Source organism: Borostomias antarcticus (genome assembly GCF_949987555.1).
Source record: "Borostomias antarcticus genome assembly, chromosome: 10".
In the NCBI taxonomy this organism is placed as follows: Eukaryota; Metazoa; Chordata; class Actinopteri; order Stomiiformes; family Stomiidae; genus Borostomias; species Borostomias antarcticus.
Window position 1 is genome coordinate 20,835,550 of NC_140243.1, and position 116,022 is coordinate 20,951,571.

Here is a 116,022-nt window from a genome sequence, read left to right on the forward strand (position 1 = left end):
CGACTCGCTGCGTGTGAAGGACGAGGAGCTGGCCCTCACCCTCTCCGCCCAGCGGCTCCACGGCTACGACGTGACGGAAGGAACGAACGAGGAAACAGATAAGGTCAAATAGAACACATTAGAATTCTCTGGAAACGGAAGGCAGAAGAGGACATGGTGCACTTAGGCCTGAGCATGTGAGAGTACCGTGTGGTGTGATTCAGGCTGTCATGTGATACGGTCAATCACTGGTCACTGTTGATTGTATTTCACAGCTCGTCCGAGAAACCTGCAGATTTGATTTGATGTGCCCGATCAGAGGGGCGGGGCCTGAGGTCGTACGCAAGCTGCTATTGGAGGAGACCTTGAAGATCAGGGGAAGGAAGGACAGCAAGGTGAGTCACGGCTGTGTAGGCCTACCTTAACTTCATAGTTTGTCGTAGGTCATAGGTCATAGGTCATCATACCGGTAGGTACTCCCCAGTGCAGAGGTTGATGGCTGCTGACCCCGCCCTGTGTTGTCTGGTTCAGTTGGAGGTTGTGGCCCTGCTTTTCTCTGACGTGCTGTTGGTAACCAAGGTCCAGAAGAAGGCGGAGAAACTGAAGGTAGTGCGCCCCCCTCTGGCCCTGGACAGAACTCGTGGTGTCGCGTTGAAAGATGGCTGTGAGTAGAGTCCGCTACCCGTTATATCAACTCTCTAATTCAGTCCAGAACAATTAGGCTGTAGCTAATATTGACCTTGAGATCTTCTCTCCGTACACTGCTTTATCACCCCCAACCCCTCTCTCTCTCTCTCTCTCACCCTTTCTCTCTCTCTCCCTTTCTCTTTCTCTCTCTCTCTCTCCCCCCCCCCCCTCTCTCTCTCTCCCTCTCCTTCTCTCTCTCTCTCTTTCTCTCCCCCCCTCTCTCTCTTTCTCCCTCTCTCTCCCTCTCTCTCTCCCTCTCTCTCTCTCCCCCCCTCTCTCTCTTTCTCCCTCTCTCTCCCTCTCTCTCTCCCTCTCTCTCTCTCTCCCTGTCTCTCTCCCTCTCTCTCTCTCTGTCAGGCTCGTTCGTCCTGGTGGAGGTCAGTGATCTTGGTTGTGCGGTCAACGTGTACTCCTTCTCTGCCTCCAGCCCAGAGAGCTGCTGTTCCTGGCTCTCCACCATCCAGCAGGCGCAAGTAAACACAGCACTTTATCTCTGAACCCCATACTCACCTGAGAAATGTGTGAAATTATAATAATATAGCAATATGTATATACTTTACAAACATGTCTGATGCTAATTCTCCAATTAGATTTACTAAAAGTAAGCTGAATGGTCCAAACAGTCGACTCAGAAAGATAATACATTGACATTTATTACCTTTTAAAACTCGCGCCCCCGGGACGCAGCATTCAGTCGAAGTGCGCATGCGCAACGTTGTGCTTAAACAACACAGTAGTAGCTAACTATTCCGGCGTCTATGGATATCATGCGTTTTTAGCTCATTGATATCATGGCAGAGGTGAGAAAACATCACGGAGGAAGCCAGAAAAAGAAAAAGACAATCTGATAACTTTACGACATTACGACAGTGCACTACTCGCAGAGACTGTGGGGGCGCAGTTCCAAGAAAACCAGAGAAAACGCTATGTATTGCTTTAAAGTAGTGAGTTTTGGATAATTGAAACAACTGTTCATTAAATTAACCTAATGTCTTGTTGATTGGCAGGAGACACTGAAGGTTTTGCGTACATCAGAGGTGAACAGACTAAGAAGACTGGAAGCCAATCAGAGACATCCACCGTTTGAGACCACTCCCCTTACGGAGTTTACTCCCCCCACAGAAAGCCAGATGGCCAATGAGAGCGCAGAAGAAAAGTCTGTTGACCAATTAGAGCTTGTGACCTCTGTGGAGGTTAAACCTGTTACCATCCAATCAGTGAATGGGAAAATATCAGCCATGGCTGAAGAGGCGGAGCTTGAACATCAGGTCACTTGGTTACCGGGCCGACAACGCAAGCTCAGTGACACTCACAGCCATTCAGTGCACGGGGACTTTGCTGGTTGGCCAAAGAAAAATGGACAAAGGGTCGAGGCCATGGATGAAACGGTAAGGTCAGAGGTCAGATGGTACGGAGGCAGCGGCCAGTGGGAGGAGGAGTATGGGATTGAGTTCCAGGGGATAAATGAACGAAGGGTGACCTGGAACCACTACCCACAATCTACGAATTCTGACCCCAGTGACAGCTTCCTCTCAAACCCAGTCACGGCAGGCGCCGTGCCCAAAGCGACGCACTCTCTGATCGAATACCCTGACATAGATTACCCACAAAGCCACGCTCCTCACAGTGAGAACCACCCAGGGGGTTCCAGGGCTCAGTCAGAGTCACGGGGGGTACGGGGTACAGGAAGTAGATCGGAGAGAGACTCCTGGTACAGCCAATCAGGAGAGGAGGAGGCGCTGACAGAATCTTGGAGGTTCTCTCGCAAGTTGAGGTCTCCACGGTTACAGAGGAGGCGGCCCATCAACGGTCAGCAGAACGCATTACCTCAGATGACCCGTAGGGGGTCGGAGTCAGCCGTCTCCTCAGAGCTAGCCCGGTCCGCGCCCCACACACACTCGGACTCCGACTGCCACCAGAGGCTCAGAGGCCAGAGCTCTGACCCACACCTGGTGCTCCGACTGGGGTCCTTGAAGCTGAACCGAGGGGCGTTCTGGACCGTGCCTGGAGAGAGGTCCTCCCCAGAGCCCCACACGTTCTCTGAGCCAGGGTTGCCCAAAGAGACACCCAATCAAAACCCCCATAAGAAGCCCAGGGCGAGGACGCAGAGGAGCGTGTCCAACCCCGACATCGTGGTGCCGGACTCGCTGCTGACCGGCAGGCTGTCCAGACTGGCCGTCCCCCCCTCCCCCCCGCCCGGCCCCCAGCCACGGCCACACCCCTCCCCCCTGGAGGGCCTCCTGGAGAGGGCCAGGGAGAGGAGGAGGGCCGGAGGGAGGCGGGGGGGGGCAGGGAGGACACACCCCCCGCCCGCTCCTCCTCCCTCGCTCCCCACCGCGCCGACCCAGTCCCCCGCCGAGGGGCGGGAGGGGGCGGAGCCGATCGGACGCAGTGACGCCGCCGCCGTTAGTGACGGATGGCGGGAAGACAGGGTGGACGGGGACGAGGACGAGACCGGGGACGAGGACGAGATCGGGGAAGGGTGAGCTGAGTCTTGCGTTGTGATTGGATGAAGGGGAGACATGTATGTGTTCACTCAGCTCTTCTCCCAGCAGGAAGTGTGTGTCTTGTGGAAAGTTCTAGTTCCTGTATCTGCACTATTGAGATGACGGCTCGGGAAGAAGTGGGTGGGTGTTGGCCGGTGTTATTGCACCATGGAACTAACGCGGTTTCATTCTGCCATGTCATCCCTCTACTCACTCTGAATAGAAAAACCAGTAGTTTCCACTTTGAATAACATAGAGCATGGGTAGCCAAACTCCATCAATGTGGGCCTCCCACAGTGACACACCCGCACCCCCCAACCCCCCGAATTTGTCCATTTTGCAAGGCAGCGTTAGCTAGCCCATAACGTTACACAGCTAAGTTAGCTTGGTGGCACCTGCTGCTAGTTAACGTTATAACGTTTTCCCACAATACATTCATACCTTCAGGGGGAGCCTCTCTCTGCACTATCCACACATTTAGTATACATCTCTCCCATTATTTATTTAGATTTTCTGACCCTTAAAATCATGTTTCATTCATAAAAACCATAGAAAAATAAAAAATGTTTTCCTTTTTTTTTCTAACCATCCCTCTGCGCCTCCCCTGAATTTCTTTGGGGCCCCCCAGGGGAGGCCCGCCTCACAGTTTGGGAATGCCTGACATAGAGTATATTTTCTTGTGGGTTGCTTGGCCAAATTAATCTCCTCTTACCAAAACATTTTCTCTATGATCAACCTCTCTCTCTCTCTCTGTTGTAGGCCTGTCTTGGCTGATGGTGCGAGCGTGGACTGGCATGGCTGGTGCTTTGATGACTGTGAGGTCATGGGTTACCTGGGCCCAGAGGTCAGAGGTGCTGGGGACGAGGGGCTGTTGGAGGGGATCCAGCGAACTCTGACCTTACGAGACTTGGCTGAGCAGGAGGAGGGAGAATGTAGCCAGGTGTAGTCACACACAACCCCCGTAGACACACACCCAACCACTCACACACACACATACACACACACACACACCCACAATCTCTCACACACACACACACACACACACACACACACAACCACTCACATACACACACACACACACACAACCACTCAGACACACACACACAACCACTCACACACACACACACACACACACACACAAAACCACTCACACACACACACACAACCCCCTCAGACACACACACACAACCACTCACACACACAACCACTCACACACACACACACACACACAACCCCCGCAGACAGACACACAACCCCCTGAACACACACAACCTCCTCGGACACACACAACCTCCACAGACACACACAACGTTAACCGTTAAGATGTTATATGCAATATGAAGTTCATACAGCGATTGTCAGCTGTGATTGGTCAGGCTGCAGACATCTCCGCTTGTGTCAGAGTCTAGTTGAGGGTCTTTGTTAGACAAGTGTGTTGTGATTGGACGTCAGAACCGCTGGGTTTTGGTGGTAGTGTTCTCTAGTGTTCTCTAATGTTCTCTAGTGTTCTCTAGAGTTCTCTAGTGTTCTCTAGCGTTCTCTAGTGTTCTCTAAAGTTCTCTAGGGTTCTCTAGGATTCTCTACAGTTCTCTAGTGTTCTCTAGGGTTCTCTAGCGTTCTCTAGGGTTATCTAGTCTGCTTTCTTAAGGGCCAACTCTTGTGTTAAGATGCCCAACCATAGTTAGACAGAAATCATGCACCATGTTAATTTGTAAGATAGTGTATAATCCCTCTCTGATAGGACATCATGTACCGTACTACTGTGTACTAAATACTATGATGTTCATTTGAACTTAATGTTAATATTTATGAGGATTCTGATTCATTTCACTTGAAAGGTTCAGATTGTACATATTGTAATAAAGAGATTAAAAGGACTGGAGTAAACAGGTTTATTATTTTATTCTCAGAAATCACTTACTGTACAAACACATAACAGAAATATTGTCTAATATGTGGTAAATTACTATTAAAATGGTAAGGCATAGATATATACATGACATATAATAAAGTTCTTAGTAGGAAATAATACATTGCTACAAATGTCCGCTCTGAGTTAATGTATAATAAACACACACACACACACACACCCACACACCCACACCCTCAGATTTCAGATGTCATCCTCTTTCACTCTCTTCCTCTCCCTGTTCTCTCTCTCCTGGGACTGAGAGTGAGCGATGGTTTCCAGGGCAGGGAAGAGCAGCATCCTCTTCCTCTGCAGACACACACACACACACACACACACACACACACACACACACACACACTGTAAACCCACTGAACAGCGTACCATCAAACTAAGGACAGATCATCACCAGTGGAGATAAGACTCCACATTTTATTTCATTTATTTCCATAGGGACAGATACACACACAAGTTAGAACAAGAATGTTAAAACAAGTGAGGTCATACACCACAGCATCTATAGCCCAGGGATGGTTTGCAATGCCCGTCCCTAGATGTAACCAACACACACACACACACGGACAGTTAAACTTACTCTTTGGTAATTCTTGCACATCTGGACCAGGACGAGCAGCAGCAGCAGCAGCAGGAAGCTGAGTCCCGCCACGCTGGCCACGTCGCTGGAGGAAGTCCCTGTCTCATCCCCCGTCACGCCGCCTGGAAACCACAACACACCCCGTTCAGGACGTTCATTTTACCATCTGCTGCTATCTGCTTGAAAATTCACAAGTAAATTGGCAAAAGTAGATAACTAACTCACTCATCGGATGTAGTTGGTATGTCACATTTCCCAGAATCCCTTGCTTCCCATAAAATCGGCATGCCCATTCGCCAGAGGTCTTTTCTGTCGCTGTGGCGACCTGCAGAACCTTCCCCTTCTGGGCGGGGCTCACTGATCGGGTGCCGTTGAGGTCGTAGGTCAGCTGGACCCACTCGTAGTCTGTGACCTCGCTGGCGTCGCTGAGGTGACAGGTAAGTGTCACCGCGGGGCCCCTGGTCGACGCTGCGCTGCTGAGCACTTAGAAGGAGAGAGGACGGAAAGAGAGAGGGCTCAAAACTCAAAGGCACGGTAGAGAGAGGAAGAGATCGTTCAAAAAACCTATCGCTTTTTAAAAATTGATAACAGTGCTGGCGTTTCCTCGTCTTCTAAACTCCAGCAGGGCATCACGCTGCTTACCTCGAGCTGTGACCAGCTGCAGGTCTCTGACCACCCTGGTCCCCTCAACGGTCCCGGAGCACCTGTACCTGCCCCCGTCCCCCTGCCCCACCTCGGGCACGCCCAGCGAGCGGTCCCAGGGGGCCCGGGAGCCCAGGGAGGACAGGTTGAAGGAAGGGGGGGTGGAGAGAGCAGAGCCAGAGTCTCCACTAAGCCTCTCCCACCGCAGTTCGGACGGGGTCAGGTCAGAGGAGAAGACACAGGGCAGCGTGACGACTGACCCCACCGCTGCGTACACCCTGCTACCGTCACTGGACGGCCGGACGATACCTGAGAGAGAGGGAGAGAGAGGGAGAGAGAGAGAGAGGGAGAAAGAGAGAGGGAGAGAGAGAGAGAGGGAGAGAGAGGGAGAGGCAGGCAGGGGAGAGAGGGAAGGAGAAGGAAGGAGTTAACTAAATGTCCACTTTATTTAGGTTTCCACAGTGTTCCAGTACTGGACAGCTGCATCAGTCCTATCACCTTTCCAGGTCAGGGTCTGCGTGGCCTTGCCCTCTTTCTTCCCCTCTTCACCCCGGACGCCGTGACGCACGGCGCAGGTCCAGTCTCCCATCATGCTTTGCGTGAGCCTCCCCTTCAAAGCGTGCTGAGAGACGAGTCCTCCACTGGTGGTCAACACCTTATAGAGGAGGTCCTGGTTCTGCCAGGGTCGTCCGTTCTGAGTCCAGCTCAGCGTAGCGTCCGTCGGCCAGGGGGTCACAGCGCAGGAGATGGTCACCGTTTTGCCCACCACTTGGGCCGGTGGGGAGATGGACACTGTCCAGTAAAGATAGAGCGCTGGTTGAGACTTCTGTCACGTTACAGACGCCATTTTCAGCGTTACGAACCACAACTTCAAATGTGTACAGTCAATCACAACGGATCAACCCGACAGAAGACGTCCTCGGTGTTGACAACTGAAGAAATGTATGTTCACAGATAGGGATGTTAATAGTTAATCGACTATTGATTAATTGGCGATAAGAATTTTGTCAAGTAAGATTTGGTTACTTGATTAATTGCTTGTTAATGGAACAGAATTTTTTTTGGGGGAACGAACGTTATCAACGGGAGTTGCGTGAAATGTAATCATGATTTAGGGTCTGACTGTACATGAGGGCGCCCCGCCATGTAGTGAAGACTAATTGGGATGCCGGGAAATTTCAACGACACAGCGGAAGAAAGACACAAAAATGAAGCGAGCAAAGCGCAGTCCAGCGTGGGACGTTCTTATCAATTAATGGACTATCGTTTGTTGAGGTTAACAGTTATCGATTAATGAAATTCCTTGAAATTTGCAACCCTAGTTCACAGTGTTTCACCACTTCTGTCTCCGACGTCTCTCTGGGCTCTCACCTCTGATGACCCTGAGGAGGACCTTACGGACTCTGGGTGCCCCGCGGTCCGTCAGCACGCACGTGTACTCGCCCGCGTCCCTCTCCGTCACCTCCTTTATGTGCAGGCTGTAGTTGTCCACCTCCGAATGGGGACATCGGACGCGCTGCCTGGAGGCTGCGGCCCGGAACTCCAGACCACTCCCCTCCCTCCTCCACACGGTGCTGCTGGGGTGCGAGAGAGAGACGGAGGCAAGGGCATGAGAGAAGGGAGGAGAAGGAAGGAGAAGGAAGGAGAAGGAAGGAGAAGGAAGGGTCTTACCCTCGGTTGTTGCTCCAGTAGATAGTGGCTGCTATGGAGGAGTGAGGGCGAATCACGCAGGGTAAGACGGCCTCGGCCCCGGCCTCCACAAACACCTCCGAGGTCTCACACCCAGCCCCTGCCCAAACACACGTTTACAAACCTATCACATCATCATCTGAGGGATTCAGTCTGAATTAAATAACATTTTGGCAAATAGATTTTTTTTTTGTATTATTTAATATGACTGATCTTGAAAATGGGAAGATATGAATACAGTTGGCCTTACCTGTCACTAAAAATTTAATTCCAAACCAGATGAGATTTTGCCACATGATCTCCATCACTATGGAGTTTCTTGCCATTATTGATGTTTTTACAAAATCTGTCCACAAAAAAAACTGTCAGCTAACTTTCTCTCTCTATCCTGTGATGTGATGTTGATATCTGCTAATCTTTCTGTGATGTCTTGTCAGTAGTGTGGGTTTCTGTGAACAGGCGTTGGTTATATATGGGACCGTGGGTGACAGTGGGGAGGTGGCCAGCGTCATAGCCAGGTAGTCTCTCTCTCTTTGTAGTCACGTGACTTCACTCGCGAGGCAATCTGTCACGCGGAGTCTCTCTCACTGACGCAAAATGGAAACTGTAAGACAGAGACACAAACAGGGAGCCCCACTCTCGCCCACGGGGAGGGGACCACCCCCCCTCTCTTCCTCCCTCTCTTCCTCCCTCTGCAGCTGAATAACTTTGAATAATGTGTCTGAACTGTAGCTAATTCCTGGGGTTGACAAAATACAAGGATTTAAATGAACATTACTAGACATGTATTATGCACATTTACATAGAGCCACAATAGAACTAAAATATGGTTCACATTAATACAGGCACTTACTGTACATAGGCACTGTACGATACACAGAAAAGGATGCTTAGTGTTAATCACAGGAAAATACTGCAAAGCAGTTAGCTTCCCTCAAATGAAGGAAACACATTCACAGCCAAACCACTGTCTCTTCCTCCCTCTCTGCCTGTAGCACACAGGTCTCAGTCTAATCTCACAGCTCTGCCCTCATCAGCATAGAAGAACAGGGCGATTCCTGTAAGTCCCTCTGACAGCGAGTGACTCACCTTCTTCTCCACATCTGCCTGGGTCCTGCGGAGGCTCAGCATCTGTCTCAACAATGCAACAAGCACCCTGACTCTAGAACCACAACAAGTACCCTGATTCTAGAACCACAACAAGCACCCTGATTCTAGAACCACAAATGTCTCATTATTTTGAGGTTCTTGGGTAGATAGATAGATAGATAGATAGATAGATAGATAGATAGATAGATAGATAGATAGATAGATAGATAGATAGATAGATAGATAGATAGATAGATAGATAGATAGATAGATAGATAGATAGATAGATAGATAGATAGATAGGCCTACTGTGCTGTTGATACAGTAGACTGATGGAATGGAAACTGTGTAGGTGGTTGTTTATGTTCTTTAATTTTTCAATCTGCCATGATACTCGGTTCTGTGCTAGATTCTATCATTTCTTACCTCATCCATCAACATTGCTCCCCCCACACTTTGTATGACGAACACGGCTTTAACATGAAACTGCTGAACCCACAGCTTGTGTATTTGGCCCAGATAGGGTGCCATAGAGACCACAACGCCTCCCCGACTCTGCTGTTCTCTCATCCTCCCTCCCTCCCTCCCTCCCCTCTTCCCTCCCTCCCTCGCTCCCTTCCTCTCTTTCTTTCTGTGGGAGGGGGGGGGGCACGTGTGAATCACCTGCTAGAGTATGAAGTGGTCTTTCCTCCAGCTAATAGGTGGTCATGAATGGAAGCCGAAAAAAAAGAACCCCTCGGCACGGAAACAATAATTCATGAAGGATGGAAAGCAGAGGTATGTTAATGATGGCGAAGTCGGAAAATATTCAGACAAGACAGATTCAGTAGAGTTTCTGTTGAGGAAGCCACAGTCATTTGTCCCTATTCCTCTTCTGTCACGCCTGCCTCTGCAGTCTAACTCACAAAAGTGAGTACAAACCTCACATTCTTGCAAATATTTTATTATATATTCTCATGGGACAACCTTATTGAAATGAGACTTTGATATAACTTAAAGTAGTGAGTGTACAGCTTGTATAGCAGTAGAGATTTACTGTCCTCTGAAGATAACTCAACACACAGCCATTAATGTCCACACAGCTGGCAACAAAAGTGAGTACACCTCACAGTGAAAATGTCCAAATTGTGCCCAATTGTGTCATTTTCCCTCCCTGGTGTCATGTGACTCTTTGTGTTAAAATGTGTCAGGTGTGAATGGGGAGCAGGGCTGTTAAATTTGGTGTTTTCTCTCTCATACTCTCTCATACTGGTCACTGGACGTTCAACATGGCGCCTCATGGCAAAGAACTCTCTGAGGATCTGAAAAAAGGAATTGTTGCTCTTCATAAAGATGGCCTAGGCTATAGGAAGATTGCCAACTCCATGAAACTGAGTTGCAACACGGTGTTCAAGATCAGACAGCGGTTTACCAGGACAGGTTCCACTCGGAACAGGCCTCGCCATGGTCGACCAAAGAAGCTGAGTCCACGTGTTCAGTGTCGTATCCAGAGGTTGGCTGCAAAACACAGAGTTGTGAGTGCTGCCAGCATTGCTGCAGAGGTTGAAGAAGTGGGGGGTCAGCCTGTCCATGCTCAGACCATACGCCGCACACTGCATCAAATCGCTCTGCATGCATGGCAGGGCCTGGCTACACGACATTGAGTTGGCCATCTGATGAGATACGAAAGGAGGAGGTCTGCATGGCCGTCGTCCCAGAAGGAAGCCTCTTCTGAAGCTGATGCATAAAAAAGCCCGCAAACAGTTTGCTGAAGACAAGCAGTCTAAGAACATGGATTCCTGGAACCACGTCCTGTGGTCTGATGAGACCAAGATGAACTTATTTGGCTCAGATGATGTCAAGCATGTGTGGCGGCATCCTGGTGAGGAATACAAAGACAACTGTGTCTTGCCTACAGTCAAGCATGGTGGTGCTAGCGTCATGGTCTGGCGCTGCATGAGTGCTGCCGACACTGGAGAGCTGCAGTTCATTGAGGGAAACATGAATTCCAAAATGTACTGTGACATTTTGAAGCAGAGCATGATCCCCTCCTTTCTGAAACTGGGCCGCAGGGCAGTTTTCCAACACGATAACGACCCCAAACACACCTCCAAGATGCCCACTGCCTTGCTAAAGAAGCTGAAGGTAAAGGTGATGGACTGGCCAAGTATGTCTCCAGACCTAAACCCAATTGAGCACCTTTGGGGCATCCTCAAGCGGAAGGTGCAGGGGCGCAAGGTGTCTAACATCCACCAGCTCTGTGATGTCATTATGGAGGAGTGGAAAAGGATTCCAGTAGCCTCCTGTGCAGCTCTGGTGAATTCCATGTCCAAGAGGGTTAAGGCAGTGCTGGATAATAACGGTGGTCACACAAAATATTGAAACTTTGGGCCCCGTGTCCGAGGAAGGGGGGCAAGAGCTCAGCTGATGCAAAGAACAGCTGACACATTGACCATTTAGAACATCAGTTGACCGTTTGTGACCATGTTTATATCCCTTGTATGCAAATTTGTTTGTCATGTGAGACCTGGCCTGAAGCCAGGACATATAAACTCGGCCCCTCCCTGTGAACCTTAGTAGTTGCCTTAGTTCTGGCCCTGTTAGGCATGCTCAATAAATTGACGATTCGAAGTTTCTGGCCTCCTTGAAGTTCTGTTCCACAAGAAGATGATGCATTCGAAATACACTGCATAGGCAAGGCTAGTTTTTCTAACCCGGCCTCTTCACTATTTTCACACGAATGTGGTCCTGGATGCACACAGCGCCATCTAGTGAGAAAATTGTTCAACAGGGGCACCTGGTGAGTTTATCAGTCGTTAAATGGCCCTGGCAGCTAGAGTGTGATGGGGAGGGGGGGGGGGGGTGCTTCTGTCCGCTACTGCTACTCATGTAAAGTGATGGAGGATAACTTTGATCAAATAGAAGGTTGTTCACAATGGACAATTTAGTAGATTAGCCTCATTGGCACCATCCGTGAAGGTGTTACGCGCGTAATGGTGTCAGCTCTTTACGCGCGCATTTCAAACATGTTTGGACTTTTAGTTGGATAGGATCGACCATCGGCGTACCCATTTTTATTGCATATTGCACAGTGTGAACAACGAGGTTGGCGTGGAGGGCACTACGTGCCGCGCCCCCATTGTGGTCCAGAAATAAACTGCATGGCATCTTCAGAACTTTGGCTGATAAAGAGAGTCGGCTGTGACTCTGAGTTAGGGCCTCACCATCCGCCCACAGGACAGGATACCAAAAACACAAAACAAAAAAGGGAAGTGAAAGTGGGCTATCACACTTCAATGAATGCCTTCGCACGGAGTGAGTGGCTGAGATTTTCTACGGAGTGAGTGACTGAGCGGCCGAGAGATGAGTGCATTTAAAACGTTTCTCAATATTGCTCAAAAACAGCAGACAAGCTTGTGTTTCAGTTTAGTGACATTGCTCACTGCTGGCGGGGAGCAGATCTTTTCGACTGCGGTGTTCCACTGTCCGTGCAGCGAGTTTAACTTCAGTTATGGCATGGTCTTCCTCATAGTGCCTGCCTGGGCACTGCTGAGTTTAGGCATCATCATCAGCAATAAGACCTGGAAGATGTTTACAGGATTCTGTATTACCAGCTCCACATGTCGCTTGAAAAAGTTTTGCGCGTTTGGGATGGCCCTCTTTCAGATCACCTCGACCGCACTAGTCGCACCTGTCAGTTGGATTGCAGTCGCATTGCTTAACGGCAAATACTATGAATGTGCCATGACCGGCGTGAACAGGACGATTTTTCCCTATGACCTGTGCAGCGGAAAGGCTCTCACGTGCCAGGAGGAGCTTCATAAGTTCCCCTGCAAGAGAGGCACCGTTCCGAAGACAGACATGGATGAGGTGCTGTCAACGATTAACGCCGAGTCGCAGGTGAGGAAAATATTCAAATCTGGTGTCAGGGAGCTCATTAATTTCTCATTAACTATATATTTATAGGTTACAGATTCTGTTGGTGATTTATTTATTGTTTTAAATACAAAATTGAGACGCCTTAAGGGAACTCTCGTTGATTTAACGGAGCCTATCGTCATAGTTGGCCTGGGCTGAGTTCAATCAGACCCAGAAGCTCTCGCTGCGGCGATGGTGTTCGTGGACACCAATGAGAAGACTCTTGGATTTCATGCGCGTAGCAAAACGGTGCGGAAGGTTTTGAGATTGAACTTAACCCTGCAGTCAATTGTTCCAAAGCAGAACTGACCACTTAGAAATGAGAAGTTGCCTGATTCCATTGTTATGAAATATCTGTATGATGTAACTGTATGCCACTGTCATCCGTGTCACGTGTAGACCATGGACGTTATATCAGGGCACAGACCTTCCTCGTGTGTAAGGGGTGCCCGAGTATAATGATGATATGAATGATTTCAGGTCAAGAAATAAGGATTGTTATGGAATTGGATGTCAGGGTGGCTCTATCAAGTGAACTGCTCTCTCTCTCTCTCTTCTACTCTTTCTTATTTCTCTATCTCTCTCTGTCCTACTCCATCTCTCTCTCTCTCTCTCTCTCTCTCTCAATTTCTTGATTCTTTCTTGATCGTTCTTGTAATTACGTATAGAGCCCTACACGGTCAGGCACCTGTATATTTGTCTGATCTGCTCCATGCACACATGCTCCCAGCAGGTCACTGAGGTCTGCTGACCAAGCTCTGTTGGCCGTCCTTCACACCAGGCTTAAAGGGCAATGCTCGTTTTTACAACCTGGACCTTATTAACGACATATTATAAGAAGTTTGACTCACCGAGATCACTTTGGTGTAGTTCGGAGGCCTGTAGAAGAAATTTAAAATCCATCGCGAGCCAGTATATCCATGTAATGACGGTGATTGGGGCACCGAGAATGCAGTTTCTCAAAATCCATTTTCGGCCGCTAAACGGTTGTTTTCATCAATCAGATTGAATGAATCGACAGTTGAGATTCCTCAACGCGAGCCATTGTTGTGGTTTTCAAACACGGGGTCTTTAGCCTCTGTAATATGATCTTTACACGCCTTTCCCCACTTGCTCCAGCACGCATGCGCACAGGCCAGCGCGCAGACTGGCTGTAGAATAAAATCTCCTACTTACTTACTTACTTTGCTAACTTACTCTCTCTCTCTCTCCCTCTCCCTCACACACACACACGCGCACACACACACACACACACACACACACACACACACACACACACACACACACATACATCAAACCCTATCTGATTTTGGGGTTTCAGGTCCTGGGCTGGATGCTGATTGCCTCCATCCTGTTATCCAGTCTCCTGCTGACCTGCGTGGCCAGGTGCAACTCCCCGGTCAGCTACATGCAACTGAAGTTCTGGCGGGCCTATGCCCAGCAGGAGAACGAGCTGCTGGACAGCTTCTCGGAGGACCACGCCAAAGAACTGGCCAAGAGGAACCTGAAGAGCTTCTTTCAGCAGGTGCCCCCGGAGTCCCTCCACACCCCGTCGAACCAGGCCTGGTGTAAGATCTCTAAATTCTACCACTTCAACACCCGGGACCAGTTCTACAGCATCCTGCACCAGTATGTGGATAAAATCCTGGGGAATGGGGGGGACAGGCAGACTCTGAGGGGGGGCTCTGTTATGTCAGCTGGACCAAGCGCAGACACTCCCGCGGTGCTGGCATTCATTGAGGAGGGCAAGATGGGACTGTGAACAGGCATGCAGACCTCTCACCCCCTTCCTCATCCTCTCATCGTCATCATTCATCCTCATTATTATCAAGTACTAGGCATGTAGACTCTTTCTCAGGTCTTTATATGGGCCTTTCCACCGGTTCTGATACCCCATCTATGCATTGTTTCTGGGCTTCCAGTCAACTCTACACCCTATATAGTGTATGAGCACCCAGACAATTCTTCACCTTATATGAGCACCTACCCTCAGGGATATGGCTCGTGTGAACAGATTCCTTCCTCCTGGATCATGTTAATACATTTTGTCCAAATAAAAGGGAAAGAGAGAAAGAGGGTCCGTGAGAGCAGAGAGAATAACAGTGAGAGCATCCCTATCCTGCCCGGTATGCATATTGTAACAGTTGAATATTGTCATGTGGTTTGTTCCTGTAAGTGTTTGGGTTGCGTGTGTGTAGGAGAGCTCCACCATTACGGTACTGTCAGACAAAGAAGTGTTCTAAGGTATATTATAAAACTGCATTTCATATCAAATAATTGATTGATTACATATTTCATATCAAATGATTTAAAGGGCACTGCACAAGCTAAATCAATTTTGTAATGTGTTTATCATATACATGTTGGTCTCTGATGGTCAAACAACCCAGTAGTTTGTTTATGGTCAGAACACTTTCTCCTGCCCTGGAAGCTCCACCCTTCAACAAGCCATTCGGATTTTCAGAGTTTTCAGCATTGTTACTGACGTTTTGGTGACGTAGATGGAGGAGCATTATCATAGTCCCGCCCAGGTCCCGCCCTAGCGGCCAGGTTTGCTTCTGCTTTTTTCCAGCCGAGTCGAGCGCGTCATATCAGGAATTATGCCGCATCGCTGGTCTGTTTTCGGCTGCAAAAATCCACACGTATCGCTACATCTTGTCCCAACTCTTTGTGAAGAAATTAGAATTAGAATTAAAATTCTGAGACCCCAGAAAACTATTTTAGGTAGGTAAAAACAGCAAATGCGGTGCCCTTTAATGAAACCACTTAAAGACCTCTCATCCCCTTCCTCACTGTCACCTCACCCTCTTGTCATCATCATTATCAAGCAGATCATATATTTTGATGTCAGAATGTAGTAAAATAATATCACATCATGTTATTCTATTTCTCTGTTGCCTTTTTTGTATAAAGCATTTGATAATTGTGACTCTACTTGATTGTTTACTGAAGTACCTGTCCACGTTTCCCAAATGTGTTTTGGAAAACACATTATAATGTTGCCCTGAAGGTTTCTTTCTCTACCCCTGTGAGGGGCCTGTATTTCCTTGTTACCCTGTCGAGTCTACCTGCGGTCAGATGAACAGGAAATGTCAGTAAGATAAGGTAAGATCAGGAAGTGAAGCTGCATCCCGTGTGCACTGAACATCACTCGTAGTTTGTGTGGTATTGGTGTTGGGTATCTACTTCAACTTTGGAGCGCAATTAGTTTTGCAGCAAGAATAGAATTACAGCAAGGACATGCATATAAAAATAACACACAAAGCATCCCATAAACCCCCCAACCTCCAAACCCCACCTCACGAGCCCGCAGACCGCACTCCAGCAACTCGGCGCGAGAGAAGCAAATTAAGGAGACGGACAACAGACAGGGAAGCAAGAGGAGGACAGAAGGCAGGGACAACCTAAAACGACATAACGTGGTTAGTCTGCAGGGGCACGGGACAAGGCATCCGCAACCACATTCTCCGTCCCCTTGATATGGCGAATGTCAAGAGCAAACCCCTGCAAAAACAAACACCAACGCATGAGTCTCTGGTTTGGGTTATTCATGGAATGTAAAAAGGTCAAAGGGTTATGATCGGTATAGACCACTAGGGGGACACCCGACCCAACATACACTTCAAAATGCTGTAGAGCCCAAATAAGAGCCAAAGCTTCCTTCTCCACAACCGAGTAATTTAGTTGGTATGAATTGAACTTACGTGAAAAGAAGCTGACAGGGCGCTCGATACCCTGGTCATCCAGCTGTAATAGCACTGCCCCTGCCCCCACGTGGCTCGCGTCCACCTGAAGCTGGAAAGGCTGGTCAAGCCGTGGAGCGGCCAACACAGGGGCAGAGCAGAGGATAGAACGAACCCGGTCGAACGCGCCCTGACAGGCAGTCGACCAAATAAACACAGCCCTTCCTTTAAGAAGGTCCGTCAGCGGAGCTACAACTGTAGAAAAGTTCTTGCAGAACCCCCTGTAATAGCCAACGAGGCCCAGAAAGCGCATGAGCTCCTTTTTAGTGGTAGGGGCCGGATAGGAGTCTATAGCCAAAACCTTAGCCCGGACCGGCCGCACACACCCCTGACCCACCACCTTACCCAGGTAGGTCACCGTCGCCCTGGCGAACTCACACTTCGCCAGGTTGACGGTGAGCCCTGCCCAGGCCAGACGTTCAAACAGCGCACGGATGCGCGACAGGTGAGCAGGCCAGGTATCACTGTACACGACCACGTCGTCTAAATAGACGGCGCAGCCCTCTAACGGTGCGACTACCCTGTTCATGAGCCTCTGGAATGTCGCAGGGGCGTTCCTAAGGCCAAAGCTCATTACAGTATAAGAATACAATCCAGAGGGGGTAATAAACGCTGACACCTCACGTGCGCGTGGAGATAAAGGCACTTGCCAATACCCTTTTAGGAGATCGAACTTGGACACAAACTTTGCCGACCCTACTTGGTCGATACAGTCCTCCATCCGCGGGAGGGGAAAAGAGTCAGGTTTAGTGACTTTGTTCACTTTTCGATAATCGGTACAGAACCGATGAGTGCCGTCGGGCTTGCCCACGAGCAAACACGGTGACGCCCAACTGGATGCGGAGGGCTCCGCAATACCATTATCTGTCATATACTGGACCTCAAAGTCCAAAACACGCCGTTTCTCCATTTACACCCGGTAGAAACGCTGCCGTATAGGCGGGGCCTCCCCCACGTCAATATCGTGTTCAATGAGATGCGTGCGCGAGGGAGCATCCCCGCAAATAGAAGGAAAGCTTCTGATAAGCTCCGCCAACTCCACCCGCCGTGAGTCGGACAGATGCCCTAGTAAGCCCTCCAACTCAGCCAGAGTCTCAGAATTTTTCAAGCGGCCCTGCAGCACACAGTCATCAGGTATACCTACCCCCTCCTCTGCGTGCGCTGCCACATCACACGCAGGGACCATCCCCACCGAACCCAGCAACAATGCAGGACTAGGGGCTACTGTGCCTACAGGCGCCCGGGCATAATACGGCCTTAAAAGAGTCACATGGCATAACTGGCTAGGACGCTTCCTCTGTGGGGTAGCGATAAGATAGTTGGTATCAGAAACCTTACGCATCACCCGATGTGGGCCAGTAAACTTGGCTTGAAACGGCGAACCTACCACAGGTAACAAAGCCAACACCTGGTCGCCCAGAGAAAAACAACGTGGCTCCGACCGGCGGTCATATAGCCTCTTCATCCTAGCCTGCGCCCCCGACAGCTTCTCGCACGCCAACTCTCCAGCAGCATAAAGGCGCTGCCTGAAACCGTTCACATAGTCAAACAGGTTCTGAGGAGGCTGCTCTGTAGACCAGCGCTCTTTCAGCGCCGCCACCGGGCCACGTACGGTATGGCCGAACACAAGGTCATTTGGGCTAAACCCCGTGCTCTCTTGGACCACCTCTCGAGCAGCCAGCAACAACCACGGGAGGCCCTCCTCCCAATCCCCACCGATCTGAACACAAAAACCCCGGAGTAGAGACTTCAGAGTCTGGTGAAACCGTTCTAAAGCCCCCTGACTTTGTGCGTGATAAGCGGTGGATTGGTTGTGCTTAACTCGCAGTTGTTTCAGTACTTGCGAAAACAAATGACTAGTGAAGTTTGAACCGCGGTCGGTTTTTGGTATGATCGGCATACGAAAAACCGAGATGAACTGTGACAAAGCTTTAACCACCGAATGAGACGTAATAGTGCGCAGTGGATACGCTGCAGGGTACCTCGTAGTCTGGCACATAACTGTCAACAAATAAACACAGCCCGTTTTTGAACGGGGTAAAGGGCCAACACAATCAATAATCAAATGCTCAAAAGGACGTCCAATGGCAGGAATCGGGTGTAACGGAGCAGGCTTAAGACTCTGGTTTGGCTTGCCCATTAGCTGACACGTATGGCAGGTTTTAATATAGCCTGCCACGTCCCTTTTCATACGCGGCCAATAGAAAGACCTCACGAGACGATCATACGTCTTTCTCACTCCCGCATGCCCTGACTGGTCATGAGCAACTTGCAAGACCATGTCACGAAACTTTGCGGGAACCACGACCTGCGCTACCGGGTCCCCCACAAAAGGATGGTCATACGGGACCCACTTTCGCAACAGAAGGCCGTCCTGCAGAAAATAGCCCTGCGGGACACTGTTCACCTCCACCCCTGACAGGACAGTCTCAAACACCTCCGTCAAGGATGGGTCAGCCTGTTGCTCCTTCACAAACTCATCCTGAGAGACTGACAAGGATAAATCAGACATAGAAACCCGCACCTCAGGGCCCTCCTTCCCCTCAGAGTCAGGTGTGTCAAACCCAGTCTTAGCACGACTCATTGCGCGGGTCACCGCACACGCCGTGAAAACCTCTGGATATTGCTGTGCATTTGCATCGGTCTCCCCCGTGAGCTGAGGGGTGTTCACCACAATAGGGGGTGAAACGCCTTTCCATACAAAACCACCAGCTAAATCATTACCCAAAAGAAGGTCCACGCCCTCCACAGGCATACCGGGACGCACCCCAAGAGCAACCTCTCCACGCACCAGGTCGGACTCCAACACCACAGTGTGGAGAGGCACACACATAGTCAGCAGCTCCATGCCCTGGACCAAGATGTTATAGCCGGTCTCCGAGTCCTTAGAAAAGGGAAGCACTTTTTCAGAAATAAACGAATCATATGCACCAGTCCCTCAGGATCCGTACGGCAACCTTCTCAGCCATACCCACCAGCGACACATAGCCGTTCGTTATAAAAGGCGAGTAGGCCGTGGACCCACCGGAGGTTCTAACCAAGGCCTGGTTGGGCAAAGAATCTGCTGCGGGCAGCACAGGGCCCACCAGCCCAACTCCCTTCGCCTGCCCACTGGATTTACCCTTCAGGACCGGACAATCCAACTTCCAGTGACCCTTTCCACGACAGTAATGACAAACGTTGCCGTCAGGTTTTACGCGGGACGCACGGTCAGAAGCAGGCAAACTGCGCTCCATCCCCGCTCCTCCCCTACTCGGAGAGCGAAGAGGACGGTCTGAGCCACGGCGAGAGCACTCGTCCGTAGCGCGGGGCTCATAACTACTTCTATGAGTTATCACATAATCGTCGGCCAACGCAGCAGCCTCTAGGGCCGTCTTAACGTCTTTGTGGTCACCCACATAAGTTGCCACGCGCCCAGGCACTGAATCCTTAAACTGTTCCAATACCATTAGATCACACAGAGCATCAAACGTGGTAACTTTTAACGAGGTGCGCCAACGAGTAAACTGACACACCAAATCCCGAGCAAACTCCAAATGGGTCTGCTTGTCGCCCTTTTTCCAAGTCCTAAACCTCTTACGATATGCTTCCGGCACCAACTCATACGTTTTCAATACCGCATCCTTGACTTTAGCATATGTAAGATTCGGCTCTGCGGCCAATGAACAAAAAGCCTTTCCCCGTAAGAACGCACTGTAACATTAGAATACGGTTTGCGTCGGACCAATCTCCAGCCTCCGCTGCACGCTCAAACAAAGCAAAAAACGTGTCCGGATCCTTTTCATTAAAGGTTGGAACGAGCCGCAAACTCGTCCTAATGTCAAATAAAGGGAGCAGGTTAACAGCACCCCCAGGCATGGCCACACCCCCCTGGGGCCTACCTGGCTGACCTAGCTCGAGCCGACGAGCCTCAAGTTTTAACTTCTCCTGCTCAACTTGTAATTTCTCACGTTCCAACTGCATCGATTCACGTTCCTTTTCACGGTCCATTTGCAACAAATACATTTCTCTATGCTGCTCAAAAGTCCACCCGGACCCTGATGCACTAAACCAATCCCCACTTTCGTCTTTCCTACGAACAACACCTTTAGCCACTAAACCATCAACCAAAGCAGCTACTAGGCTGTCCTTCACTCGAGCACTACTGCTACTAATAGCAATACCATAGTGCTTCGCTACATCCATAAGCTGATCCTTGGTAAAATCAGCCAAACCGGACTCCGAAGGAGTCGACAGAAAATCATCGACAGCAGCCATAATGACCCGATGTTATATTACTAACCGAAAGTCACATATGCAGGTTGTCATGCAACCTACGTCCCGAAGCAAACGACCAAACAATGAATGAACTAACCACACAAAACAATTGAATGAACCAAAGCAAAACCAGGGACCAATCACATGTTGACGTACTGTGACGCACAGCGGCCGAATCCACACAGCCAACGCAGCGCTTCCCCTCTAACTGCCTACCGAAAACGAAGGTTACGTATTGTAACCCCAGTTCTACGAGTGGAGCGGAGCCCCATAGGGGGGCGCTAGCGCTCCTATTGGTAACCCATGTTGGCATGCCAACAACCAATCTGAAGATAAAAACATGTACTCTTATCGTCCTAACCAATCACAGACCCCCCACCTACTATAAAGGTGGCTAAACCCCAGCAATCTGCTCTCCCACACTAAGTCAGACGAGCTAGAAAGCTAGAGGCAGGGCCCGGAAAAAACCCTATGGGGCTCCGCTCCACTCGTAGAACTGGGGTTACAATACGTAACCTTCGTTCTACATCGTGGAGCTACGCCCCATAGGGGGGCGCTAGCGCTCCTATTGGTAACAGGCGGAGCTCCAGCGATGCCCACAATGTACGCGGGCCAGGCCGACATAAAAACATCAACCCACTGGAGGCAAGGGAGTACACAAGCACCACACAGTAGTAAAGTGCAACTCCCCCCACCCGAACCCCAACGGAGGGCCGGTCAGGCAATAAGACGGGCGGACGAGGCAAAGGACCACAAACGGAACGCAAGGGTCCCCTGGTGTCCACCAGGAGCTCAAAACCAAAGGCCGCGCACCCCGGACAGGGGGCGGAACAATGGTCAAGCCGCATAAACATGCAAGTAAACTGGCCGGGAGTACCGACCAACACAGCCACGCCATCTCAGGGCGTGGCCCTAGCAGCGAAACTCAGGACAGAGTCCGCCAGGGAGCTAGATGGCACATCCAGTAGATAGAAGCGGATAAAAGGCGATGGCGACGCCCAGGACGCCGCCGCACAGATATCCTCCACACACACCCCTTGAAAGAGCGCAACCGAAGCGGCAACACCTCTAGTGGAGTGCGCGCGCACCCGGCCAGGCAAAGGGCGACCTGCCGCGGTATACGCAGCAGAGATGCCCTCACAAAGCCAGCGAGAGAGGCGCTGCTTGGAAAGGGGGGAGCCCAGCTTGCCCGCACCGTAGCATACGAGCAGCTGAGGCGTGGTCCTGAACGAGGCCGTGCGCCTGATGTAAACAGAGAGCGCACAGACCGGGCACAAGAGATGCAACCGGGCGCCCTACACGGAGCAGTGCGGAGGAGGAGAAAAGGCGCGCAGCTCCAGAGGCCTAGCACTATAAGAGTGCCTAACCACCTTGGGCAGGAAAACCGGGTTGGGCCTCAGAACGGCCTTACTGCCGTCCCCAGTGATGGTGAGGCAGCCCGGCTGCGTCGACAGCGCACACAGATCACTCACTCGCTTACCCGAGGATAATGCGAGGAGCAATGCCGTTTTGATAGACATCCATCTGAGATCAACCTGCTCCAAAGGCTCGAACGGCACCTTGCACAGTGCGTCCAAAACCAGAGACAGATCCCACTGGGGGGCCAAGGCTCTGACAGGTGGCCTAAGCCGGACCACACCCGTCAAAAAACGCCTGACCAGAGGGTGAGCAAAGACCGTAGTCCTAGCAAACCCCTCATGGCATGCCGAAATAGCAGCCGCATACACCCTAATGGTGGAGGCAGCAAGCCCCAGGTCCAACAGATGTTGCAGGTAGGAGAGCACTGCCTCAACTGAGCAGGTCTCCGGATCTACATCATCCCCATCACACCAACGCACGAAAGACTCCCACTTCCCAGCGTACAGCTTAGAAGTAGAGCCAGCACGCGCGCTCTGAATAGTGCTGATCACAGCCGCGGAGAGACCCCTCCGAGCTAATCTGCGCCGTTCAGTAACCAGGCCACCAAGCGCTGACCCAGAACCGGGGGGGCCTGTATCGTGCCGCCCGCCTGGGACAGGGCATCCCGCCCGTACGGAATGAGCCAAGGGCGAACCTGAACCAGAGCCATCAGTTCCGCGAACCATCGCGCACTGGGACGGTCTGGCGCAACCAGGATCACTGTCCGACGCTCGGACCGTATTCTGGTCAACAGCATAGGAATGATCGCCACTGGGGGGAAGGCATAGAGCAGGCCCTCCGGCCAAGGGGTGTGCGCAAAGGCGTCCACTCCCAGCGGGGGGCTGTCCGTCCGACTCAGAGAGAACCAAAGAGGACAGTGAGCATTCTCCCTTGTGGCGAACAGGTCCACCATCGCACGACCGAAGCGCGCCCAAAGATGTGACACAATCTGAGGATGCAGCCTCCACTCGTCGTGGCGCGGCCCGCCCCTCGACATGAGGTCGGCGCCGACATTCAAGTGGCCCGGAATGTGCTGAGCCTGGAGGGAGCTCAAATTGGAGCTCGCCCACAGCCACAACCTCACCGCCGCGCGATGAAGAGCCACTGAGCGGACACCACCCTGACGGTTGATGTAGGCTACCGTGGCACGGTTGTCCGAGCGCACTAGCACAGGGAGCCCCCTCAGCGCAGGTGCAAAGTGCCGAAGAACCAGCAACACAGTCTCCAGTTCCAGGAGATTGATGTGCCTGTTCTCGCCAGGAGGCCAACGGCCCCCCACGGCTTGGGACAGGCACGTCCCTCCCCAGCCGGAGAGGGAAGCGTCCGTGAAAATCGGTACGCGGAACGACACCCTGCCTAGAGGGACACCACGCGCGATGATGCGCGGGTTCCTCCAGGAAACCAGGTCCGTAGCCAGGGACCCGGGCAACGTCACCATCTTGAATTTGTCCCTGCTGACATTCAGATGAAGACGTGCGAACCAACGTTGTAAGCCACGCATGTGCAGGAGGCCCAGCGGAACCACCGCGTGGGCCGATGACATTAAGCCCAGCAAACGCATCACCGTCAGAGCCGTGACCACCCTCCCTGGCAGGCAGATAGAGAGTGCCCGGGCCAGAGCATCGCGCCTCGGCGCCGCCAGGGACGCGCGCATCGAGACAGAGTCCAAGCTGAGACCCAGATAAATCACAGACTGAGACGGGCGCGGCGTGCTCTTTTCCCAATTGATGGCGAAACCCAAGCCTGTGAGATGAGTCACAAGCCGGGAGGTGTGCGACCTGGCCTGAGCGGCCGACGAGGCGAGGATCAGAAGGTCGTCCAGGTAGGCGAGCACTCTGATGCCCTCGCGCCTCAGCGGTAGAATCGCCGTTTCCAGGCACTTGGAAAACACCAGAGGAGCCAGCGCATAACCGAACGGGAGCCTGGTGTACTCGTAAGCCACACCCTGGACGGCAAAACGCAGAAACTTTCTGTGACCCTCTCTGATGGGAACATGAAAGTTTGCGTCCTTCAGATCTATGCTTGTGAAGAAGTCTCCCTGGAGAACGGAGTCCAACAGGTGCCTCACTGTGAGCATACGAAAATGCCGTTTGGCTACGCATTTGTTCAGAAGGCGCAGGTCGAGGATGGGATGCATCCCCCCTGTCCGCTTCGGAACGAGGAAGTAACGAGAGTAAAATCCCGCCCCCGAGCGGCTCGGTGGAACCACCGCTATCGCCTCCTTGGATAGGAGCTCCGCTATCTCCGACTGGAGAGCGCTCTCCTGCCGCGGACCCGAGACCACAGTCTCCACCACCCCGGTGAAGGACGGAGGGTGGGCGATAAACTGAATCGCATACCCCGATGACAGGATGCGAAACAGCCAGCGAGGGAGGCATGGCAACCGCATCCACGCCACTCTGCATAGCGAGAGAGGGCCCGCCGCCGTGCGCGGGACGTTCGCCAGAAAGCGATCGTATTCTAGAACGGCCCCGACCGCCACCGCTGGCACCTCCCCACCCGTGGGGGCTGCCGCAGTCCAAGGGGGGCCGCATATGAAAGGGAGGCGAACCGCAGACACTGACATCACACACCGACTTACTCGAAGTGGGGGCAACATCAATGTCAGTACAGTGTAAACGTCCTCCAGAGCCCGGAGACGTAAGCCCGAAAGTAGCCCGAGAGCTGCTGTGAAAACCAACTAGCATCTCTGCAGACAGTGGGGCCGCGTTAGTGTATGCACACGAAGAGGCCACCGACTTAACCTGTGCAGCGGTAGCCCTTGTATCGCTCACAACGCAAGGAAAGGGAGCATCGCTCTCATATGCAAATGAGGCAGACGGCTGAAGTAGCGGAGCCCTGTCATTGTATGCAAATGAGGCCGCCGCCGACATAGACTCAGGCTGTGTGGAGGCAGACGCCTTTGAACTTGCCGAGAAAAGTCGGGGAATCTTGCTCCCATATGCAAATGAGGCAGACGACCCATCCCGATGCAGCGCAACGGGGGAAACCAATGACGTACGAGCATTCAAATTTGAAATATAGCAGAGCGAGCGCTCAATTTCAAACGAAGTTCGCTCAACGGTCCTAACGACATCAACCGTCTCTCGGGCTGTGTGCGAGAGTAGCTTAGTCGAACGAGACACAGGGGCTTCATTTCCCAGCCGTTCACGATGGTGCGGTACACGAATACCTGCGCTCACCGTAGAAGTAGCAGAGAACGCCTTCCCAGTATTACACACCAAGCGAGACACAGGATTAACTCTATTTCGAGCCCTCCTCTTGGAAACGGAAAGTCTAGCTACCGAAAGCTGACCCGTAGAGAGGGAAGGCTGCCCGACAAACTTCCTTGATATCCCCGCCGGGGTAGGAAGAGTAGCCAGGCTAGCGCTAGCCAACTGAGTGGATGAACTGGCCCGTAGTCTACTTGAGTGATAACGGGGCAGAACAGCGCTACCCTCCACCGACTTAATTCTCTCGGCAGAGAGCGGAGGGGCAGGCGCAACCATCTCAGAACCAGAACCCAGAGACACATTAATCATAGCATCAGACTGTCGAGCATGGAAATGACACAAGTGACCACCGGTGTACAAATGAACACGCTCTTTATTGTGCGAACCCCTAATACAGGGACCACAACCAGCCTCTAACGTGAGGGGAGGGCCATCGTGAACAATAGCAGCCTGAGCAGACGTTAATTGTCACGCATTAGCGCCGGGCTTCTTCCTCTTCCACCGCGGAGCAGGACCTTGGCGAGCGGTGGAAGGAGCATGGGGAGCCTGAGCGGACCGCTGGCTCGCGGGAGGGGGACCGGGGGCAGCCCTCGGAGGGGCGGACCTCGCCGTCCTCTTCCTCCTCTTTACGGGGGCACGGGAGGCAGCAGACTGGGACCTCTGGACCCCGAGATGCCTGGCCACCAGCTTGGACTGCTCCTCAACCCTGCCGAGGCGTTCCAGGGTTTCGCCGGCGGCAGAGCCGAACAGCCCGGACCGGTAGATGGGGGCGTTCAGCAGAGCCGTGCGAGCTGTGTCGTTCACCGAGGAGACGCCCAGCCACAGCAGGCGATGGTGCACGACAGCGTTAGCCATGACGCGGCCAGTGCAGATCGCGGCAGCCTGGCAGAGCTGCATGGCCGCTCCAGCCGCAGCCTGGAGGTCGGGAACCCGTTCGGGCGATGGCGAGGCGCCGCTGCTCAACTCCGATGCCAGGGTAGTGACCAGGATGGAGATGGAGGAGACGGCGGCCGTGGCCTGGGCAGCGAGGACATACATGCGGTCCGAGAGGGTAGCCGCCTGTCGGTCTCGCGCCCCGGGAAGCTGAGGCTTCTTGGTATTGCTCCACGCCGCCGCACCAGGAGCGAAGTGGGCGGCAAAGGAGGGCTCGAGCGCCGGGACGCCACCGGAGATGTCGCGTTCATAGCCGGCCACACGCGTGGCTTCAATCCAGGCGCGAACCGGGGCCTTAGCCTGCTCGAGGGGCGCCACCCAGGTACTCTCGACAAACTTGTCGATATGTTCCATGACCGGGAGGGGCCGCTTGATTCTCCGCGTCGAGAGCTCGAAGCAAGAAATGCCCCAGAGGTTGGTGCAATTCGCCTCAGGCTCTGACGGGAGGGGAATTCCGATGGAGACCGCCGCGCGCTCAAGTATACCGGGGAACACCCTCCGGAATACGAGCGGCTTGGCCCCACCGGAATCCCGGGGCTCATCGTCTGGGGGGCCGCCCTCGCCGCCGGCGGGGGGCTCGGAGCCAGACACAGATGAGCCCGTGCGTGGGGAGGGGCCCTGAGAGGCGGGCAACTCCCCACTGTCCTCCGAGTCACTACAATCCCCAGAGTCGTCGTCGGAAGACTCGGACTCGCAGGAGGGGAGAGGACAGGGGACGGCACTCCGTGCGCGCCAGAAGTCCAGGCGGGCACGCCTGAATTCAGAGGGCAGCAGCGCGCACTGGGAGCACGGCGGGTTGGGAGAAACTCCCTCTTCGGCGTGGCTCTTCCCCAGGCACGCCACACACCGGTCGTGGCGGTCCTCCGGGTCCAAGGCACCACAGCCGCAGTCCTCGACCCGCGGGGCATCTTCTTCCAGAAGAGGAGGGGCGGGGACGTCCATCGGGGATCCAGCGCCGGAGTCCCTCAGAGGTAGGTCGCCGCCGCTCTTCTCGCTCTTCTTAGTCTTCTTCATCTTAGAAAGGTTTCCTTCAGCTGCTTGAAAGTTCGTCTGAAAATGGGAGAGCAGATTGCTGGGGTTTAGCCACCTTTATAGTAGGTGGGGGGTCTGTGATTGGTTAGGACGATAAGAGTACATGTTTTTATCTTCAGATTGGTTGTTGGCATGCCAACATGGGTTACCAATAGGAGCGCTAGCGCCCCCCTATGGGGCGTAGCTCCACGATGTAGAACTATCTAATCTCCCCCCCTAGTCTTCATGTGACCACATAACGGCGGGTATTTATGCACTAAAACCCGCTGCTGCGGGGAAGAGCGATCGGCAAGCCGACAACCCGCCCGGAGCAGGGACGTGCTCCCGAGACTTTGTCTCTAACTGCGTTCGCCACAACACTACAACCCCCCCCTCAACGAAACCCAAAGGGGAATCGCTGCTCTCCTGACCAGGGGAATGGTAGCAGAGCGCAAAGTGCACCAGCTGCATAGACCCACCCGCCGACGCACAAGCAAAAACCAGTAAACAAAGAAGACGGTCCCAACCAACTATTCCTGACAATCGCAAAAATAGCAATAGATAAATAGTAGCCTACTAAAGCTTAGCACTAAACCCCCCCCCCCCCCCATAAAACATCAAACGCAAACAACGCAACACAAACAAGAAAACCGAAAACTCACCAAAGCGCGACTCCCAGAACAACGCACAGAAAACCAAACTAACAACCACAAAGGACGAGCCCCCACTTTTGTTACGACCCAGCTCGTAGAGTCGCAACAAAAAAGGGAGTCACACTACCAACGCAGACTGTTAAGAATATTTAATACTTGGCTACTGAAATCATACAAACAATAATCAATAATCAATTGGTATGGGATGTGAATATCAGTATATCAGTGGTGTAGTGTAATGTATGGATGCAAAGACAACAGTATGGTGAAGATGGATGTTGCAAGGTGTAAACCAAAAGTCTAAATCAAAACTAAGGTGCTCCTGGGGAGAGAGAGAGAGCTCTGCTTCTCGATGGCCTTTATACTTCAGGCACACCTACGCCAGGTGCACCTGATCAGAAGCCACTCCCAGACTCCACCTGCTGGACTGGGAAGAAAAGTTCCAACCCCCAGCCAGTCGTCACATTGCATATGGGCCCTTTTAGAATCCAGCTCCTCTTCCCTCGCCCTATGCACTCCCCCTCGGTTTGCGCGTTCACGCGGAGGCCGCGCCATATTAAGTGCCATCCGAAACCAATTTGCGCCGAGTGGAAGTGGCTTATAACACCCTCGGTAGCGAGTCTGCACCGATGCAGGCTCGATTCACATGTGCAGCTGTTTTTATTGTCCGAAATGGAAAATGCGCCGTACAAATGTAAGTTCCTCACAAATTATACGACATTTGCATTGTATTTCGCATCAAATTCCGTTCTCCAGTTCAGAAAACGCTAGATTATGTTCATTAATTGTAATGTAAAGTGGTGGCTGGTGGATATTTACCAGGACTGTTGTTCAGACTAAACAGCTGATCAAACTGAGAATGGAAAATGAAAAGTTGTCCACAAAAAAACGAAACAGCACTAAAGAAGCTTGGGAGTAAGTTTTTTCATAGGTTTAGTCCATGAATGGCCTACCACTCACCACAAAACACATATTTTTTACACGGAATGTAGACACTCAACCAACAAGCAACATTTCAGTGAGATATAGGACAAGTGATTTGTCTGTAGATAAATGCATCTTCTTCCAAAGATTAAGCAAAGTTTAACTTGTTCCATTGGCAGATTTCACTGATTAGGCCTACAACCAAAAACACCTAAATGTTTAAGATTCTTTGAAAGAAGATTAATTGTGTGATTGTATCCCATTACTAGGACTTGATAAATGATGTGTAGGACTACTACTTGGTAAGATGTGGAGTGATTGGAGGGGCCACACAGCACTCATTCTGACCAAAACATTTTAACCATCTTCCCGGACATATTTCTTAACAGCTTCATCATAAAAGAAATTAACCTGGAGGGTAAGGCAAGTCCAAAACAGGCCTCAAAGAAATGGGTGAATTTAAAGAAGTACACAGTAAATGTGTTTCACATAACATGAATATAGCCTTCTAGATGCTGCAGATATCTCATGCCACTGTTTGTTTTAGGAGCTGAGAGCTCCACCAACTGGCTCTGGGACTGACCAGGGAGAGGAACCCCCTGCTACTTGGAGCTTCTATGATGGCATGCATGAGGCAGTGGGGTCAAAACAATCTTTGACTCCACCTGTCCTCATTGCCTCATGCATGTCGAACCCCACCATCAAGGCCAGTCCAGATCCATCTTTCCTCCTGGGCACATCCAGGTCCAATCCACCGTTCCTCCCAGGCACATCCACGTCTGATCAACCATCCCTCCCAGGCACATCCACATCCGATATCCCATCCTTCCCAGACACATCCAGGTCCAATCCACCGTTCCTCCCAGGCACATCCACGTCTGATCAACCATCCCTCCCAGGCACATCCACATCCGATATCCCATCCCTCCCAGACACATCCAGGGCATCCTCTCTTGAACCCCCCCTCCCCTGCCAAGAAAGACAGGGGTCCATTGATGGGGATTAATAATTTTCAGTTGTGATCGGTGCTGCCCAATTTTCAGTTTTCAATATTATTTTATTTTCAATAAATAAGAATTGTGGAAATCCCTGTGTATCCTTTATACAGAATCTGGAGACAAATATGTGAAATCTCTGGTTGTCATATTAGTGGTATGGTCTGCAATCTAAACTAGCCTATACTTCAGACCACAGGTGAACTCAGCTCTGGAAAGGATGAGATCACAGCAACATCCTGGTTTACTATGTATGGTTTACTATTCATAGATGTTTTTGAATAAGTGTACTTTCTATATACTACTTTTCCCCAAAATTTAGAATGTCAGACATTATTTGCAGAAAATGACAAGAGGACAAACAGGTTCATACGGCCAGCTTGTGCAGTTTTTATGGGCTTGTTTTAATAAACTGTATAGCAACTTTCAACACAAAACGAATTGCAGCCCAAAGTGCTTCATAACAGTGAAGATGAAATGAGCATAAAATCAGGACAACAAAATCAGGCCTGCTTTGTTTTAATGCAAATAAAAACAAAAATACAAACAAAGAATACACTATTTACCTACAAATAATCGTGCTGAAGCAGCAGCGGTGGAAAAATGACAATTATTTCATTGACAATAGTCCTAATAATAATTATAATGAAATAGGGTAACGGTGAAATGAATAGGTAAGAGTTCTTAAAATGATGTATAAATATAATTGAATGCCTTGGCCATATTGTAATTTGGATATTTCCACTTAGGACCTAGGTAGCTATCTGATATAGGCAATCCTCATAAGCTGTAACAAGGAAGATACTAACGATGCCTCTGCCGCATGGAGGTATAATATAACTGGAGACGGCATTGAAAATGGCTGCCTATTCATTTCAATGAAAGTTGCTCACCGGCGCATGAAGCCATTTGACGTAGTGGCCAAAGCCCGGTATTGCAAGTCATGTCACGGCATGCGGCCCAAGAACCCTTATTTCCCATGTTAGTGGATGATGATAGATAGGGCTAGAAAAGGAAAACAAAATTTTTCTGGGTATCATTCAGCATCAGAGACCAATCTTATCAATATAAACTTTTAGTTTTAGGGGTTTTGGGGTTTTTGAAGCCACCAATACCTGTATTGAGCCATTTAAACATGTGCTGTGCACGAGCCTCGGGGACGCGCTGGTCGCGCGTTCGTGAGTCCTGCGAGCTCGGGAAAGCACGTCACCATAGGAAGACCCGCCCTACTCTGCCTCTGATTGGATAGGAAGTCATGTAATGACGTCGTTAACATTTGCTATGCTTTAGCAATGAAGCTTATGATCATGCTAATCATAGATATGAACGTATGTCTATGATGCAAATGATCATGACATGTGGTTACTTTAGGACATCGTTGGAAAAGATCTAGAGGGTAAGTGGGTCAATGTTGAATAACTTAGCTAACATTACCTAATGTTACATTTCTTTATATTAACATCAACTATATTGATAGGCTAGGGAGCTATGCTAACGGTAGCTAATGCTAACGGCTTAGGGTTAACGTTAGTTAGTTAATGCTAACGTTACGTTCGGAGGTCTCAGATGTATTTCAATTTTAACAATGTTGAGCATGATCAATGTGACATTGTTCATACATTGATTACAGTCTGTAATCTTGTCTGGCATTATTTAGCTATAGTGGGCTGATGCTTGCTGCTGCTACTATAGCATTTGCCACATTATACATCAAATTAATCAAGCATAGTGTTATTACCTGAAGGCATTATTACCATTGCAAGTAAGCATGCCATGTATATGCCATGCCTGGAAATCAAATTAATAGTGTAATTATTCCCCATCATAGCTCATTGTACACTGATATAATCATTCTCCTTGCCTTTGCTAATACTCATCTCTTTTATCAAACTTTGTGCTAGGAAAGAAATCTGGCTGTGATTCGTCGCTAGTGCTCATCCAGGCTGTTGTCATCTCCCGCCTGGACTCCTGCAACTCCCTACTTGCTGCCATCCTGCAGCGTTGGCCATCAGACTCCTGGAGAAAGCTGCTGCTGACCTGGTGTTCAACAGCCCCATGCTCTTCCACAAAACTTCCCTACTCTGTTCTCTGCACTGGCTCCCTGCGCTGTCCCATCCAGTTTAGGACTGTGGTTCGAGCCTACAGGGCAAATGAACAGCTCCCTCCGACCTCCAGGCTGTGGTCAAGCTCTGCTGCCTTGAGGTGATTGGTTCCCCAGTTGCTCCAAGCCCCCCTACGGCAGATTGGCGTGGCCATGGCTTTTTTCTGTCCTGGCCTCACAGTGGTGGAATGAACTGTGCACTGATGTCAGAACAGAGCCAATAATACACACTGTTCATAGTGAGCCTAGTTATTATTGATTAACTTGGACTGTTTCCTCTCTCCTTGTCAGTCATTAAAATATGTTCAGTGTTTCACAATACTGATGTATAACATTTCATTATTTTGTCTCAGACCATTTCTGAAACAATCATCAGTGTCAGTATACATTTCCCTCCAATGTTATTGCTTGCCCATTTTTAACCATTTAACTACTAGACTGTACAAACGAATTGCACAACTATAGTATTTTCTAGGTATAGCCTACTTCTCCACTTTCTCTTAATGTTGGTATGAAATGGCAGTCAAACTATGCAATGATGTTCCACACTGTTTCCACCCAAATTCCCAACAAATGTGGCCACCACACTGTTCAGGACATTCACAGGTCTTGCTCTCAGGGATCGGTAAAAGAAAGGGACATGGTTCCTCCATAATGTGCTAAGGCTCTGCTTAGATCAAAGGCTTGGTCATCAGAAAATATCACAAAGACAGTGATCACAAAACAATTAAAAACATGTCACCAGTGTATGCCTTAACCCTAGTCAAATTTCTAGTATGTGTGAACCATATACATGGCAGTAAACAGATCTTGAGTCATACAAACTGGAGGATGCTTGACCCATACAAACTACTTTAACTCAATTTCAATAAACAACTTCAAAATATGGCAGACAGAAGAGCTGAGCAGACTTGGTAGATGACTGGATGATCTTACAGAGAACCAAGGGAAATTGACTGGTATTAATGCTAAGAGTAATGAGGGATGAGGTGCAGCTGGGCAGAGTGGAGACAGGTGGCAGGTGATGCAGGAGATGGGAAGGTGAGTAGGCAACAACCAAGCATGAACAGGAACTGGACCACTGGCTCCCCTTGACTGTCCAACCCATCCATCAGCGCCAGCAGAGTGGACACGATAGAGCCAGAGAGAGAGAGACAAATGCAACGCAAGGTTAGTTTAGTTCCAATCGCCCATGTGCAACATCAATCAAGTACGCAGCCAAGCTAAAGAACCGAGTTACACCAGAGGCGGAGCGAGGCGGTGGCTCCGTGACAGACAGGCCTCACCTGTGTATCTGGTCCTGTCTGCTGGAGCATACTGGGGACAGCCGGTCTATCTTGTTGAAGAAGATGAAGGAGGGTCTCATTAGGTTGACCTGGGGAGAGACCAACAAACAGCCATCACAAGCTCTCAGTCAACACTGAGGATGATGGTCAGGTGTCCTGTCCAATAATTATACCCCCCTCCCCCAACCGCCACAGTTGCCCCATTGGCTAACCTGGTCAAAGAGAAGGCAGAGCTGATTATGTGTTCTGATTCACCAACCCACTTGCTAAGGCAGTCAGCTCCTTTCCTTATAGACACCTTTGTGTTTCCCTGCCTACACTCGTTAGTCTGCACCCGCGCCACTGGGGTCTTGCCTGTACTTGGGGGACTGTAGATCAGAGCACTACACATCTGTAGGTGGGGGGGGGGTTGGGGGGAGTATGTGAAAAACAGGGACTTCACAAGACAGCTCAAATTAGACAAGACAGCTTAAATACGTCTGGGTCTTCATATGTTTACTGGAGCAACGTACTGTAGTGTGGTCTCACCTAGGAGGTTCTTCTATCAGGTGATCGAACACAGAGGGGTTGCTCTGCTTCCTGTTCACTGACTGAAAAAGCAATCACAGTGGGATTTAGTGACATCATTATGCACATCAGGAATTCATTATCTCATCTAGTCAGTCAAAAAATGATTTTGTCCTCACCAGTAGCAGCAGCAAGCATCAGCCCACTATAGCTAAATAATGCCAGACAAGATTACAGACTGTAATCAATGTATGAACAATGTCACATTGATCATGCTCAACATTGTTAAAATTGAAATACATCTGAGACCTCCGAACGTAACGTTAGCATTAACTAACTAACGTTAACCCTAAGCCGTTAGCATTAGCTACCGTTAGCATAGCTCCCTAGCCTATCAATATAGTTGATGTTAATATAAAGAAATGTAACATTAGGTAATGTTAGCTAAGTTATTCAACATTGACCCACTTACCCTCTAGATCTTTTCCAACGATGTCCTAAAGTAACCACATGTCATGATCATTTGCATCATAGACATACGTTCATATCTATGATTAGCATGATCATAAGCTTCATTGCTAAAGCATAGCAAATGTTAACCGACGTCATTACATGACTTCCTATCCAATCAGAGGCAGAGTAGGGCGGGTCTTCCTATGGTGACGTGCTTTCCCGAGCTCGCAGGACTCACGAACGCGCGACCAGCGCGTCCCCGAGGCTCGTGCACAGCACATGTTTAAATGGCTCAATACAGGTATTGGTGGCTTCAAAAACCCCAAAACCCCTAAAACTAAAAGTTTATATTGATAAGATTGGTCTCTGATGCTGAATGATACCCAGAAAAATTTTGTTTTCCTTTTCTAGCCCTATCTATCATCATCCACTAACATGGGAAATAAGGGTTCTTGGGCCGCATGCCTTGATTTGACTTGCAATACCGGGCTTGGCCTGAAAGCCCATGGTGGCTTCAATGCGCCAAGCTGATCCTGGGGGCTTGCTCTGCCGCTGCAAAGTGCTGTTGACGCGAAACCATGGTAACCGTTGTGGTTTGTGTTTCCTGTTTCCGCTGGAGTGAGGGGAGTGCGCATGCGTCCCTAAGGGTTTTATACCCTACACCCTAATCAAGGGAACTCCATTCAGCTGTGAGGGGACTACAAAACGGAGTGCACTCGGTGACTGAGTGCGAGTGGGGGAGGGACTGGATTCGAGATTTGCACGGAGTGAGTGACTGAGCGGCAGAGAGATGAGTGCATTTAAAACGTTTCTCAATATTGCTCAAAAACAGCAGACAACCTTGTGTTTAGTGACATTGCTCACTGCTGGCGGGGAGCACATCTTTTCGACTGCGGTGTTCCACTGTCCGTGCAGCGAGTTGAACTTCAGTTATGGCATGGTCTTCCTCCTAGTGCCTGCCTGGGCACTGCTGAGTTTATGCATCCTCATCAGCAATAAGACCTGGAAGATGTTTACAGGATTCTGTATTACCAGCTCCACATGTCGCTTGAAAAAGTTTTGCGCGTTTGGGATGGCCCTCTTTCAGAACACCTCGCGGTCACTAGTCGCACCTGTCAGTTGGATTGCAGTCGCATTGCTTAACGGCAAATACTATGAATGTGCCATGACCGGCGTGAACAGGACGATTTTTCCCTATGACCTGTGCAGCGGAAAGGCTCTCACGTGCCAGGAGGAGCTTCATAAGTTCCCCTGCAAGAGAGGCACCGTTCCGAAGACAGACATGGATGAGGTGCTGTCAACGATTAACGCCGAGTCGCAGGTGAGGAAAATATTCAAATCTGGTGTCAGGGAGCTCATTAATTTCTCATTAACTATATATTTATAGGTTACAGATTCTGTTGGTGATTTATTTATTGTTTTAAATACAAAATTGAGACGCCTTAAGGGAACTCTCGTTGATTTAACGGAGCCTATCGTCATAGTTGGCCTGGGCTGAGTTCAATCAGACCCAGAAGCTCTCGCTGCGGCGATGGTGTTCGTGGACACCAATGAGAAGACTCTTGGATTTCATGCGCGTAGCAAAACGGTGCGGAAGGTTTTGAGATTGAACTTAACCCTGCAGTCAATTGTTCCAAAGCAGAACTGACCACTTAGAAATGAGAAGTTGCCTGATTCCATTGTTATGAAATATCTGTATGATGTAACTGTATGCCACTGTCATCCGTGTCACGTGTAGACCATGGACGTTATATCAGGGCACAGACCTTCCTCGTGTGTAAGGGGTGCCCGAGTATAATGATGATATGAATGATTTCAGGTCAAGAAATAAGGATTGTTATGGAATTGGATGTCAGGGTGGCTCTATCAAGTGAACTGCTCTCTCTCTCCTACTCTTTCTTATTTCTCTATCGCTCTCTGTCCTACTCCATCTCTCTCTCGTGCCCGAGTATAATGATGATATGAATGATTTCAGGTCAAGAAATAAGGATTGTTATGGAATTGGATGTCAGGGTGGCTCTATCAAGTGAACTGCTCTCTCTCTCTCCTACTCTTTCTTATTTCTCTATCGCTCTCTGTCCTACTCCATCTCTCTCTCTCTCTCTCTCAATTTCTTGATTCTTTCTTGATCGTTCTTGTAATTACGTATAGAGCCCTACATGGTCAGGCACCTGTATATTTGTCTGATCTGCTCCATGCACACATGCTCCCAGCAGGTCACTGAGGTCTGCTGACCAAGCTCTGTTGGCCGTCCTTCACACCAGGCTTAAGACCAGAGGTGACAGAGCCTTTGAGTCTGTGGCACCTAGATTGTGGAATGCTCTTCTTTAGGACTTGAGAGCTGCAACCTCTGGATATCTTTCAGAAGCAGCTAAAGTCGCTTCTGTTAAGACCGGCGTTTGTTGAATCAATTTGACTATGTCTATGACTGTTGTCCTGTTTTCTGTGTTTTAATGTTATTGATTCCTTATATGCCTTTTAACCTGTGTGAAGCACTTTGTGAGTCCTCTCACAAATGTGGAGAGTGCTGTAGAATAAAATCTCCTACTTACTTACTTTGCTAACTTTCTCTCTCTCTCTCTCCCTCTCCCTCACACACACACACACATACATCAAACCCTATCTGATTTTGGAGTTTCAGGTCCTGGGCTGGATGCTGATCGCCTCCATCCTGTTATCCAGTCTCCTGCTGACCTGCGTGGCCAGGTGCAACTCCCCGGTCAGCTACATGCAACTGAAGTTCTGGCGGGCCTATGCCCAGCAGGAGAACGAGCTGCTGGACAGCTTCTCGGAGGACCACGCCAAAGAACTGGCCAAGAGGAACCTGAAGAGCTTCTTTCAGCAGGTGCCCCCGGAGCCCCTCCACACCCCATCGAACCAGGCCTGGTGTAAGATCTCTAAATTCTACCACTTCAACGCCCGGGACCAGTTCTACAGCATCCTGCACCAGTATGTGGATAAAATCCTGGGGAATGGGGGGGAAAGGCAGACTCTGAGGGGGGGCTCTGTTATGTCAGCTGGACCAAGCGCAGACACTGCCGCGGTGCTGGCATTCATTGAGGAGGGCAAGATGGGACTGTGAACAGGCATGCAGACCTCTCACCCCCTTCCTCATCCTCTCGTCGTCATCATTCATCCTCATTATCAAGTACTAGGCATGTAGACTCTTTCTCAGGTCTTTATATGGGCCTGTACACCGGTTCTGATACCCCATCTATGCATTGTTTCTGGGCTTCCAGTCAACTCTACACCCTATAGTGTATGAGCACCCAGACAATTCTTCACCTTATATGATCACCTACCCTCAGGGATATGGCTCGTGTGAACAGATTCCTTCCTCCTGGATCATGTTAATACATTACATACATAATACATCCCAAATAAAAGGGAAAGAGAGAAAGAGGGTCCGTGAGAGCAGAGAGAATAACAGTGAGAGCATCCCTATCCTGCCCTGTATGCATATTGTAACAGTTGAATATTGTCATGTGGTTTGTTCCTGTAAGTGTTTGGGTTGCGTGTGTGTGGGAGAGCTCCACCATTACGGTACTGTCAGACAAAGAAGTGTTCTAAGGTATATTATAAAACTGCATTTCATATCAAATAATTGATTGATTACATATTTCATATCAAATAATTTAAAGGGCACTGCACATGCTAAATCAATTTTGTAATGTGTTTATCATATACATGTTGGTCTCTGATGGTCAAACAACCCAGTGGTTTGTTTATGGTCAGAACACTTTCTCCTGCCCTGGGGCCTCATTTATCATTGAGGTACGCCTTCTTTTACACGGTCTTTTTCGCGATTTCAGGCGTACGCCATTTGCCCCCCCCACATTGCAATTTATCAAGCCGAAAGGGCGAAAATTTAGTCGCCTTTCTCCGCGCTTTTGTAGGACACCTCTCAACTTGTCCTACCGATTTACACGGTGTTCTACGCCCTTTTTGAACACAGGGGGAACTGGCGACGCAGGTGGTGCGTCGGTGAATTACTATGTTTGACGGAGAGAATAAGAGCGACAGTTCATGAACGCACAATCATGTAGGCTAATAGCCCAATTCAGCACAAACATATATCGCAATGCAAGATTAGACGTGTCCTCTAACCGGCTCATTCATGGTCCGATATGGATTTGTTCCCCAAACTGAACCTATGCGCTGTCCCAAACCTTTCCGCGCTATATGTCACACACCTAATGCCATCAAACGGCAATAATTGACCAATTAGATTGTCAGTAATATGTGATCATGTGGACCTGTTTGCTGTTTGGTAAGCATATAAATGACAGTCCTCCTGTGCGTAATGCGAGCCTAAATGAATCCGGCGCTACTCGGCCTACTGGCCGAGATAGAACTCCAAAGAGGTGACGGCGATGGCGACTGCACCCACATAAGGGCACCATCAGTGAATGAATACGTCTATGTGAATCGCTAAAATGTGCACACTATAAATACCCAAATCATATGTGACGCCGAGATGCTCATCACAAGTGTAGTGGCACGGTGGCCTGGCTCCACGCATGACTCATTCATCCTGGCGCACAGCAGGGTAGGGACTAGACTGGAGGCAGGCGCTGCGCGTGACGGCTGGCTTGTTGGTGTGTGCATAGCCAAGATACATATTCTTTGTCTTATTTACTTTAATCTTTATTAGCATTTTCCATCCATACAACGACAATACAATAAAACACAACTTACAATAACAGCTTATGGGTACTTCCATCCATGCAGCTTTTTTTTCTTACTCAAATATGACAATTTTAATATTAGTGGTATCATCACACTTCCTTCTATAATCCATCCATTTTCCCATCTCCCTTCAAACTTTCCTTCCTGCATCCTCAATGCATAAATAAATCTCCTCCACAACACCCACCACTGCTCCTTGGTTGGGGGTTCCACCTTATACCAAGCCCTCATTATTGTCTTTTTACTAGCAACCAATGGTACTTTCACTAGGTATCTGTCCCCTCCTTGTACATCATTCTGTTATGTTTGCCAAGATGTATATTCAAAGCTGAAAAGAATGAGAACCAGTCAAGACCCCACCACAAAATGAGGACCCAAGCCCTCAGCCCCCTCCCCGTCATGAGGTTTACCAGCGGGGCCAAAGGGCCCACACTGAGGTCATGCGCCAGCTATGAAGACACAAACAAGTAAGGTTCACATTTCTACCATTTTATTGTCTGTTGGTGGGTGACTGTGAGGTGTGTGAGTACGTTTGTGAGTGAATGTGTGAGGTCCGTGAGTGTGGTAGTGAGTGACTGTGTGAGGTCCTTGAGTGTGGTCGTGGGTGACTGTGTGAGGTCCGTGAGTGTGGTAGTGAGTGACAGTGTGAGGTCCGTGACAGCATGTGTGAGGGAATGAAGTGCAGTGAGGATGTCCTGTTGGCTCTGGTGGTGTAGTGTGGTGACCTCCACCAACTGCTGCACAACTGCCCCAATCCCTTCTGCCATTTCCCTCTGGGCCTCTAGGGTCATGAGCCTCCAGCACAGCGTCTGATAGGAAGCCCAGCCCTCAGGGACCCTTGAGGCAGGGACGCTGGCAGCCGGAGGTGGAGGCGTGGGCGGTGGAGACGGAGACGGAGGCGCTGGAGATGGCACTGGAGGTGGAGGCCGGTGCGCTGGAGGTGGAGGCACTGGAGGTCGTGGCGCTGGATGTAGAGGCTGCAACCGGCGGGGGCACGACCGTCAGGTCAAGGACCACTGCAGACTCCCCCTCCTCTGAGTCCCACCCCACGTCAGAGTCTGGAGAAACAATTTCAGTCATTTTCTTTGAGTTTGTCTGTTAACTTGATTATGCATTAAACATTTTATTGTGTAGCCATATTCAATTGATATGTTTTTCTGTTGCCAGCCAAATAAATGCTTAAGTGTGATTTACCGGGTGATTTAGATGAGTCTAAATTTCCCAGAGGGGAAAATGTTTCATGTGGTCTAACATTATGAAGTGGTCATCTGTGTTATCGTTCCCTGTTTTTGGTGCTAAATCAATCATAGCCTACCACAGAATGTGTGGAATGTTTGCTTTCCTCACAGCCACATAATACAGCATGTCCGTGTAGCCTACGCCACATACAGGATGCACGAAACGTACAGTAGGCTACCTAAACTGTAGGAGCAATCAGACAAATGTAGGCTCGTACAAATAGCTTACCTTCCGAAGATGATTTTCTTTCCTCGCGTGGACCTCACGAACAAGCACATGCACCTCCGTCTCCGAAAAGTTTCTCTTCTTTCCGCGTTTTTCCATAAACGTCTTTGTCTGTCATAATGCTCCATGCTATATTATGTCGGTTCCTTCCGGGGTATCCACGTTGTGCGCTGTCATAGTTTTGACCATATATGGTTGGATTTGGGCGTGGAGAGGGCGGAACACGAGGCGCGTGCGCGTACGCTCCCAAATCCGCCAGTCTCGGATTTCTCGTGCAGGAAAGGGCGTACGACATTTTTGATAGATCCGAAAAGCGTGTAAATATTCTCGTCGTACGCTACATTTCGCATTTTCCGCGTTTTCGTCGTACGCCCTCTTTTACACCAGAATTTACACGCTCTTTGATAAATGAGGCCCCTGGAAGCTCCACCCTTCAACAAGCCATTCGGATTTTCAGAGTTTTCAGCATTGTTACTGACGTTTTGGTGACGTAGATGGAGGAGCATTATCATAGTCCCGCCCAGGTCCCGCCCTAGCGGCCAGGTTTGCTTCTGCTTTTTTCCAGCCGAGTCGAGCGCGTCATATCAGGAATTATGCCGCATCGCTGGTCTGTTTTCGGCTGCAAAAATCCACACATATCGCTACATCTTGTCCCAACTCTTTGTGAAGAAATTAGCTCCCCCCCCCTCCATCTCATTGGTCAACTGGGCTTTCACAGGAATCCATTCAGACAGACAAAATAAGATGGCTCAGGGACGAAATGTGAGTTTTTTTCTGCATAGGACATTAAAATTCTGAGACCCCAGAAAACTATTTTAGGTAGGTAAAAACAGCAAATGCGGTGCCCTTTAATGAAACCTCTTAAAGACCTCTCATCCCCTTCCTCACTGTCACCTCACCCTCTTGTCATCATCATTATCAAGCAGATCATATATTTTGATGTCAGAATGTAGTAAAATAATATCACATCATGTTATTCTATTTCTCTGTTGCCTTTTTTGTATAAAGCATTTGATAATTGTGACTCTACTTGATTGTTTACTGAAGTACCTGTCCACGTTTCCCAAATGTGTTTTGGAAAACACATTATAATGTTGCCCTGAAGGTTTCTTTCTCTACCCCTGTGAGGGGCCTGTATTTCCTTGTTACCCTGTCGAGTCTACCTGCGGTCAGATGAACAGGAAATGTCAGTAAGATCAGGAAGTGAAGCTGCATCCCGTGTGCACTGAACATCACTCGTAGTTTGTGTGGTATTGGTGTTGGGTATCTACTTCAACTTTGGAGCGCAATTAGTTTTGCAGCAAGAATAGAATTACAGCAAGGACATGCATATAAAAATAAATATCACTAAAGTCTGGTACAATCACATGAATATACAAAGATCTTTTGTCTACGAAGTACAACTATTGGCAATGGGGAAAATGATCTGTGGCTAGCACTGCTAATGGTGGGCTCTGGTACTGCTCATCTCTAATGGTGTGCTCTGGTACTGCTCATCTCTAATGGTGGGCTCTGGTACTGCTCATCTCTAATGGTGGGCTCTGGTACTGCTCATCTCTAATGGTGGGCTCTGGTACTGTTCATCTCTAATGGTGGGCTCTGGTACTGCTCATCTCTAATGGTGGGCTCTGGTACTGTTCACCTCATAGGACGAATGTGGTCTCTCAGAATCTCATAGAACAGACACACGGATGGGCATGGTTCTAATAGTTTCCCCTCTGATTTCATCTTGGATTTGGTTTTGCACACCCATTCGGTTACATCTGGGTTATTGTGAAATTGAAAAAAGTAGAACCAGCCACACGTGTGTGATGAGAATACAGTAGGTAATTGGCTCTTAGGAGCTAGTACAGTATATGATAAAGCTCAATGCTCCTGGAGCCTTTCAGGCTGAGTGAGTGAGTTATGTCCCTTGGGAGTGGTGCTAATGCACAACGCCATCAGAAAAGGATGTGGGAGAGAACACTTCTCCACTGACTCTGCTGCAGCTCGGATCTCTCTACTTTCTATTCCTTCTTTCTCTTCCTCCTTTCTCTGGACTAATGGTAGGTTTGATCGTGCATATGTTTATTACTACAGTGGAAATGATGTCTGCTGTGCTGTAATTATTGGGTTCCTACATAGTATCTGTTGCTTGAGAGCGTCTAGGAATCCTGTTTCAGTTTTCCTTCTGCTACAGAATGCAGTTGTAGTACAGAGATTCCACATCATATTTGTGTGTGTGTGGGTGGGTGTGGTTGTGTGCGGCGCCTGTGTGTGCATGTGTGTGCATGTGCTCAACTGGCTCAACAACTGGCCTAGGAATCTACATTCTTCTCTTAATATCATTTGCTAGCAAACCAGATATGCAGGATCTCTGCCAGTTTAGTCACAACCACTCAATTAATTACCCAGACAAAAGAAGGGACTACAGGAGAGAGAGAGAGAGAGAGAGGGAGGGAGACGGAGAGAGGGAAGGAGCCTGGGAGTAGTCTGGAATAGTTGGAGGGCAAAAACACAGAGGATCAGGGTGGGAAAGAGAGACAAGGGGATGTACAGACTGAGAGAAAAAGGGAGGAGTTGAGGGAGAAGGCAGGAAGAGAAAGAACCTAAGAGATTAAAAAGGGTGGGGCAGACGCAGGCACAGCGCGTCTTGTGTGTTTTCAGCAAAGAGACGGAGTGACTCTAACTGGGACTGATCACTCTTTCACTTTGAGACTTTTCTTTGAGACTTTTCTTTAATCATTTCATTTTATTCCCTTTGTGTCTTGTGGTTTTTGCTGGAGCGTGTCTAAACACGTCCAACATGGATAACTTCCAGACAGTCCTGCGCTTCTTCATGAACCAGAAGGCCACTATAGGCTACAGCTTCATGGCCTTGCTGACTATCGGAGGGGAGCGGGTCTTCTCCATGGTCTCCTTCCAGTGCCCCTGCAACCCTGACCAGAACTTTGTCTATGGGCTGACATTCCTGTTGGGCCCGGCGCTGGTGCTGCTGGTTCTGGGGCTGTTCTTCAGCTCCCGTCTCTGGCGCCTCTACACGGGCTGCTGCCTCAACCCCATGAAGCTGTGTCCCCGGGGGAACTGCCTCAACAGTCTCCGGGTGTTCCTGAACATCTTCACTGGCGCCTGTGTTGCCCCTGTCATGTGGCTGTGTGTGGCCCTGCTCAATGGGACCTTCTATGAGTGTGCGGTCAGCGGGCTGGACGAAACCCTGGTGGTGGATCTTTTCTGTAAGAACAAGACGCTGCTGTGCCACAAGGAGCTGGCCCGCGTGCCCTGCGGACGCTCTAAGCTGCCCACCGATGAACGCATGGAGCTGCTGCTCATGTTCAGGGCACAGTCTCAGGTAAAGGGAACCTACTATTACAGATAATACCAGTAAGAGCTTCAACTAGTCTAAGGTGAGAGATGGGGGAATAGTCTGTTATGTGTGTGTGTGTGTGTGTGTGTGTGTGTGTGTGTGTGTGTGTGTGTGTGTGTGTGTGTGTGTGTGTGTGTGTGTGTGTGTGTGTGTGTGTGTGTGTGTGGTGGGGGTAGTCTGTAGGTCAGGGGTGCCCACACTTTTTGGGCGGTGAGCTACTTTTAAAATGACCAGCTCATCAAGATCTACCACCCAAACCCCGCCCCCCGGCGGGCCCCCACCTCACACCCCCGGAACCCCCGCCCTTCTGTCACTTGTCACTTAACATTGGCTCGGTTTTAATTCATGTGTCATTAAAGTCATATCTTAAAAGAAAAAATAATCCCATACTGAAAATAACATAACATTAATTAACACCTCTTGTGGTGCCAACAGAGAAATGCAGGTAGGGAGGGAGTGATAACCGGTCAAACGCTATTCTAGGTGCGCTGGCCTACAGCCATGCACAAAAAAACACTGCCTCTTGTGGTAGCAACATAGAACTGCAGGTCAACAACACGACGGAGGGAGGGAGGGAGGGAGGGAGTGACAACTGGATATTTGCCATCTTTGGTGCGTCGCCACGCACAAAAATAATAACATACAACCGAAATAACAACATACGGCTACTGTTTCAAAATCAATTATTATTAATTATTAATCAAGCTACCAATTACTTCACACTGGAAGTGGAACGTTATTGTTGTATATATGCCTTGCACAATCTTAACAGGTAACAATCAACTAGTGGTCAGAACAGAGTGTCTTTAGCCTGCTTACATGACTCAATCACAGCACAATACACTCTGCTGACTTGCACTGAATGGATCAGTCAGGGTTGCAGAATTCGGGCTTTTTTGAGTTTCTGATTGATTTTGCTGGGCTACTATCAGCTGTCAGCTACACATACAAGACTAAACAATGATGAAATCAGCCCACACATGATTAAATCATTAAAATGCTCAGCTAAACTGCAGGTCACCCTTGTAATCTACAAAGTAGCAGGAGGAAAAAGTTGCTCATTTGGACAAAAAGAGAGGTGATGAGACTGCTTATCTCTGCACACACAACTTCAACACGCATCATCAAGTCGCCTTTTAATGGATTTTCTTTTGAATGGCTGGAGATCTACCAGCATAGAGATCTACCAACATAGAGATCTACCAGCATAACCTCTGAGATCAGGACACAGAGGACACTATCTAAGATTAGACATAGGGGTAGTAGTCTGTTAGGTGTGGGGGGTAGTCTAGGTGTGTTGTGGCGGGCGGGGGGGGGGGGGGGTTGTTGATGCAAGGTACTAGGTAATATAAACACTGGGTCAGACGGGGTTTTATTTTGATTCTGAAGATAGTCTTATGATCATCCATCGTAGCCCACGGTTTATTAGGATTCCTAACAGCCTCCACACTACACAATTTTACTTATTAAGTCATTAATAACTCATTAACTAACAGTTTGTGGATGATCGATTTACTATTTATAAGGGATAATTGTAAATCACTAACAGACTATTAACAAATGTTTAACAAATCATTAATAACTCATTAACTAATAGTTTTTTAATGATGTATTGGATAGTTATTCTAAAGTGTTACCTGTTCTTTACAAGTGTACAGTATTTAAACTGTTGACCACAACTGTAGCTAACGTGGGTAGCGTGATTGTGATTAATAGGTGAATGGCGTTACAATCATGACAAGTTTTGATTGGATAAGCTGTCCCATTGTTAAATGTCAATGGGAATTCCAATGTAGGCCTAAGCCATCGGGACCTGGCATTCTCAACCGCCCACTGACAAACATTTCAACAAATCACAGGTTAGGTTACATCTCGACCGATTTCAGTTAAGTGTGTGTGGGCTAATTGGATTGGTTGATTTTTCATTTGACTTGACTTCCATAAGCCAGAACTCATTTAGCTGGCCACAGTGCCTTGGCTCCACTGCATCCATCAGCATCAGCATCAACCATCAATCATCAGACGCTAAGGAAATGAATCCATTGTAATGACAGCGGCTCCACTGCAGCCGCTGCGTCTGACTTTAGAGAATCGCCAAAGTTCATTTGTTGTTTGACGGACACTGACGGCTGCTGGAGCCAAGTCATTAGTGGACGATAAGATAGTCAGACCAACGCCGTAGACATGACTTGTTTATTTTCATGAGGCATGTCCAGTAGCCTACGTGGCGACAGAGCACAAAACACAGAGGAGAATGAAGCGATATGGCAGAATACATCACACAGTTGTCAAAAACAACCAATGAAGGCACAAAAATCTAATTTTATTGGGATTAATTTGGGTATGCCAGGCTTACCATGGCTTATAGGAGAAAATGACACAGGCCAATGCTATCAAATGACTGCTGATGATCATACACGCTGACCTGCACAAATTGGATGTGAGATGGCTAACAACAAGCTGTTTCTCCATAGCATTCAGCAGTGCAGGTGTCTCAAAATGATCATGCACTTGTTTCATGAGATTATGCAGAAATATGTCATCAATGACACCAAAGGTTATCAGAAAGTGTATTGAAACACAATAAAACAATTTACAAATATCAGAAGATGTCAAAAAGGCTTACTTTGCTTGCTTACTTTGCTTTACTTGCTTACTTGACGAGAAAACATTGAACTGCTGGAAAGGTTTTGAAAATTGTGTAGTATGTGGGGGCTATTAAAGACATCCAGATGATTATGTAGCCTATTTATGAGTGTATACGTATTCCCCCAGATCCTAGGCTGGTGCATCGTCATCATAGCGGCCACTGTTGGCTTGATCGGAACCTGCTACACCAACTGCCGCTCCAAGGTCAGCTACCTGCAGTTGACCTTCTGGAAACGCTACATGGAGAAGGAGAGGGAGCAGTTTGACAGCTTCGCTGCAGATTACGCTTCCAAGCTGGCCGAGAGGAACCTCAAGAGCTTCTTTGAGAACCGCGACCCAGAAGTGTTCGCATTCCCCAACCATAAAGCCTGGGAGCAGATCTCTGCCCTGTACACCTTCTCCAAGAGTGAGCAGTACTACAGTACCCTGCAGAGGTACGTGGAACGCCTAGACCGGGACTACAGCTCTGAGAAGAGACCCGTCATGGACCTGGAGCACGGCATAGAGATGACTTAACATGACTCATCTCATGGACTTCTGTAGGGATGACTTAACATGACTCTCCTTAGGTAATGGATCACTATATAAATGACTTAACAGGACATTATAAAATGGACCACAAGACTTATTCAACATCACCCAGCATGTCCAAGGTCCTACCCACACCAAAGTTCTCGCATTGGATCTGGTATGCTCCACTGGCTCACCTCCCTCCCATCTTCAATACGTGGACCTAGCTGTATCTGACCACTATGTCTCCCTGCCCAGACCGCACCCAGAACGTACCATCACGTTCAGGAACATCAAGTCTATGAGTACACCAGCTCTATCCAACCTGATAGCACTATAACGCTGCCTTATCCCTCAGCCTTGACTCTCTTGCCCACCTCAAAACCTGGACTGTCTCTTTTACTCATCCCGCCCCCTGATTCACCACCGAACTCCACACCTTGAAGGCCACTGGTCGCCAGCTGGAGAGGCTCTGTAAAAGAAGGTCTACCTTCTGGCCTTTAAAGACCGTGTGAGGTCCTATAAAGAAGCTCTCTCCCAGACCAAGATGCAATACTACTCCACTCTCATTGGCTCCCAGCCAAATCACCTCAGATCGTTGTTCTCCTTCATCAACTGCCTACTCTAACCCCCTGATGCTGCCCCCCATCCCCCAGGTGCCCCTGACCTCTGCTTCAACTTCCTGGACTTCTTCCAGGCAAAAGAGAACTCCATCTACCTGCAGTTTCTGGTGCCTGTCCGTCCTCTTCCACATGCACCTCAGCCACAGGGTGTCGCTCCCTCAGCAGCATGCCTGCCCCAATGCTGCCCCTCCTCCCCCAGTGCACACTCCTCAAATCACTAAGTTGGACACCAAGGCCAAGGCCTCCACCTGCTCTCTGGGTCGCTGAGACCCCCATCTATCTTCATTACGTCCCGTCTCGACTACTGCAATGGAGTCCTGTTTGGGGTACCCAGTACTGCCCTGGACAGGCTCCAATGCATGCAGAACTCAGCTGCCAGGGTTCTAACTCACACCAAGCCCTGGCACATCAGTGCTGCCAGGGCACCCTACCCTTAATTGTTTGCACCCTACCCCAACCCCTGCCTCTATCTGGGCCCAGGCACGCACACACACACAGACACACATCAGTGTTTGCCACACCTCTCCCATGATGCTCTTATCCTTTCTTGCTCTAAAAATTTTGTTTGATGTAATGTACTGCTCTATATATGGCTCTGTGTGCTACTAACCCTGTTCTGCCTCCCCTCTCCCTAGTGCCTCTCTCTCTCCCTCCTATCTTCTAACCAGGTCCAGTGGATGCCCCACTGTCACCAGCAGACCACCCTGAGACCGATAGATACCCCTGTGTCTGCTGCAGATGTCGTAACAAATTAGTTAACACACACACACGTACAAACAGACATACAACAGTCCACTTCCGGCTTTAGGCCTGGGCCCAGTACCCCCTACCCCTTACCCTAACCCGGGTCCGTATCCTCTTCCTACCCCCACCCTACCCCTGACCCCTGCCTCTACCTGGACCCAGGCACACTCACACACACTGACATACACCAGTCCTGGGCTCAGATCCCCTTCCCCTCACCCTAACCCGGGTCCGTATCCTTTTCCTACCCCGATCCTACCCCTGACCCTGCCTCTATCTGGGCCCAGGCACATTTATGCACACACAGACATACACCAATGTTTGCCATGTCTCTCCTATGATGTTATTAGCCTCTCTTACTCTGAAAATGTAATTTAATGTTATTTATTGCTCTATAAATGTTCTTAGCCGGTAGACAAACATACTCCAGGAGGTTGCTCGATCGCCTCGTTGAGAGGGGCCAGGGAAGAATTTTTACAGCTCACTTATCTGGCCCCCGGGTGATTACTGTTTTTTTGCTTCCCTCTGGAATATGTAGGGGTGGGATGTCTGCCCACCTCCCTTGTTCTCTGTAAAGCGCATTGTGTTGCCTCTGGGTATGAAATGCGCTATATAAATAAAGCTTTGATTGATTGATTGATTGATCACCCCCACCCTCATTCAACTTCAATGGCTTCCGATGAAGACCCTCTCTGTTGTCTGTCTGATTTGTTTTTACTGTAAAGCGTCCTTGGGTTGATTATTATTATTTTATTTTATTTTTATTGTTATTATTAGGGGCCGGGCAGCCTCAGCTGCAGGTCCCTCTTGTATTTCTCAATAGGCTTCTTCTTCTTCTTCTTCTTTTTCTTTTTCTTCCTAGGAAGTCTAACTTCCCATGCATGAAGAATCACCACACTTTGCACATCGGTTCAGTCCTATGGCAAAAGTCCTCAACTGGCATTGTGGGCTAATAGTCCTGATGATGGCGCTACAGCAACAGTCTTAAGTTTAAAACTTCAAAAAAATCATAACAAATCAGCAGTATGTGCTATCACTTTGCAAACACCGCCAAAGCGTAGGCCCAAGTGAGTAGAAAAGTCCATATGCTTCGAGCTGGCAGGTATTATGAAGCATATCACTCTGTTTTCTAAAACTGTAAAACCTATTAAACCCTCCTCCTCCTACATTTGACACCCCAATTGTTACAATGCATTTCCAGACTGTCCTCCTCAAATGATCTTCACAGATTTTTGAAATATCAAAAACTGAGCCCACAGCAAACTGTTTTACTGTAAACAGTATTGTATGCAGCAACTGCAAATGCTCGCTCAATACTGTAAATCGCATATGTTCATGAAATAAATGACATTTTCATGACTTGGTACATGTAGTTTCAAAATATTATCTCAAAATGTTTACAAAAAAAAAAAAATTATCCAGTGTTTTGAAGTCGTTCCTAATTTTGTCCCCTCAAACTACTGCTGATCATACATGAAAAAATACACTACCCACAATCCGATGCAATGTCTCCACCAATCAGAGACGTTGTTGTTGGCAACCCCGCCCCAATAACGGACCCTAGGACTACAACTGGCTAAATTGACTCTGATTGAGAGGAGACTTGTGCCACTGATTGTTTGATTGGTTTCCACCTGTCTTGTTTGTGTATATATAGCCTACATGTTCTCCCCTCTTTTTGTTTGTTCATTATTTGCTGTCCTGTGCCAACTTGTAAGTCTGTAAGCTTGTCTTTTGTTCTCGACTTGTTGACTGTATACCTTGGTTTTATTGTTTAATCTTTAATTTGGGGTTTTGCCCCTCATGGTTCCTTTATTTTAACAAATAAAGTAATACATATTTTGTGGAAACTGCTGATTTATTTATGTGTAGCTGTTACTGTTTCTTCATCTTGTTTGCATCTCTTCATCTGACCAGTCTTTTGTCAGCTTACATCAGTCCCACCTGTGTTCAATCCAATAAAATCAATCAGTGAATCCATGCTCAGTCCAGAGTCCCACAACTCATTCCCATCACTATGTTCATGCAGGTTTCCTATGGTGTAAATATCTACTGTAGCTGTGATATTATTACTACTACTTTTTTTTTTAATTCAAACTGCCACCTTATTTGGCTCAACAACAACATTACCTTTGCTATGGTTGTGAATTCAAGCCCCGGGTGATGCAGAATAAACATGCAAATGCCTACTTAGCCACTGTATTGTTTGGATTTCAGACACATGATTTCAGATACACTATTTTTAAGAGTTTTACATTTTTTTTATAATTCCTCTTCCACCAACCCAGTGTTGCACAGCAGCTCTAATTATTATTATTATTATTATTATATACATTCACAGATGGGGATAAGACCTGGAGGCTGGGGAGCGGGACAAATGACTCCATGAAGTGATGAGACTCTGTTCGGTGCCACAGGTGTATTTCACATGTACCCAACATTAAGACTGTTCATACAACTGACTCAGGAAAATAATTTCTCACTGTTTTGTTCTCAGAGTGTTGTAAGAAAGGAATGTAAGGCATCATACATTCACATGCTATTTGGATCTACTGCTACAGGAGCCTAAGTGGAGCTATAATATGATGGTAATGGCTCCTGTGTGCTGTCAACATCCACGTGTGACATCTGTCTCTCACCTTCATACACTTCTTGTTTGCTCCTAGATCCAGGGTTGCTCTGACCGCCACGTCCCTGTGCTGTGTCTACCTTGGCTCTGAGGCTTTTTTAAGTACAGTAATTGTTTGGCAGGATGGCTATATTATTATGATAGGCTGATCACAATTGCCTATGTATTTGCAATACTTCACAACATTAAGAAATGTCTCTCCAATGCATCCTAACAGTTGTAGACAGACACGTTGCTTGAAATGTTTACAGAAGTCTGAAAAAACTGGATAACCCTGTTTCTCATGTCTCTCTGTGAAGAGGCCTTTTTAGTTAAATGATTTATCAAATACACTGTTAGGGGACTGTTGCAGGATATCACATTTGCACTGTATATACAATGATTTCCTGTTTGTACAATAATTTTCATTCTTCTATTTTGTTGTTTGCTATTTTGGAGAATATCACAGTATGTCTGCCCAAGCTATAACCAGCCAGTCTTTTACAGGCCTATGAACAGACAGACTCTGTTTGGATAGGGGGATTTCATGCTTTTATGTTCACTTTATATCTATTGTGAAGCACTCTGTGCATGTAATTTTCCTGTTATAAAGCACTTTGAGCTGCATTTTTTGTATAAAAGGTGCTATACAAATAGTTTATTATTATTGTTATTATTATTACATTTATTATAAGTATTGTATTCTGTTCAATAAAACCATGATGTGAATATGCATGTGAATCCAGGAGTGTGCGGATGGCGAGACGGTTTGTGGTGGCTGCCTGCTGGCCACTCAAACCCAGGTGTCATGCATCAACATGTCCAAAAACCATAGCCCTAACCTCCTTAAGACTCCAGACCTTATGTCAATAAAATAGAATACAAGTATTGTTCCACTAAGACAGTTACAAAACTTAATCAGACACAGAACATACAATTACTCACAACATTGAAGAACGCCCCACACAGACACACCTAGCCTTCATCTTGTTATCTCCGCCCCAGCGACAGCACAGGGCAAGTGGTATTGTTTTCAGTGGCGTGTGTCCATACATGGTCTGTCAGCAGGATTATGCAAAAACGACTAGACCGACACTCAGTGGAGGGGTGTAGCCTTGGTATAAAATTTTGGAGTGGCTCCGTATCATGGGGTCCATGAGCCGTTCCTGGGTTTGTTTGTTTGGTTGTTAGCAGGATTACGCAAAAATTACCACACCGATTTTCATGACACTCGGTGGAGCGGTGTTCCATGGGCCATCTTAGAACTCATAACATTTTTGAGCAGGTCTGAATCACGGGTCCACGAGCTGCCCGAACATGAAAAGCCACTCACCTCCATTCACTTTTTAGACCAAGTTTACGCTAAAACTACCAGACTGATTTTCATGAAACTCGGTGGAGGGGTGTAGCATGGGTCAACTAACATTAAACATTAACATTAAATGTTAATGTTAATTAACATTAAATTCTGGAGCGGACTGAATCACGGAGTGGGTCCACGAGCCGCCCAAACACAGCTGAGCCGACCATTCACCTCCATTCATTTTTTAGTCTAGTATTATGCAAAAACTACCAGACTGCTTTTCATGAAACTCAGTGGATGGGTGTGGCATGCACCAATTTAGGACCCATTCGATTTAGGCATACACAGAGCCACGAAATGCATTCAGGGGTGGAGGTCTGTGTTCTCTGAGCACCATTTATAATTTTGATTTTATATTGATTTTCACCAATTATAGGCTAATATTAATTTTACCAACAATGTCACTAATCGTTTTTGATGAAGACTGATATTAATTTTACCAACAATGTCACTAATCGTTTTTGATGAAGACTGAAGTTCTATTTGACTTCCGAGTAGGCTACAGTGAATTGCAGCATTACAGTGTCGATGGTCCTTTAAAAACAGTCCAGCATCAGGCGAAAGGTAAACAAAATAAAAAATAGTGCCCAATCATCTCAAGTATACATGGATCGGACGAGGGAACATTGTGAACGAGAGTGGAATAGGCTCTGTGCACCAGCTCCACAACTTCCTGAAAGTCACTTGGCTTCTTTATTTCCTGTCCAATATGATTGGATTAATTAATTAATCAGGTGTGCGGAAGACCCAGCGCACACCTGATTAATCACTTAATCCAATCATATTGGACAGGAAATAAAGAAGCCAAGTGACTTTCAGGAAGTAGTGGAGCTGGTGCACAGAGCCTATACCCTAAATTGTAAGACGCGTCAGATGCTGCTAGACCAAACTAGTCCATTGCTGATAAAATAGATGAAGGATTTAATAAAACCCTGAAGAATATTAGCACCGCGGAACTAACTAGGTTTATGTAGAACATCCAAACTAGTTATATTTTAGTGAGAAGCAAAAAGATTGATACAAATAACAAGTAGTTTTATGGTCAGACCAACAAGTGATGCTCGAGGTAATCGTCGCTGGGCCTGGTGCAGAGCCGAGCACGCCTGTTCACTGGAGGGATGAGTTTATGTTTCTTGATGGATAATTATAGAAGAAAATGACAGATTACGCCGAAGAGCAGCGGAACGAGCTGGAAGCTCTTGAGTCAATTTACCCGGATTCGTTTACAGGTCACCTTTCTTTCTCTGGACGCTGAATAATCACAGCTAGTACTAGTTACTACTGAGGCATGCTAACAAGAATAGCTAGTAGTTCGTTTGAGTTCAAGCTAGTGATAGCTAGCTAAGATAACTAACGCCAGCTAGCCTGAACCTATTTTAAGTGTAGATGTCAACTCGTAAACTTCTCAATAAGCTAGCTCTAGAGTCTGTCACATGTTCATGCCTCGCCAGACCTGTAACGGGGCTCTTATATTGCAGCTATCCAGCGCTCATGCTAGCGAAGATCAGTTCAGCAGTCTATACATTTTTGGGCCATAGCAGCCAGTAAGCCTGAATTTGGTTTGAGGAGAGTCTTCTTGAACACATTGTTGTGTAGCATCTAGCCTGATACTGTTGTCATTTACTTGTGTGTCCAGTGCTATCAGAGGTGCCGGCTAGCTTCACCATCACTGTGACATCAGATGCAGGGGAGAACGATGAGAGTAAGTACTCGGGTGGCGTGCATGCTGAAGCATGGGCTGGACCTGATTCAGGGCTCCGTGATATCCCATGTTTACATACTGTACAATCCGCCCCGTACTGCTCGACTCTATAGGAGGGAAAATCTGTGATGTTCAGCCAACTACAGTAAAAGGCAACTCACCAAAGTATGCTCACTGCTTGCCATGGGTGTCACCACACTTTGCGCCAAACTCTTTTGGTTGGTAGTGTGATGGCAACAAGTTTGTCATCTTCGTGGAGATGTTAAATAGTGTGATGTAACAGGTTTGTCATTTCTGCTGTAGTGGTAGAAGCGACCCTTAAGTTCACCTACGTGGAGCAGTACCCAGATGAGGCTCCTCTATGGGAGATCTACTCCCAGGAGAACCTGGAGGATACAGACGCTGAGGACGTCCTCACCTTACTGCAGCAGCAGGTCTGTCTGTCTCTCTGTCTAGGCAGTCTGTCTGTCTGTCTAGTCTGTCTCTGTCTAGGCTGTCTGTCTCCCTGTCTATCTAAAGCTCATTTCACCAACCCATCAGTCCGATTTATTCACCCTACACATTTCAACTGAAGGCTTGGTGTGAAACGGGCCAAACCTTACTGCAGCAGCAGTAGCTCTGACTGGCTATCTCCCTGTCTACTTGCCTGCCTGACTGGCTGTCTCTGTCTTAGGCCGCATTTACACTGCCTGGTTGAAGTAACCCAATTCTGTTTTTTTGCTCACATGTGGCACATATCAGATATGTATTGTATTATGCACGTGTAAGCAGGAAAAAAGCACATGGAATCGGATATTCTCAGATACGTTTCGATATGATACGATATGAATCAGACATCTGCTAATGCGACTGTCGTCTAAGCGGACAGAACGGATATTCCCTGTCATTGCGATTCGCACGTCATTGAAAATGCGACTTTTATATTACTTTTATATTGCCATAATTTGACCAGTTCCCTTTGCTTCCCAGCCACTATCTCATCTACTTCGTGTTGCTGCATTTTTTGTTTTATTCTTTCATGTTTTTGAGCACAATCAATTTTACCAAGAAGCCAAAATTAAGTCCATCCATTCATCCAACTTCATCCTCGAGCGAAGCGTTCCAGATAAGGCCTGCCATATTACTTGGTTCACCACATCATCAGGTCATCCACAGATGGGCCGCCCATCTAAATTCCTCTTGATTTTTTACAGTAATCCAAACTCCATATCCAATTCCTATTTTGATTTTTGATCATTGGCTTACACACAACCAATTCCCCTATTGCTCAATGATTAGCCTACAGATCAGGATTGCTGACCCATTCAATACCTCTCGTCATATTATGGGAACTATAACATAGGCTAAACATTGAATACAGTTTAAGTTCATCCTACATAATTATCCACTTGCTATTTTTGTGTGCGTTTTCTATGCAAAAAAGATTTTCAAGGTACCATCACACGATAACTCCACAAGGCTGTCCTGCTCATTTGCACTGAGGCCTTTAACAGATCTCTGTAGAAAGCTGATGTTTCAACACAGACAGGATTCTGGTTTGAACAGGCGAATCTGATTGGACTCACAAAATTCAGAGTCGGGTACAGCCCTAATTTTTGGGAATGGTTTGGCAGCCTATCTCATTACCTTTGCAGACCACTAGGGGGCCGAGGCCCATAGGTTGGGAATCACCTGTGCTTGTCTGTCTGACTGATTGCCTTCCCAATTGGCTGTTGATGACTAATCAGTATATTCATATCACTAATCAATATATTCATAATAGAAATTTGCTTACTGTAATTATTAGGTCCTTAATAAAGAAGTTGTCAGACGAGAGAAACGTTGATCCAGGTTTATTTTAGCTCATGCAGAGTTGCCAGTGCACAATCACAACAACTGAATCACTTTACCATTACACAGCTCTTTCTCTCTACCTGTTTGCCTGTCTGCCTCTGTCTCACTGTCTCTCTCTCTCTGTCTGGCTGCCTGCTTGTATCTCCCTCTCTGACTTCCCTCCTGTCTCTGTCTGTCTGTACCTCTATCTCTGTGTTCCTGTTTCTCTGTCTGACTTACTCTCTGACTGCTTACCTGTCTTGTCTGTCTGTCTGTCTGTCTGTCTGTCTGTCTGTCTGTCTGTCTCTCTCTATCTGTCTGTATCTCCGTCTCTATCTGTCTGTATCTCTGTCTCTATATGTCTATCTCGCTGTCTCTGTCTCTGCTTGTCTGACTGTCTGTATCTCTCTCTCTCTCTCCAACTGCCCGTTGCCCTGTTCCCTGTTGTAGGCAGAGGAGAGCCTGGGCATGGTGATGATATTCACCCTGGTGAACGCGGTTCAGGAGAAACTCAACGAGATCGTCGACCAGATCAAGAACAGACGAGAGGAGGAGCAGAGCCGGAAAGAGAGGGAGGCAGAGGAGGCTGAGAAGGTGTGAGAGGGTCTGATGTGTGCATGGTGTCATTCGCAGGGCTCTGGATGAATTTTTTCCACTGGTGCAACTAACTTTTTCAGCTAGTGGTACCACATTTTGCTGCGGTGCCTTTGGTGCTGAACAATAGGCTCCTTTAGCTTTCTTTTCATAATCAAGTCACTTTATCACTTCGTAATGGAATGATTAGATCTTTCTATAGATTAGCTTTGTAGTCAAAGTACACCAACTGTTTATAAGCAGATACAGTGCAAACCCCAAACACTTAAATCATTGGCTCGAATTGTATGGAAGAAATTGGAAAATGATAATTGTATCATACAACAGGCTATGTGTATGTAGCAGTGCATACTTAAGATACAGTATACTGCCATTTCATATATAAGACATTGTAAATGCTGTCCGTTACAAATGTCAAGGACTTACAGTCTACACTGTCTTGTTTGAAAGGCAAATTATTCAACATAGTACCACAGCCATGCAATGCTACACTTTTGGTAAAACGTAGCCAACGAAACAAGCACAGGACAAAAATACATGCGTGGTATTCTTAATAATAAAACATTGTAGCAGGATAACAAAATGATAAGTCATGGTATTCGAATTAAGAGGAAAAGAAAAGAGAATGTGAATCTGACCTAGATTCTAAAAATGTTCAGGCACTCACACTGATGAAAATTTGAATAGGACAGAGAAATGCTGGCACTCTGGAGCCCTGGTCATTGGGTGCTGTTAGGTCATAGCTTACTGCAGGTAGCACTGGGGCTATTCCAGTAGCTGTTATAACTCTGTGTGCATGGATGTGTTTGCGTGTGTGTTTGGACAGGTGGCCTTCCAAGGCACAGTGGTCACTATTGAGAACTTCCTGGCATGGAAAGCCACGTTTGAGCAGGATATGACAGAGATCAAGAGAAAAAGACAGAAAGAGGAAGAGCAGATAGGAAAGACCAAACTCACAGGTAGGTCTTTCTCCCACATACTGTACACATAGCTGTGGGAGTTCAAGTGGGCTTGCTTGAGAGCTTCTCCTCACATACAGTAGACATGCAACCACCTCGAGGAGCCTGGGTTGACTCAGCATGTTAGTGTTTTCATTGTACACAGTACTACCTAGCTTCACAAATAGCCCTGAACTTCTGGTTTCCACAGCAACTGTTTTTTTTTTCTTCCAGGGAAACAGCTCTTTGAGACAGACCACAATCTTGACACATCGGATATACAGTTCCTCGAAGACTGTAAGGATAAAGTGTGTGTGTGTGTGTGTGTTGCTTGCATTTTATTTTTTACTGAGTACTGTATGACTGTCCCTCTGTCCTTCCAGCTGGAAACAATGTTGAAGTGGACGAGTCACTGTTCCAGGACATTGATGATTTGGACTTGGATGAGGACGACCCTGACTTTAACCCCCTGGACCTTGGCAGCGATGAGGACTGAAACAGGAAGCCTTTGAGTCATGTGACCCAGCCCGGCAAAAAAATAACTCCCTCACCACATTTCTTTTCCAAACACAGACTTTTAACAATGGTTGGTTGGCTGGTCGGTCGGGGCTCCTCAACAAGTCAGTTCAAAGAGCATTTGATTCAGCGTTGTATATCATTTGAATCCTGATAACATTAAATCCAACAGATCTGTGTTGTACTACTCTTCGTGCTGTGTTGACGTAATGGGCAGGATGTGACCACAACGTGTTTAATGTAACAGTTGAAGATAAAATTCAGGCTGTTAGCAAGCTATGTTGGAATGGAGTTGTAAAGCAGCAACAGCAGGTGACTTCACCAGACGTTTTGTAGAGACACGGCTTGGCAAGGCAGCAGTGGACTGTTACCATCAATATTGAAAAATCCAGACTTCTACAGGATCGCTACTGATTCTGGGTATGGAGGCCAATATGCAGTACCAGTTTATAGGATAGATCAAAAAGGCACAAGCAGAGCTAATTTACAGTAGGTGTCCCTCCCTGTCCATCACACAATCACAGCAGAGCCATGTATTAGAATGGTGCGTCCTAAAAGATTTTCTTATCTCCTCCCTTCCTGCACTCGTTCACTACCACTCATCCACTACCTGGGAGTATCAGAGCGGAGGAGAGTTGGGATCTGGCCTCTTGAGTTCAGTATGTTCTGAAGGACATCTGGCTGTTGCTCTTTCCTCCCTCCCTTTCCCAGCCAGCATGTGAAGGAGACATCCAGCTAAGTGACTCAGACCCTCCAGGCTACATCATGTCCCCCAAATACCTCCAGAACATCGACTGTGTCTGGGTCATCATCGTCTCTCTAGGTCGTCCTCGGACGAGCCCTCCATCGGTGCTTCAAGTCTTCCCGATCCTCCATACATTTAGCTAGCGCTCAGGTACTTTCTGCTCCTGCATCCTTCTTAAGTACGTTAGTGTGGGAGGCCCTCGTGATTGATGCCTGTGTGTCGGCTTCCATTGCACCAGTTTGCTGGTTGGAAGCTCCTGGTGTCTCTGGCAGTGACCAGCCAGCCTCATTTTCCCAGCTGCTATTTTCCAGCATATAGGACAGACTACCGTCACATAGAAGAAGCTGAGCTTGATTTCTCGGGTGAGGTTGGAGTTCCACACTGGCCATGTCGTTCAGAGCCTTCCATGCAAGCGCCTTCCTCACTTTAAAGTCTTGCTTGGATGAGTTGACCCAAGAGCCCAGGTATTTGAAGTCATTGACTTCCTTCAGAGCAGTGCCTCCTGTTGTTAGAGGTGGATGGTCCAGGAGGATGTTGTAAGTAATAAGCTTGGTTTTCTTGGCATTTAGCCGAAGGCCAAACTTGGCACCCTGTCTCCACTCTGCATAGGAGCTTCTGTGCTTGCTCTACGTGGTCGGAGAGCAGGCTGATGTCGTCCGTGAAGTCCAGGTCTGATAGGACAGCAGGGTGTCGTCTTGACCTACTAGGAGTTCTAGTGAGGCCAAGTTCCTGCTCCCAACCACGGATGGCCTTCCTGAGCGCATAGTCCAGGACTATTAAGAGGAAAGGGGCAAGCATGTGCCCTTACAACCCCCCAACCAGGATGTCAAACTCCTGGCTGTTGCCATCTGGGGTCACTACACCTTGGCTCTTGTACCTGTGTACATTGTCTCTACAAGTTTTATACCTGAAGCCACAAAGAGTGAAGACAGTTTTCTTCCACACATAACACAAATTAATCAGCACACACATTGAAAGAAATAAGGCTCATCTTTAATCTCTAGGTTAATCTTTTTAAGTGCCTTCACTTTACACTATAGCTTTTCAGCAGGAGTGTCTATAGTTTTACTAGCTCCACACCCCTGTCCAAAGTAGTCTGTCTATAGTTGTACTAGCTCTACACCCCTGTCAGAAGGAGCCTGTATAGTACTAGCTCCATACCCTTCACCCAACCCCCCCCCTCAGTGAGCACTTGGTCGAGTTCCCACTTCCTCTGGGTAGACTAGAGGGGCTCCTAGCCGCCCTGTCAGAACAGCCATCATGCAGGGAAGGGATATTAATTCAGGGTAGGGTTCCAGTCATTGGTAGAAAAAAAAAAAAAGAATAAATAGAGAGCCTCTAATTAAAATACTTTATTGCCTTATTAAAACAAACACTCCAAAAGTAAATGTTAGAAAATAGATATACATTCACAGTGATATAATCCTGAACTAAACTCAGATGTTCCCCAGCCTCAAGGTATTCTCTCAGCACGCAGTGTTCTGGAGCTCTGAATGCGCGTCTGAAAAACAAAAACCAACACACATCATCAATCTATCAACCAATCAACCTTATGCTCGCAACTGGCCAATCCCGTCAGACCAGTGTCAGCTAGTCTCACCTGTCTGTCCTCTGGAGACAGCACGCCTTCTACTGCCACCACCTGGTATTGCTGGTGCTTCAGGTTGCCAGGGAACTTCCTGAGGCGTCTGACGGCGGCGAGGGCATCTGTGCCGAGCAGCTTCCTCATGTCCGCAGGGCTACAACCAGGGTCCAGCAGCAGCAGAACCAGACTCCCATTCCTCCTCTGCTCCAGACCCACTATAGAACGACTGTGGCCTGAGCCACATACACACACACACGCATACTGTACACCACCATTTGATATCCTTAAAATTACTTTGCTTGAGTGTCAGAAGTGTGAGTTTTGTATTTTTGGGCCCATTGATTCCACTGTGCCAGACAAGAACAATCTAGCATAGATAAGTTATTGAAATGTTCAAATAGTATTGTGACCCAGGTAGGTAGAACCCTACCTTGATGCTGCAGGTAGATTGGGGGCCGGGAGGTGAGCACCACCCTGGGGGGTAGTCTGGCACCCCTGCTGGCTGGCAGAGAGAAATACTGCTTCACCCACTCAAACAGTCTGGGGTGGCTGCCACCTGGGCCGCTGGGCTGATGGAAATCCACGATACGGCCACTGTGGATGCACAACGGACAGCACAAGGCATTGGAAGGATCTCATTGCGAAATGCAATATTCAATTAAGGCAATAAAAAGTGTGGACCCATGCTTAAGACCTTAAAGGAGTAGTAAAGGGAAAATGCATGTTAAGCTCTGTTTTAAGGTTACTTATGATCATATACAATGGTTCAGATCAAAACGTTGACAAAACTAGCACTTTTTTTAACATGTGTTTTGAATGATTTTTCCCGGTGCCCACCCACATCCATTGTATGACCAAAACGGTGGTAGAGCAATTATCAGACTTTCTCAAAAATGCTAGTTTTGTCAACGTTTTGATCTGAACCATTGTATATGATCATAAGTAACCTTAAAACAGGGCTAAACATGATTTTATCCTTTACTACTTTAAGATTACTGAGACAGTCACCAGATGGTCTGTGATTTCTACGATGTGTTTGACCATGCCACCGGCTGCTTAAGATCACTGGTATGTGACTGACTCCCAAAACAGACTAGGTTCTGATCCTTATTAACTCCCAGGACATGCACCTGATTCCCAGAGTGGACTGGGTTCTGATCCACTGATTCCCAGAGTGGACTGGGTTTTGATCCCAAGACTCCCATAGAGAACTGGGTTCAGACCCCCGATTCCCAGAGTGACTTAGGCTGCGTTCCGAATCGCATACTTCTACTTCTTACTACCAGTACCTACTACAGCTGCCCTTAGAAAGTACGTACTTTGCAAGCAGTAGGCATCCAATTGGGACATACTACCTTGTCATAACATTGCGCCTTGAAATTGGCCCACATCCGTCGCTGTCCATAACGCGACATTCATCTACAGCTGTCACGACTCGCACATGTGACGCACATTTCCGTTGCGCACAGGATTGTGGGTCAGAATAGCCAGAAAAGCCTGCTGGCTTGCATACTGCAAAATACGACCGGATGTAGTAGGACATCCTGGTATTTTTGCCATACTGCATGTGGCATACTATGTATTGGGACATACTACATTCTGTTTTGGCATACTATATAGTAGGGTAGTAGGCGATTCGGAACGCAGCCTGGGTTCTGACCTGACTCCCAGGGATGTGAGCAGAGAGTAGATTTCTGTAGCTCCGATCCAGGCTCGAGTGCCCTGCAGACGCTGATTGAAGTGTGATGCCCCCTGTGGGTCCAGCCCCTCCCGCCATGCCCCCTCGATCATACTCTGCACCCTGGGGATGCTGGGGATGGAGCATGACCCTGGGAGAAAGACGAGGGAGAGGCCAAGAGGATTAGGGTTAGATGTGTGTGTGTCTACAGTATGCAAGAGATGTGTGTACAAGAAATAGAAAATATGAATGTGTGTTTATACTTTAACAAAACGTTTATTGCAATTAATTCAGCATAAAACAAAATGGTAAAATCCAATTCACAATTTTATTTTGTGATTTACCCCAATGCTCATTCCCCTGTACCACATCTTAAACAACAAGCAAAAATCTGAAAGTAAAAATAATCAATAACAGCTGCATTCCAAGAAATAAGATATATTTACCATGTTGTCAACGGTAATGTTGTCATGACCAAAATGAAATTCTTCTGGTCACTCTGTACAGCACCTTATCTACAAGGATATAGTGAGAATGTGTGTGTGTGTACCTGAGAGACAGGCAGCGTAAGGCTCGGTTCTGTTCAGAGAGGACAGAAGCATCTGGAAGTTCCTGTAGCCACACCCCCAGCCCTTATCTCCCTCTGAGCAGCAGTAGTGGTCTGTCTCAGCACACAGCCACACCTGGACACAATCCCTGGCCTCATGCTGGTACCACTCATACAGGGCCCCCAGCAAGCCTGGGACAGAAACAGATGATAGCAGAGAACGTAGGATGGATGGATAAGGGATGGATAAGGATGAATAAATAGACAAGGATGGAGAGACTGACTTATCTCACCCACCTCCCACCTCCAACCCAACGGTTGGTGAAAAAGGCAATTCAGAAAAACACGCAGAAGTACACAACCACACACACACACATGCGCACACACACGCAAACAAAAACAAACATCTTTATTGTGTAGGCAGCAAAACACACACACACACACACACACACAAAATGTCATCCAGCAATGAAACTTCTCTCTGTTCTTAACCCATCCCGACATCCTTCCCCCAAGGGCAGGCTGGAGCAGACAGTAGGCAGCGTGTGTCGTACGCTGGGACTAAATGCTCCTGTCTGTCTTTGCCAGGGACGAACAGCGTTAGCTGTTCTTCTGCATGTTTCTCATACTGGCTTCTTTATGGGGGAAACCTTTGCGAACATGGGGAGAACTTGCAAACTCCGCACAGACAGGCCAGGAGAACTTGCTGTGAGCGACAGTACAAGGTACAAGGTACGACAGTATGGCGTAGGACTCGACTATGGCCTGGAGGTAGGAGGGAGCTATTCCTTTCATTGCCCTGTAAGCTACTACCATTGTTTTAAACTTGATGCAAGCTGCTACTCGGAACCAGTGTAGAGAACGGAGAAAGAATGTTGTGTGGGAGAACTTGGGGTGGTTGAACACCAGGCGAGCAGCATTTTTCTGGACAAGCTCCAGAGGTTGAATGGCTTACGCCGGCACCCCAGCAAGGAGGGAGTTGCAGTATTCCATGCAGGAGATGATGGGTCTGGATGAGCACCTGCACCGTTTTGTCAGTGAGGAAAGGGCGAATTCTAGAGCAGGAATCTGCAAGAGTGTATAGCGGATGTGATATGTGCCGAGAACGACAGTTGGTCAACCAGGGAGTTGGCAGCACCACTGTGTCGTCAATGGTGATGGCCAGGCCAGGTCCCGGTGTGGGCAGCCCTTCCCCGGGTAGAACAGCAGCTCAGTCTTGTCCAGGTTGAGCTTGAGGTGGTGTGTCGCCATCCACTCCGATATGTCAGCCAAGCATGCAGCTATGCATGTGTCCACTTGTTTGTCAGAAAGTGGAAATGACAGGACCAGTTGGGTTTCATCGACATAGGAGAAGCCATGTGAGTGAATAACAGAACCCAGAGATGTAGTGTAGAGGGAAAAAAAGAGAGGACCCAGGACTGCCCCTTGTGGAACCCCAGTAGTCAGACTACGTGGTTCCGCATTGACTCTCTCTATGTTACCTGGTAGGAGCGGCCCGTCAGGTAGGATGCAAACAGGGAGCATGCAGAGGCAGTGACGCCTTTGTCCTCAAGGGTGGAAAGGAGGATCTGGAGGTCTACCATGTCAAATGCTACTGACAGGTCTAGGAGTATCAGGGCGGACTCTTGCGGTGTGAAGTGACTCTGTCACTGCAAGGAGGGCGGTCTCACAAGGCACACAATCACACACACAAACACATGTACGCAAAAGCATACACAGCCATGCACAAACATACAAGTACACAACCACACACAAAAAAAACACGCAAACACCCACCCTGAGTTTTGGTCTTGCCGTCATCGAGCCCTGAGGCCAGAGACTCTATCATCTCAGCTCTCTTGGAGTGGAAGTCAGCAGGGACCATCTGGCCTCTAGACACAGCTTTCTCCATGCTCCTCTCCATCTGCCTAAGGTAACCTCCACTGCCGTCCAGCCCAAACTGCTTCTACACACCCACACAGGTTACAGAGAGGTCAACACCGCATAAGAAAGAACTAATGAGCAGTATTTTGCATACTCACATACAGCAAACACAAGAACCATCCCTTCACAGTTGGATCTCACAAACACACTTGATTACACAATATGAGAATGAAGGCACACATACTGTACACACACACACACACACACACACACACACACACACACACACACACAGACAGACAGTATTAACCTGTAGCTTCTTGAAGTCGTCTGCCTCCTCCCTGGCCTCCTGCTGCCTCCTCTGCTCCTCCTCCTCCTGGAGCCTCCGGGCCACCCTCAGGTCTGGGACACAGTCAGGAGACATTAGACACAAACTTAGCTAACAGTGTCCACTGTATGGAAGACTTTTGTCTGACTTTAAACATTTAAATATTTATATATGCTATGACAAATCAAGATGGATAGGTGATTGAGCTCCTTTTATTATAATTTGGTGGTGTGGGGTCTACACCAAAGCATAAAAAGCTTGGAGCTGAGGGTGAGGTATTTGGGACTGTGGACATACCCAAACCCACCAACTGTGACTGTGAAGCAGACTGAATTTACTCTGGCAGACTGAATTTTCCCTCACTGCTAGCTTCTTTTTATCTGGCTCATAGTATAGAAGTTACATACTGTAGCTTTAACAACTACAAATATTACATATAACATTAAAAGTGGTTTTTTTGTAAGGATATCACAATTACTTTACCATAACCTTAGCTAATGTTCACCATAACCCTAACTAACCTTAACCCAAACTAACCTTACCTATAACTGAACCCTAACTAACCCTAACCTTGAAGTGTCTGTTTCTGTAGTTGTCTATAGTTGTGTCTGTGCTGCTATCTGTGTTGTAGTGTGGTCTGTATATGTAGTGGTGTCTGTATCTAAAGTGATGTCTGTACTTCTAGTGGTGTCTGTAGTTGTGCTTGTACCTGTAGTGGTGTCTGTAGTTGTGCTTGTACCTGTAGTGGTGTCTGTAGTTGTGCTTGTACCTGTAGTGGTGTCTGTAGCTGTGTCTGTACCTGTAGTGGTGTCTGTAGTTGTGCTTGTACCTGTAGTGGTGTCTGTAGTTGTGCTTGTACCTGTAGTGGTGTCTGTAGTTGTGCTTGTACCTGTAGTGGTGTCTGTAGTTGTGTCTGTACCTGTTGCTGCGTCTGGGCTGCAGTCCAGGTGAAGCTCCACATGCTCCTGTAGTGAAGGGCTGTCCTCACACACCAGAGAACACAGCGGACACTCGTACCTGTCCCCACCTGGGGACAGCCCAGTCCAGACACACAGGGGTTAAAGGCGATGACTGAATAATCTTGTCTTTAAAAGACAGCACAACTTTAGCATTCTACACGTTGCGTAGGGGCATGTGGGGGCTGTTGTGTTTTGAGCTTTAATTGCCAAAGACAGAAAAAAACAGTAGTATTGTACTAAATGTAATATTATTTTGTCCCCTCACTTGTCCTGGGGAATATAATGTACATGGTATTGAGCTAATATCGGTCTGTTGATGGGGACAATCTAATGTTTTAATCAAATATTGAATAAACAGGATTCACCAACTAAAAGGTAAAATGATCTTTCCCTTTACCCTTGGGGATCACAAAGCATGATGGGAAGAGGAGGAGAGAAACAGAGAGAGGAAACCAATACAAACAGAGGTCATACGTGAAAGAGAAAGAGGAGGACCAACCCTTACTGCTGGATGAAGGTGACTCCTCAACTGATGGTGACGATGCCTCTGCAAGCAGGAAGAACAATATAATCTGTATGACTGTGTTAGTCCTTACAAAGGGCTATCGTCTGCATTCTACTGTATAGTAAGACTGTGTTAGTCCGTACAAAGTAGGCTACCTGTACATCTGTTGTTTTTTTGTTGGGTATAGTGAACAGTCCCTAACTCTAGCAGTGAACTGGCCCTAACCCTGACAGACCCAGTAGTGATCTGCTGTGTCAGTTCTGCCAGACAGACCCAGTACCTTCAGATAGATTTGGCTCCTGTAGGTGCAGCTCCACATGCTGCTGCAGGATGAAGCAGTCACTGAAGACCCGAGCACACAGAGGGCAGAGAAACTGCTTTGCTGTGGAACACAGCACAACACATTAGAAAGAGCACAACACAAGAAAAAGTTAACATCAGACAACACAACATTAAGAACAAAGCACAAACACAATCAGTCACAACGCAAACACATTAGACACATATTACTACAGTGAGGAGGACCAAATCCAAGGACCACACAGTACCAGAGACGTTCTATAAAAAAAAAAAAATCCCTGACATCACATTCACTTCACCTTTTCTAGGAGAGGAGACCCGCTTCTGTTTGGCCTGGCTGTGCTCTGTTTTGACCTCCTTCTCCTTCTCTTTCCAGTGTCGGCCACCGGGAGTTGAGGTTAGGGCAGCTCTTGTTAGACTGCCTGGAGTCTTAGCTGGGGGAACAGGGTCTGGAGTCACAATTTCAGGCAAGGTTTCGGTCATGATCACTGTCCCCCCAGCGGGGGCCTGCCGGTTGGCAAGTGTGGCCCCTAGAGGCACGGGCGTAGCAGGGTGAACGGATTCCCTGAGAGAGCCTACCACAGGTGCATCACATCTGCTCCCTTTCGCTGCTGCTCCTTCACAACTCTCAGACCGACCCCTATTACTGGATTGAACGTCCACTTTAGTGGAGCTAAAGTGGCCCCTGCCAGCGACGTCAGTTGGTGCTCTTTCGTGGCTCTCGGGATGCGCCGTGCTGATATGGAAGCTGAGTTCGTCGTAGGACACACCGGCGAGACAGCAAAGGGGACAGGTCATCTGGTTCTCTACGTGGCTCAGCAGGAGATGCGTCCTTATGTCCTCCTCCAAGAGAAACTCTTCGGCACAGATCTCGCACGTAAGCATGGCTTGGGAGAGGGACAACTCTAGAAGACAACTGAAAGCAGTAAAACTCGAAGTTTTATCATATCACTTACGCCAACTGTCAATAGACACATTCAATTGAAATAGCTATCTATTTCGCTTTCCATTCATAGATAGCTATACACGTTAGCTCCCGCCGCTAGAAACGTGCCTTATCAACAAGGCTGTTGGTTTTATATGATCGGTATTGGACAATAGCACGTATGGTGGCCGGGTTAATACGGTAAAGATGGATCGGATTCAAGGTTCGCTAAGCTTGTACGGAGTATTTTACTCAGTTGGGTAAACCCGAATATATAATATGCTATTCATATACCATTTTCATTTAATAGCTGTCACTTGCACGTATATCAATTAAATTATGTGACAAACCCGGTGCAACGCAGGATGACCCGGGAATCTGAAACTAAAGACTATTTTCGGTGTCAGCTGACGGACGTGACGTCAGGTTGTTGAAGGGGTTACTGGGAAGCGATCGTACACAGGACGCCATATTGCTCTCAGCTGTAGTCGGCCAGGGGGAGATTGTGTTAAAGAAGAATAAACACGTATTAAACACTTCTATATTTCCCAGAGTTTTTCCATCTCAAATGGGTAAGAGTACACTCACTCACGACTATTTTCTCGATGATTCCACACAATGCAGGACGTTGGTGTGCATGTTGTTGGGATGGGAGGGTGCTGCTAGCAGAAAGAGGACAGGGCAGAGGGGTGTGTTGTTGTGTGTTGAAGAGGTTAGCTTCACGTTAGCTTCACGTTAGCTTCACGTTAGCCTGCTAGCTCCTCGGCAAGCAAGGCAAAGCCCCTCGACAGTGGGATTGGTTTACTACGTAGTGGCTAACATGCGACATACCAATGACAACCTTGAATGTTATTCTATTCAATTGTTAACGGTTACATAAAGACAAAGTATTTAAGAATGGATGCCGTCATGTTAGCTACATAGTTTGCTAGCCTAGCTAATGTTACGCTAGCTATGACTAAGCTAGGCCGTAGCTAATATGCGAAGACGTTAGCTAATGCACCTCGCTATCTATCTACATGTGATGGGAGACCGGGTTCTTCCCAATAGACTGGATACATTAACTTGGCCAGCATATCTAGACGAGACAGGTCTCACTCCGAATGCTACAAGAACATTGATTTCAACTGTCTTGTCTTTTTACCTCCCAGACGCGATGGCAAGCCCAGGGAAAGATAACTGCAGGATGAAAAGCTACAAGAACAAAGCTCTGAATCCACAGGAGATGCGTCGGAGGAGAGAAGAAGAGGGGATTCAACTGCGCAAACAGAAGAGAGAGGAGCAGGTAGCTAGCTAGTGTTTTGAACATTCACACTTGGCGTTATCTGAAACAAGTCTTCTGTTTTTATGTGTTGATGTTGCTAGTTTTATCAGTTCAATGTAGCCATGTGAGAATTTGGAAGTGCTGTCCAGACACATTACTCTTGTGTTTTGGTATTAACGTCACCCTTATCTGAGCTTTAGTATTGTTTTGTTCAGAATTTATCGTAGCCTTGTGTTGGAACTTCTTTCATTGTTCCCACATTCAACTTCCTTTCCCACAGTTGTTCAAGAGGAGGAATGTGTCGGTGCCCTCAGGAGATGAGTCCATGTTGGAATGTCCAATCCAGGACCCAGATGTTAGCTCAACTGTACCCGTCTCATGTGTAAGTGTCAATCCTACCAGAATAAACAACTTTCCAGCCCATAGGCTGTCCTCAGTTTGCCCGAGTGTCCCTTTAGATCGGAAACTGGAATTGCTCTGGATAGTAGGTAAACAAAACATCAGTGAATGTTGGCACATGCCAAGAAGACAAGTCAGGTATATACACAGCAAGAATAGACAAGAAGATGGACAGAATCCGACTGTAGACGTTAGCACTGTCTTCATTGGGTTTAGACTTACAAAATGGGTTGAGGTTTTCATTCTGTATCTAGCGAATAAACCGTCCTCTCAATGGCTTGGCTTGTTATGTTGGCTGTAAATCAGCATAAGCATGTCTAGCCTAATCTTCATTTGCATTAGGCTAGAACTGCCCTCTGCTGTCTGTCCCTGCCAGCAATAGTCCAATCCAAAGACCAGTGTGCAATGGTCACTTTTCATATAAACAATGATTTATGATAAATGTTGATTTTGGACTGTTGTGGGTTTTCATGTCATTCCAAGGAAACAATGGTTTACCTTTCATCTTCTAGAAGTCTCGTTAGAACATTCCCATATACATATATATTTTAAAGGGCTCTTTATTCTCAATGTCTTGAACTTAAGCCCCTTTCCTTTTGCTCCCCCTCCTGTGTGAAAACTCCACTGTATGCTGATTTGCTAATTTCCTCCATATGTCCTGATTTCTGTGAGAAGTCTACAGCTCCTGATGGCTCTAAACAAGGGCCGAAAACTGGGCCCGCCAAGTCAATACATTCTAACTATTAGAACCCACACACTGTTTTCGTCAGTGTCGCCTTGGTTTATTTCCAGCTTTAGTGTTCACCCTTCCAGTCTTGTTAACCCTACCAGCCGCATGAATGTTAACCCTACCAGCCGTAAGCGTAGAAGAAGATTCTGACCTCCAGATGAAGCAAGGGCCTCGTTTGTCTGCTCACTCTGGGTTTAAAACGGGGGCCTCGCATTAATGTCCCCACAACATTTTAAAGTACCAGTGTACAGTATCTCATTAGAATGTGTCAATCATGCAGTCTTTATGGCTTGTGTTTTTGCAGGAAGGCGTAATAACTCCAGATATGATTCAGATGATGTTCTCAGAGGATCCAGATCAGCAGCTTGTTGCAACACAAAAATTCAGGAAATTACTGTCTAAAGGTAGGTGCCATGCGCTTACTGTTGCTGGTTGTCATGAATCCACGACTGAAAGTGAATGTGTAAAGCTTTGTACTGAGTTTCAGGCTTACACATACAGAAAAAGCAGACTGTAGGAAACAAGCTCTAGCAACTGAGTTTGCTATGTATTATCATTGTTACATGTCCCTCGTGGGACAATAAAGGTGTTGATGTAGGGATGTCATCATGCTCTCATCTCTGTCCAGAACCCAACCCTCCCATCGATGAGGTCATCGCCACACCAGGGGTGGTAACCAAGTTTGTGGAGTTCCTGAAGAGGAGTGAGAACTGCACCCTTCAGGTGGGCGGTTTGGCCCTGTGAGCAAACATAAAGACAGGTTCAGATACACACAGCTGAGATTGTCTTAATTAAGCAGCTTTGAATTTCATTGTTTTGTAACTCCCTATTTGGTGGTTTTCAGACTCCATTTCAAGATGCAGTTTTCAACATCTCAAATCCTATAGAAGGACAATAATCTTATAGAATGATGAGACGGCCATTCTAAAGCATTCAGACATTCATCTCAACTCTTATATCAGTGCCCAGCTCAACACAGTTACATTCTAGCCAGTGCCACTGGGGGGTGCTGGCAGTACTTCAGGATGGTATCTTTATCAAGCCTTTCAGTGCTGTTATGTATGCACATTGATAGAAAGATAAGCTGATCTGGCACTGCCAGAGGCTAACGCTAGTTACTATGTTATTATGCGGGTGTCTGCTTGTTACAGTTTGAGGCAGCGTGGGCCCTGACCAACATTGCCTCAGGGACCTTCCTGCACACCAAGGTGGTGATCGAGACTGGGGCGGTGCCCATCTTCATCGAGCTTCTCAACTCTGACTATGAGGATGTGCAGGAGCAGGTGAGCAGCCTGACTGAGCCGTGACCCTTGGTGTGTAGAAAGTGATGGAGGTGTGTGTGTGTGTGTGTATATACTTTTACTGTATCGTTCCATACACATTTTTCATTCAGCAATAAAAGTCAAAGTTTATTAGTCGCATGCTACATCATACGAGCACAAAGAACAGTGAAATGTTTTTCTGTTAGCTCCTAGATTGTGTGCACACTAAGCAATGTAGAGAGGGTGTGTGTGTGTGTGTGTGTGTGTGTGTGTGTGTGTGTGTGTGTGTGTTTGTAGAGTGGTGTGTGTTTGTAGAGTGGTGTGTGTGTGTGTGTGTGTGTGTGTGTGTGTGTGTGTGTGTGTGTGTGTGTGTGTGTGTGTGTGTGTGTGTGTAGAGTGGTGTGTGTGTAGAGTGGTGTGTGTGTATATATAGAGTGATGTGTGTATGTGTGTATTCCAGGCTGTGTGGGCGCTGGGGAACATAGCAGGAGATAATGCTGAGTGCAGAGACTACGTGCTGAACTGTGGCATCCTGCCCTCCCTACAAGAGTGGGTATTTTCAGTCTGTGCCTGTCTTTCTGCAGACTTCGTCTAATACTTACCTACAAAGAGCTGTTCAACTGGAAGCTCAGACACGGCGTCGGCAACACTTGTGTTAATAAGATATTTGTTTGCATCCTAAATAAAACAGTACCCTCATTTGCAGGCTGCTTACCAAATCCAATCGTCTCACAACAACTCGAAATGCAGTTTGGGCCCTGTCTAACCTCTGTCGGGGAAAAAACCCTCCACCGGACTTCTCCAAGGTTGGTCCAGCAGCTCCCATGACCCACCCAGTAGTAGGCCCCTCCCATTATTATGCCCAGCTCCAATCACAATCACTTCACTTACCAACTGTCCACTCTCTTACGTATTGACCCCCCCCAACACACACACACTTTCTTGTCTTATTGCCCCTCCCCCCAGGTATCTCCCTGTCTGACGGTGCTGTCCAGACTGCTGTTCAGCAGTGATCCAGACGTCCTGGCTGATGCTTGCTGGGCCCTCTCCTACTTGTCTGATGGCCCCAATGACAAGATCCAGACCGTCATTGACTCTGGGGTCTGCCGCAGGCTAGTGGAGCTGCTCATGTAAGGAGCACACACTCATATAACACGTACATATACCTTAAGTAGCACATACACAAATAACACACACAGTAATTTATAACGACAATATCTCTTAGAAGCCGTGCGTGTGCGTGTGTGTGTGTGTGTGTGTGTGTGTGTGTGTGTGTGTGTGTGTGTGTGTGTGTGTGTGTGTGTGTGTGTGTGTGTGTGTGTGTGTGTGTGTGTGTTAACAGGCACAGTGACTATAAGGTGGTGTCCCCTGCTCTGCGTGCGGTGGGTAACATAGTGACCGGAGATGACATTCAGACACAGGTAAGAATGAGTCCTCTAATCTCCACCGTCCTTTTTACATTCACATCACTTGTGTGTGTGTGCGCTAACCTGTGTCCGAGTGTGTATGTGTTAATCTGTGTGAGTGTTTGTGTGTTAATCTGTGTGACTGTGTATGTTAACCTGTGTGTGTGTTTGTATGTTAACCTGTCTGAGTGTGTATGTGTTAACCTGTGTGAATGTGTATTGCGTTAATGTGAAAGTATATTTCAAGTAATTTTAGTTAATAATTAATAAGTAATTGTATCTTATTGTCTCGGTTGTGATTTACGATGTTTTGGAAAGGAAAGTCATCTATCTAACGATGCTGGCTGCCAGTAATGTAACGTTAGCTAAAGTTAGCTAGCTAGATAACTGGCCAGCTGTAGTCTGTGGTAGCTAATGTTAGCTATCAAGGGGGAAGACTTATCTGGAAATTATTTTTAACAGTTGGGCAATGGCGAGATATGCATTTTGAATTTTGTAATAATGTATTAGCTATCGAAGCCGCTCCTCCAAACTGGGGGGAAAACAAATAACACTCGCTAGGCAGGTAGGTACAGTAGGTTGACAGACAGGTAAGCCATCCAATCATTTCAAGTTGGCAACTCAAAATGATTGGACACACTTATTACAGTCCTGCGACTTCCCCAGATTACAGATTTATTGAATTTTTGTGTCAGAGAACTGTATTTATTGTTTGCTGTCTGGAGTTAATGAGAATTGGAAAAAAAATAGCAACTAGAAATGGTGCTCAGAGAGCACAGACTTTGCCCATGAATGCATTTTGTGAAAATCATTCTTGTAGTTTTTGCATAGTCCTGCTAATGGACAAACACGCGCCACCGAAAACATTACCTCTTGCCCTGCTCTGTTGCTGGAGCAGAGGTAAAAAATGCTTCTGAGCCAAACTGCAGACTGCACCTTTAAAGCTTTTTAAATTTAACATTATCATTATGAAATGAATGTAGATTGCACACAGTAATAGCTATAGAAAAATGACACCATCTGCGTTTTCCTTATAGCCTCTTAAATTCTGTCTGCTACCGCCTGCACTGGATATGATTACGCAATTTGCATAAGCCATCAACGGAGCTAATGTGACAGAAGTAACTAATGTGCGTAGGCCGCTTCAGCAAAATGGCTGCCGATTATCGCAAAACGAAAAAGTTGTCTGAGGCACCTTTAATAACCGATTAATGAGGATTAACGGTCAGAAGAGCTTGCATTCCTACCTGTGGTGAGCGATGGCAATAGAAAAACAGATGTTTCACTATGGAACTTTCTGAACCTAATGGCCTGTCGTGTGTGTGTGTGTGTGTGTGTGTGTGTGTGTGTGTTTTTCAGGTGATCCTGAATTGCTCAGCCCTACCTTGCCTACTCCACCTGCTGAGCAGTCCCAAGGAGTCCATCAAGAAGGAGGCCTGCTGGACAGTGTCTAACATCACAGCAGGGAACAGAGCGCAGATCCAGGTATCACTGTGGGCTCCCCTCCCACTTACTAATGTGATTCTGCATGTTTGTGTGTGTGTGTGCGTGTGTGTTTGTGTGTGTGTTAGGGATGGGAATCTCTATCACTAGGCCAATGCAATACGCATCTTGATGCATTGCCCGGCGATCCGATACATTAAAGATACACATATGAAGCAACTACAGATTTGATATGATTCACCCCCTATTGCGATGCAGTACAATTCTACACGATTTGATACAAACAATGCGATTCGATACAATTTTTTCTCAGGCTGTAAATTAATTAATTAATGAAAAAAGTGTCATTTTTAGTTTACATTTAGTACTGTGCAACTCAGTAAGCATCTAATTTATGCTGGGGGTTTTTACCTCTAAACAAACACTTGGACCTTTCATAAACAGGCATTTTCACAAGTCAATAACAATTAATAACAAGTAGACGGATGAACTTAACACTCTTTCAGCAGGCAGATAGGTTAATTCAGCCGTGACTGGGGAAAAAAAGTTGAGCTATTATTGGCAGCCACAGTCTGCTGTAAACAACACCGCTGTCATAACGCCGTTTTTTTACTCATATGTCCTACTTTTTTCCCCTCAGGAATATTAGTTGATCCACATGTTGCTGCTCACCAGTCTTGCGTCTCAGAGTCCACAAACACACCATGTCGCCATGACTATTTAAAGCTGCAATAACTGATTTTTTTCACATTTTGTCAAAACGAATTAAAACCACCTGATATCAGATTGTTTCATTGAGCCATAGCGTCCTAATAGTGTCCAACTTAAATGACTCACCCCTACCAGTCGCCACGTCTTGTTATTCCAGCATTTCTGCCTGTGCTGTCAAATTACATCCTGTAACTTTGCTCCGAGTCCGTGCTTTATTATACTTTTAGGCCTTTCGTTTCTAAACAAGTCTTTTACTGCCATCTAGTGGTAGGAAATCATTTATTGGCGCTTTAAGTTGGTCATGCTGCCTGTGTACTTTATAGAGAGACGGCATATTTTGCAAATTGCATGCAATTTGTCAAGTTGTCCATCTCTTTTGAAAAATCTGAAGTGTTGCCAAACATAGGATTTGTAGAACTGCTTCTGTGGAAAGTGTATTTTCTGTTCCTCCATGTTGATCTTCCTCTAACGTAAAGCGCCATCCGGCTCCATAGTAGCCATGGTAACGTAATAGCTTATGCTTATGTGCAGAGTGCGCGCTTGAGAAATAGTTGAAAGAGAATGTTTGAATGCAAGTAAAATAGAAACTGCTTTGCAAAGCAGCGTCAATGGCAACCAGATAAATAAATTGTGGATTTTACCAATTCAAGGACGTTGGAAAGCAATGCATTGCGAGTTCATCCCAAATTGTATCCGGTGCACACTTTTAACAGTGCATCTTCCCATCCCTGGTGGTGTGTGTGTGTGTGTGTGTGTGTGTGTGTGTATGTATATATATATATATATATATGTGTGTGTGTGTAGATATCAGTGATCCACTCACCATTAACCCATGTGTTCTAGACTGTGATAGATGCCAACATCTTCCCAGTGCTGATTGAAATCCTGCAGAAGGCTGAGTTCAGAACCAGGAAGGAAGCGGCCTGGGCAATCACCAATGCCACGTCCGGGGGCACACCTGTTCAGATCAGGTACTCGTCTGGCTGCCTGCAGAGCTGAGGTTTGCTGGTATCTCTCTTTGGTGTAGAACTGCGAGAGGTTCTGGTATCTCTTTGCTATAGAGCTGAGAGGTGAGGTTCGGATCACTGTGTCTCCCCAGGTACCTGGTGTCTCTCAACACCATCAAACCCATGTGTGACCTGCTGACGGTGATGGACTCCAAGATCGTGCAGGTGTCTCTGAACGGCCTGGAGAACATCCTGAGGCTGGGGGAGCAGGAGGCCAAGCAGAACGGCACCGGCATCAACCCCTACTGTGCTCTCATCGAGGAGGCCTACGGTACAGAGACAGACACGCATACAAACACACAAGAAAAATGGAACAACTTCACACTAGGGCTGGGCGATATGGCAAAAAAATAAAATCTCATTTTTTTTCAGTGTTATGGACGATTCATGATTTTACTTGCTTTTTTTCTATCTACAGATGACTCTATGTCATCAATTTCTGTAGATGTCCTACCACAGGGTAGCCTCGTGAGACCATCCTGATTGTGCAAGCTCACATTCTGTTTCTCATGCAAATTAGTCTGGATACTCTCCATAGAGATCCGTTTGTGCCAGATCATAAAACAATCTCGCCAATCGGTGTTGGTTCTAAGGAATTTAAAATACAAACAGCTACGCTGGGTTTAGGTGTGATGACAGCAAGGAGTGGTTGAAGTTAGCGTGTGATAGAAACAAGGTTCATCCAATCACCTGCCAAGTATTTTTGAAAGGGCCTGCCCTTTTCCAAACTGTTTCAAACAGAGAGTTCTCTTTTTTGGACCATTTTCATTAGCCTACCCTATAGTTAACCTGATGCGCCAGATGGTTTTCTTCGCTTGGTTTGCTTCACATAACCATTTGGCGCATCAGGTTAACTACAGGGTAGGCTAATGAAAATGGTCCAAAAAGGAGAACTGCTTTCAACACAAAGAACAAACTAGAAAATTCAGTGGAGAATGAAATCGAATTGTTCTTCACCACAAAAAGAGTGAAGAAATCTCATGTTATAGAAGAAAGAAAAAAGAAACCTTCAGATTAACTTTGTGTCCTGTTATCTCATTCCCTCACCTCTAACACGTGCCCACATGCAAGTAGTACACAAAATTCTGGCTCAATAACACATTTCCCTATCAAGTTTTAAAGGACTTTGAATTGATGGGGTATATCACCATCTAGCTAATGTTAGCTAGGCAGCTAGATACTGTATATGCTAACAGCTAGCCATATGCTAATGTTAATGTAACCTAGCTGCACTTAGGTAACTTAAGCAAGCTTGTTATTGACTGACAAAACGCAGACATACAGGTGTCTCCAAGGAAACGGCGACAGTCTACCTTATTGTTGCAACTACAGAGAACTGCTGGAGCTGGTGTTTTGAGTGATAGCAGAGGAAACTCGATCTCAGTTTTGCAATTTAGGCATTTTTCATATTGTTCAAAGGAAAAAACTCAAATTAACCACATTAATGTGTGATATCGCCCAGCCCTACTTTCACACAAGCTCACAAATATCTCTTTCACACACACACTTCAACAAATATACTTTCAGCTGTGATTTGTGTATCGCTTGCCTCTAGATTTTCGGGAATGCACAGATAATGCTTTGTATTCTGATAAATTTTCTACAGTTGATCAATGAATGGAGGTTTTATTGAATATTTGGGAAGTAGGCTATATGAGGATTAGGAATTATATTTTCTTTTTTTTTCTTTTTTTTCTGAGTGTCCCCCAGTTATAGGGGGGTGGGGAGGCTCAGACAGTTCAAGTCTGTTAAAACACAGTTCCATAAAAAAGGGGGGGGGGGGTACAATATGATGCTGAGTAATTATATACTTAATAATGATAAGCAATGATCTGATATCACTAGTTTGATCCTTTGAAAGCACAACGATTGCAGTACCAATTACGTAACTTCAATTACATTTCCCATCGTTTCAGATGACATCCTACTTAAACAATACCCACTTTTATGGTTCTATAAGCCAGATGCAGAAAATTGTGTGGGTTGAACAGTTAGATATTGACGTCACAGCACACACTTGCTTGGTATCATATCTCAATTATCCATCCCCACCCTCCTAGGCCTGGACAAGATTGAATTTCTCCAGAGCCATGAGAACCAGGAGATCTACCAGAAGGCCTTTGACCTGATCGAGCACTACTTTGGGGTGGAGGAGGAGGATGCCAGCCTGGCCCCCCAGGTGGACCAGAACCAGGCCCAGTTCATCTTCCAGCAGCAGGACGGACCCATGGAGGGCTTCCAGCTCTAACCCTGACCTCTGGACCCCCGGACACCTCAAACCCCAACCCTAACCCTAACCCCTCCCCCATATCCCACGGAGGCCTTCCAGCTCTAACCCTAACCCTCACTACTGGACCCTTGGACCCCTCAAATCTGGCTAGAACCCCCCCTGCCCCCCTTTTCTCCCATGGAGGGTTTCCATCTCTAAAGCACCCTCACCTCTTGACCTCTCCAACCCTAACTCCAGGGCTGTCTAGAACTACTGACCCTCGATCTCTCTCTCTGATTTCATTAGCCCCACCAGCTCCTCCACCAAGACCTGACCACCTACCCCACCCTACCCCAGGGAGGGAGACTGAGAGATTGAGACTGAGAGAGAGGGAAGGACTGAGTGAGTAGAGACTCTGGAGACTAGTATTCTGACTGTATGAAGGGTTCTCTCTCTAATGTAGACCTTCTGTCTGAACTGTGGCAGAGCCTCATGGTGGATGCAGATGGAGGAGGTAGTTGTTCCCCCCATTCCTCCTAAATGATTTTTCCTCCTGTATTATTATTATTATAATTATTATTATTATAAATGATTATTATTATTTCTCTAACAGATTGACACTGGTGTCTCAATCACCCTCCATATCCCTTTTTTAAATGTGAAACTACCTCTTCAGGCCTCAGAAAAGAAAACAGACTAAAAACATTATTAGCTATGTGACTGGTCAGTCTGCTCCGGTTGTCCCGGTTACTGGTGAGTGTGCTCTGGGTGTCCGGTTGAGTCCTAGTGGTCTACTCTCTCCATAGTTCCCTGAAGGCCTCTAGTAACTGGATCAGCTCCATGCACCGTGGATGCAGAGGTCTGTTGTGTTTTTATGTATCTGTACTTTCCAACGCTTTCTCCATGGAGTGCATTGGTTGGGCAGTGGAGAGATGACACTTTTGCCGGACGGACGCACACATAGTCATTAAACCAATCAGAGCAACAAAGTCTGTTCACTTTGCTTTCATGCTTTTTATTTGGAGACGTCAGTGACATCAGATGTTCTCTGCCAGACCAGTGTCGCTGTGGTGTGATTTGGGAGCAGTGAAGTTGGGAGCAGCTGCTCATCTCTCTGGCCTCTCTCTCTTATGACCTGAAGATCTATTTATTCTTTAGAAAGAGAGAGCAGCTTAAACAGTCTCTTCTGTCTGCTCAGCACCCCTCTGAGACTGCAGTAACTCAGATGTTAGGTGGCTGTTGTCAGTTATGTGTATAAATAAAGAACGTTCAGCTGTTCCAAATTCCGGCAGTTGGGAAACAATCAAATTTTATTCTGAAAACTGCTTCAATCCGTATTGGCTGTTGTATTGGAACCCAGTTTACTGGTCATCAGAGTATTTTGTGAATAGTTTGGTGAAAGTATCCATCTTTAGGTCAATAAAAAAAACAAAAAAAAACAAGCTCACAGTTTATTTGCAGTTGTTAATTTCATCATTATGAAATCTATCATTGATTTTGTTTGCCTGCTTCATTTAGTTATTCTTGGGAATACTTAAAATCAGCCAGCAATGTACAACTGAAATTTGAGTGTTGTGTATATTATATATACATGTAAGAAAAATGATATGTAAAGTATGTAAAGGACATTGTTGCGCTGTAGAAAGGTGTGATCTGATCAAGATATGCAGTAGGCCTACTGTTGTCAAGTGGTTTCCTGTTGCTTTTATCCATCATTCAGGCCTGGGTCAAATACCATTTGCATAACTCCCAAAATACTGGGATGTGTTTGAATTTTCATACCCAGTACAATTAATGAAATGGACTGACTGGCAGCCCAGAGGTAGCTGTACCAGACCCCTGGTTGATTCTTGTCTCTGCCATGGCCTGTTACAGCCTGTGAAGATGTAGATTTGATATACGTGTGTGACAGGGATTGATCACAGAATGAGGAATCTTTATATTTGCGTGAGATGGAAATTGTTTATGATGCCGAATTCTGTCAAGCACATTAAATCGTGTTTAGTTTTCTAATGTCTCAAGTTTGTATGATTGTATAGTATATCTACTTTAATTTAGGTTTGGTTGTATTGTTTCTTTCCCCCTATTTGGGAATGGATTTTGCAGTGTTTTCATTTTTCTGTGATCCAGAGCTGTGGACTGTTGTGGTAGTGGCAGGTTTTCTCCTGTCCTCCGATTAGTTGACATACTCTCTCCTGTCCTGCACTTGGCTGATGGGCTCCATGTACTTTGATTGAGAGACTGTCCTCTTCGTGGCAGGTTTTCATACAGGCTGTTTTCTGTAGTGGGTGGAGCACAGAGGGCTGTGTGTAAAGCTGGACTAAATGGCTTCTCTCTGTCCTCTAGAGATGCAAATTGCTCTGTCTGGAGGGGATGTTGATATTACAATGTTGTGTAAAATAATAAATAAGATGTTATCTTCAACCTATTTGTTTGATTGATTCGTTTTTATTTGTCATGTGTATCAAATGCCTAGGCTGTAAGGGCTTATGACACTTCATTCTGCTGGGTACAATTTGTTTGTCTAGGTGAATAAATAATATTGTCTACTATTTTGACCACCATGTCATGCCACATTAGTTATCTAATTTGCCTACAAGAGCATGCATGAAGTACAGTAGGTAGCAAGTCGTGGATAAAGAGGTGAATGGACCGGCAACCGGGACGATTACCTTGACGACCAGCCAATGTATGAATCAATTTCATACATTCCTACATTCCTCAACACCCCTGAGTGTTCAATGTCACCTGTAAAGTTGTTTGGATCAGTGGTTCTCGACCGGAGTCCAGTAAAAAGTAATTCTGCTTCCGTGGCAGAACATCAGCTCAGATTCAGATTCAGCTCCTTCACCAAGAAGGCACAGCAGAGGATGTACTTCCTGAGGCAGCTGAAGAAGTTCAACCTGCCAAAGCCAATGATGGTACACTTCTACACCGCCATCATCACCACTGCCAAGGACAAGAGCAGACTGCAGTGAGTCATCTGCTCTGCTGAGAGGGTGATTGGCTGCAAGCGGGCAAGAAAGATTATGGCCGACCCCTCCCACCCCAGAGGGGGGTAGAGGATGCCAGCCTGGCCGCCCAGGTGGACCATAGGGTGCAGTAGAGAAGCATGGAAAGGAGACAGAACAATAACTAGAGGGGCCAAAATAGAAAGAAATTAGACAAATTAAACAAAGTGGAAACAGGAAAATTAAAGAGAAACCCGACCAGACTGATATTGGAGAAATGTAAAAGGCCAGATCATAATAGCTTTTTGGGTAGAGGTGGCAGAACATATCTTATCATGAGGCAAGTCTTTCAATTCTCTTCGTGACAGTGCAAATTTCATATTACCAGAGGAGACATGGGATACAATAAATTATAATAGCAGGAGAGGGAGGTTATGAAAAGTATTCCCGGCAAGGTCAAATAACTTGGCCAGATAAACAAATTCCTATTTAACAATAGTTTTAAGACGCGTATATTTAGCATAGCTACGAACAGAATAACAAAATCTCCCTTTTGTAGATAGGGGGAAGTCAAGTATCAATTTTCAGTTAGCAAAATTGCAAGATTTGTTACTGACTGATAATAGGAAGCTACTATCATGGGTTGCTTGGACATCTGCTGATGAATCATCAGCATTTTGTTTTCAAAACTAAAGTAGAATGATATGAAAACAATCCAATTAGGTTTCAGAGCTTGTAAACTGTTTGTCCAATAAGATCGCTTCTTTCTGTCCACTATCCGGCGTGACACGCGCGGGCTTCCTGTCAATTATCCGACTACAGGACTGCAAGATTAGTTACGTTTAGAAGCAATGTAAAAGTTATATAGTTAAAAGTGCTGAGACATATTTATTTTATTCTCCTTTTGCTTGTTATTGCAAAATGGTTTTGCGTTTTGTGAGAGAGCCAAAACTAACCAGAAACCGTGCGCTGAACCGTTGTCTCGCGGCCCCGGTTCTTCAATCCTTGCAAGTGGATTCAACACTTTAGTTTGGGAATTTTTCCAGGCATTTGTTGTGAACGTCGATTTGGAGCCGTATCACTTGAGTAAGTTGACCTGCAAGAAGTACTGTGTATCTAACTAAGTTACTTTGTTTAAAATCACATTGCCCACTCGAGATTGACTAGCCAGCCAGTCTAACCAACATTTGTTTCTAGCCTAACGTTAGCTGTTTGTAGCCAGTTGCTGCTAGCTCGCTAACGTTAGTGAGCTAACAGTTGGTTAGCTTTGACAAACTTTCAGTCTAATGTATCATCATGATGGAGAAGTTTTTGATTGTCTGTTCGCGGTTTGTGTTGTACTAATTTCAGGTCTGAATAGTGACTCGTGCTGTATAGATGTTTGACTGGTGTTAACAACGCCATGATGATGGACAATCCATTCATACACCTATGCGACACCCCTGACCCCGCACCTGTTGTGGCGAATTGTGGAGCTAGTGTGAGACAGTTAGGTTAGTTTAGGTTAGGTTCGGTTATCTGGGGAGAACAGACGGGACAGGGTGTTCCACATCCTCAGATAAGGTCAGGGCGTTCCACACAAACTCCCCAGTGAGCAAGCAAGCACGAAGTCAATGTTTCAAATCGATTACCTATCTAACATGCAATGCTTTTATTTGTGTTCACATCAGCAAGAACAACAACACTGTTTTCGTTCTCTCTTCATAACTGGTTATTTTAATGGTTTGCAGCAGAGATTGACACCCAACATGACGGAGAGTTTCTGTAACCTGGAAGATGAGCCGTTCCCCAGTTTCCTCTCCGTGTCCCTGGGCAGCAGCCGCGCCACGCTGAGCAATGTCACATTGGGCTCCACTCTGGGGCTGCCAGTGGCTGCATCAACAGTGGCTAAAATTAGAGGTGGAGCTGGGGCAGACAACAGGTGGGAAGACACACACACAACATGGAGATTCATAACCACTCACACCTCGTTGTTGTAGTAGTATTTATGGACTTGAGACATCAACCTTTAAGGTGCTCAGGGAACCCCATGGTGAGGACATTGACAGAGCATTTGACTGCTGGTGGGACTACTTCAAATTCACAGAGATAGGACCCACCATACCCACCCAGAGGGTGCGCTGTTTCCTCAATAACAATCTGTATTACCAGTGAACTCAAAGCCTTACTAAACAAGAACAAGAGTCTTTTTTAGGGTAAGGACAAGGAGTAAATTAAGTGTGCACAAAGGGAAATTAGAAAGGACGCTCGGAGAGCACATACTTCTGCCTATGAATGAATGAATGAATGTCAAGACTAAGATATTTGTCTAAGATGCATTTTCACTATACCTAATTATCAGAAGAGACACTGACCTATGACACTATGACCTCCCTATGCAAAGTGCAGTCTTTTGCAAGTGAGGGAGGAAACACAAGCAGTCTACATAGGCTACATGTAGAAAAACGGCACCATTTTCGACTGCCTAGTAGTTATCTTGTTGCCATGAATGCTTGGGTCAGAGCCGTTAATGATGTTCTATCTCATAACATTACATAAGGCCTGAATGTCATTTCTTAAACATCCAATTCCAATCAGAAAACAAACAATATTGTTTGGCTAATAATGTGAAAGATTTTTCAACTTTTATAATGCCCTCATTGATAATCATTTTTGTATATTTTGTATATCTTTGTATGCTGTATATGCTTTTAGAATGCCCTTATTGATTATATTATTTTGTTTATATTTTGTACATCTTTTTATGCTGTGTATTGTGCCTTTTTTGTGCCTTATACTGCCATTTTGTACATTTCTGTGCCTACTGTGCCTTTTCGTAATGTGTTTTGTATTGTGTTTATTTACTACAACAACAGATTTATTTTCCCCTTCATGGGTGAATAAAGTGTTGATATGTATTCTGTTGTCTGAAATATCTCACGGCTATCTTCACAGAGTAAATACCGTTGAGGCATCCTATTTGGAGGATCGGCAACTTTCTCTGGCAAACTCACAGTCCTCCAATGGAGAGAAGGGGAAGTTTGCCCTCAGTTTCAAAGATGACCTGTGAGTATCAACCTATAGTTTCATCTGTTAATGTACATCATGAAGCTCAATTCTCCCACCACCAGAGTCGCAACAGCAATTCATTTGTGTGTTCGCCAAGACTAATAGTTGTGATCATCAAATGTACTATCTACACGTGTCTGCTGCACAGGGACGATGCTGACAATTTCATCGCAGCTCACCGTGTGTCAGACATGCTGGTGAAGGTGCAGCTTGATGAAACGGAATCCTGGACTAAGTTTTCCATGCTGGGACCATCCTCTCAGACGGCCTGCCTCCCTGGACGACCCTCAGAACATTGCAGTGGTAAGAACTGGAGATGCATACTAATACTGTCTGGACTGCGTTTGGCCTGGCCTGGCCATACTCATGGGGGCTATAGCCATGTTTCCCATGTATTTTAGCTGACATGCAGCATAGATAATTGTTGTTTTCTATCTCCTCCCTTCCTAGATCTCTCAACTGGCTTGCTAACATTCACCCACCTGAAGGACACTATAAATAGAAAGGTATCACTATGGTTCTGCATCTCTTTCAATGGTTGTGTTGATGATGTTTCAGGAATGGGAAAGGAGTGAAATAGTTTCTCAACACTTGGCCTATCATCCAAATGTGTCCCTTTGCCCTGTGTCTTCCAAGGCTCTGGCTTTGCCTGTGATGGTGGAGGGGGAGAGTCCGGACAGTGAGGGTGAAGACAGTGACGGTTGCAACGGCAGTGTCTCTAGCTTCCTAGCCAATGAGAAGCTCATGTCTGTGGACAGCATGAACAGTGATGTCACAGGTTTGTGCCACATCCCTTCCATCCTCCCTCTCAATGCACTAAATGACTTCCCTTGTGTCCCTTTTCGCCACTTGTACACTAGCTTACATGGCTTTAAAAGTGTAAGACTGGTGTATAAGGCCATTCCAAGATAACCATGGATGTGGGGCATGAAAAAAACAGCTATAATCCAGAGCACAGAGACTGAGCTTTGTGTGTTTGTGTTTTCCGATCCGCAGATGATGACCTCGACGTAAACCACCTGAATGACGATGAAATGGATCTGTACTTCAACAAGGTGGTTCCTCCGGCCATGCAGAGAGGACAGGTGGAGGGCCAGGAGATCCCGGCTGCTGTAAGTCAAACCTTTTCCCTTCATCCAGTTTTTGTTTGCCTATTGACCTGCTCTTACCTTCTTAAATAATATCAATCAATTGATTTTTTTAGGGCTGCCATCAAAGCAACCCAAAGTTCCATAGAGCTGGAGAAGACCACAGGGTTCTGTCACTGTTGAACAATTTCTGTTCACTGAAACAACGAATGCAGCTCACTCCACCGCGGTCTCTCGAGTCATAGCTGAGACCTCTTTCTGTTTTTGGTGGCAGGAGAACTTCCAGATGCCGGATGTGCGGCTGGCCGCCACAGGGATGGACTCCTGCCCGGCCAGCGACGAGGAGGACACGGAGGACGAGCTGGAGGCAGTGAGGAGACCCAGCTCCAGCAGGCCCCGCCTCCTGCCCAGCACCTCCAGACAGCTGGTGAGAAGAGCACTCCCCTCCATTCCTAACCAGTTTCTAGCCCCACCTCTAACATACTACACTAGCAGATCAATGTCTTGATGATGTCCTAGCGTGACATGTCCTGATGAATGACCTGTCTCATATTTTATGGAACTCGTCTTTAGAAATGTAAAACTGGAAGCACACCAAACCGACGGTCCGACGAAAACAGTGAGGGTTCTTCTCACCGTGGGGAGGTGTTAGCTTGGTGGGGCTGTGTTTTCGCCTCTTGTTTGGGACTGTCGGGAGCCGACTTCTCAGGGACAGACATGTCGTCTGTCAGGAGCATTTAGGAGCATCGTCAGCTTGGTGTGTTTCCAGCTTAAGACGCCTCTGCTTTAAAGAATGGTGCTGGATGTCAGATATCACTTTGCCCCTATTGCATTCTATTGGAGGTATGCACAAAGTTCGCAAAAGATGAAAACTATATTATAGCGGTTTGTTTTAAATCAGACATGTTTATTTTGAATTAACGATGTACTTTTATTTTGGATGTAAATATGGCCAGTTAATGTTTCCTGGCTAACTGAACAAAGTGCTAATTTGCTTGTGTGATATTAAACAGAAGAGTTCATACGGAGTCATTATGCTAACTAACACGAGACAAAGTTCACAAACAGACTAATAAAGTAAATTTAGGCCTTTATTACTCCATGCATTTAAGAGGTTTCAGGTTTCTGTATTTGGTAGGTAGGTGAAGATATGTTCATACCTTATCTATGTATTAGATATGCTCATATCTATTTATTTTACTGCATTTTCCCTGCAAACAGGTCGGTGAGAGCAATCGTCCCAGCTTTAGACCTGGACTGGAGGGAGGCAGTTCTGATGATGACGAGTCTTTCTCTGGGCGGAATGCTCCCTCTCTGTCTGGGATAGAACATAGGCGCTCTGCAGAGGGTCAGGTCATCAACTCACCTGTAACAGGTAAACTACCATGCCTTAAAAACAGTTCAAGATTTATGGATGGCCTTATTGTCATTTAGGTCTGGTTCCTCTTTATTTCATGATGAATAAAACACTGGTCTCTCCACTGTGCATGGTCTTATCTGCTTACCTGTGATGTCATCATTGTGGGACAGGTGATGGAGGAGGGGGAGATGGTAGCAGCGGGAGTGAGGAGAGCGGGAACGATGGAGGAGTGTCGACCATCCCACTTCCTGTCCAGACCAACGTCCAGACCACCTACGACGTCCTGCGAGGGCTTGGCATCGTGGGTAGTAGTGGAGTGGGGGTAGGGGAGAGCAGCGATCTCTTCTCTCTACCAGGCCTGGGACGTAATGGCTTACCCAGACACAGCGAGGTAGCTCGCCAACACGCCCACACTCGCCTCTACAGCACACCATGTGTATTACACAAGTCATAATTACATTCTCTAGTGTATTCTATTTTGTGGCATAAGTCATTGTACACAATACACATACAGTAAATGGATATTGAAAACATAGATGGCTAGAAAGGGTGCTCGGAAGAACAGACCTCCGCACATGAATGAATTTTGTCAGTATGTGCAGTTGTTGAATGTGCAAGTAGACAAAATCAACAGACTGATTGAGAGATAAGAAAGCAACAAGGTCTCTATCTCCTTCTCTCTTTCTCCCTAGGCTCTCAGAGCCCATTTAGTAGGCCTAGGGTACAATAAAACCTTCCTAACAGATACATATCGAAAATTATGAGTATGGAGTTAACAAATCATTCTGGGGGGAAAATAAATGCTGTGCTACATCAAATTGGTTGTGAAAACGAAATGCCTCCCTGCCCATTCAGGCAACATTTTAGACGTTTGGGAAACGTTTTGCTCAAAGTTTTGCAAGCAGGACATGTTTGGTATTGCTGCGATGGGGTGCTGGCTTCGTTCAAAGTTTTGTTGTAATTCGGGGATCAGCTTCAACATTTAATGGGTACTTTCTTGGCCCATGCTACACCCCTCCACCTAGATTCATGAAAATTGGTCTGGTAGTTTTTAGGTAATCCTGCTTGCTAACAGAATTATTCACAGAGTCACTCGCAAGCCGCCAAAAAAAAAAAAACTCTCCAAGGTAATCACATGCATTGGAAACATCTTGACATGCATTAATTGATGCATTGTGAATTATATCCATGCAGTATTCAATTGTATCCATCTTATGAATCTTAAGTGTGTATAATATCAAAACTGTCCATGTGTGTTTTAGATGGGTGACCGTGTTCGCCCAGTGGGAACAGGAGAAGCCAGTTCCAGTGCTGTAGCCTCGGGCCCTCAGAGCATCTCCCCACCTAACTGGAGTATGACGCTGGACAGACGAGTGGCTTTGGTGAGCTCTGTGGCAGTCACAAACACAAGTGCTGTGTAACCATAGTTATGGAATATTCTCTTTATTCGCTTTAATCACATAGCCGCCCTATCAGTGAAGTCTGACGTAGTTGGTTGGGAGAATGCGGAAGTGTCCGTTGACTCCAATGTTAAAAGATTGCTATAATAATACCACTTCAAGAATCGAAATATTCAAAATAACCGGCAGAATATAATATCGGAATTACGAACTCCTCATTACCAGACTGTTTTTCACTGCTGATGTTTTCGTGCTTAGAAATTCATGGAAGTTTGAGTCACCTGCATTCACTTCCATGTATTTCCAAACGCGAAAACAACTTCAGTGAGAAACAAGTCTGGTAATGATGAGTTTGTAATTCCAATAGTGTATTCTGCCTGTTATTTTGAATGTTTCGGTTCTTGAAGTGGTATTTTCATTGTGATCCTTTAACATTGGAGTCAACGGACACTTCTGCATTCTCCCAACCAACTACGTCAGACTTCACTGATAGGGCGGCTATGTGATTAAGGAGAATTCTGTGTCATACCCAGATTAAGCCCGCCACTGTATTAAAACACACTTTTAAAGGGTTTACTGAATGTCTTAATTGGTAGGGTGTGTGTCCTTGCAGGATGCTATGGACAGTGCAGAGTCTGAGCCTTCAGCAGTGGCAATGCTGGACTCTGTCTACCTGAGGACTGGTGCTGGGCACTGGAGACCTCAGGACCTGTCAACGACAGCCCAATTCCAGGGCACGCAGAGCAGCTTCCACCTGTCACAGGTACTGCCACCTGACTGTTATGAGGTGGAGGATGATGATGACGATGATGAGGTGGAGGTGGATGGAGTGGAAGTGGCCAGGCATTCCCTGGGGCTGAGAGGGGGACCTTGTGGGGATGCTACCTGCTTACCAGAGCCCGCGGACAGCCAGAGTGAGGAGGACCCCCCATTCACCTCTCTGGATGATAAATACCTTTCCCAGAGCTTCCACCAGGAGGACTCGGACGATGACTGGAACCACTGCCCAGACAACGTGGAGCTGGAGTTCCAACAAGGTGAGAGTTAGAATAAAATAAAGTCTGCATTGTGAGGCATGCACATTTGACAAACTCTGCTGATCATTAACCAACCCCCATTAATCTTTTATTAAACCCAAATTAAACTATAAAACTATCATTTTCTCAACATGCAAAAATACCTACAAAAGGAGAAAGGAATTAGCTAAACATCCCTAATTTTGAGTTAAAAATAATGACGATCAATAAACTAGGCTTAGACCTCCCAAAATGTCACTCTTGTGGGCGAGGAGTGATTTAGATTAGGATGCCTTTATTTTCTTTGTGGACGGTCGCCTGACCATGCTACATTACATTCTAGAAAGAAAACAATATGGACATTAAGATACATCCACACCTGTCCTCTGATCTGTGGAGGGAGTCTGATCCTATGTGTGTTTACCAGGTGCCAGTGCCACTCACAGTGTGGTGTACCAGAATGAGGAGGGTAAGTGGGTGACAGACCTGGCATACTACTCCTCCTTTGAGAAGGAGGTGGATGGAAGCATACCTGAAGAAATTGTAGACCAGTTTCAGACTGAGGACTTTGTCCCTGCCAGTAAGTAACTCTTGTCTGCTCTTTGTTTACATTAGTAAACATTCATTTGTTTCTATAGAATATTGTGTTGTAATTGGATACCACATTGGAAAGAAGGGTTAATTCAGTCAGAAGTCAGATAATCTAAACTCAACTGATCACTGAACAAATCTGTTCCAGGTAATGCCATTGACAAGATCATAGAAGATCAGGAGGAGTTTGAGAAGGAGCACCAATTCATGCAGGTGAGTCAGCTTTCCAAGTTGTAAATTACATGCAGACAGTGACCTTATAGTGTGTTATTGTGGATGTCAGCAGTACTCGTCTCGAACCCCGAATATTGCTGTTTCTCACCTAGGAGGAGCAGATTGAAGCGGCCAGCTGCAGCCCGGGGATTGCAGACACCTCCTGGAAGCTGCCGACCAGTGGACACATCCTGATGAGGGCCTCCCAGGCCGCCTCCGAGTTTGAGAGGGGGAACCAAAGTTACCTGCGCTTATCTCTGGGGGAGTTCTTTCAGCAGCGCTCTGAAGCTCTGGGCTGTTTGGGGGACCATGAGGAGGACGGAGTCAAGAGGGTCAGTGGCCTTTTCTGTAGTCAGTACAGCAGAGACTAGCTCTGTACTTTTCTTGTCAGGACAACTTGGGATTCTTTCATTATTGTATCAAAATGGCAAATCAGTGGGGCATTCATTGTTGTCTATACATTTTTACACAGTGCAGTGTAAAATAGCTCTCTAGTGATGGTAATGTTATAACCAATGTGGGCCTAACCTGTGATTTTCCACACTGTTGACTGTTGGTTTTGTGCTCTCCAGCCTTCCTTTGGTTACTTCATTACCTCCCCAGAGAAGACGGAGCCGTTCGCCTTGATCCACCCCTCAGACTTGGCCTCCAGAGATGTCTCTGTCCACAACGAGACCGTCCAGCTCAATGATGCAGACAACACCATGAACGCTGGTACATGTCTGGCTCTACAACAAACACACTAACAACACAACAACAAACATAGTTAGCCTAACCCTTACCCCAAACACTAACCCCTCTCATTTGCTTGCAGAGGACCTGGACAAGACTCTGGAGGCTCCCACAGGCCGGATGTCTCCAAAGGGGAATGCTGACCCAGAGCCTTGTGAAAAGGTCAGCTCTGATACACACATTAGGTGCTGATCACACCAGGGCACGTTGCTAGAGACACGGCTGCTTCAAAGCCGCCTGAAACAAAGCAGCTCGGGCAAAACAGCGTGGTGCGCCTGTGGTCTGTGGAGATAGCTAGAATAGTCAAAAGTCAATTTTATTTATTTAGCACATGTTCATACAAGCAAATGTAGCAGTGCTTTACAGAAAAAATAAAATCATAGTTTATTAGTTGGTATTAAGAAAAGTAAAATAAGAAAATAGAACAGGATGGAACATATATGGTAAAAGAGAAATAGAAAATAAGAAACTGAAACAAAAAATGAGAATAAAAGAATATTAAAATTGAGTAAACTACTACTAACTAAACTACTAAATGAAAGTGAGATTAAAAAGGTATGTCTTAAGAACTCGCTTAAAGGTTCCCACAGTTTCAGCCATTCTTAGGTTTTCTGGCAGGGTATTCCAAAGGCTGGGGGTGTAAAAACTGAAGGCTGCCTCCCCTTGTCTCTTGGTCCTGGCTCCCGGGTTAAAAGTTCAGTGCCAGAGGACCTCACGGACCTACCTGGTGTATATCGTAAAAGCATGCCTGACATGTATTCAGGTGCATGATGATGAATTGCTTTGTAAACTAATAAAACCGTTAAATATATTGTAAAACTGACAGGTATGATATAGGCACGTATGGTGATGTAATCCTTACTTTCTCCCGTTTCCCTGCTGGTGCTTTCTCCAGGACCAGCCTGTGTTGGCTCAAGTCCCTGACGGATCAAGGCTCATGGGGTCAGGTTTGTCCAACCAGAGTTGCGTATCCTCCCGGAATACCAGCGACCTGATGCTGAGTATCAGCACCATTGCCTCCGCCATAGCAGATGCCTCCATTAGTTCTGACCCTGCTCAGCTGGCGGCCATGATCATGGAGCTCTCCAAGAGGAGCCGCGCCAAGGGCCGAAGCACTAGCAGCGGGCCTATGGCTGGGACAGGTAATTCCCAGGAGGAACCAGCCCAGAACCACGCTGACCAGAGCCCCCCTGTGGACGCTCTGCAAAACAGCACCTCGGTCTACGAGGTCAGCGCCTTCGACATGGAGAAGTACCTAAAGAAGACTGAGGTGCCTGGGAGCAGTGACAGTGAGACTTTGGGGTCCTCCCCTCCCTGCTTTGACATGCTGGGCTGCGGGGCAGATATTGCCTACAACTCCCTCAGGGACTCCCAGGTAGCCACCCCCCCTGTGGAGGATTGGAGCTATGCTCCAGGAGAGGGACCCTCCACCACACAGAGGCCCTCCAGTGGGAATGGAGATGCCTTTGTTGGAGCAGAGACTAAAGCATCTAATAATAACTCTAATACTGCTACTCTTCGGCCAGTCTCCAGTCAGTACACTGGAGTCCTGCCAGGTAACCAGGGGGACTCCAGGAGAAGCTCCATTCCGTGTCCTAAAGCCAGTTGCATCCCAATCTCACCGGCCAACCCTGGCTGGATGTCTGCGGGCTCAGAGCAGTCCTCCGTAGCCAAGCCAGGAGCTGACAGCAAGTCCTCTGCCAGAAATAAAACCGTCCAGAAGTCAGCTAGTCCCATGGGGAGGAACGGTACGGAGAGTGGGGAGGTCAAACTTGGAACGGTCCGTCCTCAGCTGTCGAACCCAGCCACAGGAGGCCCCAGAGAGACCCCCGCAGGTCCCAGGACCTCCCCTGGCCTGAGGAAGGGGCAGTCGAGGCTACCCGGTCTGAGAAGCTCCTCGAGTGTCAGCCAGCAGGGGATACCCAACACCACTTCGGAAAGGATACCCTCAGGATGTCCCAGTGCACCTCCTGGCGATAAGGAGAAACACGTCGGCTTCGCCTGCCACAGCCCGCATTCTGCTCAGCGCACTGACGGTGAGGAGAGCATGGTTAATTCAGAACAGATGTCATTGAAAAATACTTAAGTATACTTACAACTGGTTATTGCAGTTGTTTGGTATGCTGGGCCTTTGCTGTGCAGACCAAACCACATTGAATGAAGTGCATCTGCGTTTATTTCCGCCTTAATTGTTAATAATTAACTGTGAAACACGTACTTGCTCACACTTTGTTACTAAAGATGAACTAGGAAAATGAGGGTTGATGTGCATTGTCTACTCATACCCAAATAAACATTTCATAAATCTTTATTTGAGCATTGGATTGTCACGTTTGTGTTGTTGTCTTATCTCCTGCAGACATGTTTACAGGTTTTCCGGCGTCTGCGGGCCTGGAGGAGAGCCAGTGTACCTTCAGGCCCTCCACCTCTCCGCTCACACATTCCTCCCCCAGCCAGACATCCCTCCCCAGCGCTGACAGGTACCGACTGCTCTGACCTCTGAGCTTTGAACTAGACCACTTCACAAACTCTTTTTCAGTGTCTGACATCAAGTTCATTGTCCATTTTGACATGTTGAACGACTGGAACTTGTCCTCGTCTTTTTTGTACATTTTATTTCCCAACTCCTCGCCCCGTTGTGGACCACATCCGATAAGCCATCTCCATGTGTTATTTGATAGGAAAACCTGCACAACCAATGCTGTAATATACTGGGTCGTTTATACCTAGTGATGTCTTGTCTCTCTGTCCCCTGCTTCTCCCCTCCAGGACGGTGACGTCGCCCTCCTCCAGTAATGGGATGACAGACGGGCGTCCCTGTGAGACGTCCCCCCAGTCCATCTGCTCCAGCCCCAGCCTCAGCAGACTCACCTACATCTCCATGAACGACAGCACCTGCCTGCCCAGCCCAGACAGGCCCAAGGTAGAACACACCTGGGACTCAAACACTTGAATGTTTCTACCTTTATTTAAGCATGGAGTCCCATTGAGACAGATCTCTTTTGTAAGGGAGACCTGTGTACAAAATTCATGCAGTAAAATATAAATATAAATCAGAAATACAGAATGTACAAAGTTGCTACACACAAAATGAAAGCAATTATTACAATAATAATGAGGGAAGACCCTGATGATCAGTCTTTGAATTGCCTAATGGCACTAGTGTGTCCAACTTCAAGGAATTTCGAAGATTGTTCCACTGGAATGATGCAAAATTAAAAGCACACTTGCCCAATTTTTATATGACCAGAGGGACCTCAAGTGTTGGGTCAAGAGGATAGTTATGCTGGTCGCTTCTGTAAGACAGCCTTATGTACACAAAAAGGGAGAAATTAATTGATATATGTGACATGAAAGGGCCGGCCTACATTACTATACAGTGTACAGTGATTTGCACTAAAATGATCACCAGTGATAAAGGACAGGCTGTTCCATTGCACTCATTGTACTGGATAAAAGAAATCAAGTATTTGACAGTATTTGCAATATAATCTCTAACGCGTTCCCTTCCCACAGAGTACTGGTGCCATAGCACTAAGCACGACCATCATCAGAGCCAGTCCTACCCCACCAGTGGACCAGGAAGCTCAGACCAGCCAGGAGCCCTTGTCAAACTGCCTTGGGCGTGATGATCTTGGACCACCTAGTAGCCTTGCCCCTCCCCACCAGTCCAAGAGCCCAGAACCACATTACGACACCTCCAAAAGCCCAGACCTGCGAAGTGGTTCTGCTCTGGGCTACACACGCAGTCAGAGTAGGTCTGACTTCCACTGTGGAACCAACAACCAGGGGTCAGAACATGGCCAGCAGCACAAGCGCCTCTCTGAGCCTGGCCTGCCCCAGCTCACCAAGGTGGACTCTGGCTATTCCAGCAACCTGAACATCCATCAACCGCCCAACATGGCGGGTCAGGCCTCCCGGCAGTGGACTGGCCTCTCGGCACCGGGTAGTGAAGTCTTTCCTGGGGGAATCTTTGGTCTGCCCCAATCCTACTCGTCGGAGGACCTCTGCTACATGCCCATCTCTAGCTTCAAGCCCCAGGGAGCCCTTGACCTTCCCCACGGAGGGACCCCCACTCTCCTCACAGGCCGCTCGCTGTTCAGCTCCCACCTGGCCCAGCAGTACCTGGGGACGGAGGGACCCCCGCACCCCGGTTCCAACCACATGGGGCCAGGCAGTGGCCTGTATGGGGTGTCCACGGCTGGGATGCCTGCCATGGAGCCCTTGGTGAGGCACCACCTCCAGGGCCCTGGGAGTCTGGGTGTCCCTGGGCATGGAGTTCTGCCTGCTGGATACCCACTCTACGGCACTCACCAGAGCCAGCTGGACCGAGCCATGCTGGAGAAGCCCTACAGCCAAGGGGGGGGTTCCTGGTCTGCAGGTGGCCTTTCTGAACTGAGAGGTGAGGCTCTGACACAGCTCTAAATGGCTGCCATTTATATTTCTTCTTCTTGTGCTACCTGGCATGTCTGAAATAAATTGCATTTCTTTGAAAATGACCTCCCCCTCTCTTGTCTCTCTTCGCTCTCTCTTGTGTCTCTCTTCCTCTCTCCAATTCAACTCTGTCTCTCTTTTTTGCTCTCTGTCCTCCCATCATCTGTCCTTGCTCCTTCAGCCCAAGTGGTGGTTCCAGAGGAGCTGCGTTTCCCTCATGCCTGCTGTGTGGGCATCGCCTCTCAGACCTCCCTCAGCCTGTTCAATCCCTCTGACCGGTGGCAACAGGTCTCCATCTCCCTCACCAGTCTCTCCATCAATGGAGAGAAGGTCAGTAACTGACCAGCAGGAGGCTGGGGTCCCACTGTTCCTCCTCACAGCACTGCGCTTAATAACTTATCTGAATAACATTAATGGACATGGTAAAGAAAAAGATTGACCAAACAATGTTTAACCTGCTATGTAGGTTTAAGCGATGTTTGTCTTGGTTTAGATAACTTGTTTAAACAAAACTGCAGACCAAAATGGCTATATATGATTTACTTAACATTGATTTTCCGCTTACAATGTTCAATTTGACTGGAGGGGGTCTTTAAGTGCAGGCTACTTAATACAGGGTCTTTAAATGCAGGATACGTAATTGTTTTTCTCAAAACATCTGAAGCTGTATGGTAGCACTCACCCACTTTGAGAGAAAGGACAAGGACAGTACCTCAGGCCAAAATAAATTGGTGAGACACTATACTATGTATGAGGCACTATATATTATAATTAATCTTTCATATTTAGAACAGTGGACAGGGCAGTGGGGTTCCAAATAGTTTTTTGCATGTTGAGAATAGTATTTTCATTGGGTCACATCCTTGTGATTTATAGTTTTTTAGGCTCATCAGTTAACAACTGATTAATGAGGGTTGCTTCAGTCAGAATTTGCCAAAGGTTGCATCCCTACTACTATGCTAGGTACTCGGCTGAATCAAGGACAGCTTTTTCTTCCATCTTAACTCGCCATTCTACTGCTTCTCCCTCTACAGGTGGAGAGTCTGCCATACCAGTGGCTCATCGTCAAGAACAAGACGATCATCGGGCCGCGGAGCACAGAGGAGCAGAAGGTTCTGTTCATTCCTCCCCAGGCAGGAGTCTACCAGTGTGTCCTCAGCGTGTCCTCCTGGCCCGCGTCTACAGAGGCAGACACTGCCACACGGGCAGAGGTGATTGATTGGTTGCTTGGTTGGTTAATGGACAGACTGATTGATTGGTTGCTTGGTGGGTTGATTGATTGATTGCCGTCGTGATTGTTCTACATGTTCTATCTGTCTATCGATCGATCTTTTGGCTCCTGCGCCCAAGTGTGTCTAGCCACACAGGGAGCTGGCTTTGCTCAAGGTCTTATGCTTCTGTGCACTAGGTGCACCGAGCAATTTGAGTATTCCACTATTCATTCAGTAGGTCGGCTAAAGCTCAATTCAGTATTCGGAGCTTCGTTGTTACTATTGTTTGAGCTATAGTATCAGGGCTGATACTGCGCTCATGTACTCATACTCGTAAGAATGTCCTGATACTCTGATACCGATAAACCGATACCAACGTCGTCATAATGTTACATCGAATGACTCGCGAAAGCGCAAGTTAACAGAAGCTGTCGTGTTTCCTCCCTCACTCCAAAAGACTTTCACTCTCCATTTCTGAGTGGGTCTCTGGCGCGTCTGTGTGTGCGTCTGTGTGTGCGTGCGTGCGTGTGGCAGGCTGTTGCGCAACACCTGAGCAGAGGAGAGACATCTCTTCTGATAATTAGGAATAGCAAAAATGCTTCTTGGATAAATATCTTTACCTTATTGCAAGTTAGAAACAGGGTTGGAGAGATAAAAGGTGAAAGATAACATGTATTTAGCCCAACTTAAACTAGTTAGCTGTTAGCTTACGCTACATTAGCCTACTGGCAGCCAGCATCGTTGGATAGCTTTGAGTGTTTCACTGAATCAAAACTGTGTAAATAGACAGCCCTAACCTAGCTACTAGCTTGCTATTTAGCTAGCATAGAATCCGATGGCATTGCACATTGTTTGCTCAGCTGGTCATCGGTAAGCTTAATAATATAGACTGTGCGAGACTGCCACCTAGGGGATCAATCTTGATTTTTTTTAACACCAGAGTATTTGAAGCCTGTAAATGTTATTTTTGACAGCCCTACTGTGCACATGCGAGTGAGCCGGACATGTTTGGTATTACCCTTGATGTGTTTGTTACACCGATAGCTTCCTGCCAGTCCAAACCCCATGTCTCTGACCTTCCCACGTCGAGATATGGCAGTTTCAATATTGTTAATTTTCACAGCGCCTAGGCTCGGTTGTCGAGAAGGGGTCGGTCGACCTTACCTACCCGGCCCTACGGTCTCTGTCATTATAGAGATATCTAAAATTTATTTAACAAACACAACCAGCATGCAGTGGCAGCAGGTATACACACATCCAAACTGCAGAGAATAACACAATAAACAATTTCCAAACAATTTTCCTCTAGGTCTTTGCTAAGAGGGTGGTGTTAATAGCCATGGCTGAGAACCCAGCTTTGGAGGTGAGTGGATGGTTGGCCATTGTGTTTTATTGTTGCTGATTATTATTTAGATTTTATTGTATTTATTTATTGTTATTTTATTTTTTAACCTCAGGAATGCCAATTGTGTAATTGCTTAATATTGTAAATGCTTTCTCCCTACCTGCAGATAGACGTGGGCAAGTGTGGCAGTCTGGACTTTGGAGACCTGGCAGGTGGCAGCGCCAAAGCCCTGCCGCTGAAACTTATCAACAGAACCCAAGCCACTGTGCCTATCCGCCTGGTTATCAGCGCCGTGAGTGGAATTGATTACAATACTGGAGTTTTATGCAGTGGACACTTTACTGCAACTCTGGATTAGGAATTGAATTTATTTTTTAAGGATTTTGCAGGATTCCTTAATTTGAATGCATTTCCAGGCATTTTTTGTCATCTCTGCTCCAAGCGATGTACATGGTCTATCTACTCTTAGGGGTGCGGTACTGTTGTCTTAGTTGTGTGAAATGATATCTAATGTCCTTCTCTTGTGGACGCATTCTTCCAGAATGCAACAGCCTGGCGCTGCTTCACTTTCTCAAAGAGCCCTGTTGCCATGACAGCTGAGGGGTCGCTCCACGCAGGTCACTTGACCCCGCTGGCTGCTCCGTCTGTGATGAACCATGTGCTGCACGCCAGTTACGGAGAGGTGAGGTCCTGCCGGCTCTGCCCCTAGGAAGACTGTATCATCCACTGTCTGGTTGCGCCTGCTCCTGCTTTGGTCAGAGCTTGTAACCACCAAAATCTAACGGCTGAAATATTCAGTAAATTTGAAAGAAATTATCTTTTCACTTTTCAGAATCCTGAGAGCTTCATGGTTTGGGTTCACTTCCATGCACCGCAGAGATACGCCTCCTGCTCAGGTGTAGTCTACTTCCTTTCTCTGGATTACTGTCCTCACTTGTCTTGCATATCCCAGACTTTATCCCCCCTAGTGGCACCAGCCACTGGACCAGACTCTGCCTCTAACAGACATTCTTGCTCCCTCTGTGTTGTGTTTCAGGAGAGCTGGGGCCAGCCGATGAGTACAGTGCTCGTGTGGACATTGAGTTGGACTGTCCTGGTCCCAGCCACGTGATCAGGAGCGTCCCTCTCAGGGCAAGGTCAGGAACGGCCAGGGTACACGCTCCCAAAGACCTGCAGGTAGGAACGGCACAGAGGTGCTCATGTATTGTATGCATTATAATGAGTTTATTATAAGAGGTAAATTATAACTTTGTGTGCCAGCAGTGCTTATTTGCTTATTTTAGTAATATTAATAATAATAATAATTTTACCTCTGCAGACTGTGTACCTGTCTGCTCTGTTGGGTCTATCCAAACAACTGACCCTGCCGCTGAAGAACGCTGGCAACATTGATGTGCAGCTGAAGCTCAAGGTATACTATCCTTCTTATTTGAGGAAGTTTCTACTTTGTGTACGCCTCTGGCATTTTTTCTGTTAGTGTTTTGTTTGTGATAATTCCCTCCCATGTGCACGCCTCTTCAGAGTGCTGATGGTGAAGACTGCTTTTCTGTCAAACCAGAGGAGCTCTCTCTTCGCGCGGGAGAGGAGCAAGGCATTGTGGTCTCTTTTACTGCACAGGGCAGTAGGAAGTACAGGGAAAGGTAAATTACTTTAAGCTACAATATGTAACTTTTGCACTACGAGCTGTCTGCAAGGGAAAATTCAGTCTGCTTCACTATTAAGGTTTGTGGTTTAAGTACGCCCACACTCCCAAACCCTTGAACCACATATGGCCATGCACCTCAACTCCAAACTGCATCTAAAGCTGGGGTGTAGTTCCCTGACACCTCATTTTAAAATTACTGTAGCAGAGCCAAAAAGCAGTCTACAAAGACACAGTTTTCACAGCAGAGCTCATTCACGGATCCCTCTAGATTAATCATGGCAATATGGAGATATTTAAATGTTTAAAATCTCTCAAATCTTACATATTGCAGTTTTAAAATTCCCGTAATATTCCCCTCACTAACTTCACACTAATCCTTTAAAACTGCAGAGCTTGGCAGGACCCACACCTTTTGATACAATCTTTTTCTGTCATATGGCATAATGCGTTGATAGCAATAATTGTGAATGGATTCATTTTCAGTATCAGTCATCAATGAATCGCTGCTGCCATACACTGTATTTATATATTTTTCCATAAACATTCTAAATGAATGTTTTATTCTTACACTATGTGCAGTGTTCTGACCATCTTGGTGCTGCCTTCGGGGCCTCAGTATGAGGTGGCCCTGAAAGGAGAGGTGCTCGCAGAGGACTCTGGGAAGACTGCATCAGCCTCGGTCTCAACGGCTCCTAGCGAGGTGCCGCCCATCCTCTCCAACAAGCAGTTCATAGCCTGGGGAGGGGTCACTCTGGGCCGAGCTGTGTAAGGAACCGTTCAGACTACTGTCTCATTCCAAATTACACTTAGAAAAGAACAAGCTTGCTGGGTGGCAACCCCTTTTTCGATCGATATTTATTGTTGCCTGTACTGTTTTCTCCCAGTCAACAGAAGCTGGTCCTTCGAAACAACTCCCCCGACACAACCCAGCAGCTCCGCTTGTTGATCAGAGGACAAGACCAGGACTGCTTTCAGGTTAGAAACTTTTAATACAGGTCAACCAATTCTGATCTCTTACTCTGTCAGTATTCAGTAGAAAATGGAGCATCTCGACTGACAATCCAACACGTCTTTCCATAGCATGGGTACCGGGTCAACTTGATTCAACTTGCTTTACTTTTTTTCCACTGCGCTTTCCACCGCAAAATAGTATCCCCCTAAATGTAGCTGGTCATCATAGCAACGCCGCATGGCGTCATATAGAAGGGTTTCCTATTCTCCGTGATCCGCTAGAGGAGTTTCCCTTCCTCCGCGCTACTTGAGAGAAATCGTGATCACACATATAAACACAAACACAAAACTGCTTTCCTAGATCAGTCAATCTTGTATTAAATATACTTTTTATTCCCATGGACAGATTGAGCCTAAACTCCAATTTATGCTTTCATGCCAAATCACTTCCTTGTTCGACTGCTGCTTAGCAGCACCACACATATGAACACACAACTGCTTTTCCTAGATCAATCAATCCTGTATTAACTTAGGGCCATAAAACCATGCCTTTCTTACAACAATTTTCTCCAATCTTTGTTCCATCTTGGTTCCCTGTCCTTTCCTGGTCCTCTCCCTCAGCTCCAGAGCACGTTTGGGCCTGAGGAGCGTCTGACCCGGCATAGGGAGCTGTCCATCAGGCCCCGGGAGGACATAACGGTGCACCTACTCTTCGCCCCCACTAGGGTGGCCTGCATGCTGGCCAAGCTGGAGATCAAACAGTCTGGGGTCCGTCCCTCCCAGCCCGGCATCAAGTTCACTGTGAGTCTCTCTGAAGTAGGAAGAGTGGCCATGATACTGTTCACACCAAGTGAACTTTATTTACACTTTGCCTTCCGCATACAGTATGTTTCCTCTGTTTTTATGAGTATGTGAGTATGTGAGTATGTTGTAATGAACAATCAGCACTGTGTTTTATGAGAAGTATGCACTAATGAACAATCTATACTGTGTCTATACTGTAGTAATGAACAACACCCAGTACTGTGCTCCCAAGCTAAACTGCTCCGCTCCCTCAGATTCCTCTGTCAGGATACGGGGGCACCAGCAACATCATCCTGGAGGACCTGCGGAAGTGCTCTGACGGCTACGTGGCTGTACTACCCGGCGTGTCTGCAGGCCATATCAGCAAGGTGTGTGTGTGCGTGAGGAACACGGGATCCAGGGCGGCCTACATCAAGGCTATGACCTACTCCGACTTGGAGACACGCGCAGTCATGGACCCTGCAGTCATCAGTCTCTCGCCCTCAGAGTTCATCCTCAAGGAGAGGACCCAGGAGGTAAGAGACCTGGCAGGATTTTGGAGATAAATACCATGATAATGATCTTTTTTATATCCAGTGGGGCTGGGCGATAGGATGATGATATCGTCCATGGATGGATGAAGACATTGTGATGTGACAGACGATGTCTAGCCAATTTGAATTAGCCTGGTATGACCATCCCGATTTAGTGAGCTCACTGCTTCGCTCCGCAGTATTGGTCTGGCCTTCGCCCCATAGAGAGCGATTATGTGGGAGGGGGTACTTGCCTTGACAGACAAACACCTTCAGCCAATGAGCGTTCAGCAAACCTTTGCCAAATCCAGTCGGAAGAACGGCAAAACCGTCTTTTCCACCGAGAAACTCCGCTAGTGCATACTCTTGTTCTTGTTTAAATGTTGTGATTAAGTCTATTTCTGCAATAACTGCACTTATAGCTGCGTTTATTCTTCTAACGTTAACGTTACCACTCGTTGCTTCGGGAGCCGCCATGTTTGTTTAGTGAGCGGCAGGGACACGAACCAATCAGGGGCTGCTTTCCACTGTGGAGCGGGACAGCAGTTAAAACACAGTCCCTGATTGGCCCAGTATGGTCTGGATTTTGGCATAATGGCTCTGGAGGAGGCGAAGGCCAGACCGTTCTGCGTTAGTGAAACAGAATGTGGGCTCGCGAGAACGGGATGGTCGTACCAGGCTAAATTTGAATGGCACCCCATAGTACAGCAAAGTCGGCGAGTGCAAAGCTGGGCATCATGAAGCAGACATGCTGAATGCCTATCTGGTAACTGAGGGTTTCAGACCTGCAAACTTGTCACCTTTTGGCTACAGTCACCTTTTTTATGTTAAGCATGGTAGTTTTAGTGAATCTAGAGGGTTTTAGTTTTGTATGTCGTCACTTTTTTCACTACTCCAGAGTTTGCAGGTCTGGGGTTTACTGGAATTGTTTAGCATAAACCCTGATTTGTGGTTGAATGAAAGAGAACAAAGTACAGTAGGTTTAGTAGATACCAAGGAGAGAGCACATAAAGTGCTGCATAAAATATCTTTTTTTTTTTTTTTTTTTTAATCTCGGAAGTCAGATAATGGACACTTTAGCTATTATTATATTTAAATACGACGTGACTTTATCTGTAAATGGGCACGGTTGTTTCCGTGTGTGTGTTTCTGTGTGCATCTCACCAGGTGATCACAGTGCTGATGAAGTCCACACAGAAGGAGCAGGTCCAGTGTCAGTCGGTCAATGCTCTCCTGGCCACCGTCTGTCTGTTCTGTGGAGATGAGGTCTCCAGGCAGCAGTTCAGGAGGTCAGAAGCTGAAAGGTTTTTATTTATTTATCTCAGTACTATGTGGTTTTTCACTGGTTTTCACTGGTCTATGTGTTGGTCCCTGCAGGCTGCTGCTCAGTAAGCCAGAGGCTGGGAAGAAGGTGCTGTCAGAGAACAGCCTGCTGAAGGGCCTGGACTTCAACAGGAAGTTCCTTGGGGAAGACATGGTCCTGGAGGGTAAGCAATGCCATTGAAATCACATCAAGATTTAGTGCATCTTCTCCCATTCTTAAATGGATTAGGATGGCTATAGGGATTTACATGTCATGTCACCACGCTCCATTCAAAGCATTAGTTCTGTTTCCTGTCCTTTGACATTAATTCTGGTCCTCCTGCAGCCTACGATCTGCCCCAGAGACCCAACGAGGCCCAGATCTTCTTTGGGAACATGAGCAAGGTGGTGCTGCTGCTCCTGGGTAGTGTGGAGACCTCCGACTCAGGGGAGAGCGACCACGTCGAGACCCTTCGACCCTGCACTCGTCAGGGCTCTGAGTCCGACAGGTACTTTTGGTTTTTCTCCGGGGAAATGGAATACCCTCAGACCTTAAATTCAAATCATCTCTATTGACAAGTTACATGTTACTAGGACCACTGAGATTCTGTACTTGGGCCACGAAACATAAAACACAGCAACACGTAGGCCGTATGAATACCACTGATGCATACAGAATACATCAATTCTCTATAAACAAAGTGTGTCAAGCTGTTGCTTGTGATTTTGAAGCGGATGTTGGTTGTTTAATGTGCTTTCATTGTTCTATTATTATTCCAGTGGCTTTGGGACCTCCGACCGCCACATCAGTAACGTGTCCCTTGATGTGCTGCCAGTGAAGGGTCCTCAGGGGCCGGCTCTTCGGGTAGGGGAGCCCACCCTGAAGGAGCCCTCAGACAGACAGAGGACCTGGAGTCTCCAGCCTGACCAGCTGGTTCTCACTGCCCCCAGCATCAGTGAGTCCTGTTTGTATTTAGTCTATTTCAAGTTTATCTAACCAGGGAGACCTGGTTCGGGGCTCAGCGAGGATATTGCATCCATACACTACCACGTTGTAAGGTCCCGGCAAATGTGATGCACACGCATACTGAGAAAAACAGCTTTAAGAACTGACAATGTTTGAGAAACAGTGAACCAAAAGTATATCTATTGTTGTTTAGGATGCAAAAGACCTTGGCGCTATGTGAGGTGACATCCAAAGCAAGCCTTGTTTGGACATAGTGGGCTGATGCCAATTATCTCAGTGGCACCTTGTGGCAGTGTATTATGTAATATCATTGAGCCCCGAGTCAGATCTAGGGAGATCTCTCTAGAGAGCTAAAATGGCAGCAGCAGTAGGGACCCTCTCAACAGGCAGGGAGGAGGGACAGAGGAGCCCGAGTTGATATGGCGTCTGCTGACTCTGGTACTCTAAACGTAAGTGTTTGAATCCTGCTCAGACACACTGTATAATGGTCTATCTCAGGCTTGTCCTCTGGGCCAGATCTCCTCCACAGAGGCCTCCTATCTGGCCCGCGAGGTGATTTGAGGAATCATGCAAATAAATGTAATGTTACATTGCCATCTGCAGTTATTTTCCTACGATATTGGTGTATAATACTGTGTGTAATTCCTATTTTGAGCAAAGGGGGGCGGGGGCTCGATCCCTATTGTAATTGTATTGTTATTATTCTTTTCTGTCCGACCAACTCAGTCCCTTAACTTTAAACATTTTCGCCCTTCGTACAGACCCTGAACAATATCACTCGAAATAATGAACCAAGACACATGGTAGCAGCCATTATCAATTAGAACTTTCTAAAGTCCTTGAAAGAAATCACAGAAACATCCCAAGTCAAAACAAAGTAGACTCTGTACTCTCACTTATTTACAGCCCTTATGGATAAAGCTACTTCAGCTGTGTGAAGTGATAGTGGCCAGTGACCTCAACTGAATTTGAACCTGTGGTCAATATAACTTGTCTCCATCTAATAGTCCTTGTTTTGTCTCATTAGACGGAGCAGCCAACACCAGGCAGGTGCAGATCCAGAATCATTCATCCAGAGAGCTGAGCTTTGAGTTGTCCTGGCCGGCCCACTGTCTGACCATCACGCCTCAGCACGGACTCATAGAGCCACAGTAGGAAGCCTTTCTATCCACCCACACCCCAATCTCTTTCCCTGCCCCTATCCCTTCTCTCAACCCTACACCCTCAACCCTCACCTCTACTCCTGTCTCCTCTCATCTCCCAACCTTCACCAAACCCCTTTCACTTTGCTGTAAATACCTTAATGATGCATGGATTCATAGATTTCATCCTCAGTTTCTTGCCTCATTTGTTTTGTTAAAGAAGATTATTCTATAAATATTAATGTTCTGTTCACTCAGGTGCCACCTGCAAATCCTTATCAGCCCGAACCCCTCCCTAGCGACCAAGTCTGCCCTGCTGCCATGGAAAGGGCAGGTCTACGTCCAGTGTGACAACCAACAGAAGGTATCAGAATGTCCTGTGTCTGTCTCCCTGCTCATTGGATACATTCTGTACTGTAGAATGGCACACAAGAAGTATGCTTTGTTTGATTTTATGCTTTCTTGCCTCAATGTGTCTTAGACCTAGGGGAGATCATATCCCATGGAGAGATCATATCCTATTTGATCAAATCATGTTAATATATGTATTGTCTCTGAGGGAACTTTGTAGTGCAGTCAGTTAGGATAACAAGTCAAACACAATTAATTCATACATAGAAACACAAAATAACAATGACCTAAAAGGGCATAGCTAACTATTAAAATGACATAGCTATTGTAACTATTAAAATGGCATAGCTAACTTTATTAAAACAAGGATGAAGATCAGTTGTCTTACTTTCTGTCCTGCTGTCCAGTTCATAAAAGTGCAGATCCGTCAGGATCTGGCTCTAGATGTGTCTACCGTCCCCGGGGATAAGAGCCTGTCAGCCCTGCCCCCCCAGGCTGCCACCCCCCTGGCCTTCCCGGTCCAACCCCAGACCAAGGCTCCCCAGACCCAGGTGGAGATCACCAACCGTACCATCATCTTCCCTGCCACACCCTCTGGCGAAACCTCAGGTGAGACCCACGAGGTAGAACTTGTGTTAAAAAGACGGAATGTTCAGATATTGAATCAATGGTTTCTTGGCTCGAATCTGAAAGGTATCTCCACATGAAAAGAGTCTCTTCCAAATATATTGAAACCTCTCTCTGGTGCCTGAAATGTTAAATACCTTTAGCTGCGACTAGCAGCTCTATAGCTCAGTTGGTTGGGCCACAAAAATAGGGTCTGCCTGTATATGCGTGTATGAGGTAGGGATGTGCGCAGATAGTCATTTATCCGACTATATGGTGGAGCTTCTGCTAGTCGTTTAGGAAATAGCCTAGATGGATAACTAAATATATAATATAATTTGATTTTTTTTTTAAGAAAAAAAAAAAAGATTTAATTAATTAAGGTTACATCACTCACAGTAGCCTACTCAGGCGTAGGGTAGGGTTATTGTCACACTATGCACCTGGCGGGTGGGATATAACCCAAAGTGAGCACGTGAATTGGAGTTTAGTCATAATTATAATAATTATGCATGTTCCCATTGTGACCCCTGACCTAGTTACCGTTAATAGGGCTACGAGAGAGAGAGAGAGGTTCCAATCCTTACTACAGCCTTGCAGTAGTATATAGTCTCGCAGCTATTATCATTATCATTCAAACTAAATCACAGCATGTGAGCTGAGTGGGTGGTTTCAGTCAGAGCGATCAGCATTCTCTCCCACTCCAATTCCACTCAGATCAGGCAGAATGTCAACTTGTTCACTCTGGCGAGATCAAAAATCGGGCAACTTCGGTGGAGTGGGTGGATTCGAATGTCTGGACCCAGTCTAGCTCAGACCACAAGTTTGAAGCATGTCCAATCATTTCTGTCAGTGAAATAAGCACATTAATTTACATTCATATACAAATACATTACTTTAATTTCATCTACTATCTGAATTAAATGCAGTTAATGTCCTCTGTGTGTGAGAAAGAGAGATGTATAGTGTCTTGTTGTTAAGGGACCATAGCAAAATGCCAATGTTTTCTTCGTGCACCAGCGCATGCCTTGTTTTATGGCCGTGTCACGACTTGAAATAAATATGTTTTAAGACATGAATAGGCTATACCAACGTCCATATAAAGTAGGCTATTTTTTCATCACATTGTGCTTTTCTTGGGGTTATTTATTTTTCAAACATCAAATATCCGTTCATGAATCAGTCATTCCATTGCGCCTCTGCTTAATTCTATTAAAAAGGTTAGTTTAGATTAGATATTACCTTTGAGTAGGCTAATATCAATGTTCTAATTTTAGCCTAATTAAATATTACAGGCTATTTAGCCTACTCTTCAGTTAAACAAAATACATCACATTTAGATCTTTGCTAAGTAATAAGCTGTAACAGCTGAAGTGCTGTTTTGGGGAGAGCGAAGTGAGTAACCCTGTGCAACGAATGCAAATTGGCTACCTCTTGAGTGGTTGGGAATATCTGTGATAGACTAGTCGTACAGTCGGTTGCAAACCACTATCTAGTCCTCAGTGCACATCCCTAGTATGAGGTAATTGCAAATTCGTGCTTGTTTAATGTTTTGCATTGCGTGTCTTCCTTTCTTCCTCTCAGAGGCTAGGCTGGAGGTGGAGAACGGGAAGGAGGAGGTCAGGTGGTACCTTTCATCCTTCGCCCCTCCATATGTCAAGGTGTCCAACTCTGAAATTTGCTCTTATCTCAACTTAACATTTAGAGTTTTCCATTGCCTCTGTTCCTAAGACCCCATCCCTTTTCTTTCTCCCTCTGACCTTGTCCCTCTCTCCCTCAGGGGGTGGACAAGAGTGGGGATGTTTATCGAGCCACATACACGGCCTTCAGATGCTCCAGGGTGTCTGGCACACTGGGAGCCAAGGAGAAGATGCAGGTGAGTTGTGTGTGTGTGTTTCCCTCATACCCATGAAATGCATTGCCTTTATCTTATTGCGTCGATGAATTGATGCAATGCATGTTTGGAGAATGTCTTGAGCTTTGAATTATGTTTAAGGGTAATTGTTTTCTGTCCACGCCCAGGTGCCTGTCACCTTCCTGCCCCGGGACCGTGGGGACTACGCTCAGTTCTGGGACCTGGAGTGCCACTCTGTGGCTGACCCCCAGCACAAGACCCAGATCCGCTTCCAGTTCTGTGGCACGGTGAGAAAGGAGGGACTCACTCTTTAGAAGCGAACTGTAGTCCCCCACAGCTTAGACACTTGTATGTGGAGCATAGCATCTTGACTATGATAGAACTTAAGCAATATTATGTACATAAGCCCTCTGATAGGATATGTGGAATTTTTGTGTTTTCTTCTGTGCTGTTCTTGAAAAAATGCCAACCTAAAGCTAAATCGCTTTTGAATGCTGGCTTTGTTACGTCAGTTCACAAGTTGTCTTGACACTACGAAAGCGGCTTTCATGACTGTGCGTGCGTGGGGGGGGGGTTATTACTTACTTTTATCCAAAGAAATATACATTATCTGCTAAATGACTAATGTAATGTGTGTGTGTTTGTGCTTCTCAGGGTGTGAAGGGAGGTCCAGTGGAGAGGCCCCAGGTGGGGGACTGCTCTCTGGTGAGAACTGAAGTCACCGTCAAGACCAGGAAGAGGCCTGATAGTTCTACAGTAAAGACTAGGTAAGGAAGGACCTACTCCCCTACAAATCTCACAATATTTGACCAAACAGTCTATCTAATGATAATGTGCAGTAATTAGGGTTAGGGTTAGGAAACAGGGTTAGGGTTAGGAAAATAGGAAAATATGTAGACTCCTGCTCTATGGGCCATTCTCGCTCTGACAAGACTTGTTTATTTACTTATATATGATATGACTTGCACTATGACTACTACTGTATCTAACAGTTTAAAGTGGATGTTGTGTTTCCAGCCCGGAGGAGTCCCCACAGAGGGGAGTGTACACCCCCCAAGACCTGTACACTTTCCCAGCCACCCGGGTGGGTGAATCCAGCTCCCTAAAGGTCAACTTCCGCAATAATTCTTTTGAAGCACATGAGGTGAGCAGACATCCACAGTTTCTGGATACTGACCAGTGAATGACAGATTGTTTTGTTTTTTGCTTTTGTGCAGCTGCATTCTTAATGGTTGTTCTTGCAATGTTAAAATGTGATATTTAATATTAAACATTTTCTCTAATCAAGCAGATATAAGCCCTTTTTCCATAAGATTTTCAAGCAAATTAACACCTAAATTGATGACAATTTGAGCGATATTAGAAGCCTACAAACGGTTTTCCATTAACAGAATGATTCTAGTGAGTTAACTTGATGTTATACTGCTCCGTATTGATGCACATTTTAGTAACTCTAGAGCATTTTCCATTATAGTGAATGGAATCCAAATATTACATTGGGCATGCACTAATCTATTGAGGTGAACGTCTTTGGTATGCGCAAGACAATTCCTCTAGCGCAAACTCGATATATAGATACATTCTAATATCGCTACAACATTTTTCCATCACATGAATGTCAAATCAACTCTCCACCCCTAGCGAGCATATTAAATTAGCGCGTCAAAATTCTTTAATCAATGTAATTCTTTACCATGTCGCAGTAACCTTTTGATTCACATCTATTTTGAGCGGGTTAACTTTTGATGGAAAAAGTGCTATAGTCCCAGCCACTTACAATAATGGCATGGATTGTTCATCGTAGCTGCAGTGTGATGGATATTACATAACCCCCCTAAGTGCCTTGCAATGCATGGTTTTGATGTTGAGCTTCTCTAATTGACTTGCAGTTGAGATTCGTAAAGCCTAGGGAGCCGTTCCACATCAAGCATTCCAAATATTCCTTAAGGTGAGTCACAGCCTGGCCATTGCTGATGGCAACATTATGCCCTCTTGAATAATCAATGAACAGTTTCAGATCTAAAGAGACAGTTCTGATGTGCTTCCTGAAAGGCTTTTGATTGATCTAGTCTGTGACATCATTCCCTTGCTGCGCTAGCCCCCCTGAGAGGGGAGGCTGAGGCGACGGAAAGTCCAGTTCACTGGGTGGGCACTCAGGTCCAGGGGATGATTGACAGCGGCAGGTACTTGCTGTGCTGAACTGAGCTGGCGTTTACTTTCTGCTACATTCAGATAGAAAAGTGATGCATAGAGCAGAAACAAGGTACATGCATATGCAATATGCATGATTCATTTGGTGTTTTTTGTATCTGCAGAGTGGAGGAGTAGTAATGTGTCCTCCTCCTGAAGGCGCCCCTGGCCTGGCTGCCGTAGGTGTGGTGTGTTGTTGGTGTCAGTGCTGCTGTGTGGAGTGTTGGGGCTCAGCATGTTGTGACTCCTCACGCATCCTCATTTCCACCACATCCCCATCATGATAAATGAAACTGTGGCTGTTTGTATGTTGTTGTTGTTTTTTTTTTACATGAATACAGACTTGTGATCAAAGAAACACTTTCAGATCTCATGGACTGAATTCTGTGTCATGTTCTGTACAGAGCCTGTACTGTTATCTTGTCACATTTTCATTTCTAGGTGGTCATTTGTGTGCGTGTACGTGTGTACTCACTCACTATACACACTGTACACGTTTTCTAAATTATTCTGTCCTGCAGATCCCACCACTACATCAACCTACCAGTCCAGTTCAAACCGGACACAGCAGGGAAACACGCCAGCTTGCTGCTCATCCAGTCAGAAACAAGCGGGAGCCTCACTATCCAGCTGACTGGTGAGGCCTTACCCTGAGTCCCTCTGCTGGCTGTGGGTCACTGCCTCCAGCTTCGTGCGGAACTGCTCGGGCCAGACGAGACACTGAGACAGTACTGACGATCAAATGAAGAGGAGGAGGAGCTGGGATGATGACACTCCTCGTTCTTGCCTTACTCACAAACAATGTGGATTAATAGTGCTTATTTGCACAGTTTGACCCAGCTTCTGCTTACCACTCTACCCTCCGTCCTAGGTTAGGCACAGGTGTCCTCAGCTGGCCTGTGAGCATTGAACAATGGTTCAGTTTGTGCTGTTTAGCGGAATGGTTTGGTCTGACTGGCTCAGAATTAGGCTGTGCTCCTCTGGCCGTGTATAGAGCTAATGATTTTTGTCACTTGACTCTGAGTCCGCCATTTGCATAACCCTGAGTCTCATGATGTCACGAGGCGGCATTGTTGCCCTTGTTATGCAGCTGCAGAAAAACATTTGGGATATTTAACGGATTATCTTTGATTTTGTTTCAGTGGAATGCTTTTTTCTCATTGATTATTTGGCTGCATGGATTTTTATTTTTATATTAAAAGACATGCAGTTTTACCTTTTGCTCATATGGGACTTTTATAGCATTTCATAAAATAGGTCTTTCCACATACAGTAATTGAAGTTATGTACCTGAAGTGGGTTAAGAAATAAATGTTAAAAAACAATTAGCACATCTGTATTCAGTCTCCCTATGCCAGAGTCGCATCATTTGGATTTAAATTTGAGCTCATGTCCTTATATCATTGTGGGCATGTTTGTCTCTGCCTGCATACGTGTGTGTCTGGCTGCGTGTGTATGCGTCTGTCTTTGCCTGCCGTCTGTGTCCGTGTTGCTGGCATTGTCGCTATGGTAATACAGTTTGCCTAGCCTGTCAATGCTGTGTGTTCGCTCCTGGCAGCTTCCCACAGCCCAGACTTCCAGAGTCCAGCTTCCCAGAGCTTTCCAGATGCACTTAATGGAGTGATGATCAGGACAGCTCCACAGCAGCAGGATCTTTAATGATAACATGCTAAAACCAGCTCTGTGGTTGGCTTGGTAACGTGGCCCTGTTCAGTGTGGTTACCATGACAAAAAGCTGTTGATGTGTAATCAATGCTCTAGCCAGAGACAAGTGGAGCTCTATTTCCTGTTCCTGTGGGTTTAAAGGGAAAACACCCAAAGGCATGTTAGGCAGATGGTCTGTACAACGGGGAATGGTTGATCTGAGCTGTTGTAGGGTTTACTACTCACTTGCTGAAAGAAATTGATTTTCATGTCCATTACGATTTCAAGTTATGAATGTCTATATTGTATATTATTTATACGCACATACTTTTTATGAATATGTATTTTTAAGCAACACTCTTGAGAAAATAAAGATTTGGCCATACATATACTGTATTGTCTCTTTTCCCCATTGACTGGTTTTCCCAATATTGTTTTGTGAGATGTTTGCAGCCTATTTTACACAAAAGCAGTGTCTTGCGTGGGGCATATGGCTGCCAGAATATAAACACGTATTCCCTCAAAACTCCTACTCTTCCACTTTCACATATTTATTTTTTGTGTAAACTAATGGATCATCCTCCCGTATGATCAAAGTTGGTTGAAAAAACCGTTATCCTTATAAACAGGCCTAGTTTGTACAGTCAAAATATTACATCGACTTACCTCGACAAAACCACGTATATAGATTTTCTCCCAACAGTAAAATGATTTCGATGCAAAGAGCTGAAATGAAAATAGTCTTCATCTAGTTGTCAGGAGGAGGGGTCATTTTCAGATTGACTGGTCTGAGAATGATAGGAGCTGTAGTAGCCTAGTCTGGGGCCTAGTCTGGGGCCTAGTCTGGGGCCTAGTCTGGGGCCTAGTCTGGGGCCTAGTCTGGGGCCTAGTCTGGGGTCTAGTCTGGGGCCTAGTCTGGGGTCTAGTTTGGGGTCTAGTCTGGGGCCTAGTCTGGGGTCTAGTTTGGGGTCTAGTCTGGGGCCTAGTCTGGGGTCTAGTCTGGGGCCTAGTCTGGGGTCTAGTCTGGGCTCTTTCTCGTTCGGTGTTGTTTCGCCGGTCTAGAGCCTAAACGCGATGACGCATAATCATCCGGTCTGGACCGGAAGACGAACAGTTGTTGTAATGTTTTTACTGTAGGCTGCACATGGTGAAGTTTCGAGTAGATAACATTCGCGATGGCATCACCAGGCATAACACCGACGAACATTTTAAAATAAGATGCAAGGAGAACTACCGGTTAAGGAAAAATAAAGCAAGCGGATGCTGGAGGCGGGCTCGAGCCGGATGATGGGGCGGGGAAGTAACTAGATACTAAATAGATACCAGGTTCTCCTCCCCGAGGAGAGACCCTATACCTCCCCGAGGAGAGACCCTATACCTCCCCGAGGAGAGACCCTATACCTCCATGGGAGAGCCTGGTGATGCGAGGCTAGTAGTAGCCTAGTCCCTTTTAGGGGGTATTCTCTCCTTCATGCGAATCGCCACCTACCAGCCTAACAGTGTTATTACAAGTTTAATGTAGTCGTACAGTTGTTTGGATAACCACTGAGTCTGCCGCAATACAATAATAATAAAATAAATAAGGAGAAGAAGACGAAGTACCAGTAGTTTTCTGCAGATGTCACTAGAGTATTGAGCTGCACCGACTAAAGCTATGAGGAGGACTGGCAGAGATGCCCTGATGAAGCTAGCCGTCCACCCAGTCTGCTAGCTGACTGTGTTGCCACAGTTGGACTTAACAACGTCTTGCTAGCTAACTGTACAGTACAGACAGTGGTACAGACCTTTCGCTCACTGTGCTCGACCGCAATATAGCATTAAACACAGGTAAGTCTGACAGAGAGGTACATGTTGTGGTGGTGGATGCTTCTAGTTAGGGGGTGGTTGAACTGTTAGCTAGCCAGCTACCGTTTTAAGGGTGCTAGCCTGTGAGCCGTAAGCTCGCCCTACATATCTGTCATGGTAGCTAGCAGCTAGTCAGCTAGCTACAGTAACGTTGCGTCCTGTGTTGTATGTGGCTCAGTCAACTTGTGCTGTCATGGTTAGGTCGTACTGGGGTGTTCTATCTACGCTATGTCTACCCAGTGTTAAGAAAAAATATATATTTTCATAGAGATTGTGTTAGTATCTGTTTGGCTGTCACCCACCCATGGTCTACTTTACAAGAGCACCAGCAGCAAGTGAATTAAATGTCTACTAGCAAGCTAGCTTTCCACTGCGAGTTGCAGGAGAGACGCAGGACAGGACGACCAGCAGGACCACTTGTTTCCACCAGCATGCTTGCAAACTGGCCGCAGCATCCTGTAACGTTAGTGGGCGCTGAAATGCTTGTTGTTTAAGCTAGCTAGCATTTTATTTGCTAAGGATGCTAGCTAGCTTGTTATTTAATCCAAAGTGAAATGTATTTTATTAACTGGCATGATTCTCAGCTACTGTATTCTGACAGCGTGGGCTAACGTTTGTGATTGAGAACCATCTTTGATGGAGTTTGCTTCAGTTTCAGTTTTGACTAGCAGGCCGTGTTGGGCATCATTGCAACCAAATATTAAAATATGATATTTTCATTAAAACACATCATCCTATAAGGGTCATCTGTCGCAATATGGATGGCTCGACACACCTGGATGCTTACACACACACACACACACACACACACACACACACACACACACACACCTTGTCATACACACATCGTTAGTTGGGTCAGTTTTGGTAGGAGGACTACTGTATGAAGTGCACTCTGACTGTAATTGTAGATTAAATCCCATATATGAAAAATAAAAGCATGCCTCTGCCTTGGCAGGTTACATCATTCCGCCCCTGCTATACCCCATCTCTGCTTGCACTCATGCACTGAACATTTGAATTGAGCTGGGATACCTGAGTGCTCTGCTTAGGAGGACTCAGGAGAGGCATAGTTTTGCAGCACTCATAAATACACACACACATGCACAGCTCTCTCCCCCATTGTTCTGACACCCTCCATAAAGAAATCCCAAAGTGTCAGCTCAGCCCTGCCATGAGGGGTTTGGAATGTTGTCATAGAACTGCCAGGCTTGGCAGCTGATGCCAAGAACTAGCCAGCCATGAGTGAGCCATTGGTTATTTCTGCAAGGAGGCTTTCATACTTTAATGACCCCTTTGTCTCATGTACAGGCAATAAGGAGGTGTTCCAGCTTTGGGGTTTGCACCAGTGTTCCCTGCACCACTGTTCAAGAGTGGTGGACTGCAACTGCTAAAACTGCACCGCCCACAGCTGATCTTTTCCAATGGTAATTTTGCTGAGGTGCAGCGGTTTGTGTGAGCAGTGTATTTGGGGCGAAAAAGATTGCAACAAGTAGGTGAGACTAGACAAGGTTACTATCTACATCTAATGCAAAAATAATGTGAAAAGTAACTATTCTATGTCTTACAGTCTGTTATGAAACATTCATCCTTTGCCTGTAGCCTACTGTAGTTTAAGGCTTGACATATATATACCCACTGGCACTTAAATCAACCTTGTCTACTGAATTTAAACCCGCAATTTGTAGGATTTAAAGACCTCAGAGAAAACGTCTGTGTCTACTGATTTGTTCTGCTCTCTGCCTGCTGAGATCTATAATAATATAATATAAAAATAGAAACTCTTTAGCTCAGTCAGACGAGCAACAGGGGGTGTTCTTAATCTTCTCCCGCCTTATTCGGGACTGTGGGCGTACCCAAACTGCTCCAAGCAAGCCAGGCATTGGATAATAAACTCGATTTACCCTCACAGCTGCAGGTGGTGGGGTTTCTGAGCAAAAGATAGGCTGCATATTCTCTCATTAAGGGAGATTGATGGGCAACTGACCGTGGAGAACGTAATGTAGGGCCTAATCTATATTGCATCCTATCCCCTCAAGTATCATATCACTGATTTGATCTACCCCACATGCAAAGTTGTTTTCAATCTTAAAGCATTTTATTAAGGAAATATAAAATAAAAGTGTGTTTGTTGGTGAGAAACAGAGGGTTGCTTCTCAGTGCGGTAGGATTGATTCAATTTTATACCACATCAACTTTACTGATAGGAGCAGGAATACCTTGCAGATGTTGTCTGTGCTGCTGAATAGGAAAATTAGCCTACATATTACTTAACCAACTAACTTGACTTGAGTGTAGGCTTGACATCATATTTTTGGTATGACTTTGCAACATGCTACTGAGGTAATAGCCTACTGCTGCAATCTCTTTTAAAGCCACAGTGTAGTTGTGGCTTAGCCTACATGAGTGCCTGCTAAAATCAATCTATTGAAATATGATATTCAAATATGGTCTTCTAGTTTGCTGTATCCTGTTCTCTGACTCCCTAGCTGATGCTAGGGTCAGTGATTGTTTTCATTCGGACTAGTATCATCTCATTAGCCTACTTGGCCAAATATACTGTAGGCAAGTAGAGCAAAGCCATGGCTTTCCATGTGACTAAGTTATTGAACTATGCAAGCCATACTGGTATGCCATATGCTGCTAACATCTTGGAGGAAACACTGATTTGGACACTCCATCTCCATTCCGTTGTAGAGCCAAGATTAAATGGCTGTTTCAGTGTAATACTGAGATGTGAAACAGGCGCATTAAAGGAGTAGTAAAGGGACAATGCATGTTTAGCCCTGTTTTAAGGTTACTTATGATCATATACAATGGTTCAGATCAAAACATTGACAAAGCTAGCATTTTTGAGAAAGTTGATAATTGCTCTACCACCGTTTTGGTCATACAATGGATGTGGATGGGCATCTTGAGAAATCATTCAAAAACATGTTAAAGTCGATTTCA

At 46.7% G+C, this 116,022-nt stretch overlaps 8 protein-coding genes across 8 annotated transcripts; 6 read left to right on the forward strand and 2 right to left on the reverse strand.

The window, feature by feature from the left end:
* Positions 1–5,265: 5,265 nt before the first annotated feature.
* Positions 5,266–8,313, reverse strand: lag3 (lymphocyte activating 3; the record flags this gene model as incomplete). Its single annotated transcript, XM_084444616.1, has 8 exons — positions 5,266–5,370; positions 5,657–5,778; positions 5,882–6,139; positions 6,299–6,607; positions 6,797–7,090; positions 7,670–7,875; positions 7,970–8,087; positions 8,238–8,313. The coding sequence occupies 8 exons, from the start codon at positions 8,311–8,313 to the stop codon at positions 5,266–5,268; spliced, it is 1,488 nt and encodes a 495-aa protein (XP_084300742.1).
* Positions 8,314–12,418: 4,105 nt separating this feature from the next.
* LOC311314277 (calcium homeostasis modulator protein 6-like) lies at positions 12,419–14,735 on the forward strand (the record flags this gene model as incomplete). The annotated part of the gene is made up of 2 exons (XM_084444617.1): positions 12,419–12,955; positions 14,295–14,735. The coding sequence occupies 2 exons, from the start codon at positions 12,419–12,421 to the stop codon at positions 14,733–14,735; spliced, it is 978 nt and encodes a 325-aa protein (XP_084300743.1).
* A 20,501-nt stretch (positions 14,736–35,236) lies between these two features.
* Positions 35,237–37,528, forward strand: LOC311314278 (calcium homeostasis modulator protein 6-like; the record flags this gene model as incomplete). Its single annotated transcript, XM_084444618.1, has 2 exons — positions 35,237–35,767; positions 37,088–37,528. The coding sequence occupies 2 exons, from the start codon at positions 35,237–35,239 to the stop codon at positions 37,526–37,528; spliced, it is 972 nt and encodes a 323-aa protein (XP_084300744.1).
* A 5,856-nt stretch (positions 37,529–43,384) lies between these two features.
* On the forward strand, positions 43,385–47,107 carry LOC311314279 (calcium homeostasis modulator protein 5-like; the record flags this gene model as incomplete). The annotated part of the gene is made up of 2 exons (XM_084444619.1): positions 43,385–43,927; positions 46,718–47,107. The coding sequence occupies 2 exons, from the start codon at positions 43,385–43,387 to the stop codon at positions 47,105–47,107; spliced, it is 933 nt and encodes a 310-aa protein (XP_084300745.1).
* A 6,420-nt stretch (positions 47,108–53,527) lies between these two features.
* Positions 53,528–58,179, forward strand: rwdd1 (RWD domain containing 1). Its single transcript, XM_084444722.1, has 7 exons — positions 53,528–53,668; positions 54,076–54,141; positions 54,445–54,575; positions 56,404–56,547; positions 57,374–57,506; positions 57,720–57,782; positions 57,869–58,179. Exons 1-7 carry the CDS (start codon positions 53,596–53,598, stop codon positions 57,979–57,981), a joined length of 723 nt encoding a protein of 240 aa, XP_084300848.1. The 5' UTR covers positions 53,528–53,595; the 3' UTR covers positions 57,982–58,179.
* A 1,971-nt stretch (positions 58,180–60,150) lies between these two features.
* zufsp (zinc finger containing ubiquitin peptidase 1) lies at positions 60,151–67,396 on the reverse strand (the record flags this gene model as incomplete). Its single annotated transcript, XM_084444620.1, has 12 exons — positions 60,151–60,247; positions 60,347–60,564; positions 60,762–60,925; positions 61,992–62,160; positions 62,560–62,748; positions 64,333–64,501; positions 64,730–64,821; positions 65,667–65,792; positions 66,206–66,253; positions 66,492–66,593; positions 66,811–67,041; positions 67,159–67,396. 12 exons carry the CDS (start codon positions 67,394–67,396, stop codon positions 60,200–60,202), a joined length of 1,794 nt encoding a protein of 597 aa, XP_084300746.1. The 3' UTR covers positions 60,151–60,199.
* Positions 67,397–67,892: 496 nt separating this feature from the next.
* Positions 67,893–80,291, forward strand: kpna5 (karyopherin alpha 5 (importin alpha 6)). Its single transcript, XM_084444314.1, has 14 exons — positions 67,893–68,008; positions 68,588–68,721; positions 68,981–69,082; positions 70,134–70,233; positions 70,458–70,552; positions 70,981–71,112; positions 71,552–71,640; positions 71,798–71,897; positions 72,058–72,221; positions 72,434–72,512; positions 73,857–73,982; positions 75,495–75,622; positions 75,751–75,929; positions 77,719–80,291. The coding sequence occupies exons 1-14, from the start codon at positions 68,005–68,007 to the stop codon at positions 77,904–77,906; spliced, it is 1,620 nt and encodes a 539-aa protein (XP_084300440.1). The 5' UTR covers positions 67,893–68,004; the 3' UTR covers positions 77,907–80,291.
* A 1,483-nt stretch (positions 80,292–81,774) lies between these two features.
* cep192 (centrosomal protein 192) lies at positions 81,775–111,557 on the forward strand. Its single transcript, XM_084443957.1, has 48 exons — positions 81,775–81,904; positions 82,549–82,739; positions 83,753–83,863; positions 84,015–84,169; positions 84,317–84,372; positions 84,503–84,644; positions 84,863–84,978; positions 85,229–85,381; positions 86,176–86,329; positions 86,485–86,705; positions 87,577–87,696; positions 88,328–88,751; positions 89,158–89,310; positions 89,470–89,534; positions 89,648–89,866; positions 90,107–90,248; positions 90,349–90,428; positions 91,162–92,302; positions 92,626–92,746; positions 93,036–93,189; positions 93,783–94,668; positions 94,882–95,030; positions 95,735–95,911; positions 97,221–97,274; positions 97,423–97,548; positions 97,798–97,938; positions 98,089–98,152; positions 98,293–98,432; positions 98,575–98,667; positions 98,778–98,896; positions 99,481–99,666; positions 99,786–99,876; positions 100,474–100,653; positions 100,911–101,171; positions 102,336–102,457; positions 102,546–102,655; positions 102,817–102,979; positions 103,251–103,426; positions 104,465–104,588; positions 104,838–104,943; positions 105,338–105,539; positions 107,121–107,197; positions 107,317–107,412; positions 107,559–107,678; positions 108,046–108,158; positions 108,409–108,535; positions 109,281–109,339; positions 110,103–111,557. Exons 2-48 carry the CDS (start codon positions 82,567–82,569, stop codon positions 110,233–110,235), a joined length of 8,295 nt encoding a protein of 2,764 aa, XP_084300083.1. The 5' UTR covers positions 81,775–81,904; positions 82,549–82,566; the 3' UTR covers positions 110,236–111,557.
* Positions 111,558–116,022: the final 4,465 nt, after the last annotated feature.

Bases quoted from the DNA above. Each gene is read 5' to 3' on its own strand.
- cep192 (XM_084443957.1), top strand. From the start codon at position 82,567: ATGACGGAGAGTTTCTGTAACCTGGAAGATGAGCCGTTCCCCAGTTTC. The intron at 89,535-89,647 runs GTGAGTCAGCTT...TTTCTCACCTAG, and splicing joins AGGAGCACCAATTCATGCAG to GAGGAGCAGATTGAAGCGGC. The intron at 97,939-98,088 runs GTGAGGTCCTGC...TTCACTTTTCAG, and splicing joins TGCACGCCAGTTACGGAGAG to AATCCTGAGAGCTTCATGGT.
- rwdd1 (XM_084444722.1), top strand. From the start codon at position 53,596: ATGACAGATTACGCCGAAGAGCAGCGGAACGAGCTGGAAGCTCTTGAG. The intron at 53,669-54,075 runs GTCACCTTTCTT...TTGTGTGTCCAG, and splicing joins TTACCCGGATTCGTTTACAG to TGCTATCAGAGGTGCCGGCT. The intron at 54,142-54,444 runs GTAAGTACTCGG...TTTCTGCTGTAG, and splicing joins TGCAGGGGAGAACGATGAGA to TGGTAGAAGCGACCCTTAAG.
- kpna5 (XM_084444314.1), top strand. The intron at 68,722-68,980 runs GTAGCTAGCTAG...CCTTTCCCACAG, and splicing joins AACAGAAGAGAGAGGAGCAG to TTGTTCAAGAGGAGGAATGT. The intron at 71,113-71,551 runs GTGAGCAGCCTG...TGTGTATTCCAG, and splicing joins ATGAGGATGTGCAGGAGCAG to GCTGTGTGGGCGCTGGGGAA.